General features: G+C 46.1%; 6 protein-coding genes across 13 annotated transcripts; 2 read left to right on the top strand and 4 right to left on the bottom strand.

The window, feature by feature from the left end:
- Positions 1 to 45,586: 45,586 nt before the first annotated feature.
- On the top strand, positions 45,587 to 46,786 carry LOC147977125 (putative F-box protein At3g10240). The gene has a single exon (XM_087521074.1). The coding sequence runs from the start codon at positions 45,587 to 45,589 to the stop codon at positions 46,784 to 46,786; it is 1,200 nt and encodes a 399-aa protein (XP_087377200.1).
- Positions 46,787 to 51,913: 5,127 nt separating this feature from the next.
- LOC125554965 (E3 ubiquitin-protein ligase KEG-like) lies at positions 51,914 to 69,070 on the bottom strand. Its single transcript, XM_087521073.1, has 12 exons — positions 69,066 to 69,070; positions 67,663 to 68,009; positions 67,406 to 67,576; positions 61,779 to 61,910; positions 57,739 to 57,878; positions 57,343 to 57,429; positions 57,099 to 57,221; positions 55,735 to 55,884; positions 55,024 to 55,125; positions 53,031 to 53,201; positions 52,864 to 52,943; positions 51,914 to 52,349 (listed from the first exon to the last, which is right to left on the bottom strand). Exons 1-12 carry the CDS (start codon positions 69,068 to 69,070, stop codon positions 52,301 to 52,303), a joined length of 1,557 nt encoding a protein of 518 aa, XP_087377199.1. The 3' UTR covers positions 51,914 to 52,300.
- Positions 69,071 to 72,548: 3,478 nt separating this feature from the next.
- On the bottom strand, positions 72,549 to 100,331 carry LOC125553133 (putative disease resistance RPP13-like protein 1). The gene is made up of 11 exons (XM_087519167.1): positions 100,147 to 100,331; positions 89,351 to 89,529; positions 88,994 to 89,249; positions 88,637 to 88,865; positions 88,409 to 88,559; positions 88,055 to 88,294; positions 87,497 to 87,551; positions 83,448 to 83,529; positions 83,279 to 83,362; positions 73,199 to 76,726; positions 72,549 to 72,915 (listed from the first exon to the last, which is right to left on the bottom strand). The coding sequence occupies exons 2-10, from the start codon at positions 89,477 to 89,479 to the stop codon at positions 73,219 to 73,221; spliced, it is 4,734 nt and encodes a 1,577-aa protein (XP_087375293.1). The 5' UTR covers positions 89,480 to 89,529; positions 100,147 to 100,331; the 3' UTR covers positions 72,549 to 72,915; positions 73,199 to 73,218.
- A 14,991-nt stretch (positions 100,332 to 115,322) lies between these two features.
- On the bottom strand, positions 115,323 to 129,069 carry LOC125554374 (uncharacterized). Its single transcript, XM_048717944.2, has 4 exons — positions 128,732 to 129,069; positions 128,578 to 128,653; positions 128,366 to 128,492; positions 115,323 to 115,602 (listed from the first exon to the last, which is right to left on the bottom strand). Exons 1-4 carry the CDS (start codon positions 129,017 to 129,019, stop codon positions 115,434 to 115,436), a joined length of 660 nt encoding a protein of 219 aa, XP_048573901.2. The 5' UTR covers positions 129,020 to 129,069; the 3' UTR covers positions 115,323 to 115,433.
- Positions 129,070 to 129,289: 220 nt separating this feature from the next.
- LOC125553134 (uncharacterized) lies at positions 129,290 to 132,024 on the bottom strand. 8 transcript variants are annotated; one of them, XR_015601771.1, is made up of 4 exons: positions 131,670 to 132,024; positions 130,701 to 130,789; positions 130,271 to 130,492; positions 129,290 to 129,581 (listed from the first exon to the last, which is right to left on the bottom strand). XR_015601771.1 is itself a non-coding variant. In XM_087519165.1 (3 exons), exons 1-3 carry the CDS (start codon positions 131,917 to 131,919, stop codon positions 129,541 to 129,543), a joined length of 513 nt encoding a protein of 170 aa, XP_087375291.1. In that variant the 5' UTR covers positions 131,920 to 132,024; the 3' UTR covers positions 129,290 to 129,540. The 8 variants fall into 8 exon arrangements, 2 of the variants coding, with proteins under 2 accessions (XP_087375291.1, XP_087375292.1); XR_015601766.1 differs by having other exon boundaries at positions 130,701 to 132,024; XR_015601767.1 differs by having other exon boundaries at positions 130,271 to 131,597.
- An 8,847-nt stretch (positions 132,025 to 140,871) lies between these two features.
- Positions 140,872 to 141,410, top strand: LOC147977124 (uncharacterized). Its single transcript, XM_087519896.1, has 2 exons — positions 140,872 to 141,066; positions 141,150 to 141,410. The coding sequence occupies exons 1-2, from the start codon at positions 140,872 to 140,874 to the stop codon at positions 141,408 to 141,410; spliced, it is 456 nt and encodes a 151-aa protein (XP_087376022.1).
- Positions 141,411 to 144,179: the final 2,769 nt, after the last annotated feature.

Below are 144,179 nucleotides of genomic sequence, written 5' to 3'. Positions count from 1 at the left end.
GATTATCGTACCACTCTGGTGCGGATCTCACTTTGGTTTACCTACGAGATCCGGTAGTAACTTGATCTGAAGTTACATGATCATCATCATTAGCTTCCTCACTAATTGGTGTAGTAGTCACAGGAACAGATTTCTGTGATGAACTACTTTCCAATAAGGGAGAAGGTACAATTACCTTATCAAGTTCTACTTTCCTCCCACTCACTTCTTTCGAGAGAAACTCCTTCTCTAGAAAGTATCCATTCTCAGCAACGAATGTCTTGCCTTCGGATCTGTGATAGAAGGTGTACCCAACTGTCTCCTTTGGGTATCCTATGAAGACACATTTCTCCGATTTGGGTTTGAGCTTATCATGATGAAACTTTTTCTTATAAGCATCGCAACCCCAAACTTTAAGAAACGACAACTTTGGTTTCTTGCCAAACCACAGTTCATATTGTGTCGTCTCAACAGACTTTAGATGGTGCCCCTTTTTTAACGTGAATGCAGCTGTCTCTATTGCATGACCCCAAAACAATAGTGGTAAATCGGTAAGAAACATCATAGATTGTACTATATCCAATAAAGTACGGTTATGACGTTCGGACACACCATTATGCTGTGGTGTTCCAGGTGGCACGAATTTGTGAAACTATTCCACATTGTTTTAATTGAAGACCAAACTCGTAACTCAAATATTTGTCTCCGTGATCAGATCGTAGAAACCTTATTTTCTTGTCACGATGATTTTCCACTTCACTCTGAAATTCTTTGAACTTTTCAAATGTTTAAGACTTATGTTTCATCAAGTAGATACCATATCTGCTCAAATCATCTGTGAAGGTCAGAAAATAACGATACCCGCCGCGAGCTTCAACACTCATCGGATCGCATACATCAGTATGTCTTATTTCCAATAAGTCAGTTGCTCACTCCATTGTTCCGGATAACGGAGTCTTTAGTCATCTTGCCCATAAGGCATGGTTCGCAAGCATCAAGTGATTCATAATCAAGTGATTCCAAAATAACATCAGCATGGAGTTTCTTCATGCGCTTTACACCAATATGACCTAAACGACAGTGCCACAAATGAGTTTCACTATCATTATTAACTTTGCATCTTTTGGCTTCAATGTTATGAATATGTGTATCACTACGATCGAGATCCAACAAACCATTTTCATTGGGTGTATGACCATAGAAGGTTTTATTCATGTAAATAGAACAACAATTATTCTCTAACTTAAATGAATACTTAAATGAATAACCGTATTGCAATAAATATGATCAAATCATATTTATGCTCAACGCAAACACCAAATAACACTTATTTAGGTTCAACACTAATCCCGAAAGTGTAGGGAGTGTGCGATGATGATCATATCAATATTGGAACCACTTCCAACACACATCGTCACTTCACCTTTAACTACTCTCTGTTATTTATGCAACTCCCGTTTAGAGTTACTACTCTTAGCAACTGAACCAGTATCAAATACCGAGGGGTTGCTACAAACACTAGTAAAATACACATCAATAATCTGTATATGAAATATACCTTTGTTCATTTTGCAATCCTTCTTACCCGCCAAATACTTGGGGCAGTACCGCTTCCAGTGACTGATACGTCTCCAACGTATCTATAATTTTTGATTGCTCCATGCTATATTATCTACTGTTTTGGGCAATATTGGGCTTTATTATCCACTTTTATATTACTTTTGGGACTAACCAATTAACCGGAGGCCCAGCCCAGATTTGCTGTTTTATGCCTATTTCAGTGTTTCGAAGAAAAAGAATATCAAACGAAGTCGAAACGGAACGAAATCAACTGGAGAAGTTATTTTTGGAAGGAAACCTACCGGATAGACTTGGGCCCTACGTCAGAAGATGAAGGAGGTGCTCACGAGGGTAGGGGGCGCGCCCCCCTGCCTCGTGGCCCCCCTTCGGTCCACCGACGTACTCCTTTCACCCATATATACCTACGTATCGTAAAACTTCCAGAATAGAGAATAGATCAGGAGTTCCGCCGCCAGAAGCCTCCGTAGCCACCGAAAACAAATCTAGACCCATTCCGGCACCCTGCCGGAGGGGGCAATCCTTCTCCGGTGGCCATCTTCATCATCCCGGTGCTCTCCATGACGAGGAGGGAGTAGTTCTCCCTCAGGGCTGAGGGTATGTACCAGTAGCTATGTGTTTGATCTCTCTCTCTCGTGTTCTTGAGGTGATACGATCTTGATGTATCGCGAGCTTTGCTATTTTTGGAACCTATGATGTTTTCTCCCCCCTCTACTCTCTTGTATTGAATTGAGTTTCCCCTTTGAAGTTATCTTATCGGATTGAGTCTTTAAAGATTTGAGAACACTTGATGTATGTCTTGCCGTGGATATGTGTGGTGACAATGGGATATCACGTGATTCACTTGATGTATGTTTTGGTGACCAACTTGCGGGTTCCGTCCATGAACCTTTGCATAGGGGTTGGCACACGTTTTCGTCGTGATTCTCCGATAGAACTTTGGGGCACTCTTTGAGGTCCTTTGTGTTGGTTGAATAGATGAATCTGAGATTGTGTGATGCATATCGTATAATCATGCCCATGGATACTTGAGGTGACATTGGAGTATCTAGGTGACATTAGGGTTTTGGTTGATTTGTATCTTAAGGTGTTATTCTAGTACGAACTCTAGGGTTGTTTGTGAAACTTATAGGAATAGCCCAACAGATTGATTGGAAAGAATAACTTTGAGGTATTTTTGTACCCTACCATAATCTCTTCGTTCGTTCTCCGCTATTAGTGACTTTGGAGTGACTCTTTGTTTCATGTTGAGCGATAGTTATATGATCCAATTATGTTATTATTGTTGAGAGGACTTACACTAGTGAAAGTATGAACCCTAGGCCTTGTTTCCTAGCATTGCAATACCGTTTACGCTCACTTTTATCACTTGTTACCTTGCTGTTTTTATAATTTCAGATTACAAATACCTTTATCTACTATCCATATACCACTTATATCACCATCTCTTCGCCGAACTAGTGCACCTATACAATTTACCATTGTATTGTGTGTGTTGGGGACACAAGAGACTCTTTGTTATTTGGTTGCAGGGTTGCTTGAGAGAGACCATCTTAATCCTACGCCTCCTACGGATTGATAAACCTTAGGTCATCCACTTGAGAGAAATTTGCTACTGTCCTACATACCTCTGCACTTGGAGGCCCAACAACGTCTACAAGAAGAAGGTTGTGTAGTAGACATCAAGCTCTTTTCTGGCGCCGTTGCCGGGGAGGTTAGCGCTTGAAGGTATATCTTTAGATCTTGCAATCGAGTCTTTTAGTTTTTGTTTTATCACTAATTTAGTTTATAAAAGAAGATTACAAAAAATGGAATTGAGTTTGTCTCATACGCTTCACCTTTTTAATATCTTTCGTGAGTATGATGGAAAGGATAATTGTGCTCAAGTGCTAGAAGAAGAAATCTATAAAATGTTTGGCACTAAATATTTGAATGATGAGCATGATTGCAATGTTGTTAGTATGAATTTCTTGAATATCCATGATGCTAATGATATGCAAAGCCACAAGCTTGGGGAAGCTATGTTTGATGAAGATGATATTTTTTATCCCCTGAGTTTTGATGAGCAAATTTATTATGATGAAAGCATGCCTCCTATCTATGATGATTATTGTGATGACACATATGCTTTAAAGAATAATTATAACCATGAAACTTGTCATCTTGATCTTAATTTTCAATCACATGATAGTTATTTTGTTGAGTTTGCTCCGACTATTATTCATGAGAAGAATTTTGCTTGTGTGGAGAGTAATAAAATTTCTATGCTTGTAGATCATGAAAAGAATGCTTTATGTGCTGGTTATATTGTTGAATTCATTCATGATGCTACTGAAAATTATTATGAGGGAGGAATATATGCTTGTAGGAATTGCAATAATATCAAGTTTCCCCTCTATGTGCTTAAAGTTTTGAAGTTATGCTTGTTTTGCCTTCCTATGCAAGTTGATTATTGTTCCCATAAGTTGTTTGCTCACAAAATCCCTATGCATAGGAAGTGGGTTAGACTTAAATGTGCTAGTCATATTCTTCATGATGCTCTCTTTATGTTTCAATTCTTATCCTTTATGTGAGCATCGTTGAAATCATCATGCCTAGCTATGGGCGTTAAACGATAGCGCTTGTTGGGAGGTAACCCAATTTTATTTTTATTCCTTACTTTTTGCTCCTGTTTAGTAATAAATAATTCATCTAGCCTCCGTTTGGATGTGGTTTTATGCTTTTAATTAGTGTTTGTGCCAAGTAGAACCTTTGGGAAGACTTGGGGAAAGTCTTGTTGATCTTGCTGTTAAAAACAGAAACTTTAGCGCTCACAAGAATTACTGCCATTTTTATTTGGAGAGTGATATTTAGTTAATTATTTTTGAAGATGATTAATAGATAAATTCATCAGGTACAGCAATTTATTTGAGAATTTTATGGGTTCCAGAAGTATACGTTTGATCCAAATTACTATAGACTGTTCTGTTTTTGACAGATTCTGTTTTTCGTGTGTTGTTTGCTTATTTTGATGAATCTATGGCTAGTAAAATAGTTTATAAACCATAGAGAAGTTGGAATACATTAGTGTTAACACCAATATAAATAAAGAATGAGTTCATTACAGTACCTTGAAGTGGTGATTTATTTTCTTATACTAACGGAGCTTACGAGTTTTTTGTTAAGTTTTGTGTTGTGAAGTTTTCAAGTTTTGGGTAAAGATTCGATGGACTATGGAATAAGGAGTGGAAAGAGCCTAAGCTTGGGGATGCCCAAGGCACCCCAAGGTAATATTCAAGGATATCCAAGAGCCTAAGCTTGGGGATGCCCCGGAAGGCATCCCCTCTTTCGTCTTCGTTCATCGGTAACTTTACTTGGAGCTATATTTTTATTCACCACATAATATGTGTTTTGCTTGGAGCGTCAATTTATTTTGTTAGGATTTGCTTGCTGTTATTTAGAACAATGTTTTGCATCTTTTATTTCAATAAGAGTGGCATTAATAGTCTTTACTATGCCTATGTTACAAGTATACATGTTGTTGTTTGAAAACAGAAAATTTACCGCTGTTGCAATAATTCCCTAGAAAAGTCAGAATGTGATAAAATATTGAAACCTTTTACATATTAAGCTCTGATAAATTTACTACAGTGGGAATTTTCTTTAATAATTTTTGGAGCTAGGGAAGTATGGATGTTGCTGCATTCTTTACAGACTGTCCTGTTTAGGCAGATTGCTGTTATGTTTGCATTGTTTGCATATGTTTGCTTCTTTAATGATTCTATTTGAGGATAGGACTATTAAATATGCAGAGGCATTTAGTATGCAATGTTGAATAATAATTTTAGGGATTTTCTACAGTAGAGTATGATAAGGTTTTGGCAATAGTTTATACTAACTTATCTCACGAGTCCTTGTTGAGTTTTGTGTGGATGAAGCTTTTGAGATTTAGGGAGACCGTGATATGAGAGGAATTAAGAAGACACAAAAGCTTAAGATTGGGGATGCCCAAGGCACCCCAATATAATATTTCAAGAAGTCTCAAGCATCTAAGCTTGGGGATGCCCCGGTTGGCATCCCACCTTTCTTCTTCAATAACTATCGGTTAGTATCGGTTGATCCTAAGTTTTTGCTTCTTCACATGAAGTTTGCTATTCTTAGATGTAATTTTCTTTTGCTTTGCTTGATGTTTGAATAAAATACCAAGATCTTAAATTCTTAAATGTTAGAGAGTCTTCACATAGTTGCATAATTATTCGACTACTCATTGATCTTCACTTATATCTTTCGGAGTAGTTTGTTGTTGCTCTAGTGCTTCACTTATATCCTTTTAGAGCATGGTGGTAGTTTTATTTTGAAGAAATAGATGAACTCTCATGCTTCACTTATATTATTTTGAGAGTCTTAAATAGCATGGTAATTTGCTTAAAATCCTAATATGCTAGGTATTCAAGAATAATAAAATTCTCTTATGAGTGTGTTGAATACTATGAGAAGTTTGATACTTGATAATGGTTTTGAGATATGAAGATGGTGATATTAGAGTCATGCTAGTTGAGTAGTTGTGAATTTGAGAAATACTTGTGTTAAAATTTGTGATTCCCATAGCATGCACGTATGGTGAACCGTTATGTGATGAAGTCGGAGCATGATTTATTTTTTGATTGTCCTCCTTATGAGTGGCGGTCGGGGACGAGCGATGGTCTTTTCCTACCAATCTATCCCCCTAGGAGCATGCGCATAATACTTTGCTTTGATAACTTGCAGATATTTGCAATAAGTATATGAGTTCTTTATGACTAATGTTAAGTCCATGGATTATACACACTTTCACCCTTCCACCTTTGCTAGCCTCTCTAATACCGCACACCTTTCGCCGGTATCATACACCCACCATATACCTTCCTTAAAACAGCCACCTTACCTACCTATTATGGCATTTCCATAGCCATTCCGAGATATATTGCCATGCAACTTTCCACCGTTCCGTTTATTATGACACGCTCCATCATTGTCATATTGCTTTGCATGATCATGTAGTTGACATCGTATTTGTGGCAAAGCCACTGAGGGAGTCCTAGATTAGGGGGTCTCTAGACAGTCGGACTATATCCTTTGGCCGGACTGTTGGACTATGAAGATACAAGATTGAAGACTTCGTCTCATGTCCGGATGGGACTCTACTTGGCGTGGAAGGCAAGCTAGGCAATACGGATATGGATATCTCCTCCTTTGTAACCGACCTTGTGTAACCCTAACTGAGGGAGTCCTGGATTAGGGGTGTTCGGGTAGCCGGACTATACCTTCAGCCGGACTCCAGGACTATGAAAATACAAGATTGAAGACTTCGTCCCGTGTCCGGATGGGACTTTCCTTGGCGTGGAAGGCAAGCTTGGCGATGCGGATATTCAAGATCTCCTACCATTGTAACCGACTCTGTGTAACCCTAACCCTATCCGGTGTCTATATAAATCGGAGGGTTGTTGTCCGTAGGCAATCAACTCCATACACAACAATCATACCATAGGCTAGCTTCTATGGTTTAGCCTCCTTGATCTCGTGGTAGATCTACTCTTGTACTACCCATATCATCAATATTAATCAAGCAGGAGTAGGGTATTACCTCCATCGAGAGGGCCCGAACCTGGGTAAAACAAAGTGTCCCCTGTCTCCTGTTACCATCCGGCCTAGTCGCACAGTTCGGGACCCCCTACCCGAGATCCGCCGGTTTTGACACCGACATTGGTGCTTTCATTGAGAGTTCCTCTGTGTAACCCCCTAGTCGTCGCTTTTAGGCCCGATGGCTCCTTCGATCATCAACAACGATGCAGTCCAGGGTAAGACTTTTCTCCCCAGACAGATCTTCATCTTCGGCGGCTTCGCACTGCGGGCCAATTCTCTTGGCCACCTTGAGCAGATCGAAAGCTACGCCCCTGGCCATCAGGTCAGGTTTGGAAGCCTAAACTACACGGCTGGCATCCGTGGGGACTTGATCTTCGACGGATTCGAGCCACGGCCAAGCGCGCTGCACTGTCTCGATGGGCATGATATAGCTCTGCCGCCGAACAGCGCCTTGGAGGCCGCACACGCATCGGTTCCGACCATTGATTCGGAGCCTACTGCACCGATCGAGGATCAGCGGTTGGACGCTGCCTCAGGGGCTGCGATATCAGAGGCGATTGAGCTGAACTCCAGCCCCACACTCCGCACGGCCCGTGACTCCGAGGAGCCGGATTCCCCTCCGAGCTCCGAACCCCCCGCGCCCCTGCCGATTGAATCCGATTGGGCGCCGATCATGGAGTTCACCGCCGCGGACATCTTTCAGCACTCGCCCTTCGGCGACATCCTGAATTCTCTAAAGTCTCTCTCTTTATCAGGAGAGCCCTGGCCGGACTACGGTCAGCAAGGTTGGGATACGGACGATGAAGAAATTCAAAGCCCACCCACTACCCACTTCGTAGCCACTGTCGATGACTTAACCGACACGCTTGACTTCGACTCCGTAGACATCGACGGCATGGACGATGATGCAGGAGACGAACAAGAACTAGCACCTGTAGGGCGCTGGAAGGCCACCTCGTCATATGACATATATATGGTGGATACTACAAAAGATGGAGATGGCGATGGAACAGTGGGGGATGACGCCCCCAAGAAACAGCAAAAGCGCCGGCGTCAGCGGCGCCACTCTAAATCCCGCCAAAGCAAAAACGGTGATTCCGGCACGGGAGACAATACTACCCCGGATAGTGCCGAAGAACACCCACCTCAGCAAAATTCGGCACAGGAAGATGGAGAAACCAGCCCTCATGAAAGAGTGGCAGACTGAGAGGTCGAGGATGATAACTATACGCCTCCCTCCGAAGAAGGCTAGCCTCGATGACGACGAATTCGTCATACCATCAGACCCCGCCGAACAAGAGCGTTTTAAACGCAGGCTTTTAGCCACGGCAAGCAGCCTCAAGAAAAAGCAGCAACAGCTTAGAGCTGCCCAAGAATTGCTAGCTGACAGATGGACTGAAGACCTTGCGGCCGAAGAGTATGAACTCGAACGCCCCTCCAAGAGTTACCCGAAGCGCAGGCCGCTACCCCGATCAGAGGAGCAGACCGGCCACCTCGCGGTCGCGACAGAGAGGCCTGTCGGCCCTCCACCCAAGCCATGCCCTGCCGCCGCTCAACTAAGGCACGGGAAAATGCGCCCGACCTGCGAGACATACTGGAGGATAAGGCAAGACAAACAAGATCGATCTGCGGATCGCGTAGGCGCCCTACGGCATGTGACAATGATCTTCACTCCGGATACAACAAATCCGGCCGGGCCGAACACAACAGACATAGCTCTTCCGAGCTGCGTCGTGATATAGCCCAGTAAAGAGGCGCCACACACCCGCTATGCTTCACGAATGAAGTAATGGATCATAAAATCCCAGAGGGTTTCAAACCCGTAAACATCGAATCATACGATGGCACAACAGATCCGGCGGTATGGATTGAGGATCATCTCCTTCACATCCACATGGCACGCGGTGATGATCTACACGCCATCAAATACCCCCCGCTCAAACTTAAAGGACCGGCCCGGCATTGGCTTAACAGCTTGCCAGAAGACTCAATCGGTTCTTGGGAGGACCTGGAAGCCGCATTCCTCGACAACTTCCAGGGCACTTATGTGCGACCGCCGGATGCCGATGACTTAAGCCACATAATTCAGCAGCCAGACGAATCGGCCAGACAATTCTGGACACGGTTCCTAACAAGGAAAAACCAGATAGTCGAATGTCCGGACGCAGAGGCCCTAGCAGCCTTCAAACATAACATCCGCGACGAGTGGCTTGCCCGGCACCTGGGACAGGAAAAGCCAAAATCCATGGCAGCCCTCACGACACTCATGACCCGCTTTTGCGCGGGAGAAGACAGCTGGCTAGCTCGCAGTAACAACTTATCAAAGAACCCTGGTAATTCGGATATCAAGGACAAAAGTGGCAGGACACGTTGGAATAAGCAAGAACGCCGCGTTAACAGCGACAGCAATGAAGACACGAAAGTCAATGCCGGATTCAAAGGCTATAAATCCGGTCAGCGGAAAAAGCCATTCAAAAAGAATACTCAGGGCCCGTCCAGTTTGGACCGAATACTCGATCGCTTGTGCCAGATACATGGCACCCCCGAAAGGCCAGCCAATCACACTAACAGGGATTGTTGGGTGTTCAAGCAGGCAGGCAAGCTAAGGGCCGAAAACAGAGACAAGGGGCTGCACAGCGACGACGAGGAGCCCAAGCCGCCGAACAAAAATGGACAGAAGGGCTTTCCCCCACAAGTGCGGACGGTGAACATGATATACGCAACCCACATTCCCAAGCGGGAGCGGAAGCGTGCGCTACGGGACGTATACGCGATGGAGCCAGTCGCCCCAAAGTTCAACCCATGGTCCTCCTGCCCGATCACTTTTGATCGAAGGGACCATCCCACTAGCATCCGTCATGGCGGCTTCGCCGCATTGGTTCTCGACCCAATCATCGACGGATTTCATCTCACAAGAGTCCTCATGGACGGCGGCAGTAGCCTGAACCTGCTTTATCAGGATACAGTGCGGAAAATGGGCATAGATCCCTCAAGGATTAAGCCCACAAGAACGACCTTTAAAGGCGTCATCCCAGGTGTAGAAGCCAATTGTACAGGCTCAGTAACACTTGACGTGGTCTTCGGATCCCCGGACAATTTCTGAAGCGAAGAGTTAATCTTCAATATAGTCCCGTTTCGCAGTGGCTATCACGCCCTGCTCGGACGAACCGCATTCGCAAAGTTCAATGTGGTGCCGCACTACGCATATCTCAAGCTCAAGATGCCAGGCCCTCGAGGAGTAATTATGGTCAACGGAAACACCGAACGCTCCCTCCGTACGAAGGAGCATACGGCGGTTCTCGCAGCGGAGGTACAAAGTAGCCTTCTCAGGCAATTCTCCAGTCCGGCTATTAAAAAGCCAGACACTGCCAAGCGCGCCCGGAGTAATCCACAGCAGGACCGCCTGGCACGCCCTGAGCAAGCGTAGCAATGCGGCCCAACCCCAGCTTTCGCAACATAGCGAAACCAGTACATCGCGTACATAACTACGCCCTGGGAATACCATGGGCACAGGGGAAGGGGCACAATAACGACACACCCAAAATACGGCTTAAAATGTACCAGGGGCTGCCGGATTCTCTTTTTTTTAATTTTTCTTACTTTCAGGACTCCATACTTCGGACGACCTGTTCGGCAATTCGACTGCCGCACAAACGATGCAAGATCCAGGGAGGCAGACAAGCCATGCCGCATTATGGAACTCCCAGGTGGTCTCTGTTACGAGCGGTATACCTGTTTTAAATACAATTCCGCGGCCTGCCCCTGGTCAGGACATATTGAATAGTCCAATATCTTTTGCTTACCGCACTATTTGTATCGTTCGGCTTTGATAAATAGCCTCTCTATAAACAATGCATAGCTTTTTGTCTAATTTTTGCATTATCCTCTCTTTTATATATATTTATTAATGACATGTTGCACCCGTACACTGTGGTACGGCAAGGACACCGGGGGCTTCAGTACCCTTTAATATGGTGTGAGAAGTCCGTACACTTTCACAAGTGCGGCACCCCGAACTTATAGCACTATATGCATCGGCTCCGAATCATGATTTGGGTCAATAGTTGGGTTTGCCCGGCTCCTATGTTTTGGTGCCTCACGTTCCGCTCTATCGGCTAAGGTAGCACTAGGAGAACCACTGCGATTGTGCCCCGGTTGAGCTGGGTTAAGCACCTCAGTGGAGAAAGCTAAAACTGACTGTCATGATGAGGCGAGAGACCGGTCGCTGTTCGAGAGGTTTTTCGAGTCCCTAAAGACTTATGCCGCTTCGAGCGAGGAGCTGGATAACCCCGGCCAAGGCGTGGATAGCGCCCCGAACTAGGGGCTTCGCCGAAATTTAAAATTATAAAGTTCTATGGCTAAGTGAGAGTGTTCAAGCATTATAGTCCGATTGCCTGGTTCGTCGTGCTGAGCGCCTCCCTCGAAGGACCCAACCATGGGAAAAAGAGCGCTCAGGTTTATCACCGAACACCCCAGCACTAGTGGCATGGGGGCAGAAGCCGACGACTGGCCATCTCTCAATTTTTGATAAATGGCCGCACAGAAAATGATATTTTAAATTCAATAAGCATTGCTTAGCGCATATGAACAAGTTTTCAGCGCATAGGATAAACACGAGCGAGTTCATCCAAAAATTACATCCTTGGTGCATTCATCCGCCACAAGGCAGGCACCTGCAAGAACATCCTTGTAATAGTTCTCGGGCTTGCGATGCTCCTTCCCCGGCGGCGGCCCGTCCCTCACAAGCTTCTCACCGTCCATCTTACCCCAGTGCACCTTTGCACGGGCAAGGGCCCTACGGGCTCCTTCAATGCAGACGGACCGCTTGATGACCTCGAGCCTTGGACAGGCCTCCACCAACCGCCGCACCAGCCCAAAGTAGCTCCCAGGCAGGGCCTCTCCGGGCCACAGCCGAACTATGAAGCCCTTCATGGCCTGTTCGGCCGCCTTGTGGAGTTCGACCAGCTGTTTCAGCTGGTCGCTCAAGGGCACAGGGTGTCCGGCCTCAGCATACTGAGACCAGAACACCTTCTCCGTCGAGCTGCCCTCTTCAGCTCAGTAGAATGCAGCGGCGGCGGATACGCTGCGGGGAAGATCTGTCAATGCCCCTGGAGAGCTCCGGATTCGGGTAAGTAACAAGTAGTTTACTTTTATATTTCTGCTTTGCATGAAGAATGCCTTACCCGCTGCTATCTTTTTCACCTCCTCCAACTCTTGGAGGGCCTTTCGGGCTTCGGCCTTGGCAGACTTGGCAGTCTCAAGGGCCCTCGCGAGCTCGGACGCTTGGGTCTTTGACTCAAGCTCCAAACTCTCATGTTTTTTCATGAGAGCCTGAAGCTCTTGCTGCACCTCACCGACCTGAGCCCCAAGTTTCTCTCGCTCGGTGCGCTCCGCGGCCATTTTCTTTTCGGCCTCGGACAGCGCCTGCTTGAGGGTCGCCACCTCAGACGTGGCCCCTACAATAAGCAGTACAATCCTGTTATTTTTTGCAATCACGCCTCTCTATAGGCACCTTTTTCTGTAAGGTATTTCGTACCTTCTTTCTCCTCGAGCTGCCGCTTGGCAAGGCCGAGCTCTTGCTCGATCCGCCCGAGGTCCTGTTTCAGGACACCCACCTCCGCAGTCAGTGCGGTGGTGGATAGCAGCAAAGCCTGCATACGCATATTGACTCTTTTTGTTAGACTCCTGCGAAATTTAATAGATCCTCTATTCAGCTTTTCTTTTCGAACGCCAAACAGAGCATCAGGGGCTACTGTCTATGCGGTAATATTTTTACATATTTTTACTTACCTCGAAGCCTGTTAGAAGGCTAGCGCAAGCTTCAGTCAGTCCGCTCTTGACGGACTGAACCTTCTGGATCACCGTACTCATAATAGTACGGTGCTCCTCGTCGATGGAGGCGCCTTCAAGCACCTCCAGCAGATTGTCCGGCGCCTCCGGTTGGACAGAGGCTGCCGGCTCAGAAGGCTTGCTCCTCTTGGAAGGAGTTCGCCTGCCGTGGTCCGGAATTGTTGAAGATTCCGGCACAGTGTCCGGCTCAAAGCCGGACTTGGAGCCCTGGGGGGTCTTGTCCCCTTTACTCCTGGAGTCCGGGAGGTCGCCTTGCGGCTCCTCCAGGACCACCTCCTCCTGCCCTGGAGCTCGTTGCGACGCCACTTCGGCGTGGTCCGCGGTGCGGGGGGAGACAGCGGGCTGAACTGAGTTCACGTCCGATGAATCCAGGGAGCCGCTCGACGACTCGTTGAGTTCGGCCCGGGGCGGGCAGCATGATTATATTCGACATTAGGGAAAGCTGTGCGACAAAGGAATATCATGAGTTACTCTGGTATCCAAACACTTACGATTTCACCGGACGCCTGGCTCTGTCCGGGCACTCCTCTTCGTCCTCGTCGGCGTCGGGGGCGTAGTCCGGCGGAGGGGTTTTCCTCTTCTTGGACCCCTCGGCCTTCCCCCTTGGGGCGGCCTTCCTTTTCTTTCCTCCCCCCGCTGGGGGGGAGAGCTTTCTTCTTCCTCCTCCTTGTTTTCACGGGAGCAGGGCGTCTCGGACTCGTCGGATGACAAGTCCAACAACACCATGTTGCGGGTACTCTTTCGAGTCCCCATGGTCTTCTTCTTCTTGGCCTTCTTTTCCGGCACCACATAAGGCGCCGGAGCCAGCAGCTTCACTAGTAGAGCTGGGGCTGGGTCTTCGGGCAGCGGAGCCGGATTGTTAATCGGTCCGGATACCGCTCGCCATGCCTGTCAAAGGTAAGGGAGTTTATATCCCGCATAGAGTTAAACTATGAAAGAAGCTGAACATCCTGTAAAAGGTGAAAATAGCTTACCTCGCTAGCGTGACGCTGCGAGTTGTATCTGCGGTCCTCGGAAGCGGATGCGGGAGCCTCGGCACCTTTGATTAGCACCTTCCAGACGTCTTCATACGTCGTGTCGAAGAGCCTATTAAGGGTTCGGTGCTGTGCCGGGTCGAACTCCCACAGAGTAAAGTCCCGTTGTTGGCACGGGAGGATTCGGCGAACGAGCATGACCTGGACTACATTTACAAGCCTGATTGACTTGTTTACCAGGGACTGGATGCATGTCTTCAGTCCGGTCACCTCTTCCTCATTATCCCATGATAGGCCCGTCTCTTTCCAGGACATGAGCCGCGTGGGGGGTCCGGATCGGAACTCGGGGGGTGCGATCCAGTTCGGATCGCGTGGCTCGGTGATGTAAAACCACCCGACTTGACACCCCTTTAGGGTCTCTATGAAGGAGCCCTCGAACCACAGGACGTTGGCAATCTTGCCCGCCATGGCGCCTCCGCACTCCGCCTGGTTGCCGCACACCACCTTGGGATTGACGTTGAAAGTCTTGAGCCAGTGGCCGAAATGGGGGCGGATGCGGAGGAAAGCATCGCACACGACGATAAACGCCGAGATGTTGAGGATGAAGTTCGGGGCCAGATCGTGGAAATCCAGGCCGTAGTAGAACATGAGCCCCCGGACGAATGGGTGAAGTGGAAAACCCAGTCCGCGGAGGAAATGGGGAAGGAATACTACCCTCTCGTGGGGCCTTGGGGTGGGGAGGAGCTGCCCCTCCTCGGGAAGCCGGTGCGTGATGTCTTTGGACAAGTATCAGGCCTTCCTAAGCTTTTTGACGTCGCCCTCCGTGACAGAGGAGACCTTCCACTTGCCTCCCGCTCCAGACATCGCTAGAGAAGTTTGAGGTGGGAAATGCGGGCTTGGGCGCTGGAGCTCGAGTGCGCAGGAGATGGATAGGCAAAGGAGGAAGAAGGCGTGGGTAAAAAGGTGGATCCTTATCCCCTTATATGGGCGGATGCGGTTGTGCGTCCCCACCTGCCTAATAAAACTCGCTTGCCTCCCAAGCGCCATGGTAAATGGCGCGGTTAGGGTTACCCACATCCGTATTGATGAGAATCCCGTAAAAAGGGCACACGATCTCTGCTTTGACAAGACGTGCCAAGGAAACCGCCTCGCAAAACATGCTGAGGTGGAAAAGTAAAAACGTTTCGAGTATAGGACTTGGCCGTAGTGTGATAGCGCACTGCGGAATACGTCAGCGGATTTGATTTGTGTTAATATTATTCTCTCTATGGCAATATGGGGAAGCTTACTTTGCAGAGCCGGACACTACTCTTGATGTTTACAATCTTCTATGAAGGACTTGGAGGAGGAACCCGCCTTGCAATGCCGAAGACGATTTGCGCGTCGGACTCATCGTCATTGAAGCCTGGTTCAGGGGCTATTGAGGGAGTCCTGGATTAGGGGGAGTTCGGGTAGCCAGACTATACCTTCAGCCAGACTCCAGGACTATAAAAATACAAGATTGAAGACTTCGTCCCGTGTCCGGATGGGACTTTCCTTGGCGTGGAAGGCAAGCTTGGCGATGCGGATATTCAAGATCTCCTACCATTGTAACCGACTCCGTGTAACCCTAACCCTATCCGGTGTCTATATAAACCAGAGGGTTGTAGTCCGTAGGCAATCAACTCCATACACAACAATCATACCATAGGCTAGCTTCTAGGGTTTAGCCTCCTTGATCTCATGGTAGATCTACTCTTGTACTACCCATATCATCAATATTAATCAAGCAGGAGTAGGGTATTACCTCCATCGAGAGGGCCCGAACCTAGGTAAAACAAAGTGTCCCCTGTCTCCTGTTACCATCCGGCCTAGACGCACAGTTCGGGACCCCCTACCCGAGATCCGCCGGTTTTGACACTGACACTAACCCTCTCCGGTGTCTATATAAACCGGAGGGTTTTAGTCCGTAGGACAACAACAACCACAACATACAATCATACCATAGGCTAGCTTCTAGGGTTTAGCCTCTCTGATCTCGTGGTAGATCTACTCTTGTACTACCCATATCATCAATATCAATCAAGCAGGACGTAGGGTTTTACCTCCACCAAGAGGGTCCGAACCTGGGTAAAACATTGTGTCCCCTGCCTCCTGTTACCATCCAGCCTAGACGCACAGTTCGGGACCCCCTACCCGAGATCCACCGGTTTTGACACCGACATTGGTGCTTTCATTGAGAGTTCCGCTGTGCCGTCGCCATCAGGAAGGATGCCTCATCCCATCTTTAAAGACGGCACTGTTTCTAAGGGAGCTTTGGCTATCGGACAAACTCTCCGGCTAGGTGGTTTTCTTATGACCGCCTGTTCGGCCGTTGCGCCGACGATGACTTCTCGGGTCATCGAAAGCAATCTTCACGTCATCTCAGAACTCGCCGAGCAGTTAGATCCAATGGAGCTCTCTTCCCTAAACGAGCTCTTGGATCGCATCCTCGCCCTGGGAGTCGCTACAGACTATGATCAAATTGGGCCTAAACCTGATCTGAGAGAGATTAACTCTCCCCAGGTCACCCATCACGTTGCAGTGGTAGAGGAACAATGCGGCAACCCTTCATCTATCTTAAGGACTAGCTATGTCCAGATTCTCGATCCCTCCAAGCCGGATACCCGCGGAGGGGAGGACATCACTCAAGACCTGAACCTAGAGTCAGGCAGCAGGCTAGATTTACTGGAAAACATCCAAGATCCAAACTTCCGAGTTCGGAAACTCCTTGGCCCCTGAGTCTCAGATTGGGTGAGGATTCGGGTTCAATTCCACCCACCCACCCAAACATAAGTGATCTATCCCAAATTAGGCAAGAGACCGAAGAAACAGTACACCATTACTGGGCCAGATTCCTCCTGGTCATGAACAGGATAAATGACTGGCGCGAGGAAGACGCAATTTCATTCTTCTACAATAATTGCACGGACAAGGGAATCCTCAACGCCATAAGTCGTCGCAAAATTACACGCTTTGCCGACTTGGTGTCCATAATACGAAAGTACTGTGTGATGGAAAGCGCCTGGAAAACCGAAATAAAATTTTGGGATAATCCGGCCCTGAATACAAACCCAGTCTGAAATAAAAGGGTGCATTATCACAATACACCCGGGTTAACTACCAAAAAGCAAAAGCCCTCTACGGGGCAAGGAACCGTACTGGAGGGATGGCTCAACAGACCCTGCAAAATTCATAGTACAGCGGATGCAATACAAACGTACAACCTTAGAGCATGTTGGATACATCGGCAGGTGGCCAAAAGTGGTGAGGATCTACTCCTCCCAAATACCACAGAGCACCATCCCGTGGACAACAATACGGTGTTAACGGTCTTTGAGACCTTCGCGTCAAATAATAGACGCAAGCGAACACTCAGCAGCATGGCCGAAATCTGCCACGTAGCAGCAATAAATCCTTGGAGTGACACGGCTATTACCTTCAATGCCAGTGACGAACCTAAATTCCGAACAGCCCGAGCACCAGCCGCACTGGTCCTCAGTCCAATCGTGGACAGCTTTCGACTCACCAAGGTACTCATGGACGGCGGCAGCGGATTAAACCTCATCTATGAGGAAACTCTTCAAAAGATGGAAATAGACTGGAGCCGCATTAAGCAAAGTAGCACAACCTTTAGAGGAATTATCCCCAGTCGGGAAGCACGCTGTGCTGGGAAAATCACACTAGATGTCGTATTCGGCATGCCGGATAATTACAGGTCCGAAGAAATTACATTCCAAGTGGCCCCGTTCAGCAGCGGATACCACGCTCTATTAGGGCGGGAGGCGTTTACAATCTTCCAAGCCATACCCCATTACGGGTACATGAAGCTCAAAATGCCCGGGCCCAATGGAATCATCACTCTTGCTAGTAATCCGGACATAGCACTCCGCGCCGAAAATAAGACAGCCGCACTGGCCCTCGAGGCACTATCCGAAGCCCTAGCAGCCGAGGAACTAACTACGCTGCGCTCCATGGTGAACAGGGACGACGTGATACTCGATAAAAGATCCAAGTCCACCTCCTTTAAACCGGTGGACGAAATAGTCAAATTCCAAGTCCATCCAACGGACCCTATAAAAACAGCTTCCATCGGGGCACAATTAAACCCTGATGTCGACGCCGCACTGCGAGAGTTCCTACGTGAGAACTGGGACATTTTTGCCTGGCACCCTTCAGATATGCCAGGAATCCCATGCATGCTGGCCGAGCACAACCTAAATATCCTAAAAGGATTCAAGCCAGTCAAGCAGGCTCATCAGCGTTTCTCCGAACCTAAGAGACAAGCCATGGGAGAGGAACTAGCCAAGCTATTGGAGGCCGGATTCATCAGAGATATAAAACATCCGGACTGGGTAGCGAACATGGTGATGGTACCAAAGAAGGACAAATCCTGGCGCTTGTGCGTCGATTTTAAGGACCTTAACAAGGCCTGCCCAAAGTATCCCTTCCCCCTCCCCCGCATCGATCAAATCACCGATGCTACCGCAGGATATGATTCATTGTGTTTCCTCAACGCATACTCTGGCTACCATCAAATTAAAATGGCAGAGCCAGACCAAGCCGCAACGACATTCATCACACCATACGACCCATTCTGCTTCAACACAATGCCCTTTGGGCACAAAAACGCCGACGCAACATATCAGCGCATGATTCAGACATGTCTGGCAAACCAGATCGGCAAAACAGTGGAGGCATACGTAGATGACGTGGTCGTCAAAACCAAGCATGTCGAATCTCTAGTAGATGACTTGAGGCTCACATTCGATAACCTCCGAACATATGACATCAAGCTCAATCCGGAAAAATGCGTTTTCGGTGTACCAGACGGAAAGCTCCTGGGATTCATTGTCTCCAGTAGAGGTATTGAAGCTAATCCGGCCAAAATCCGAGCGTTGTCACAGTTAGCTACCCCAACAGACCTCAAACAAATCCAGAAGCTAACTGGATGCGTGGCGGGTCTAAGCCGCTTTATCTCCCGCTTGGGAGAAAAGGCCTTGCCCCTTTATCGCCTCCTTCGGCGCACCGAACACTTCGAGTGGACGGACGCGGCCACAACCGGATTGGAAGAAATAAAGGCCATTTTGGCAACTAACCCGATCCTGGCAGCACCAAACATCGGCGAACCAATGATGTTGTATATTGCGGCAACTCATCAAGTTGTAAGCGCGGTGCTCGTTGTCGAACGGGAAGCGGACGGACACAAATTCCCTCTTCAAAAGCCGGTATACTACGTATCCACTGTCCTCACTCCATGCAAATCACGGTACCCGCATCACCAAAAAATAGCATATGCAGTATTCATGGCATCATGGAAACTGCGACACTACTTTCAAGAGTGTTCGATTATAGTAGCCTCGGAAGTGCCGCTTAATGATATTATCAACAACCGCGACGCTATGGGCCGGATTGCCAAATGGGCCATTGAGCTCCTCCCATTCGACATAACATACAAACCTCGCCGAGCCATTAAATCGCAAGTACTGGCAGACTTCGTCGCCGAATGGACGGAGGCCGAACTCCCTAAAGAGTACGATGCATACTCCAATTGGATCATGCACTTCGATGGTTCCAAAATGCTGGCCGGTCTAGGGGCTGGCGTCGTCCTGATGTCCCCAACCGGAGATACCGTTCGATACATACTGCAAATATTGTATGCGATTCCAACAATGCAGCCGAATACGAAGCTCTGTTGCATGGTCTTGGGATGGCAGTCTCCATGGGCATTCAACGCCTGGAGGTGCGTGGGGATTCAAACCTCGCAATATCCCAAATAAACGGAGATTTTGACGCCAAGGATCCAAAAATGGCGGCCTATCGAAACGCCGTCCTCAAAATGTCAGCTCGGTTCGAGGGACTCGAATTTCACCACGTGGCTCGGGAAAACAATCAGGCGGCGGATATCCTCGCCCGCATCGGCGCAAAACGCGACGCGATCCCTCCCAACATATTTCTGGAAAGGCTCTCCAAGCCATCCGTAGAATGGGAAGGGGACAATGGTAACAACAGTCCAGACCCGGCCAAAATACCCGATACCAAACTCTCTGACACAATCGGAGGCTCCGCTACCGAAATAACACCTTCAGCCCATGAAATAATGGCCATTATTGCCCCGTGGACAGAACCATTCCTGGCCTACCTAACTAGACAGGAACTTTCGGAGGACCAAAATGAGGCACGCTGCATAGTGCGGCGATCCAAGGCCTACAGGGTCCATGAGGGAGAGTTGTACAAGAAAAGCACTACCGGAGTCCTTCAAAGGTGCATCTCCGAAGAGGAAGGGCGGAATCTTTTGGCAGAAATTCACGCCGGACTCGGCGGTCATCACGCGGCAGCCCGGGCTCTTGTAAGCAAGGCCTTCCATACAGGATTCTATTGGCCAACGGCCCGGCAGATGCACAGGACATGGTCCAACGTTGCGCCGGTTGCCAGCTCTTCGCAAATCAAAGCCACATGCCACCCACCGCCCTCCAAACAATCCCCATTACATGGCCCTTCGTGGTCTGTTGGCTTGACATGGTTGGACCCCTTAAAGGGGGAACCCACAAGAAAAAAATACTTATTGGTCATGGTGGATAAATTCACCAAATGGATAGAGGCTAAACCGGTTAAAACAGCCGAATCCGGACCGGTGATAGATTTCATATCCGGGGTTGTACACCGTTACGGCGTCCCCCACAGCATCATCACTGATAATGGCACGAACTTCACGGCCGATGAGGTAAAACTCTGGTGTAGCAAAATAGGCATCAAGCTCGATTATGCTTCAGTCTATCACCCACAAACCAACGGTCAAGTCGAACGAGCAAATGGTCTTATAATGAGCGGCATTAAACCCAGATTAGTGCGTTCCTTAACGGAGTCTGACACGCACTGGGTAGAGGAGCTCGACTCCGTACTCTGGGGGCTGCGGACCACGTCGAATCGTAGTACCGGATATACACCGTTTTTTATGGTGTGCGGCGCAGAGGCAGTCTTGCCCTGTGACATAATTCATGACTCACCTCGAGTGCGCATGTACGAAGAAAGAGAAGCCGAACTCGATCGGCAGGACAGTCTGGACACCTTGGAGGAAGAGCGCGACGTAGCCAAAGCCCGTTCCGCATTTTACCAGCAACAGGCTCGCAGATACCAAAGCAGAGAAGTACGGGCCAAAACTTATAACACTGGCGAACTAGTTCTACGCCTGCCGGATAAGAAAAAGAACAAGCTCGAGCCCAAATGGGAAGGTCCCTTCATTATCGACCAAGTTCTGACCGGTGGGGCGTACCGACTACAGGATGCATCAACTAGTCGACTCGAGCTGAACCCATGGAACGCAGCCATGCTCCGAAGATTCTACGCCTAGCACCGGACTCTATGTTAGTCCCCTCCCTTTGTCCATTTTCTGCATATGCATCATCTGTCTTGTTTCCCTTTCTTTCTTTTTCTTATTATTCCTCTAGGCCTTCAAGGGTCACCTTGTGCCACACTTGTACATTACAGATGCGCTAGCCGCACTCTCCATACATGGGGGCTTCTTTAAGAGAAGCTTAAATTATTTACCTGGGCCTCACGCCCAACACATGTGTTATACTTCCGCATGTACCTTTTTTCACCATTATATGCATCGATATGACTTAAGTTTTGGCCAAGCTGGGTTGCCTGGCTCTTGTATTTATTCCCTACGTTCCCGTTAATTCGGCTAGGGCATAAGGGGAGCACCTCTGCGATTGTTACTGCCGGGTCAGCCGGATGTGTACCTTAGACTGGGTGAAGCTGAAAGCTAGCGTTCTTAAGGGAATATTCGGTTGGTGAACAAAAGATGACTTTTATTTATTATCCATATCTGCCCCCAGATGCTTTTTCTGCACTTCTTATTGCAGTCCGGACATGCACTTTAGGGCATGCTTACCCAGGGAAAGGAACCCTTAACGGAACTATTCTCCCTGGAAGATGTTTCTTACTACCCATGTAATATAACATAACTAGTTGGGCACTTGTCTGATAAAGCACTAATGACCCCTATGCCTGGTCTCCATGCATACCCCGGTTCTTATAGAACTAAGCGGGTATTCGGATTCACTCCGGACTATCGGGCCCGGAGGTTGAAGCGAAAAGGTCCGCAACGACAAATGATCTACAATCCGGCTAGAAGGCATTATACATGTCACTTTAATTACATAGTCATACAGACTGACTAAACTCCTCTTCTATACCATCCAACAGGCGGTCTAGCTTACAATCCTGTTGGGAATACTTTGCGGCTAATTCTACTTGCCCATAAACTAAGCTAACGGGGATCTCTTTTCCGTCAGGCCCCACAGGTCCGACCTCGGTCATGTGATTTGGGTCTGCCCTGGTATACCAAGTCTTCACCATGGCCCAGGCCTCTCTGGCACCCTATCGGCAGGCCGATATCTTCCATAATCGGAGGCGCCGTCGTGCTCCCTTGAGATTCTCCGTAAGCTCTGCAACGCCCTCTGGCAAGGAGACAGATGGCCACAAAGCCTGGGTAACACCTTGCATCACCTGCCGAACTTGTTCGTGCAGATGTGACAGCTCGGACAGAAGTGAAGGAAATATGCCCTAGAGGCAATAATAAAGTTATTCTTTATTTCCTTATATCATGATAAATGTTTATTATTCATGCTAGAATTGTATTAACCGGAAACATAATACTTGTGTGAATACATAGACAAACAAAGTGTCACTAGTATGCCTCTACTTGACTAGCTCGTTAATCGAAGATGGTTATGTTTCCTAACCATAAACAAAAGAGTTGTTATTTGATTAACGGGATCACATCATTAGGAGAATGATGTGATTGACATGACCCATTCCATTAGCTTAGCACCCGATCGTTTAGTATGTTGCTATTGCTTTCTTCATGACTTATACATGTTCCTATGACTATGAGATTATGAAACTCCAGTTTGCCGAAGGAACACTTTGTGTGCTACCAAACGTCACAACGTAACTGGGTGATTATAAAGGAGCTCTATAGGTGTCTCCAAAGGTACATGTTGGGTTGGCGTATTTCGAGATTAGGATTTGTCACTCCGATTGTCGGAGAGGTATCTCTGGGCCCTCTCGGTAATGCACATCACATAAGCCTTGCAAGCATTGCAACTAATGAGTTAGTTGTGAGATGATGTATTACGGAACGAGTAAAGAGACGTGCCGGTAACGAGATTGAACTAGGTATTAAGATACCGACGATCGAATCTCGGGCAAGTAACATACCGATGACAAAGGGAACAACGTATGTTGTTATGCGGTCTGACCGATAAAAGATCTTCGTAGAATATGTAGGAGCCAATATGAGCATCCAGGTTCCGCTATTGGTTATTGATCGGAGACGTGTCTCGGTCATGTCTACATTGTTCTCGAACCCGTAGGGTCCGCACGCTTAAGGTTTCGATGACAGTTATATTATGAGTTTTGATGTAGCGAAGGAGTTCGGAGTCCCGGATGTGATCACGGACATGACTAGGAGTCTCGAAATGGCCGAGACATAAAGATTGATATATTGGAAGCCTATGTTTGGATATCGGAAGTGTTCCGGGTGAAATCGGGATTTTACTGGAGTACCGGGAGGTTACCGGAAACCCCCGGGAGCTATATGGGCCTTAATGGGCCTTAGTGGAAGAAGAGGAGAGGCAGCCAGGGCTGGGCCGTGCGCCCCTCCCCCCAGTCCGAATAGGACAAGGAGAGAGGGGGCCGGCGCCCTCCTCCTTCTCTCTCTCTCTTTTCCCACCTCGCGAATCCTATTCCAACTAGGATTGGGGGAGAAGTCCTACTCCCGGAGGGAGTAGGACTCCTCCTGGCGCGCCCTATGATGGCCGGCCGGCCTCCCCCTCTTGAGCCTTTATATACGGAGGCAGGGGCACCCCAGAGACACAAGTTGATCTTCGTGATCGTTCCTTAGCCGTGTGCGGTGCCCCCTCCACCATATTCCACCTCGGTCATATTATAGCGGTGCTTAGGCGAAGCCCTGCGACGGTAGAACATCAAGATCGTCACCACGCCGTCGTGCTGACGGAACTCCGCCCCAACGCTTTGCTGGATCGGAGCCCGGGGATCGTCATCGAGCGGAACGTGTGCCAAGAACTCGGAGGTGCCGGAGTAACGGTGCTTGGATCGGTCGGACCATGAAGACGTATGACTACATCAACCTAATGCTTCCGTTGTCGATCTACAAGGGTACGTAGATCAGACTCTCCCCTCTCGTTGCTATGCATCACCATGATCTTGCGTGTGCGTAGGAAATTTGAAATTAATATGTTCCCAAACAGTGGTATCAGAGCCTAGGTTTTATATGTTGATGTTATATGCACGAGTAGAACACAAGTGAGTTGTGGGCGATATAAGTCATACTGCTTACCAGCATGTCATACTTTGGTTCGGCGGTATTGTTGGACGAAGCGGCCCGGACCGACATTACGCGTACGCTTACGCGAGACCGGTTCTCCCGACGTGCTTTGCACAAAGGTGTCTAGCGGGTGATAGTTTCTCCAACTTTAGTTGAACCGAGTGTGTCTACGCCCGGTCCTTGCGAAGGTTAAAACAGCACCAACTTGACAAACTATCGTTGTGGTTTTTGATGCGTAGGTAAGAACTGTTCTTGCTAAGCCCATAGCAGCCACGTAAAACTTGCAGCAACAAAGTAGAGGACGTCTAACTTGTTTTTGCAGGGCATGTTGTGATGTGATATGGTCAAGACGTGATGAGATATAAGTTGTTGTATGAGATGATCATGTTTTGCTGAAGTTATCGGCAACTGGCAAAATCCTTATGGTTGTCTCTCTATTGCATAAGATGCAAGCGCCCAATAACTGCTTTACTTTATCGCTATGCGATAGCAATAGTTGCAAGAGAAATTGTTGGCGAGACGACCACGTGACGACACATTGATATAGATCAAGATGATGGAGATCATGGTGTCATGCCGGTGACGATAGAGATCATAACAGTACTTTGGAGATGGAAATCAAAGGCGCAAGATGATGATGGCCATATCATGTCACATATTTTGATTGCATATGATGTTTATCTTTTATACATCTTATTTTGCTTAGTTTGACGGTAGCATTTTAAGATGATCTCTCACTAATTATCAAGAAGTGTTCTCCCTGAGTATGCACCGTTGCGAAAGTTCTTCGTGCTGAGACACCACGTGATGATCGGGTGTGATAGGCTCTACGTTCAAATACAACGGGTGCAAAACAGTTGCACACGCGGAATACTCAGGTTATACTTGACGAGCCAAGCATATACAGATATGGCCTCGGAACACGGAGACCGAAAGGTCGAGCGTGAATCATATAGTAGATATGATCAACATAGTGATGTTCACCAATGAAACTACTCCATCTCACGTGATGATTGGACATGGTTTAGTTCATTTGGATCACGTAATCACTTAAAGGATTAGAGGGATGTCTATCTAAGTGGGAGTTCTTAAGTAATATGATTAACTGAACTTAAATTTATCATGAACTTAGTCCTGGTAGTATTTTGCAAATTATGTTGTAGATCAATAGCTCGCGTTGTTGCTTCCCTGTGTTTATTTTGATATGTTCTCAGAGAAAATTGTGTTGAAAGATGTTAGTAGCAATGATGCGGATTGGATCCGTGATCTGAGGTTTATCCTCATTGCTGCACAGAAGAATTACGTCCTTGATGCACCGCTAGGTGACGGACCTATTGCAGGAGCAGATGCAGACGTTATGAACGTTTGGCTAGCTCAATATGATGAATACTTGATAGTTTAGTGCACCATGCTTAATGGCTTAGAATCGGGAGTTCAAAGACGTTTTGAACGTCATGGAGCATATGAGATGTTCCAGGAGTTGAAGTTAATATTTCAAGCAAATACCCGAGTTGAGAGATATGAAGTCTCCAACAAGTTCTATAGCTAAAAGATGCAGGAGAATCGCTCAACTAGTGAGCATGTGCTCAGATTGTCTGAGTACTACAATCGCTTGAATCAAGTGGGAGTTAATCTTCCAGATAAGATAGTGATTGACAGAATTCTCTAGTCACCATCACCAAGTTAGTAGAACTTCGTGATGAACTATGATATGCAAGGGATAACGGAAACGATTCCCAAGCTCTTCGTAATGCGGAAATTGACGAAGGTAGAAATCGAGAAAAACATCAAGTGTTGATGGTAGACAAGACCACTAGTTTCAAGAAAAGGGCAGAGGGAAGAAGGGGAACTTCAAGAAGAACAGCAAGCAAGTTGCTGCTCAAGTGAAGAAGCCCAAGTCTGGTCCTAAGCCTGAGACTAAGTGTTTCTACTGTAAAGGGACTGGTCACTGGAAGCGGAACTACCCCAAGTGATTGGCAGATAAGAAGGATGGCAAAGTGAACATAAGTATATTTGATATACATGTAATTGATGTGTACTTTACTAGTGTTTATAGCAACCCCTCAGTATTTGATACTAGTTCAGTTGCTAAGATTAGTAACTTGAAACGGGAGTTGCAGAATAAAGACTAGTTGAGGGTGAAGTGACGATGTGTGTTGGAAGTGGTTCCAAGATTGATATGATCATCATCGCACACTCCCTATACTTTCGGGATTAGTGTTGAACCTGAATAAGTGTTATTTGGTGTTTGCATTGAGCATGAATATGATTTGATCATGTTTATTGTAATACGGTTATTCATTTAAGTAAGAGAATAAATTGTTGTTCTGTTTACATGAATAAAACCTTATATGGTTACACACCCAATGAAAATAGTTCGTTGGATCTCGATCGTAGTGATACACATAATCATAATATTGAAACCAAAAGATGCAAAGTTAATAATGATAGTGCAACTTATTTGTGGCACTGCCATTTAGGTCATATTGGTGTAAAGCACATGAAGAAACTCCATGCTGATGGGATTTTGGAATCACTTGATTATGAATCACTTGATGATTGCGAACCATGCCTCATGGGCAAGATGACTAAGACTCCGTTCTCCGGAGCGAGCAACTGACTTATTGGATATAATGCATACTGATGTATGAGATCCAATGAGTGTTAAGGCTCGCGGCGGGTATCATTATTTTCTGACCTTCACAGATGATTTGAGCAGATATGGGTATATCTACTTAATGAAACACAAGTCTGAAATATTTGAAAAGTTTAAAGAATTTCAGAGTGAAGTGGAGAATCATCGTAACAACAAAATAAAAGTTTCTACGATATGATCGCAGAGGTAAAATATTTGAGTTACGAGTTTGGCCTTCAGTTAAAACAATGTGAAATAGTTTTACTACTCACGCCACCTGGAACACCACAGCATAATGGTGTGTCCGAACATTATAACCGTACTTTATTAGATATGGTGCGATCTATGATGTCTCTTTTCGATCTACCACTATCGTTTTGGGGTTATGCATTAAAGACAGCTGCATTCACGTTTAAAAGGGCACCATCTAAGTCCGTTGAGACGACACAATCTGAACTGTGGTTTGGCAAGAAACCGAAGTTGTCGTTTCTTAAAGTTTGGGATTGTGATGCTTATATGGAAAAGTTTCATCCTGATAAGCTCAAACCCAAATCGGAGAAATATGTCTTCATAGGATACCCAAAGGAGACTGTTGGGTACACCTTCTATCACAAATCTGAAGGCAAGACTTTTGTTGCTAAATTCGGAGTGTTTCTAGAGAAGGAGTTTCTCTCGAAAGAAGTGAGTGGGAGGAAAGTAGAACTTGATGAGGTAACTGTACCTGCTCCCTTATTGGAAAGTAGTTCATCACAGAAATCTGTTCCTGTGACTACTACACCAATTAGTGAGGAAGCTAATGATGATGATCATGTAACTTCAGATCAAGTTACTACCGAATCTCGTAGGTAAACCAGAGTGAGATCCGCACCAGAGTGGTACAGTAATCCTGTTCTGGAAGTCATGTTACTAGACCATGACGAACTTGCGAACTATGAGGAAGCGATGATGAGCCCAGATTCCACGAAATGGTTTGAGGCCATAAAATCTGAGATATGATCCATGTATGAGAACAAAGTATGGACTTTGATGGATTTGCCCGATGATCGGCAAGCCATCGAAAATAAATGGATCTTCAAGAGGAAGACGGACGCTGATAGTAGTGTTACTATCTACAAAGCTAGAATTGTCGCAAAAGGTTTTCGACAAGTTCAAGGTGTTGACTGCGATGAGATTTTCTCACTCGTATATATGCTTAAGTCTGTCCGAATCATGTTAGCAATTGCCGCATTTTATGAAATCTGGCAAATGGATAAACAAAACTGCATTCCTTAATGGATTTCTTAAAGAAGAGTTGTATATGATGCAACCAGAAGGTTTTGTCAATCCTAAAGGTGTTAACAAAATATGCAAGCTCCAATGATCCATCTATGGACTGGTGCAAGCATCTCGGAGTTGGAATATACGCTTTGATAAGTTGATCAAAGCATATAGTTTTATACAGACTTACGGTGAAGCCTGTATTTACAAGAAAGTGAGTGGGAGCACTACAACATTTCTGATAAGTATATGTGAACAACATATTGTTGATCGAAAATAATGTATAATTTTCTGGAAAGCATAAAGGAATATTTGAAAGGAGTTTTTCAAAGAAAGACCTCGGTAAAGTTGCTTACATATTGAGCATCAAGATCTATAGAGATAGATCAAGACGCTTGATAAGTTTTTCAATGAGTACATACCTTGACAAGATTTTGAAGTAGTTCAAAATGGAACAGTCAAAGAAAGAGTTCTTGCCTGTGTTGCAAGGTGTGAAATTGAGTAAGACTCAAAGCCCGACCACGGTAGAAGATAGAAATAGAATGAAAGTCATTCCCTATGCCTCAGCCATAGGTTCTATAAAGTATGCCATGCTGTGTACCAGATCTATTGTATACCCTACACTGTTTTAAGCAAGGGAGTACAATAGTGATCTAAGAGTAGATCACTGGACAGCGGTCAAAATTATCCTTAGTGGAATCAGGAAAAATTTCTCAATTATGGAGGTGACAAAAAGGTTCGTCGTAAAAAGTTACGTCGTTGCAAGTTTTGACACAGATCTAGATGACTCTAAGTCTCAATCTAGATACATATTGAAAGTGGGAGCAATAAGCTAGAGTAGCTCCGTGCAGAGCATTGTTGACATAGAAATTCGCAAAATACTTACGGATCTGAATGTGACAGACCCGTTGACTAAAATTATCTCACAAGCAAAACATGATCACACCTTAGTACTCTTTGGGTGTTAATCACATAGCGATGTGAACTAGATTACTGACTCTAGTAAACCCTTTGGGTGTTCATCACATATCGATGTGAACTATGGGTGTTAATCACATGGTGATGTGAACTATTGCTATTAAATCACATGGCGATGTGAACTAGATTATTGACTCTAGTGCAAGTGGGAGACTGAAGGAAATATGCCCTAGAGGCAATAATAAAGTTATTATTTATTTCCTTATATCATGATAAATGTTTATTATTCATGCTAGAATTGTATTAACCGGAAACATAATACTTCTGTGAATACATAGACAAACAAAGTGTCACTAGTATGCCTCTACTTGACTAGCTCGTTAATCGAAGATGGTTATGTTTCCTAACCATAAACAAAAGAGTTGTTATTTGATTAACGGGATCACATCATTAGGAGAATGATGTGATTGACATGACCCATTCCATTAGCTTAGCACCCGATCGTTTATTATGTTGCTATTGCTTTCTTCATGACTTATACATGTTCCTATGACTATGAGATTATGCAACTCCCGTTTGCCGGAGGAACACTTTGTGTGCTACCAAACGTCACAACGTAACTGGGTGATTATAAAGGAGCTCTACAGGTGTCTCCAAAGGTACATGTTGGGTTGGCGTATTTCGAGATTAGGATTTGTCACTCCGATTGTCGGAGAGGTATCTCTGGGCCCTCTCGGTAATGCACATCACATAAGCCTTGCAAGCATTGCAACTAATGAGTTAGTTGTGAGATGATGTATTACGGAACGAGTAAAGAGACGTGCCGGTAACGAGATTGAACTAGGTATTAAGATACCGACGATCGAAACTCGGGCAAGTAACATACCGATGACAAAGGGAACAACGTATGTTGTTATGCGGTCTGACCGATAAAAGATCTTCGTAGAATATGTAGGAGCCAATATGAGCATCTAGGTTCCACTATTGGTTATTGACCAGAGACGTGTCTCGGTCATGTCTACATTGTTCTCGAATCCGTAGGGTCCGCACGCTTAAGGTTTCGATGATAGTTATATTATGAGTTTATGAGTTTTGATGTACCGAAGGAGTTCGGAGTCCCGGATGTGATCACGGACATGACGAGGAGTCTCGAAATGGTCGAGACATAAAGATTGATATATTGGAAGCCTATGTTTGGATATCGGAAGTGTTCCGGGTGAAATCGGGATTTTACCGGAGTACCGGGAGGTTACCGGAAACCCCCGGGAGCTATATGGGCCTTAATGGGCCTTAGTGGAAGAAGAGGAGAGGCAGCCAGGGCTGGGCCGCGCGCCCCTCCCCCCTAGTCCGAATAGGACAAGGAGAGAGGGGGCCAGCGCCCTCCTCCTTCTCTCTCTCTCTCTCTTCCCACCTCGCGAATCCTATTCCAACTAGGATTGGGGGAGAAGTCCTACTCCTGGAGGGAGTAGGACTCCTCCTGGCGCGCCCTATGATGGCCGGCCGGCCTCCCCCTCTTGAGCCTTTATATACGGAGGCAGGGGCACCCCAGAGACACAAGTTGATCTTCGTGATCGTTCCTTAGCCGTGTGCGGTGCCCCCCTCCACCATATTCCACCTCGGTCATATTGTAGCGGTGCTTAGGCGAAGCCCTGCGACGGTAGAACATCAAGATCGTCACCACGCCGTCGTGCTGACGGAACTCACCCCGACGCTTTGCTGGATCGGAGCCCGGGGATCGTCATCGAGCTGAATGTGTGCCAAGAACTCGGAGGTGCCGGAGTAACGATGCTTGGATCGGTCGGACCGTGAAGACGTACGACTACATCAACCTAACGCTTCCGTTTGTCGATCTACAAGGGTACGTAGATCACACTCTCCTCTCTCGTTGCTATGCATCACCATGATCTTGCGTGTGCGTAGGAAATTTTGAAATTACTACGTTCCCCAACAAGAAGATCACCCGCAGACCCGGGCATTTCCTCCGCGGGACGACCCGTCAGCATACCTACAGACATAACACTGTTAGTCGACTTCCTCGCCAAACTATTTATCAAAGTTCGTTCAAGCACTTACTAAATATGCCACGTCGAAGCCGCCGATTCTCCTTCACGGAGTCCGACAGTTGGGCATGAACATCCTTTAGTTCCACGCCCAGCTTGGTGTTGGCATCTAGGAGATCATTCTTCTCCTGCCTCACCCTCATAAGCACGCTCTCACCGGCCTTCAGCAGACGTTGGAGCTGTTGCTTATCAGGATTTACTCTAGCGACATCTGCTACTTTATCGTCAGATCTGCATATACGCCGCATTCTATATGATACTTATCATTCGAAGGATATATTACCAGAGGGGGTCTCTTTGGGCTCCCTTGCTGCGGCCAGTGCGGCCTGAAGTTGGGCTTTGCACTCTTCCAGCTCCTGGGACAGTTGGGTATTCTTTTCTGTAAGAACCTGCATAACAAATTATCCCTAAATCAGTTATTCTAACTGTTTCAAGTCTCAGGGGCTACTGATATATATAACCACCAAATTTTCTCACATGTTTGTCTTTTACATACTGCTCCGTGGCTCTGGCTAGACCATTTTGAGCGGCACGGAGGTACGCATCTCCCGAGTTGAAGGCATCCAATGCCTCTTGGGAGAAACAAGCGTCACGAAGAACAGTCCGGCGACGCCTGTGGTTCATGGCACTATCCACCTCGGAATTGGTGGCGGACAATTTATCCGCATCTTCTGTCGGAGGAGCACCCGACACACGCCTCGTATTCGTTCCCGCCTCCGAATACGGCCTTGGAGCCTGGCTGGTGGAGGCGCGATTAGTGGCCTCTCCGGATATAGTCCGGTGAGCGCTCCTTTTCCTAAAAAGAAGGCATGGGCGTTAATATGCCTCCGAGAATAATGTCTTGGAATAAAAGACGGCACGCCATACCGCTGTGCCGGTGTCCCAATCCGGACTGCGGGTCTTTTCAGCCTGCTTGGCCCTACGGCCCCTTGTTGGCTAGTCGCCGCAGGCTCGGCCTTCCGCCTTGAGGACGTCCCCTGCGAAACTCGGTTGTTATACGGTAATCAAAAACACGCAAGGACGGATCCCTTTTCAATGTACTGGGACTTCGGTCTCAGTTACCTGTGAGGCTGGAAGTAGCCTGGGGTAATCGGCCGTAATGGCCACCAAAGCGTTGTCATTGCTCAATTGGTAAAATACCCCATCGATCAGCTCCACAGATATGTCCGGATCCTCCTGGGAGGCCGGGTCCAGGGATCGTCCAGGGTCCTCGGGTTGTGGAGGGGGGTTGTTTATCTCGCTTACAGCCTGGCGCAGCTCCTGCGTTGAAATCGCTAGACTGAATACTTAACTATGGGAAAATGAAACGGATGGGCAATAAAAAGTCTCCGCTTACCCAGCTCGGAGGATTGTACATAGAAAATCCGCCCCGCGGGTTGACATGGAGGAATTCCTCCTCTTCTCCCTTGTACAAAGTGGATAAGATCTTTATTAGACCAGCAACCGATCCCGGCCCTTTACGGCTGTAGCAGGTGGCGTCATCCTCCCCGTTGAAATCCCACATGGGGTGGCCTCTATACTAAAGCGGCTGCACCCCCCGCGTGATACATATGGCCATGACCTCGATCATGGTCAATCCGGATCGAGCTAAAAAACTTATCCGGCTCATCAGGTAAAGGACGTCCCTGTCATCTTCCTCCAGGGAGCTCCATGGACGCCAGCTCCGGCGCTTCTTCAAAGGAGCGTTGTCGAACTCAGGAAGGCCGATTCGAATAGGATCTGGGAGGGGGACGTCTTCTATATAAACCCATTCTGAAGGCCAGTCTTCGGACGTCTTCTTTGGGGTTCCGAATAGATATCCGGTCCCGGCAATACGCCACACTTTGGCTCCGCCCACTTGATATATTGACCCCTTCTGAGAACGGGGCACAAGGCAGAACAACTTCTTCCACAGCGCAAAATGAGCCTCACAGCCTAAAAACAGCTCGCAAAGGGCTACGAATCCCGCGATATGCAATATGGAGGCAGGCGTAAGGTTGTGCAACTGGAGGCCGTAGAACTCCAGGAGTCCCCGGAGAAACAGATGAATTGGAAATCCGAGCTCTCTTACCAAATGAGGGACAAGGCATACCCGCTCTACCTTGGAGGGATTGGGAAGGCTCTCCGCTTGATCTCCGCCATTATAGGTGGCGAGCCCGGCTTGAATCGGGACCATGTACGCTGGGGGAAGAAATCCCTTGGTCTGAAGCATCACTAATTTGCTGTGCGGGACAGAACATCTCCCCCAATCTCCAGGCTTGGGGCTAGGGGAGCGAGAGGAGGAGCTGCGTCGACCGGCCATGATGGAATAGATCTCTGTCGGGTGCGCTCCGATGAAGGCTCGCCAAGGGAGGATGGTGTGATTTGGATCTGAATCCTCGTCTTTTTAATAGGCGGCTCATTCGCACAGCTAGGAGGGTAAATGTAAAAACACCCTGGCCCTTCACATTCGCTCGACACATGTAAAGTGGCCATTATGGGGCGTGGAAGCCAAGGAGTGCAACATTCACAAGGGGCCGGATACTATTTCAACAGGTACATGGAATTTGGAGAGGAACCCACCTTGCAATGCCGAATACAATACTACACGCCAGACTCGTCGTCATTGAAGCCTTGTTTGGGGGCTACTGAGGGAGTCCTGGATTAGGGGGTCTCCGGACAGCCGGACTATATCCTTTGGCCGGACTGTTGGACTATGAAGATACAAGATTGAAGACTTCGTCTCATGTCCGGATGGGACTCTACTTGGCATGGAAGGCAAGCTAGGCAATACGGATATGGATATATCCTCCTTTGTAACCGACCTTGTGTAACCATAACCCTCTCCGGTGTCTATATAAACCGGAGGGTTTTAGTCCGTAGGACAACAACAACCACAACATACAATCATACCATAGGCTAGCTTCTAGGGTTTAACCTCTCTAATCTCGTGGTAGATCTACTCTTGTACTACCCCTATCATCAATATCAATCAAGCAGGACGTAGGGTTTTACCTCCACCAAGAGAGCCCGAACCTGGGTAAAACATTGTGTCCCCTGCCTCATGTTACCATCGGGCCTAGACGCATAGTTCGGGACCCCCTACCCGAGATCCGCCAGTTTTGACACCGACTGCCACCGTTCATAATTCTTCCATACATGTCACTCATGAGTCATTGCACATCCCGGTACACCGCCGGAGGCATTCATATAGAGTCCTATCTTGTCCTAAGTATCGAGTTGTAATTCTTGTGTTGTAAGAAAATAAAAGTGTGATGATCATCATTATTAGAGCATTGTCCCAGTGAGGAAAGGATGATGGAGACTATGATTCCCCCACAAGTCGGGATGAGACTCCGGACGAAAAAAAAGAGGCCATAAAAAAAGAGGCCAAAGAAGCCCAAATGAAAAAAAAGAGGCCATAAAAAAATAGAAGGCCCAAATAAAAAATAAAATAAAAAAATGAGAGAAAAAGAGAGAAGGGGCAATGCTACTATCCTTTTACCACACTTGTGCTTCAAAGTAGCACCATGATCTTCATGATAGAGAGTCTCCTATGTTGTCACTTTCATATACTAGTGGGAATCTTTCATTATAGAACTTGGCTTGTATATTCCAATGATGGGCTTCCTCAAAATGCCCTAGGTCTTCGTGAGAAAGCGAGTTGGATGCACACCCACTAGTTTCTTTTGTTGAGCTTTCATACACTTATAGCTCTAGTGCATCCGTTGCATGGCAATCCCTACTCACTCACATTGATATCTATTGATGGGCATCTCCATAGCCCATTGATACGCCTAGTTAATGTGAGACTATCTTCTCCCTTTTCGTCTTCTCCACAACCACCATTCTATTCCACCTATAGTGATATGTCCATGGCTCACGCTCATGTATTGCGTGAAGATCGAAAAAGTTTGAGAACATTAAAAGTATGAAACAATTGCTTGGCTTGTCATCGGGATTGTGCATGATTTAAATATTTTGTGTGGTGAAGATAGAGCATAGCCAGACTATATGATTTTGTAGGGATAACTTTCTTTGGCCATGTTATTTTGAGAAGACATGATTGCTTAGTTAGTATGCTTGAAGTATTATTATTTTTATGTCAAAATGAACTTTTGTCTTGAATCTTTCAGATCTGAATATTCATGCCACAAGTAAGAAGAATCACATTGAAATTATGCCAACTAGCATTCCACATCAAAAATTATCTTTTTTTATCATTTACCTACTCGAGGACGAGCAGGAATTAAGCTTGGGGATGCTTGATACGTCTCCAACGTATCTATAATTTTTGATTGCTCCATGCTATATTATCTACTGTTTTGGGCAATATTGGGATTTATTATCCACTTTTATATTACTTTTGGGACTAACCTATTAACCGGAGGCCCAGCCCAGATTTGCTGTTTTATGCCTATTTCAGTGTTTCGAAGAAAAGGAATATCAGACGGAGTCGAAACAGAACGAAATCAACTGGAGAAGTTATTTTTGAAAGGAACCCTACCGGATAGACTTGGACCCTACGTCAGAAGATGACGGAGGTGCTCACGAGGGTAGGGGCGCGCCCCCCTGCCTCGTGGCCCCCCTTTGGTCCACCGACGTACTCCTTTCACCCATATATACCTACGTATCGTAAAACTTCTAGAACAGAGAATAGATCGAGAGTTCCACCGCCGGAAGCCTTCATAGCCACCGAAAACCAATCTAGACCCGTTCCGGCACCCTGCCGAAGGGGGCAATCCTTCTCCGGTGGCCATCTTCATCATCCCGGTGCTCTCCATGACGAGGAGGGAGTAGTTCTCCCTCGGGGCTGAGGGTATGTACCAGTAGCTATGTGTTTGATCTCTCTCTCTCTCGTGTTCTTGAGGTGATACGATCTTGATGTATCGCGAGCTTTGCTATTATAGTTGGATCCTATGATGTTTTCTCCCCCCTCTACTCTCTTGTAATGAATTGAGTTTCCCCTTTGAAGTTATCTTATCGGATTGAGTCTTTAAAGATTTGAGAACACTTGATGTATGTCTTGCCGTGGATATCTGTGGTGACAATGGGATATCACGTGATTCACTTGATGTATGTTTTGGTGACCAACTTGCGGGTTCCGCCCATGAACCTATGCATAGGGGTTGGCACACATTTTCGTCGTGATTCTCCAGTAGAACTTTGGGGCACTCTTTGAGGTCCTTTGTGTTGGTTGAATAGATGAATCTGAGATTGTGTGATGCATATCGTATAACCATGCCCACAGATACTTGAGGTGACATTGGAGTATCTAGGTGACATTAGAGTTTTGGTTGATTTGTATCTTAAGGTGTTATTCTAGTACGAACTCTAGGGCTGTTTGTGACACTTATAGGAATAGCCCAACGGATTGATTGGAAAGAATAACTTTGAGGTGGTTTCATACCCTACCATAATCTCTTCGTTCGTTCTCCACTATTAGTGACTTTGGAGTGACTCTTTGTTGCATGTTGAGGGATAGTTATATGATCCAATTATGTTATTATTGTTGAGAGGACTTACACTAGTGAAAGTATGAACCCTAGGCCTTGTTTCCTAGCATTGCAATAGCGTTTACGCTCACTTTTATCACTTGTTACCTTGCTGTTTTTATAATTTCAGATTACAAATACCTTTATCTACTATCCATATACCACTTGTATCACCATCTCTTCGCCGAACTAGTGCACCTATACAATTTACCATTGTATTAGGTGTGTTGGGGACACAAGAGACTCTTTGTTATTTGGTTGCAGGGTTGCTTGAGAGAGACCATCTTCATCCTACGCCTCCTACGGATTGATAAACCTTAGGTCATCCACTTGAGGGAAATTTGCTACTATCCTACAAACCTCTGCACTTGGAGGCCCAACAACATCTACAAGAAGAAGGTTGTGTAGTAGACATCAGTGACCAGTCCCTTTGCAGTAGAAGCACTTAGTCTCAGGCTTAGGTACAGACTTGGGCTTCTTCAGTTGAGTATCAACTTTCTTGCCATTCTTCTTTAAGTTCCCCTTCTTCCTTTTGCCCTTTTCATGAAACTAGTGGTCTTGTCAATCATCAACACTTGATGCTTTTCTTGATTTCTACCTTCGTTGATTTCAGCATCACGAAGAGCTTGGGAATAGTTTCCGCTATCCCTTGCATATTATAGTTCATCACGAAGTTCAATTAACTTGGTGATGGTGACTAGAGAATTCTGTCAATCACTATCTTATCTGGAAGATTAACTCCCACTTGATTCAAGTGATTGTAGTACCCAGACAATCTGAGCACATGCTTACTGCTTGAGCTATTTTCCTCCATCTTTTAGCTATAGAACTTGTTGGAGACTTCATATCTCTCAACTCGGGTATTTGCTTGAAATATTAACTTCAACTCCTGGAACATCTCATATGGTCCATGACGTTCAAAACGTCTTTGAAGTCCCGATTCTAAGCTGTTAAACATGGTGCACTAAACTATCAAGTAGTCATCATATTGAGCTAGCCAAACGTTCATAACATCTGCATCTTCTCCTGCAATAGGTCTGTCACCTAGCGGTGCATCAAGGACATAATTCTTCTGTGCAGCAATGAGGATAAACCTCAGATCACGGATCCAATCCGCATCATTGCTACTAACATTTTTCAAATTAGTTTTCTCTAGGAACATATATATAACATAGGGAAGCAACAACACGAGCTATTGATCTACAACATAGATATGCTAATACTACCAGGACTAAGTTCATGATAAATTAAAGTTCAATTAATCATATTACTTAAGAACTCCCACTTATATAGACATCCCTCTAATCTTCTAAGTGATCACGTGATCCATATCAACTAAACCATGTCCGATCATCACGTGAGATGGACTAGTTTCAATGGTGAACATCGCCATGTTGATCATATCTACTATATGATTCACGCTCGACCTTTCGTCTCAGTGTTCCGAGGCCATATCTGTTATATGCTAGGCTCGTCAAGTTTAACCTGAGTATTCCGCGCGTGCAACTGTTTTGCACCCGTTGTATTTGAACGTAGAGCCTATCACACCCGATCATCACGTGGTGTCTCAGCACGAAGAACTTTCGCAACGGTGCATAGGCAAGGAGAACACTTATACCTTGATAATTTAGTGAGGGATCATCTTATAAAGCTACCGTCGAACTAACCAAAATAAGATGTATAAAAGATAAACATCACATGCAATCAAAATATGTGATATGATATGGCCATCATCATCTTGTGCCTTTGATCTCCATCTCCAAAGCATCGTCATGATTTCCATTGTCACCGGCATGACACCATGATCTCCATCATCTTGATCTATATAAATGTGTCGTCATATGGTCGTCTCGCCAACTATTGCTCTTCAAATATTGCTATCGCATAGCGATAAAGTAAAGCAATTATTTGGCACTTGCATCTTATGCAATAGAGAGACAACCATAAGGGTTTTGCCAGTTTCCAATAATTTCAACAAGACATGATCATCTTATACAACAACTTATATCTCATCACGTCTTGACCATATCACATCACAACATGCCCTGCAAAAACAAGATAGACGTCCTCTACTTTGTTGTTGCAAGTTTTACGTGGCCGCTACGGGCTGAGCAAGAACCATTCTTACCTATGCATAAAAAACACAACGATAGTTTGTCAAGTTGGTGCTGTTTTAACCTTCGCAAGGAGCGGGCGTAGCCACACTCCGTTCAACTAAAGTTAGAGAAATTAACACCCGCTAGTCCCTATGTGCATAGCACGGCGGTAAAACCAGTCTCGCGTAAGCGTACGCGAAATGTCGGTCCGGGCCGCTTCATCCAACAATACCGCCGAAGCAAAGTATGACATGCTGGTAAGCAGTATGACTTATATTTCCCACAACTCACTTGTGTTCTACTCATGCATATTACATCAACGCATAAAACCAGGCTCGGATGCCACTGTTGGGGAACGTAGTAATTTCAAAAAAATTCCTACGCACACGCAAGATCATGGTGATGCATAGCAACGAGAGGGGAGAGTGTTGTCCACGTACCCTCGTAGACCGAAAGCAGAAGCGTTAGCACAACGCGGTTGATGTAGTCGTATGTCTTCACGATCCGACCGATCAAGTACCGAACGCATGGCATCTCCGAGTTCAGCACACGTTCAGCCCGATGACGTCCCTCGAACTCCGATCCAGCCAAGTGTTGAGGGAGAGTTTCATCAGCACGACAGCGTGGTGACGATGTTGATGTTCTACTGACGCAGGGCTTCGCCTAAGCACCGCTACAGTATTATCGAGGTGGACTATGGTGGAGGGGAGCACCGCACACGGCTAAAAGATCAAACGATCAATTGTTGTGTCTATGGGGTGCCCCTGCCCCCGTATATAAAGGAGTGGAGGAGGAGAGGGCCGGCCCTCTCTATGGCGCTCCCTAGGAGAGTCCTACTCCCACCGGGAGTAGGATTCCCCCTTTCCTAGTAAAACTAGGAGCCCTTCCAAGTAGTAGGAGTAGGAGGGAAGGGAAGGGAAGGGAAAAGGAGAAGGAAGGAAGGGGGCGCCCCCCTCCCTAGTCCAATCCGGACCAGCCCATGGGGAGGGGTGCGGCCACCCTTTGAGGCCTTTCTCTCCTTTCCTGTATGGCCCATTAAGGCCCAATACGAATTCTACGACATCCTGCTGCGCCTCCCCGCTGAGACGCTCTGCCATTTCCGCGCTGCTTGCAGGTCATGGCGATCGCTGCTCAGCCATCCGGACTTCATCGCCGCTGCCCGTAACCCTGGCCCGCTCATTGCTGTTGGCATAAAAGATTACTTATCGAAAAACGAGGTCACCATCCTCGACATGGAGTCCGGCGGCGCCGTCACGCGGGTAAACATCACCAACAACGACCTTACATACGGCGAGGCGCACGCCATGAGTCACGACCGCATGGTCTGTATCCTCGACCCACAGGATCGGCTCCGCCTGCTCGACCCCGCTAACGGCGACGTCTTCCTCTTGCCCGACCATGCGCCACCGCAGGGCCACATATTAATCTGGTGCCCGGTCAGGCACGCTGCCTCCACAGGAGAGCACAAGGTGCCCGGTCGGGCGCGCTACCTCAGGGGCGACGACGACGTGTTCGAGGCAGGGGCGCGCGGCGTGGTCGGGGTGGGCCGCCGGTGGCGTGCTCGGGGCAGGGCGGTTGCGCGTCGACGAGGCAGCAGAGGGCGGCGACGGCTTCAACGGGGCGAGCTCGGGCAGCCTGGCGGCGTCGTCGGGGCAGGGGAACTGATGTAGATGAATTTAAAAAATGCCAAGTGCTTTCTTATATACTGAGAGCATTGGTCCCGGTTCGTGGCACCAACCGAGACCAATGCCCCCTTTAGTCCCGGTTGGTGGCACCAACCGGGACCAAAGGCCTCTTTTCAGCAGCCCAAAGGGCGGGAGGCAGAGGCCTTTGGTCCCGGTTGGTGGCACCAAACGGGACTAAAGGGTGGCATTGGTCCCGGTTGGTGCCACGAACCGGGACCAATGCACCCCTTTAGTCCCGGTTGGTGGCACCAACCGGAACCAAAGGCCTTGTGCTGCCCCATGTCAAAAGTTTAGTACCACCTCGCTAGCTGAGAGCTCGAGAATGGTTTATAAGCGCTGCTGCGCCTTCCCTCTCGAGCACCTCTCAATTGCAGGCTTTCGGGCCTAACCGTGCGTTGTGTACCTGTGGGCCTACTGGGCCTCCTACGGGCCTGAATCCTGGCTCATGGTAGGGTTTCTAGTCGTATTCACGCCGTGGGGGCCCAGTAGGTGGCACTTTTTTGTTTTTTTTGTTTTCTTTGTTGCTTTATTTATTTTATTTTGTTTCTACTTACAACAAAATACTTATTGTTGCTATTTTTATTTTTTCCATTTTTTGTTTTGTTTTCTGCATTATTTATTTTCTTTTGTTTTTTGCTTTATTTTTTAATTCTTTTTGCTTTTAGGTCAGGAAAATTATAAACTTTCTGTTAGTGCCATTATTTTCCAAATTTGAAAACACTTTTTTTATTTTTTTTGTTTTCTTTATTGCTTTATTTATTTTATTTTGTTTCTACTTACAACAAAATACTTATTGTTGCTATTTTTATTTTATTTTCCAGTTTTTTTGTTTTATTTTCTGCATTATTTATTTTCTTTTGTTTTTTGCTTTATTTTTTAATTCTTTTTGCTTTTAGGTTTGCAAAATTATAAACTTTCTGTTAGTGCCATTATTTTTCAAATTTGAAAACACTTTTTTTGTTTTTTTGTTTTCTTTGTTGCTTTATTTATTTTATTTTGTTTCTACTTACAACAAAATACTTATTGTTGCTATTTTTATTTTTTTTCTAATTTTTTTGTTTTGTTTTCTGCATTATTTATTTTCTTTTGTTTTTGCTTTATTTTTTAATTCTTTTTGCTTTTAGGTCAGCAAAATTATAAACTTTCTGTTAGTGCCATTAGTTTTAGAAAAATTATAAACTTTCTGTTAGTGCCATTAGTTTTCAAATTTGAATAATTAAAATTTGAATTCTTTGAAATTTGTGTGAATCACAAGTTTGTGATTAACTTTACTAAAAAATGAACATAGATGCGCCTATCGAGAAAATTCATAATAAATTTCTATGAATTTCAGAGAAATTCACTATGAATTTAGGTCAAATTCCCTGTATAGGGATATCTATTTTCACTTTGAGAGGAGCTCAACAAGGTAGAGAGGGACGGGCTTATAAACCGGTGTGAGCGCCCTTCGGTTGGCGAGGTGGGACTAAACTCTGACCGCAACGAGGACCAACCCTTCAGTCCCGGTTTGTGGCACAAACCGGGACTAATGGTCATGGGCCAGGGGCGAGGCGCATTGGTCCCTGTTCGTGCGTAGAACCGGGACCAAAAGGTCCAGACGAACCGGGACCAATGAACTCTGAAAAAGTTGAAAGTTGGCATGGTATCATAATTTCATCCACATAGCATGTGCATGTACAAAACGGACAATGGTATCATACTCGTCTGTTACAAAGTTGGCATGGTATCATCATAATAGTCGCGGGAGAATGTCTTCACTTTTTCTTCGCTTGTGTCATTTGCTTATTGTGCCGTAACCATGATAATCTTCATCGTTTATCAGGATGCTTGGGTCAGCCTTGACTTTGAAGGAAGGAATTTCATGAAACTTTTCATAATCTTTGAGCTCATGAAGTTGGCATGGTACCAGTAGCGCTGCAAAACGCGCTACTACTAACTACGTATAGCAGTAGTGTGTGTGAGCCCACGCTACTACTATAGTTTAGCTGTAGCGCCGTATCAGTAGCGCGGGACCCCGCACTACTGATAGGCCAAAAACCCGCGCTACTGCTAGGCTTTTCCCTAGTAGTGGTGCTGCCATGCATCTCTCCCTCACCAACATGATGTTGACTTGTAACTTAATTATCTCTAATATCTATGTCCACTACTTACATGTTTGAGCAATTATGTTTGAGTAATTGCTCTAGTTCTCGGGTTGGATGAACTCTTGTATGTGTATGAGCTCAACACCGACATGGCACATGCTTCTATTTATATGTTGTGATAATTATTATTCATGATGTTGTATGAAGTCAGCCACAAGACATTTACCTATATGGACTTGAAGGATATTACTGTCCGATGGAAGCAAAAATGAGGTGGTATTGCAGTGACAGAAGCTACCGCCCTCCTTAGTGTAATTTAGATAAGAGGATAATGGAGAACGCATTGAGCTGCATCTGCAGGAAGACCCTTAATCGCTGTTATCTCCATCCTATAGGGGATGAACAATATAATGGTGGCTTGTGTGATACAGAGTTGCGGTAGTATCCACATATCTGTACTTGGATCCACCCACAAATAGAAACATATATAGTGGTTGAGCTATCTGAACCCAGAATCATGCTTTCACATAATTAGGTAAATTATACTAGTCCTGATGAATCTGAAACCCCTAAGAAGACCTTTATTACTCGAGCATTGTCTCACATAGCCTTGTCCTATTTTATTATTGTTCTTACCTTCTTGGTCATAGTTTAGTTAAATCCCCTACTTTCAACTTTCCCAGCAACAAATAGTATAGGCTATTTTCAAACTCCGGTTTGGGTGTGAACATAGTTGTGTATGCAACAAAAGAGTTGTGGGTTGATAGTTGGCTTCAATACCTCTTTGGTTGGAATGCTAACCATTAGAATATTTACATGAGGGTACTCCAACTAGCCATGTGCACTTGCAGGACATCAGCCAGTTGGGTGGAGGTGGAGATCGAGATATCGTAGGGATGCAAAAAGTAGCAGATGACTTCTAGAGGGGCCACCTATGTGAGTACGTAGTCAAAGCGGTAGAATCAAAAAGTCGGAGCGAACCAAGCGATTGGATACACTCATCAAAAGCAGGACGTCCGTTAACTGAGTTGCCTCAAAAATCTACCGCCAAGAGGTACAAAAATCAAAAGATAGAAAATTCTAGACCACTCTGTTTAATATAGGTTTGTATTTGCATCTATTTACGAATATAGTATTGTTATGTAACCAACTTTTAGATACTAAAACAGATTTTTCGAGAAATGTTGATTATACAGTAGAAGCTCACACACGCACGCGCGCCAACACACACACACACACACACTCAAGATTGACGATGTCACCACTAGTGCCTGGCTGTCGATGGCAGCCCGCTGAAAGAATAAGCCGCATTAATCAACATCAAAGAGTCAAACCCGGGTTTAATCCATGGTAAGCTGGCGCGGGGGGGGGGGGGGGGGGGGGTCCACCATGGCCTCCTAACCATCCAACAATTGGTTGGTTATTTGCTAGATTTCCATCATAAAGATTATCATCATCACATGTAGGAGCTTAAGTAGGAGTTGTGAAGTATTTTGTTAGTTTATTGTAGGAATGCCTAGATTGCAACATACCTTTACTCCTTTTTCGGTTGGTACTGCTTATTTGGTTGGCTTTGAATTTGTAGAATCTTTACACACAAAAAAAATAAATTGAGTATATGGGAACGAAAAATATCAACTTTCAAATCACTAGATCAGTTTAACCAGATTAGAAACCCATGCAGTACCACAAAAAAGTATTAGTAGACTTAAATTTGTCTGATGATCAGAACCATTTACTTGTTCCATAATATCACTAGTGCTAAAGATAAGAAAAACTGTTAACTACAATACGATGTAGTGTATTCAGAAAAAGTGAATGTTTCTGGTCCAAGTTTATTTTGGTCTGTAGACCCCTTTTGTTTTGTTCCATTTTCGCTACACCAATTTTTATGTGTTGCAAATGTTCCTCCCTTTTTTTTGTTTCATTATTTACTTTGTACATCCTTGATTTAAGTATATACTTCTTATGGTCAAAGTAATAAATGCCCAAGTTAGCTTAGGATCACCATGCCCTCATTAGCCCATACTGCTCCACAAAAAATACCTATGGTTAAAAGAGTAAATCCTATTCTAATGACACGATAACCTCAAGAATCCACGCGCTCTGTTAATTAATATTTGTAATAATTTGGAAATGCGTGGGTAGAGGTGCTTTTTAAAGCACTTCTTTTCACATAGAATTATTCAAACTCGCTAAACAAAAATGTTCTATTTAAAACAATTTTCTTTTACTAGAAAATAAATGGAAATTATTTTGAGATCTAATGATTAGAATAGCGATCTGAAATGGTTCATGTGAACATGGGCTATGAAAGTTTGTTCTTCAAGTTTGTAAATGAATGCAAGTTCATGAAAAAAAGAGCGTATCAAGAATGATGGATCTGTTCTGAATGGTTGCAAACATGAATTCAATGTATGGCAATTTCAACAAAGTGTACATTTCAGTGATTGATGTTTGGTCCAATCTTTCTTCTGGTTCCAGAAATGAAGAATTCGATACATAACCAAATGTATACAATGCAAGTGCCCAATCTAAATGCTTTAAACGATATCAGTCTGGAAAATTTCAAAAGGCTGATTCTGCCCTTACTAATTGAAAGGGCAGTTTTTACAGCAAGGGTACAGCTGTAATTCCGTGTTGGTAATTCCGAGTTGGATTGATGGAGTCCACAACGCGTACGATATCTTCCAATTAGCGCCGTCACATGGAACCAATCTGTGGGCTATGACGATGACGCTCCATCCGTCATGTGGATGTAGAAGCCACGAGTGGCGACCCTGGTAGACGCAGCGCTGAGTGCCTCATACATGGGCCAGGTCCACGTGCAGGTCCGAAGGCAGGCCCATGTACGTGTGCAGATTAGGTCAGTAATTCCGAGTTGCAGCGGGGTATATACGTTCCTGGACAGAGTCCACAACCATACCTTCAAGTATATAGATACCACAATCGTTCTAGAAAAGGCAGTAGATATCACAATCGTACCACTTTTTCATTGTCCAGTTTACGCCGAGACGTCGAAGCAATTTGATCTGTGGGCGATGGCGATGCCGCTTCATCCACCAAAGCCGCGGCGATCCAGCGCTCCTCCTCCGGTCGTCGCCACCAGCAACGACGGCGTCCTGCCCCTGGAGCTTCTCTACGACATCCTGCTGCGCCTCCCCGCCGAGACGCTCTGCCGTTTCCGCGCTGTTTGCAGGTCATGGCGGTCCGTGCTCAGCCACCCGGACTTCATGGCCGCTGCCCGTAACCCTGGCCCGCTCATCGCTGTTAGCATAAAAGATTACTTATCGAAAAACGAGATCACCGTCCTCGACATGGAGTCCGGCAACGCCGTCACGCGGGTAAACATCGCCACCAACGACCTTGCATACGCCATGAGTCACGACCGCGTGGTCTGTATCCTTGACCCACAAAATCGGCTCCGCCTGCTCGACCCCGCCAACGGCGACGTCTTCCTCTTGCCCGACCATGCGCCGCCGCTGGGTCACATATTTATATGGTGCCCGGTCGGGCGCGAAGCCTCCACGGGAGAGCACAAGGTGCTCGTCGTCACCACATCTTTTACGCAGGAGCTGTTTGTCTGCAAGATCCTCACCCTCGGCCTCAGCAATGGTGGCTGGAGGGTTACAGGGAGTCCTCCATCGATGGTGACTGGAGCCGTCACTGTCATCAACGGGGTCGCCTACTTTTTGTCGAGCTATGCCAAGTCCAACGCGTACCGCCAGATCATGGCGTTCGACTTCAACAAGGAGGCATGGCGGTCGACGTTGGATTCCCTCCGAGGCCCCGCGAACTGCCACTGCACGAGCTTGGCCGAGTTGGACGGTCATCTGGTCGCATGCCATGCCGATCGCCTCGACTCCATTGAGCTATGGTTCCTCATGGACTCAGATCGGTCTCTCTGGTTCAAACGGTACACCATCAACATACCAGGCTACCAAACCCTCCAAACCCACCAGCCACAGATGAGCTATACCTTCGAGTACTTCGAGAAGCCATTAGCAGTGCTGGACGATGGGAGGATTGTGGTGTGGATGCGGGTGCTTCGGCGGGGGTGCAACGTCTACGAAGGAGTATTGCGGATCTACAACCCAAGAACCAAGACATTCAAGGATGGGGCACTCGTGCCCCATTGTAACCTTATAAGCCTCTTCACGTGGAACTTGTTGCATGCACGGAAGAGAAGTGCGTTAGACGACGCAGTAAAGCGTCTCCTAATTGGCAGACGTCATCACTGATTTGGAGCACCATCCTTCATTCATGAACCCCACAAAATGCTGGATAAGGAACTTGATCTGATTCGTGCATCCAGTGAGAGAAACTTGTAAAAATTTAAGAGTGTATGAGCACGTGTAATGAAGTTTATCACGATAGAAACAAAAGTTCATCTTGATCTAACCAATGTCTTATTGTGCTATTCATGATGCTCTAGTCCATTTTGCATGTATGCTGATGCTCTAGTCCATTTTGCATGTATGCAATGAGATCACCCATGGCAAGGCTGCTCCGTCGGTTGAGGTTTCAAGGTTCTTTTTACGCACCTTTCCTAACTCGCCTTTTGAATGTTGCACAACGCTTGTGTAGGGATGGCAATGGGTAGGGTATGGGCGGGTACAAACTCCTTCTACCCAAACCCATACCCATAGAAAGTTTCTATACCCACCCACTTCAATACCCATGGGTATAAACTGACACCCATGCCCATACACAATATATAGCATTCAAATTCTTAAGAGGTAGAGAAATGAGTTCAAAATTCAAGTTATCATGGTAGAGTAGTATAGCATGTATGTGGCCTCCCCCAGTGGGTGGCCTCTTGGAGGCATCAGGGGAGTATGAGCAGCGGTTGGTGGAAGGCTGACATAGTGGAAGGCGGTGGTGGGAATTGGGGATCACTGGATCGAGTGTTCGACAAGAGTCTGGTAGCGAAGAGTCGATATTTCATCTTTTTAAGGAGTCACATAGGACGTATAAGGAGTGGCGAGCAGGTGATTATGAGCCTATGAGCTATGACTTATTTAAGAAATACGAGATTTAGGGTTGGACCATATGAGTTGGATGTTAACCCCACATGTTATAGGAGTTATTTTCATTTATTAATTTTTTCTGGGTATCCATTGGGTTACTCATGGGCACAATTTCTTACCCATGCCCTACCCATATATTTTGCGGGTATGGGTACCCATTATCCGTGGATAGAAAATCTCTTCAAGTCTTACCCACACCCATTGTTTTCGGGTAGGGTACCCGCGGGTACCCATACCCATGGGCAAAACTGTCATCCCTACGCTCGTGTGCTATGAAAGGAAAGGGAGCCAGGGCATCTCCAACGCCGACCCGCAAACCTCCCACAATCGTCTGGACCGCACTGTCCGGGCCATGGAAGCCATCCAACGCCGACCTGTATCGGTTCATGAGACGGTTCAAACGCATTTTCTCCCGCAAACCGAAGACAAAAGTGGCGGAGGCTTGCGCGAGTCTGGACCGATCTCAAGCCCGCTTTTGACCGTCATGGCCCATCAAAAAACCCTCCTCCCTCGCACGCGCATACCCGCCTGGCATCAGCTGCCCGCATTCATGCCGCTGTAGAGCGCACCGCTCAACAATAAAGACGGCTCAGGGCGGACGCGATCTCTCACTGTCTTCGCCATTGAAGCGGCGCACAGGCCGAGGGCGCCGCCCACTGCATGTCTCCGGTGTCCACACGCCTCCTCGCCGCATTTATACGCCTTCATTAAACTCGCATGGAAGCCGGGAAACCTACTCCAGCCATACATTCATTCATGAACGGGACGACATTAAACGCAACGCCGACCGATCTCCTCCCATCCGCCCTCTATTTAAACGAGGCCAGTCACCGGGCAAGAATCACACGCCTCCGCCGCTCCACCATCTCCTCCTTCACCAATCTTCTGATGGCTTCCAAAGAGCAGTTCTCCGACATACAAGCCGGCTGGGTGGCCCACCGAGCCGCCGGATACGAGCGAGGCGGGTCGCTGCTCCACCTCTCACGCCTGACCCGACGGAGCAAGTTGCCGCCGCGTGGTCAGCAACTCGCCGCTCCAGGACAACTCAATGAGGAGTGGCGATTTGCTCCACATCGGCACGGCGAGGAGCACGGCGGCACAGGCATCGCCGCATCCAGTGCATGCGACCGCGCCATGCATGCAGAGAAAGAAGCCGGTTGCATGGATGGCGACGAGGTGTCGCCCCTCACGTCCGCACTATCATCGATGAGAAGTAGAACATGGGAGGCCACTGCTGCTTGGGTCCCATGAAGGCCACCGCTGAGGCGACGCTGACATACACAACCGGTGTCTTGCCCGTCTCTTCTCTTGCGAGCAGCTCCGTCGATCCCACATGTGCTCCATGGAAGCAGAGCCGCTGCCTTCCCCTCCTGTCGAAGCATCAGCCGGGGGTTCCACTCCGGTGAGCAGTGTGGAAACGAGCCATCCTCTGCGTTGAAGCCTATACCTCCGGGGCTGCCGGCAGTCCGGTGATCGGGCTGCCGGACATGAGGAAGACAGAGGGATCCACGGGCGGCCATTTAGATTAGGCATTATTATACCACCAGAGCCAGACTAGCAGCGCTTTGACATAAATATACTGAAACCGTCATTTTTATATGAAAATCTGGTATTTTTATATGCAATCCATCATGTTTATATGAAATTCGTCATGTTTATATGAAATCCGGCAATGTTTGCACCAATTTTTATGAGTTGCAAATGTTTCTCCCTTTTTTTGTTTCATTATTACTTTGTACATCCTTGATTTAAATATGTACTTCTTATGGCCAAAGTAATAAATGCCCAAATTTGTTTAGGATCCCCATGCCTCATTATCACATACTGCTCCACAAAAAATATCTATGGTTAAAAGGGTAAGTCCTAGGCTAATGACATGATAACTCCAAGAATCTAAACGCTCTGTTAATTAATATTTGTAATAATTTGGAAACGAGACAGAGGTGCTTTTTAAAGCACTTCTTTTCGCATAGAATTATTCAAACCCGCTAAACAAGAATGTTCTATTTAAAACAATTGTTCTGTTACTATAAAATAAATGTAAATTATTTCGAAATCTAATGATTAGCGATCCGAAATGGTTCATGTGAACATGAAAGTTGGCTACGAAAGTCTGTTCTTCAAGTTTGTAAATGAAAGCAAGTTCATGAAATAAAGAGCGTATCAAAAATGATGGATCTGTTTGGAATGGTTGCAAACTTGAATTCAATGTATGGCAATTTCAACAAAGTGTACATGTCAGTGATTGATGTTTGGTCCAATTTTTCTTCTGGTTCCAGAAATGAAGAATTCAATACACAACCAAATGTATGCAATGCAAGTGCCCAATCTAAATGCTTTGAACGAGAACAGTCGGGAAAAATTCAAAAGGCTGATTCTGCCCTTTGAATTATGACGATGCAAGTTCTAGAAAGGCAGTTTTTACAGCAAGGGTACAACTGTAATTCCGTGTTGGTAATTCTGAGTTGGATTATGATGACGGAGTCCAGGATGGAGCCCACAACTCGTACGATATCTTCCAATTAGCGCCGTCACGTCGAACCAATCTATGTGCTATGACAATGACGCTCCATCCGCACCGAAGCATCGGCGATCCAGCGGTCCTCCTCCGGTGGTCGCCACCAGCAACGACGGCATCCTGCCCCTGGACCTTCTCTACGACGTCCTGCTGCGCCTTCCCGCCGAGACGCTCTGCCGTTTCCGTGCTGTTTGCAGGTCATGGCGATCCCTGCTAAGCCACCCGGACTTCATCACCGCTGCCCGTAACCCTGGCCCCCTCATTGCTGTTGGCATAAAAGATTACTTATCAAGAAACGAGGTCACCGTCCTCGACATGGAGTCCGGCGACGCCGTCACGCGGGTAAACATCGCCAACAACAACCTTACATACGGCGAGGCGCACGCCATGAATCACGACCGTGTGGTCTGTATCCTTGACCCGCAGAATCGGCTCCGCCTGCTCAACCCCGCCAATGGCGACGTCTTCCTCTTGCCCGACCATGCGCCGCCGGGGGGTAATCTGGTGCCTGGTCGGGCGCGGCGCCTCTACGGGAGAGCACAAGGTGCTCGCCATCACCACATCCACATCAGCTACTCTCGAGCTGTTTGTCTGCAAGATCCTCACCCGTTGGAGGGTTACAGGGAGTCCTCCGTTGATGCTGGCTGGAGACGTTGCTGTGATTAATGGGGTCGCCTACTTTTTGTCGAGCTATGCGTACCACCAGATCATGGTGTATCAACAGATCATGGCGTTCGACTTCAACAAGGAGGCGTGGCGGTCAACTGCGGATTCCCTCCGAGGCCCGGCAAACTGCCAATGCATCAAGTTGGCCGAGTTGGAAGGCCAACTGGTCGCATGCCAGTCCACCAATCGCCTCACCTCCTCCATTGAGCTGTGGTTCCTCGTGGACTCGGACCGGTCTCTCTGGTTCAAACGGTACACCATCAACATGCTAGCCTACCAAAACCTCCAAACCCACCAGCCACAGATGTGCTATACCTCTGAGTTCTTCCAGAAGCCATTAGCAGTGTTGGATGACGGGAGGATTGTGATTTACATGCGGGTGGTCCGGCAGGGGTGCATCCTCAGAGAAGGAATATTGCGGATCTACAACCCAAGAACCAAGACATTCAAGGATGGGACATTGGTACCCCATTGTAATCATATGAGCCTCTTGACGTGGAACTTGTTGGATGCAGGGCAGAGAGGTGCGTTAGACGACGCAGGAAAGCGTCTACTAATTGGTAGACGGCATCACTGATTTTGAGCACCATCCTCCATTGGTGAACCCCACAAATCGTCGGACAAGGAACTTGATCTGATCTGTGCATCCAGTGAGAAAAACCTGTAAAAAATTGAAGGATGTATGAGCACATGGGTAAAGAACTTTATCAAAGTAGAAACAAAAGTTCATCTCTTTTTTTGTGAAAATGATGAGATCTATTGTAAGAGTTCATAGGGAGTACAAAGCATCTCAAACATAATAGAAAAATACATCAAAGATTTCGAAACCATCGAACAACCACTATTGCCGCCAGAACAAGCCGCCATTGTTGTCGCTCTCCTACAGGAGCCGGCTTGACCTTGTTGATGATAGCCAGAAAGTCTTCATGCATGTATCCCTAAGGACCAGCGCCCTGGAGCTGTAGTTGTCATCATTGAACCCTTGCATAGATCTGAAGCAGCTAACACCAAATCTCACCACATGACAAGAAACCCTAACCCAGTCCATTTCATCGTTTCTTCCAGGAGACTCTTGCTAAACTAGGTAAGATAACCAACATACTAGCTACGAGAAAAAAATATAACCAATAAACCCAAACAGAAAACAGGAAATGTAGACGCAGAAATTCAAGACACCTCCAATTCGTGGCTGAAAATGTCCAAATTCAAGACGTCTCCAGTTCGTGGATGAAACCTTCCAACTTCATGCCACCACAACACGGATCAGTTGCTACATAATTACCGCATTTTGGCACGAAAATGCAGACAAATTGTCGCCGCACGTCTAAGGATTCAAACTTACGATCAGCATTCAGTAGTGAGAAACAGTAAAAAGATTGTACCATCATGACCCAACACACTATATACAAAGAAGACAGATAAGCTCATGTTTACAGTACTACACGGAACCTCTCAACTCAACGTATTTAAACATCGGAGGGGAAGCAAGCACAGAAACAGCCTGCCCTTGGGTAGGTCTCTTCTGATCAAAGGATGACGGTTCATGAGACCGCTTTGGCACGAGATATCTTGAGCGAGTTGAATGCCTCCCTGCATAATAAAATTATAACATTATATACGTTATACACATGTGTTGAGGTAGCAAATAAATGACGAAGCAATTTGGGATTCAATCTTGAGACAAAAAAATCATATGCCCCACCTGATCACAAATATAGTCGCTGAGGACATCAACATGGTCTACAAGGTGAAATTTTGACAATCGATTTCTCTAAAGATATATTGTTGTAGAAATTTTATCTATTATGAAATTACCTTCCATGACAAATTTAGCAGTACTGACCTTGTGTTATCAATGGGCAGACTTCTAAAGGTTTAACTATGGACAACCCTAAACGGACATAATTGTGATCGGAGTAATTGAGGGATATCAAACTAGTGTATTGAACTGAATGGCATGCACAGCATATTCACCGTATGCACGTTTCATTATGATGCTCTATATGATTTATCAAGACACGAGTAATGAAATCCTGAGTGAGGTTTACGCTGACACTAAAATTTCTGACATAGATAGACATAGAGATGGGGATAAGTATGTTACCATAATGCGTTCTCAATCTCAACATTTGTTGGGTCCAACTTCAGACCATCTTGAAATGCATCACATGCCTTTTCATAGTTCTGAAGACATGGATTGTAGTGTCATCAGAGCATAAGAAGGGATTGGCCACAGCAGAAGTAGCTGTAAACTGTGAAATTTTATCTCACCTTCAAAAACATTTGGGCAGCCCCTTGCCTGTAACACGCCTTTGGCCAATCAGGACGTATCATCCTGCACATTTCGGCTGCCTCCAAGGCCTTGTCTCCTTCACCCAAGTTAATCCAGCAAATGCTCCTATTTGAATGCAAGATTACATCTTCAGGATCAAGCTTGCTTGCCTACAATAATGAATCACAGTAGCAACTATCACTTACATACAGGATTGAATGTTTTACTCACATCTGTACACAAGAAATTGATTGGCAGTTGAATCACTAGAATTAGGTGGTAAACTGGATGTGGAGTTGTGGACTATGGGAGAGTCAAAATATAAAGGATGCAAATTTGGTCGAGTCAACCATTCAGATTATCTTTTTCCCTCTATATGAAGTTCTGAAGTCATGATGAGTTATAATACTTGCTGGTATTTTACAACAGACATGATGTTTCATTCCGTACAAAATACATGGGATTTTACACGGAATCCCAAAGAGTCTTCGTAACATAGTTGTCAAGGAATGCGAAACATTCAAACTCACTCAATTTAATCCGCCAAGTACAAATAAAAGGCCCCCTTTAACCAGGAAATCAGCCTGGTTAATCATTTCACCAGGTTGGTTGAGCAGCTTCTGCCACGAAAAGCATGTAGTGAGTCCATCAGCCTTGGCCGACTTGGTCCATCAACATAGTCCAAAATAAAACAGGGTATATATTTCAACACACTGGAGCGCAGTGGATCATTCAGTCTGACTTAGTGCTATGCACTATTATACTCCCTCCGTTCCACTATTTATGTCCAAGCCAAAGGCTAATTACACACTAAAACTAGAAAGTATTAACGCTAAATAACCAGACACTTAACCTTTTCCATCATTAGAATAGGGGTTGAGTCGTACAGACAGGAAAATACTGCCATAACTACAATCATGACTAGAGGTCTCCTGCACTGTTTTCAATGAAAAGAAAATAACTAAAATCTTGTTTCCACAATGGAGAAATGTTCTGAAACAAAGGAGTCGAAGGCAATTAACTAAGTATTCAGTGAAGACACCGACAACACGTCTAATTTTTGTGGAAGCAATTTAGTGAGTAGGCAATGATCATGTCATTTTATCTGTGTTAATATCTTTTTTGACTGACAGAAATGGAGTTTTGATGATGAATGAACAAGTTAAAATCAAGGTTTAAGAGATGAAACAAATCAGAAGGACAACTCCCATATACTCGGTGCAAGGTGAGTAAAAGTTAGTGAGATTTAGGGCCTTCTACAAGAACATCACTTACTGTATGCTTGTTACACAATGACAATAGCTTCCTGTTTTGGTGGGGCTCTAGCTCTATTATCGAAGGAGGCAGGCCAAGGCACCAAGCTGACACAATGTGGGAGCAAGAAGGTGGGGCTGGAGAAGGAACCAGACAAGAAAATATCCCACTTTGATTCATATTGATTACGACAGATCACAGTCAACAGGAATGTGGAACTGTGCCATGTTCCTCATCCCAGGAACACAGGCACAATCTCGTCCTGGCCTTGTCAAAACCGTTCGCAAGTAGCATACCCCATTCCTCGAGCCCATCGACCCAAGAACTTGGTGACAGCGGGTTCAATTAAAATTTTGTTGATAGATTTGGCCATTGTATTAAAAGATTAGGCCTCATTCAGAATAAGCTAAGCCAAACAAGTCCCTCCCTCTCCTTTCTCGTGCCTTCCATGCACCACCCCTTGGCCAGTGGACCATGGCTTTCCCCTCATGACCATTACCTTTGCTACTGAAACCAAGACTGTAGCACTTATCCTTTACAGATATGCACATGTTTACACTGTTGAATTAGAGGAAATGTGGATGCACCAAAGGAAATATATTATTTCGATTCTTACAGGAAATTCAAAATTCTGAAAACCATTCAACTAGTTCATAAACCACAATGATACATTAGGAGATTCTTTTTCCCTTGCACTATTAATTTGGAGTTGGTAAAGGAGCATAGTACAACACATACCATGTTGTAGAAATTTATTGCGGAAACATAATCCTTTCTCTTGTATGCCTTGTTTCCTTCTGATTTCAGATAAGCTGGGCCCATTTTGTACAATGGGTCGTCCTGAAAGAGTCAAACTCAAAAGATCATGCAAACTGCGACCACTCACTTGAACTGAGACCGCCAAAAAGAAAAGTATCAGCGGTGATCCTTAGTGAGTATGTCAATTCAGTATTTTCAGATTGGTCATTACACGTAAAGTTAAGTGGGAAAAGAGAACACAAGGACCCTTCAAGTGAAGAAGACAAACATTTGACACCAAATATTGTTCCCATTCATCAAAGTTCTATCCGTAGTGTGATCAATGCCAATAATTGATTTGGTTCCGCAAAGAAGAAAATAAATGTCTTGATGTGCCAAGGGAATGGAACTTCAAATGTGTAATAAAAAAATTGAAGATCAAATGAACTGCAACTTTTTAAGAGAGAAAGCCTATGTCAATTTGATTTCATCCACTCAATCCTATGGTGATATTCCAGTTATCCAACTGGGTTTGGAACAAAAATGTATTTAAACTTTCATATACTTACTTCAAGTTAGGGAATGCATCGAAGATTCTAAAGAACAAAAAATGCTCTAGTGCCTTTTGTCCCAAGCAAGTTGGGGTAGGACGCTCCAGTGCAAGCACTAAGACATGATAATAATCTTAAAAATAAATCGTCGAATGCATACCTCCTCCTTTGGCACTGATTTGACATAAGAAAGTATACCATCAACACTCCAATCATGCACATATGGAATGCGAGATGTTACCGGAAAAAGGATCTCAACATCTTTCCGTCTATTGTTACGTGCAGCAATCTCTATTGGCAGTTGACCCCCTGTTAATATAAAGCAAAAAAAAACATTTTACTTGAGGGAATGGGAGATTAATAAATACAAACATGTGTAGTGTAAATGTGAAGCACCTCTAAATATTTCTGCAATAAGCAGTCCATCACACGAAACATCTGACAAAAATTAAACATTGCAAAGAACACAATGCTCACGCTTCACCGCACTGAAATCACTGAATCATAAATTCACAGTTACTTTTGTATACTTCAAGTACACTTCCTCTGGTCAGAAGTAATGCATTTTGGACATACATGTAGTCAAACTTTTGATATTTTAATTAATTTCAAACATAAAAATTATATGTGGAGATTTTTCTCAAAACGAACTTCCAAACTATTGTAGCCGTATTAGATTCTGTTATTACATTACAACAGAAATTAGTGGTCGATGTTTTATTTTGGACACCTTCTCAATACCAAAAACAGCAAGTATATGTGACCTGAGGTCATAGTACATGAGAGGTCCTTAGTTGACAAGTTAACTTAAGTATTTCAATGAGAAATCAAACAAATCAGCATCACATTTATAGGACAATCTATTTGCTGTTTATAATACAATAAATAATTGAAATTTCATCTCTAAGGAACTCCAAAGATAGACTGACAGATGTTGCATGCAGAATGTCACAACTTGGCATCATTTTAAATCACATAAGATTTCAGAAATATTTTCCACTCGCAGGCTCACGTGAGTCCCTAATTTGGGACCTACCTTGCAGCCGGCCAGGTGCACAGCCATGCAGCATGCGCACATGACCCATGCGAGCACTACAACCAGTTTGCTGCTATGTGCGGATGTGCATGTGCCTACTTAGCTGCTCACGACATGACAAAAGATAACATAATAGTTACGTAAGATCAAACTTTGAACATATGTGCACTACAATCTGAACACAGTGGTGGGACACAAGAGAATTAATATGAAGAAATGTGTAAATGTTATCAAGATTATATATCTCAAGCTTCACGGTGACAATCCTGTTGCAAATGCACTAAGATGCAACTATCCGTTGGACACCAGATATCAATAGTAACATCCATTAGTTGTATCAGGAAACGGACCATCTTTCAGAAATACGGATACCAAGTTACCAACAGCAATTTTACTTGCTAAAAACTTCCTGTGTGTAAACAATCATTCGATAGTGTGAAGAACATGCACATAGAAGTGAACCAAAAACATGAGAAAGTAAACCTTACATCATCACGAACATCAGGATCAGCACCAGCCGCGAGTAAAGGTTTATAGAAATCAGTTAAACCATCAGATGCAGCGGCTATTAAGGGGGTTAGCGGACCAACACCCTTCACATCAGCACCCGCCTAATACAGAAGAAGTTAGATAAGCATACTGGAAATAAGTGTGCCATAAATCACACAATCTCAGAGAGCTTACTAGTCACTGAATAAAAAAATCAATTGGATTAAGAAGGATGTACATTACCTTAATCAGAAGTTTCACACATTTCAGTGAGCAAATATGGATAGCAGCGACCAGAGGCGTATAATGTATGCCCATTGCCTTGTTACACTGTCAAGGTGAGGAATTAATAGTGTTACACGATGAAAGTTTGCAAGCATGTTGCGAAAATAAATTTTGGCTCGTTACCAGTCCCAAATAAAACTTATGGTGGAAAAGTTAAATGGTACTAAGATGAACCAACATAGTTCAGTACTGGGCACTACTTTTGAAAATGTGCCATCGCAATGCTACAAAACCAATATATCTAAAAAGAAGAAGATAATAGACAAAACAACAAGTAAAAAACATGTTGTAACAATTATGAGCATTTTTAAATATAGTACATGAAACAATACCAATAACAGGAAAGGAGTTTACATCTGCATGGTGATTCAACAAGGTCTTCACAGCAGCATCATGCTTCCCGATAATAGCAGCATGCAATGGTGTCCCACAGAAAGAAACGGAATTAACATCAGCTCCTTTTGAGAGCAAGACTTCTATCATTTCACACATTCCTGAATTAGAAACACAGACTATTAGATTAGATATATAAACAGTACAATTCTGATGGTATAGTTGCTAGAACAATATCACATTCATATATTACAAGCCATACTCGATTAACAATCGGATGTGTACCGAATGCTAATTCAGATTGAACATCTAATATTGAACACACTAGGATCGATGTGTAAGACACTCAATGCAGCAACAACAACAACAACAACAACAACAACAACAACAACAACAACAACAACAACAACAACAACAAAGCCTTTAGTCCCAAACAAGTTGGGGTAGGCTAGAGGTGAAACCCATAAGATCTCGCAACCAACTCATGACTCTGGCACATGGATAGCAAGCTTCCATGCACCTCTGTCCATAGCTAGCTCTTTGGTGATACTCCAATCCTTTAGGTCTCTCTTAACGGACTCCTCCCATGTCAAATTCGGTCTACCTCGCCCTCTCTTGACATTCTCCACACGCTTTAGCCGTCCGCTATGCACTGGAGCTTCTGGAGGCCTGCGCTGAATATGCCCAAACCATCTCAGACGATGTTGGACAAGCTTCTCCTCAATTGGTGCTACCCCAACTCTATCGCGTATATCATCATTCCGGACTCGATCCTTCCTCGTGTGGCCACACATCCATATCAACATACGCATCTCCGCCACACCTAACTGTTGAACATGTCGCCTTTTAGTCGGCCAACACTCTGCGCCATACAACATTGCGGGTCGAACCGCCGTCCTGTAGAACTTGCCTTTTAGCTTTTGTGGCACTCTCTTGTCACAGAGAATGCCAGAAGCTTGGTGCCACTTCATCCATCCAGCTTTGATTCGATGGTTCACATCTTCATCAATACCCCCATCCTCCTGCAACATTGACCCCAAATACCGAAAGGTGTCCTTCCGAGGTACCACCTGGCCATCAAGGCTAACCTCCTCCTCCTCACACCTAGTAGTACTGAAACCGCACATCATGTACTCGGTTTTAGTTCTACTAAGCCTAAACCCTTTCGATTCCAAGGTTTGTCTCCATAACTCTAACTTCCTATTTACCCCCGTCCGACTATCATCAACTAGCACCACATCATCCGCAAAGAGCATACACCATGGGATATCTCCTTGTATATCCCTTGTGACCTCATCTATCACCAATGCAAAAAGATAAGGGCTCAAAGCTGACCCCTGATGCAGTCCTATCTTAATCGGGAAGTCATCGGTGTCGACATCACTTGTTCGAACACTTGTCACCACATTATCGTACATGTCCTTGATGAGGGTAATGTACTTTGCTGGGACTTTGTGTTTCTCCAAGGCCCACCACATGACATTCCGCGGTATCTTATCATAGGCCTTCTCCAAGTCAATGAACACCATATGCAAGTCCTTCTTTTGCTCCCTATATCTCTCCATAAGTTGTCGTACCAAGAAAATGGCTTCCATGGTCGACCTCCCAGGCATGAAACCAAACTGATTTTTGGTCACGCTTGTCATTCTTCTTAAGCGGTGCTCAATGACTCTCTCCCATAGCTTCATTGTATGGCTCATCAGCTTAATTCCACGGCAATTAGTACAACTCTGAACATCCCCCTTGTTCTTGAAGATTGGTACTAATATACTCCTTCTCCATTCTTCTGGCATCTTGTTTGCCCGAAAAATGAGGTTGAAAAGCTTGGTTAGCCATACTATTGCTATGTCCCCGAGACCTTTCCACACCTCAATGGGGATACAATCAGGGCCCATCGCCTTGCCTCCTTTCATCCTTTTTAAAGCCTCCTTCACCTCAGACTCCTGGATTCGCCGCACAAAACGCATGCTGGTCTCATCAAAGGAGTCGTCCAGTTTAATGGTAGAACTCTCATTCTCCCCATTGAACAGCTTGTCGAAGTACTCCCGCCATCTATGCTTAATCTCCTCGTCCTTCACCAAGAGTTGTCCTGCTCCGTCCTTGATGCATTTGACTTGGCCAATGTCCCTCGTCTTCCTCTCTCGGATCTTGGCCATCTTATAGATGTCCCTTTCACCTTCCTTCGTGCCTAACCGTTGGTAGAGGTCCTCATATGCCCGACCCATTGCTTCACCAACAGCTCGCTTTGCGGCCTTCTTCGCCATCTTATACTTCTCTATGTTGTTTGCACTCCTATCCAGGTATAGGCGTCTGAAGCAATCTTTCTTCTCTTTAATCGCCTTCTGGACGTCATCATTCCACCACCAGGTATCCTTATCTTCGCTTCTCCTTCCCCTGGACACTCCAAACTCCTCCGAGGCCACCTTACGAATGCAAGTCGCCATCTTCATCCACACATTGTCCGCATCCCCTCCTTCCTCCCAAGGGCCCTCCTTAATGACCCTCTCCTTGAACACCTGAGCTACCTCCCCCTTGAGCTTCCACCACTTCGTTCTAGCGACTTTGGCACGCTTATCCCGCTGGACACGAATCCGGAAGCAGAAGTCAGCAACCACCAGCTTATGCTGGGGTACAACACTCTCTCCAGGTATCACCTTACAGTCTAGGCACGCACGCCTATCTTCTCTTCTTGAGAGGATGAAATCAATCTGGCTAGAGTGTTGGCCACTACTAAAAGTCACCAGATGTGATTCTCTCTTTCTAAAGAGGGTGTTAGCTACAATCATGTTGTAGGCTAGAGCAAAGCTTAAGACATCTTCTCCTTCTTGATTCCTGATGCCATAGCCAAAGCCCCCATGCGCCCCTTCAAAACCTGTGTTAGATGTACCCACGTGGCCATTGAGGTCTCCTCCTATGAAGAGCTTCTCACCAATCGGTACACTCCTAACCATGTCTTCCAGGCCTTCCCAGAACTCCCTCTTGGTGTTCTCATTGTGGCCTACTTGCGGGGCATACGTGCTGATAACATTGAGAACCAAGTCCTCAACTACCAGCTTGACCAGAATAATCCGGTCTCCACATCTCTTGACGTCTACCACTCCATACTTGAGGCTCTTGTTGATCAAGATGCCTACGCCATTTTTTTAACCTGTCTTAATGTACTAGTACTTTTTTTGGTGTTGCATTGAGTGTAACACCAAAAAAAGTACTAGTACATTAAGACAGGTTAAAAAAAACCACATTTGACAGTAAAATGAAAATAATTGTTTAATTGTTACAAATGGAGAACAGCTATTCTAGTCTGATTTAATTATAACTACTCACAAACGCATAGCACTAGGTCAAATGAAAATAGACATCATAGAAACAATTAATCTGAATATATAATATCCATCTGTCCTATACGACGGAGCTCTTTAATTTTATGGTTTCTGCCTTAAGACTATCAAATTACTAATAACATAACTTCCTTTAGATACAGCACCCTTTTTGACAGAATGTATCAAGACAGAACATGCAGAAATTATCCTATTGGTTTATAGATTTTAACTAATAGTCCCACAAACATCATATTGTTGCAGTTGCACAAACAAGGGAACAATCAGCAAGCCTACGCATTCACTCCATTGATCATGGAAACTTGCTAAATAGCTGAAGAAAAGAACACAAGCATAACTACGTGCAACCTAACTATGACATGGGGCATTCCCAGTCTTATACTACGTCCAATCTTTTTCACATGTCCTTTTAGAACACGTGCAGTCAAACATTTAGAGGTTTGACCACTAATATGTCGATGTCGATCAAGATTCTTCTGTTATTATAAAGGTATAATTTCATCAGTACATATTGATACCATGTTAAAAAAAGTAGTAGCCAAAATGAAACTTCGAAAAATGCAAAGAAGTCAACAAGAACAAATAAAAAAAAAGATAGTGGTAAATTTCATAGTCGGCATCCTACCAAAACACGTTGACAAGTAATACTTACATAAGTGGTGACATGTGCACATAACAGTATGACAAAAAGAAATATGGCATATATGGATGCATGGCGGAAACCTGCTCCAGCTGCCACATGGAGAGCGGTCGCTCCGTGTTCACCAGGCTTTTCTGGATCAGCATCATGATCAAGGAGATACCTCACAATATCCAAATTCCCCCAACCAAGTGCATACATCAGAGGTGTATCACCTATCGAAACCATCAGAATAAGAAGTTCAACAAACACTACACCACGCACCATAATTCCCTACTGACGTCTGTTGGGAAAAAGTCACTATTGCCGACCCACAGTCGGCTAGAAAAATTTCTAACAGACTGTGGGTTGGGAAACCCATGTACACTAACCCGCTGTCGGTCGGGAATGGTACAGCATATATCATCCAACGGTTGGTCGGGGATTCTATTATGGCCCATCGAACATCGGTCGGTAAATAACCCCGACCGACAGTTGGACGCTAAAGTGGGCCTCGTGAGCCCAAAATTTTTAGCGCCAAACCGGCCCAACCTGCGAAGTTTCCTCCCTCAAAATCAGGATGCCGCCGCCCCACGCTCCGTTCGTTCCCCACCAACGAAATCCCTAGATCTCTCCTGTTGCCCCCCACGCACGCCGGCGCCCACGCCTCCGACCGCCGCCCCGCGCCGCCCGGGGCTACCGCCGGTCTATCCCACCGCTGCCCCACGCCGCCCTTCCTCTGTAGCACCGCCCCACGCTGCCCTTCCTCTGTAGCACCGTCCCACGCCGCCCTGTCCCTACAGCGCAGCCCAACTCCGTCCCGCCTCTCTTCGCCGCCGGCTCCACACCCTCGTGATCTCTCTCCGGTTGGCCGCCTCTTTCCAACATCCCTGGCCCGACCTCCCCATCTCCACCGTCCAGCTCACGAAGACACACGCAGCGGCAGATTTGGATGGGGGCAGCGTGCGCCTGGGCAAGGGCATCTCTCTCTGTCTTCGGTTGGGCAGGGGCACAGAAGCGGCTGAGGTACAAGCTCCTCCCTCCATACATTCCTCTGTCTTTGGTCCAGTTATTTTGCCGCATCAATTTTGTATTACAAAGTTTGTTAAGAGATGAACTGGGAGTGAAGGAGTTTGTTGTGGATGACTCCGTTATTTTCCCCTTCAGTACTCTGTTGGTAGACGCTGTTTATGTAGATTTAATATATTTTTTATAGTACTGAGTTATGTTAGATTTAATTTTTATTATAGTACTAAGTTCTGTTGGCAGCCTGCAGCTTCTTTGTCAAAAAATGTGAAAATAACTTGGTTCTCTCGAAAGTGAAGCTTCTTTGCAGCACCAATGGATGTGTTTCTAGTGTTTGTGCTACTCCAGCTAATCACATTTCTGGGATGAGTTCACGACAATGGCGCGTCAGCATACCGCCATCCAACTGCCCAAATACTCAACTTTTTCTTACAGAAATCTTCTTCATGCTTTACTTTCTTACTGAATTTTTCTTCATGCCGCCCAAGAAAAACAACAGAACAATAGTTCTTACTTCCTTGAAAGATGGCTCAAGCCAAACATAGACAGCCTTGTGACATGGTTGTCTTGCTTTCCTTGTTTCACTTCATTTTAGGGTACACCACTTTGCTGGAGAACCACATCCAGCCGGAGGAAAGAACCATGGAATCGCAATGCAGAACTCCCGCTGCATAGTTCTTGCTTCCTGCCTCTCAAAGAAAAGGACCTGGTCCACAATGGCCTGAATCAAGCTCATCTTGAATCTTGGTATCATATAGACATATAGATAGGTTTATTATTGTCATGTTTCCCTGCAAGCAACTACAACCAAAATTAACCTAGAAACTAACACTATGCAGACTGATTATGCTGCATACAAAAGATACTGTGGATTAGTATATGCATTTCTTGTTATAAATATTTTTCCATTTGTTGTTATAAATATTTTTCCTATACAAATTCCAAAGGACCAGAGCAGTCACCATGATTGTCAAATTTCCTTCAATGCCAAGGTCAAATATTGTGTGGAAACATTTATGATGCAATAATCACTTCTGCTACTGAAACGTTGCATCTGACCGGACTATACAGTGCCAAGATGTCCTCCATGGGGTGGGGTAATATAACTGGTGGCACAAACTTACTTTTACAACTAAGGGGCAAACAATGGGCATATGGGCCAAACAATGGATCGCAATAGGATGTAGCACAAGCCTCTCGGTTCTCTCTATACATATGACCTGACATTCATCTCTCTCATTTTTTCTGCAGTTAAACAGAGGACAACTGTTTGTAACATTGAGCCGATGAAGAGAAGTAGCAGAATATTCAACGCCACCTTAGTGCATAAGGTGTGTGGAGTGTCCAGTGTTTATTTTTGCTTTTAGTATATGATTTTCTTGATGTAGTGCCTCATAAGTCTTGAGTTTGATCCACTAATATTTTCTATTTTCAGCGATGTACTCATATAGTGTGTCTTTTGCAGGAGGAAAAATGGCAAGCGCAAGCGGAAAAGCTAAAGATGGTGGGGTCACGGAGGAACAACTGAAAGCGTTTGAGTATAAATACAGAAAAGTAGGACCAGAGAACAAAATGAAGCAAGTCATCCTACTGAATCAAAACTATAGTATATCCATCCACATATCCTAACTGTAGTATATCCCTGCAGCACACTCTGTTATGGGCATAAATAAACACATATGCACGTATTCATTATCAAAACACAAACAATATATATGATAACAAAACAGTAGGCAGTGATGTTGTCAACATGTCTAGTCATCATAAATCTCCTTAACTTTTTCTTATAGTCTCGTAGTGCTATCACCAAAAAGAATCGCTCCAATGAAGTGCCTCATACATCCGGGAGCAAGAGTCACAAACAATATATATATATATATGATGGTTTACGATTTGTCGCCGATGCTGTCACAAGGTCCATTGCATGGCCATCTAGCAAGGTAATCACCAACAATATGTGTTTTGTCTACTTGGCTCAAATTGTTTGACGTGTCATACTGATTCATGATCACTTTGGTAGATGAAACCCTACAAGCCAGGGGCATCTTCGTCATCCCACCACTAAGGTATTTATGTGATTCACTATTTATGTGATCATGCTGTTATCATGACCACTTGGTACTGTACAAGAGCTTCTTCTTGGTGCTCCCTAGCTAGCTCAAAGTGCATGAAGAGTGCATCATGTAATCTGGTCATCATGGAATTTATCATGGAATCCTAGCTCAAAGTGAATGAAGGTTCCATGATGACCAGATTCCATAAGTTAATCTGGACATAAGTTTATCGTGGAATCCTTGCTGCTAGTTATGTAGTAATAGTTGCTTCCCTGTGTTCATTTAGGCCCAGTTTGGATGCAAAGTTTTTTTAATAGCACAGTTTCTGTAAAAAAAACTGCACTTTTGAAAATACTTTGATGTGTTTGGTCCAAGTATATACCATGGTTCTACAAATTGTAATATCCCCAATGTATCTATTGCTGCCAGCAGGAACATAGCATTATGTTTTTTGTGTCCATGCATCTATTGCTGCCACCAGGAAGATAGCAACATCCCTTTCAGTACCATTCAATTTTATGGCCACTACTGAAGAGTAAACAAAGATAACTGAAATACTGTACTTCTCACATGGATAGAAAACGCCAGTAAGGTGTATCTCTAATACTTAGCTATATGGTACCAGTTCCCTAGAAAACAAGTTATATGCCCACATAGCTCTAGCTCTTTCTTGTGTTTAAGAAATAAAAATTACATTTCAATTACGCCTCTTAAACCACCCTCCGTGTTAATCTTGTCTGAGGTATTCTCTTACAGAAAGTCAAGTCAAACATCAACAGATGACAGATGCATGTGAAACCTATAGTCTGGACTTCCCTTCGCTTTTTATGTCTCATATTCTTTCTCTCTTGCAGATCTCTGATGGTGGTGGAAAGACAACATTTGTTTATTTCATTGTCGATAAGAAAACGTGAGAATATATCTTTTCTTCATCATCATTGTCGAAAGGTTGCTAGTACTTAGCTTCCTGTAGTTATAACTAGACGAGTGTAGCAGTCAACATAGCTACAGCTACAACATTTGTTTATGTTCCCTGTTATGCAGCTTGACATGAATTATTTTCAGTTTCACAGCATAACATAAATCGTCAGTGCACAACATTTTTTTAACCCTGTGATATAAATCATGTGAAGATAGTCATGAAATGGTTTAATCATCCAATTATTTCTCAAAACTTAGGGTCACGTCTCCTTGTCAACTTTGGTTATTCTTAGTTTGACACTTTCGTAAGGATCCGAAGTTTACAGGCCTGCAAATCCAACTTATTCACCTCAAAGTTAGCTGGTTGTATATTAATTCGGTTTCTATGTTCCATGCCTGATGCTCTTTACTCTCAAGTTGAACAGGTAGTACAGTAGTACTCACTGAAAAGGAAATTTCATCCGCTTGCATGTATATTAATTGTACGCTTTTTTGTCTTTCCAGGTTGCTGCCATGAAGTTGTCAGTTTGCGTCAACTAGATATCTTTTGTAATGGAGCAAAACCAATGCATCTTGTAGCTACCATTTTGTAAAGGATATCTTGTAACATAGCAAGCATTGAACCGTGGGACATGCATCTATCATTTTATAAACATATCGGGTGTTTCGGTCACCCAGGAAAATGTTTCCTCTTATTTAGTTACCTCTATTATGAGAATTATAAGTGTTATTTTTGTTTGGTTCTGGTTTAATATTTGAGAGTACATGCAAGTTATTGTAACTTGATAGATAATGATGAGATATGTAATCTGATTGATATTGTTTTGATAATGTAATATGCCAAACACCATTGGCAAAGTGCAGATGAACTGTCGGTCGGCAAAAGGAATCACCGTCCTACCGTTGGTCGGGAAAGGTTCATGACAGGGCCAATGGAAAGTTGGTCGGCAAAGATATTGCCGTCAAACAGTCGGTCGGGAAAGGTTTATAAGAGAAAATCGGTCGGGAAAGGTTCTTGGCAGGGCCAACAGAAAGTCGGTCGGTAATGTTTCGTATAGCCATCCGATAGTCGGTCGGGAAAGATATGTCGGTCGGGAAAAGTCTTTCCCGTCTGGACTTTCCCCAACAGACTGTGTTGGTCAGCAAAAGTCTTTCCCGACCGACTGTTTGTCAGCGGAAGTTGTTTTCCCAACCAATCTGTCTGTTGGGAAAGTAGTGTCGTGGTGTAGTGAAATCATATGTTCTGATTTCTGAAAGAAGAAAATCCATACTAAGATTATTTGTATTTACTATGAAACATGTCTCTATTGCCTACAATACATCCGAACGATCCACATAACAATCCAAGGATCCACATAACAATCCACATCTGGATCCTCGGTGGATGTCCTGTGAGCAGAGCACCATATCAGCGCTCACCGGGCCAAACCGAGCCAGGGGCTCCTCTGTACGAGTCGAGGACACATCAACACTTGCTGGTGTTTTTTTTTTTGAATTACGGTAAGCAATCCAAACAATCCAAGCACTTGCTGGTTTTTTTGAAACCTCCTGTAGGTGGGTGGGTTTTTGCCAATTTTCCCCCTAAAATGCAGCAAAATTAAAGCATCCGTGCGTGCATTATCATCCTACTGACTGCGGCCCTGGTGAACAGAGCACCTTTGTCGTCAAGGCGGCACCTCAATTTCTAGACACGCTGGGTATTTTACATTTTGCGAAACGAAACAGAGCACCTTTGTCGTCTGCGGCATCGACGTTCACGCCAAGCTGCTCGACGAGGTAGACGCACACCGGCATCCTCCCGTGGCGGGCGGCGACGTGCAGCGCCCCTGATCCGGCGTCCCTGGCGGCCTCCACCGCCTCCCTGACGCGGCCCTTCCCGCCGTCCAGCGCGCTCGCGATGCCTGACGAAAAAACAAATCGCACCCAAATCAGGATCGAGCACAAACAAACAACCAACTAGCACGGGGAGAGGGAGGCGCGGGCGTACTCTTGAAGCGGCCGAGGTCGCCGTCGGCCGCCGCCTTGAGGAGCCGCCGCTGCTGCGGCCCTGCAGCTGCAGGGGGAGGAAAGGGGAGGGACGAGTTAGGGCCGATGCGGGTAGGAGGCGAGGTCGGGGGGTTGGGGCTGCTTACCGGAGGTAAGGGGCGGCGCCATGGTTGGCTGGGTGGAGGTCGGTAGGGTTTTCGAGCTTGGGGCGGCGGGAATGGGAGCTCGAGTGGGAAAATGGGTGGGGATGGTCGGTCGGAGCGGCATGTCGATGCCACGATGGGAGGGAGAGGGAAAATGGTGAGGTACACACAAACACGACAAGACACAGAAGATCCGGGGCCGCTTCTGTCACAAAATTAATAAGTTGACCCAAAGCTGAAAATTACTCCCTCTGTCCTAAAATATAAGAATGTTAAAAACGTTCTTATATTATGAGACTATACTAGTGTCAAAAACGTTCTTATATTATGGGACAGAGGGAGTAGGAAAGTTCAAAATTAAAGGTCGTCAATTTGGCAAGTTTATTTACAAAACCATTTGTTTTTGCGGGTGCAAATGGTTTTTCTCCTGCTAACGATGAATGAGTCGTGTTATCCGACGACAATTCCATGAGATCATTCCTTCCCATGATTCACCGCTTCATCTTTTTATTTTTCCGGAGAGGATTCACCACCACTTCATCCTAACTCGGATGGTGAGCTTGGTGATGAGGCACTGCAGAAGCGACACACTGGATGCACCAAAGACAATATCAACCACATACAACAGCAGGCAGGAGGCGGCTGCATCGTGCGTGAAGAAGAATAACTAGCTGCCAGAGCATGTGGCAACGAAGCCAATGGTCCAGAGGAAGTCGGTGAAGCGAATAAACCATGAAGGCGGTATCTGCTTGAGGCTGTAGAGGGACTTTGTTAGGCGACATATGTGATTCGGTTTGGAGCGTCGATGAAGCCGGCGTGTTGAAGGCAGAACACATCCTTGTTGAGTGTGTAGTGAAGGAATGTGTTCTTCAAGTCAAGCTGGTTGACTGGCCAGCCACGCGAGGCGCAAGGGGTGAACACGGTGAGAATTGTAGCGGGCTTATGACTGGCGAAAAAGACTTCCCGCAGTCCACATCGGGGCACTTCCGGAAGCCGCACACAACCCCACGCACTTTATAGCACGCAAGGGGAGTCATCAATGCGAGTTTTGGGGCAGAAAACCCACATGTCAATGATGATATTGGCGTGCGGCGACCGAGAAACCAACTCTCATGTGAGATTGCCAACAAGCGTGGTGAACTCATTGCACATGGTAGCGAGCCAGTTAGGGTCGCGGACTGCACAACACATGGAGCAAGGAAGCGATGAGATGTTTGATGATGGAGATGACGCGATGGTGAGGGCGTAGTCATCGGCATACCGCATGTTGCGTCAAAAGACACTGGCATATGCGCAGGTGACCATGTGACAACCGGTGGGTGGAGCAGGACAAGGTGGTATGCTTGAAGAATATGCTTTGGAGTCCTCCGATCCATGAGGGACAATGTCACTTGAATCACCAAGGCGCATGGACAAGCAGGCAACACCAAAACCAGATTTTGTTGATCGAATGATGGAGTTTGAACTCATGGAGAGTGCGGAAAAGAGCCAAGACAGCAGAGCCATCCAATGACAATTGGCCGGTGCAGCTTGAAAAGAGCGAAGGCAGGCCAACAAAAAATGCTCGCGTGACGCTCAATAAAGATTAGCTGTTTGTACTTGAACCCGTTGATCGCACCACTAGAGATACTGAGAGAACAACCTTTAGAGCCTTACAAACCGTGGGGTGGGGGGGGGGGGGGGGGGGCGGAAGGGGAACACAGCCTCGTTGAAATGGATATGTTGGTACATCAGAACGTGTCGTTGAGCGCATCAAAGCAGCGGCACCCACGGTGATTGGGTAGATAACCGAGAAAAACACACCTGGTCGAGTGAGGAGTGAGTTTGTTGTGGGTTGTGGATGCAATGTTGGGGTAGCACAGTCACTCGAAGATGTGCAAGATGGAGTAGTCCAGTGTGGTGCCATGAAGGAGCTCGTTCAGTGTGACCGGCCAATGATGAAGAAGAAAGGTGCCGGTGTTGCGCACCTCGGCCCAGAACCGCAGCAACATGTGGCGTGGAAGAGTAGTGTTAACAATCAGAGTGCGGAGGGGTAGGTGTAAAATTACACCTAGGAATGAAGCGTGAGCGCGCAAGGTGTGTGACAATAGATTCAGAAATTTAGCACTATGGTCCAAAAAGAAAAGGGAAGAAAAAAGAAGCTCATTTTTTATAGGGAAAATATAGGAAGCTCCTTCGATTCCCTTTTTCCGTTGACTACTGGGCTTCAATGGGCCGCCTGTAGGAAGGAAGAAATTAGATGCTCCTATATACCGTCTCCAAGAGCATTTCCAACAGCCACGCCAAACAAGCGTCGCGCCGTAAAATTGCCCACTTTAGTATTGAACATTGTAGATGAGTTCTTTGGAATGCCATTATAATCCTTAAAGCGGTGGCCGATCAAGAGACTTGAATTTGGCATGCATTCTTTGGAATGCTTGGATCTTTGAATGACATCAATGTTGTCAACCGGCCACCACTGATGAATAAGATTGCAAATGATGAGTTGCCACCGGTGCAGTTTGTAGCAAATGGCGTACATACAACTATTGCTATTATCTAGCGGATTGCATCTATCTAAAGTGGCAAATCTTCGTCAAGTCGTTGAAAAAGCCAGAAGGTAAGAAAAATCTTGATTTCCACAATGCTCAGGCGGCGGCTAGAAAAGATGTGGAGAGAGCTTTTGGGATTTTGCAAGCCCAATTTGCTATTGTGAGAGGACCGGCTAGATTTTGGGATCAAAAAGTGCTTTGGTACATCATGCACGCTTGTGTGATCATGCACAACATGGTCATCGAGAATGAGTGTGGCCAAGATGTAGACTACTCACAGTATGAGCTTTTGGGACATCCCGTGCGAGTGCGACGGAGGGCTGAAAAGGTGGCCCTTTTTTTGCCTCCTATCACGCCATTCGACGTCCCGCAACGCACAATGATATTCAGAAGGACCTCATTGAGGAGTTGTGGGCATGGAATGAACGACAAAGAGCATCATCATGATTTGTGCGTTCGACATTGTATTGTTGATGAACTATTTGTTTGAGTTGTAATAACGAAATTGAACTATTTATTATTGATTTATTTTGTTTATATGTTTGATCTTTTTGCTTCTATTTTGCAATGCATATGTTGTTTGTGCGTGTCGCGCGCGTTGTATTTATTGCCCGCTACATTTTAGTGTGGCTGCTGGAGCCAACGCTGTCCGCCGCGTCAAATCAGATGATGGGCGTGCGACAAAATAGGATTTAACGCGCGGCGTGTTTGGCAGCTGTTGGAGATGCTCTAAAGTAATCGACTCCGTAAATGCTTCCATATGCGGCCGCATAGCCAGAACCTCCAGCGGCGGCGACGCGGGCGGCCTCTCTCCTCCTCCTCCGGCGATGAAGACGCAAGGGGCGACGCGAAGGCACTCCCCCTCCTCCTCCAGTGAGGAAGCAGCGACGCGAGCCCGCTGCTCCTCGGTCGCGACTCCCACCCGCTTTAGGTCAGCCACTCGCCCGCCCTCATCCTCGATCGTTTAGGGTAGGTTTCGGGGGCTGTGGTGTGCGGGTACGTTGCCGGGGACCAGACGGTGGCACGTCGATCGCCCACCCCCTCTCACTCTGCTTTGCTTTCTGTCACTCTGCCATCACCCCATGTGCTCTGCTTTGCTCTATTACTCATTTACTCTGCTCTTGCGGCTCCCCGCGGGTAGCAAAACGCATCGGTGGATGCTCCACCTCAAGGCTCTGGACTCCACTGCAGCCATGGATGGAAGGTTCATTTCTCGCTCTCGTCGTTTTATTTTACTACCTAATTCTCTGTTTTTTTTTAATCTTTGTCTCCTCCAGGAAACATGTGCTAAGTTTCGCTCAAACGTGGCTGGACAGCAATACGTGTTAGTGCCCAGTGCCCCTTCTTTCCTTCGGTTCCCTTCTTCCCATTGTTATTTCCTTATGTTGCTATCTTGCACCATTTTAATGTAACTTGTTTCAGAAAATAACCTGCCTGTATGCTCCAACAGTGATGATGGACGTAATGTGGGGCATACAGAATTGCATGCCAAGTTTAGCGCCTAAGAAAAATCACAGCTGACTGAAGTCAAGGGCTGCAAATTGTCTTGAATCATTATGACTGTAATGTGAAACCAGAGATGGTGAGTTAATAGTGGAAGCTCATGATGTTAGGACTTCGAAAGAAAACTACTGAGATCATTGGCTGATCAGGCAAAGGAAGCATGTGAAGCTGAACAAGCGGGAAAGTGTCTGAGAGGAATATAAACCATAAAATGAAGCTTGGAACACTCCAATAGCTCTATTTCATCTCCAGTGCATAGTTTTACAAGCTAGAGAGGAATTTGAGACGGGGAAGAGCAGCAGGAGGTAGGAGACAGACGAAAATGAGGAAGGGGATTCAGGTTCTTCTCAATTCATGCTGATCTCCTCCCAGGCAGAGAAAGACAAATGTGATTTGTGAAGGACTCAGTTCCATTCCTACTAGTACTCCTACTTTAAAACTTAGGTGATCCATTTGTATCTAACTCAGGGGATTCATTTTGTAGTCACATATTCAGAACGGGAATGATTCATGATGAATAGCAGTCTTCTGGTCAACCAACCACGAAATGAAGGATTCATGATCAACTAATATAATGATTTCTACCATTTCGTAGTCACCAAGTTATTCAGATCTAAAACTGATATTCTGACCTCAACGAGTTATTCAGAACTAAAACTGCTATTCTGACATCAACAAGTTGTTCAGAACTAAAACTGGTAGACATAACAAGAGACCGAACATATAAAACACTTCCGACATAAGTAACAATATAGCATGCATATTCTGACTAAATTTTCAACAGAATCACGTAGCACCGGTTATACTCGGCAACAATACCCGGAAACAGGGAAAGGTTCGCGAGTTTGACATCCGCCAGGAAAACCCAATAGTTATACTCTGCTTGAGTATAAACTATGGGACAAAAAACCTGGCGCATCAATCAATCCGCCCTGCCAATCAAGTTTGTACATAATAACAGTACAACACAAATCAAGAAACACAAGAAGATTACGGCGGCTGAGAGGCATTAGCTGCACTAGCTAGCATCACCCCCTTCATCAACCCCTCGTGGACATGCACCATACGGAATTTGAGCTACATGAGCAAAACATCAGTGATCAGAAAGTGTACTGTGTAGTAGAAAAAGCAAATGAGTCTACACACTGCAACGATAATTAACAATTTGTTACAGAAAGTCACGAGGGACAGTTTGAGATAATTTCCATGTTCTTTTAGTCCTTCGAATTATTTGGAACTATTGTAGTAGGTGTGACATTTCAGAGAAAAAAAACTTGGTATACATGTTTAATCCTACACAAGAAGTGTTCAACAAATTATGAGGCACTCGAACGAAATGACTTGGTGTAAGCACACGTACCTTGTTTTCGCAGGCTGCTCTCACTTCTTGGATATCAAGAAGCTGCCTCTTCTCACATGCTGCTTTATTCCCCTCAACTTTTTACAGGCCTGAATCAACACATTTTGTATTTCTGAAATGTCATCTGCTCTACCAATGGACACAAGCTCTGGACAATTTCGAATCTCTAATTCCTGGAGTGATAAGAGAGTAGTGCTCCAAAGGTGGCCTGAAATGGATATCCTATACCTACACTCCAGTAATCTTAGTGAAACAAGGGACTGGAGGTTTTCTAGGCAGCTGGGGATAAATGAAGAGATATCCCCACATGCTTCTAAGTGGAGACTTTGGAGGGACGATGGTAACTCAAATCCCCCCCAATCGATTATAGGGCATTGAGAAACTTTCAAGTTCTTCAGAGAAGAGAAACTCCTAAACCTTCTACCATGCATGGTCGTGGTCGACAACTTGTAACAGCTTTGAATTGTAATACTCTCAATGGCAGGTAGATATTCTTCTGCTAGGAGACCATCAATGGTTGACAGTTGAGAGCAGTCGCTGATGGTTAGGGAAGTAAGGTTGGTGAAGATCTGTCCAGGTTGTCCAATAGATGTGAGAGATTGACATCCTGAAATGTGCAGTTCTTGTAGAGCTGGAAGATTCCACATTTGTAGTTGGATGGATCTGAGACGCCGGCATGACAAGAAAAAGTAGGTGAGAGAGCAGCATTGGATATTGGCTTCAGTGAGATTCCCGCAATCATTTTCCCAGGGCATACCCTGGCTGCCTAGCTTGAGCTTCTTGAGAGAACGTGCAGCCAAACTTTGGGAGTTTATTTTTCCACATGCCGCCACCTTGAATATTTCAATGCAACGAAATTCTTTGAATTTTTCGGTGGGTACTGATATTAGGTTCTCGCAATTCCTTATTGCAATTTTGTTGATGACTGGTAGAGAAGTCGGATCTAGAAGCTGTTCGAGACTTGATAAACTGTCGCACTGCCGAATGATTAGCTCTGTCAGGGACGAGAAACCCATGCTGCCACTGTTGATGTCAATTGGCACTGTAGGTATCTCGAGTCCACGACACCAAGAAAATGACGCAGATGTTAAGCCTGACAGGCTTTGTGGCTGAAACCAGCTCGGAAGGGAAACACCTGGGTAATACTGAAGGACTAGAAACTTGACACCAGCAGGAGGTTGTAGATGTCGAAGGACTTCTATCCCATTTTCATTATCCCCAGATTGACTCACCAGGGAACTTCTACCCCATTCTAGCGTCAGCTTGTCAAGATATCCCTTATTCCATAGTTCTGCTTCTGCTGAATGATTCTTGCTTAGCTTGTGAATATTACTTATCACCAAGTGTCCACGAAGTTGCTTCATGTTCTTTATGAGCCGAAACCCCAGTCTCTGGTTATCATCAGCTACATCAAAATCTACTCCATAAGTTTCTATGAATCTTTTCATATTTGGGCCATATTTAAATCCCTGCGATTCAAATCTCCATAGGTTGACCAACATACTGAAGCCACTAGGCAACCTTTCAAGCTTGCATTTCTTGACACATAAAACCTGTAAATTATGGAGCATACAGATCGTTCCAGGAAGACTTGTCACCGAACAAGCTCTGGATATCTTGAGGTACTGAAGATGCTTCAGTTTGCCAATGCTAGCTGGTAACTCCCTCAAAGACGCAAAAACAATGACACGCATATGTAGAAGTTCAGTGCACCAATCTTCCAACAAACCAGCTGTAGTTTTTTTATTTGCTAAAGGCTTGTCGCAAAGAAGGGTACGAAGCTTTTTGTGCCGGCAAAGGATCGACAAGTCAGAATTGTCGATGTCATTGCTAGATAGTACTGACAGATGGCGGACATTTGGAGGGATTCTTCTAAAGTCATCCTTCTTCTTCACAATGAAACAATCATCCTCTGAAACTTTCTGTGCCATATCATGCAACAAGTCATGGATTACGTATTTACCTTGAACTTTTTGAAAGAATGATAGATTTAGAAGGGCATTGAAGTATTGACATCCAGTATCTTGAACTGGAATAACACCCTGGCGTTTCACAAAGCCTTCTGCCGCCCAAATTTCAGCTAAGTTGTCCTTTTCAAACTCCTTATCTTTGGGGTACACAGCACAAAATGAGAAGCATCTCTTCAAGTGGAACGGTAAATACATGTAGCTCAACCGAAGAGCTGGCACAATATCAGTTGCCTCTTGGTCCAACGCCCACAATTCACTGTCTAGTATACTATTCCAGTGTGATATATGAAGGTCACTCTGTAACATGCGTCCAAGAGTTTTAGCGGCTAAAGGAGAGCCCTTCAACTTAGGGAGTATGTCTTTACCAATGGGCTCTAACTCTGGATAATCATCAAAACTACCCGACCCAAACACACATACTTTGAAGAAATCCCAAAAGACGTCACCCTTTAATTCTTCCAATGTAATTGGTTCCATAGTGTGCACCAACTCAGCTACCTTTTGTGATCTAGTGGTAACCAACATCATACTTCCCTGTAGCACATTTTTGAATGGTGCACAGAAGGTCTTCCAGCGCAGGCCATGTTCTTTCAGAGCATCATCCCACATATCATCGAGGACAATCAAGAATCTTTCATTGCTCAGTATACCAGAAAGAACATGCTGAAGAGAATTTAGATTGTCAGTTGTTGCATTTTTACCTGGAGAGGATCCAATAGCCTCTTTAGTTAACCTCTTCACATCAAAATCATCTGAAACGCAAATCCAAATTATTGTTTTGAAGTGAGACTTCACTGTTGGATGACTACAAATATGTTGGGCCAAAGTGGTCTTTCCAATACCCCCGATTCCAACTAATGGTAAAACTGGAAGATCAGGTAATCTTGATTCATTACTAACTTGGTTGCTTGTTGATGCACCATCTGCACTAGGTTTCCACTTGCGTTTTGAACCAACACTACTTTTTGTAGGCACATTGAGCAATCTCATCATCTTCTTTAGCAGCACATCACGACCAAATATTTTTGTTTCATTGCAGAATGAGGTAGTCTCTGGCCTGACTGTTTTGTCAAACCGTGGTGTCACTTCACCCAACCCCATTTTTTCTAGGGATTCAGAAATATCAACCAACCTTTTATGGATATCATTCACTTTGCTGAAGTTGCGAAAGAATTCAGTAATAGATAGTTTGCTTTCATTGCCTTCCACTATCACCTTATGGTTGTACCATTTAAGATCATCAAGAAGGTCTTCAGCATCATAGACTGCATCCTTGAGGTATGGAAGGAGCTTGGCAACACAATCCTTGTGGCTTCTCCACTCTGCTCGATCAATGAGGTCATGCATTGCTGGAAGAGTATATCGCAGAAATTCCAAGCCACTCTGCATCCGACATATGTCATCTTGAAACCTTTCCTCTCGAGTGTCTCCCCATTCGGGCGAAATAGCAGATCTAGCCCACTGAAAAACATTGACAAACTCACTGATGCCACTAGGGACCCCAGCAATGCCAACCATTATATCCCTGATGCCAAGAGTATGAGCGCTTCCTTTCTCCCTATTGACAATAAATGTACACAATGAGCAAACATATTTTGTGGTCAGAGGATGCTAATAAAAGGTATAAGTACGGTAAGCTATATGTGATGCAATAATATACACCACATGTCTTTTCCACTGTTGTGTGGTTACCCTTTGAACCGTAGTTTCCATGTATAGTTCATCAAGAAGTTCAGAAAGAATAATGATTTGTGGACCAAGTTCAGCTCATATGGTCCTTAGTTGACCAAGCTAGCAAACCCAATGGCTATAATAATTTGGATCATGTAGAAGCACGCATGTGTAGGAAAATAGCAGTTATGACTTGCAGTGGGGATTGTTCATATAGTATACTAGAGGATACCACACACATTGCTATGGAAATGTTTTGCAGTAATAATATCACTAGTAGAAAAACGACCTAATGTTCACCTCTTTAGTCCTGGTTCGATTACGGCTCGGTACTAATGGTACCATTAGTCCCATTTCAAAGGGCTATGCATTAGTCGCGGTTCATTTGTGACCTATAGTCCCGGTTTGTGTCACAAACCGGGACTAAAGGGATGGTGGCAGGCTGGCGTCCGGTCGGGGCCCCACGAGACCCTTTAGTGTCGGGACTAAAGGTCTAACCTATATTCTCAGTTTGGAGACACAAACCGGGACTAAAGCGTAGTTTTCAAACTCTACCCCCCACCCCCGAATCGCCATTTCAGTTTTAAAAAAAAAAGATAAAAAATTTAAAAATTAAAATCCTTCGAGATGTAGTTATGTTACTACATCTACTAGTTAGGGAAATTTAAAAACATAAATTTCGACATGTTTTGCAAAAAAGTGTTGTGAAAAAGTAAAACGGCTATAACTTTTGCATACGATGTCGAAAAAAAGCTTATAATATATCAAAATGTTCAGCACGAAAATCTGGTTCCGATTTCGAACGCCGTAGACCATTTTGCAAATATTTAGAATCCTCAAATTCTGAAAGAAAAAGAAGTTATGCTCAAATTTCAGTTTTTTTATTTTTGGTTAAATCTGGTCAAACTGTGGTCAAACTACTTATTCAAAAAATATTAGTGTTACTAAATAATTATTCAAGAATATTAGTGTTACTAAATAATTATTTCATTTTTTTGAATTTTGGTCAAATCTGGGCAAACTACTTATTCAAGAAATATTAGTGTTACTAAATAATTATTGTTTCTTGGCATAATAGTTTCAAACTCAAACGGTGAAACGTGTGACTTCATGCTTAAGCTAAACTCTTGAGGGTTAATAGGATTGACAGCTTACTATTGTTAGGAAAACAACAATTGCAGACTTGGAAACTAGAGGGGGTAGAACTCGGAAGTTAAGTGTGCTCAGACTGGAGTAGTGAGAGGATGGGTTCGGCCGGGAAGTTAGACGATTTGGAATGAGTGCTCCACACTTGAGTAGTGATGAGGGGTGGGTGATTTGAGATTAAATTATCAAATAATTCAGAAATTTGAAAATTGAAAAAGAAAACATTTTTTCAGAAAGAAATAAAAAATTAAAGAAATCCTTTAGTCCACTAAAGGTCCCCTAGCCATGTGGTGGGCCTTTGGTCCCGGGTCGTGTTGAACCGGGACTAAAGGGGGGGACCTTTAGTCCCCACCCTTTAGTGCCGATTGCAGAACCGGGACTAAAGGTCCTTACGAACCGGGACTAAAGCCCGATTCTGCACTAGTGTATGAGAACTAAAACTAAAACTAAATATGATTTTTTGTATTTGATTTTTGTAAAATTTCAAAATATTTCTTAAATAATATAGCATAATATAATAGAATTTCTCGTGCATGTTTGCATGTTGAGGTGAACTTTCTCCTATGCATTGTTACATGTTGAGGTGGACATTTTTCCATGCATGTTGCGTTGTGAGATGGCATCCTTGCATTTTGAGAGAAACAGATTAGTGTGATCTACTCCCTCCGTCCCATAATATAAGAACGTTTTTTACACTAGTGTAGTGTAAAAAACGTTCTTATATTATGGGACGGAGGGAGTAGCTATTTCGATATAGATTGAAGATTGATAAGTAGTACCACATATCTTTATATATTTAATGGTTGTAGGTAAATGAGAATTGCACTCTAAAAAGGCCACGTAGGGTCCACCAACCTAGTTCCTATAGACCTTGGGTTTAGAATCTACTCCCTCCGTTTCACAATACATGTCTTCCATTTCTCAAAATATAGATGTATCTAGACATATTTTAGTATGTAGGTACATCCATTTTTAAACAAATGGAAGTCAAGTATTTTGGAACAGAGGGAGTAGAAGATACCTTAAGGGACTCCCCCCAATCCTTCCCCTATCACGAGGCTTGGGCTGTCGTGGGGCGCTTGGCTGAGGAGATGAGTGCGGGCGCCAGCTGGCACCAACGGTTATGCGCAGAGGAGGTGGTGCTTGTGTGCGGGCGCCGAGGGTACTGGCTTGCGCGACGCTATGGAGACCAGCAGATCTGGGGTGTGTGTGTGTGCATGGTGCTTGGGCGTTGCTCTAGAAAGGATATGCAGTGCGCGCGGTACCGAAGGCGCGCGACAGGCGCCCCCATCATGGGTCTGCTGGCGACGACCTTGCAGGCTTCTTCGGCCTGGTGATCACACGACGGCCCATTGGGTGGGCGGTCCAATGTTCTCGTCTCGTCTGCAAGATCTGCTCGCTGGGATATCATATGTTGGAGACACGGGAGCTTTGTTTTCAGGATGGTGACCCTTGATCTTGGACGGTGGTGGAAACAACGCCAAGGCTAGGTCTCGAGGTGGTGACGACCTCTACGAGGCTGGCGTCGGTATGGGACGCCCCCTCTACCAATAGATCGGGTTCGATGCGGCTTAATGGGTCACACATGCATCCCTTCCGTAGGCGTCAAGTCATGCCTGTCACCGGCAGGTGAAGTCGCCAGCGGGTGCTATACCCGAAGTCTCTGCATGGTGGCTCTGGAGGAGGTGCCATATTTTTTCTTTGCTGCCAACGGAGTGAAATCCGGAAGATCTCGAGTAGGTGGTCCCGAGCTAGTAGTCTTGACACGATGGTAACAGGAGCATGGGTTTCTACCTAGGTTTGGGCACTCATTGTAGATAAAACCCTACGTCTTGGTTGTGTTTTATTTCCTTTGGGGGGAGTACAAAGTAGAGATAATCTAGCACAAGATCGTTGTGTGTTGTCTACATGCCCTACCCCTCGGTTTGTATATGTTTCACGGGTATAGGGTTACATCCTAGTCGGTTGCTTACAAAGAGAACGGGTTGTAGACGACCTCTAACACCATTTAGTATATGGAAAGTCTTCGGGAGGCTTCCTTTCATACCCCATGGGCAGCCTTGACGTGGCTCACTGGTGAAACAACATGGGAGTCCTCGGCCGGCCCATCCGAACGGGAGATGACGTGGTGAGTGACCACCAATCCAGGACACTGTGAACTGCCGAATCGAAGGTGGTGTGACAGGGACCGATGACACTAGATGTCTTTGTCTCCTGGTATCTCCCGCGGTATCAAGCTAGCAAGGTGTTGGTAGCAGGACAAGTGTTGATGGTAGAGGCGACTTCAGCGACAAGCATGCACACTCCGCAGGAAACATTAGATATCCGATTAGGTTAAGTCGATGCACGCCTGTGTCATGCCCTTACTGAAGGTCGTAGATTGAAGCTTGGCTTTGGAAATGAAAATCTCAAGATTGACCTTGGATTGGACTCATCATCATCAGCGCACATGTCGTGATTCCCTCTTGAAGGCTTAGCCTAGGATTTGTGTATTTTCGTTTTGTTTTTGTCTTTTACCATAGGGTTAGTGGATATCAGGTGGAGTTACTGTTGCCACACATGCGGCCTCGGGTATATTTTTCTCAGGTCAATGTTGTTCGGTTACTGGATTTTGAATAACAAATAATATATGGTTGTGTGCATCACCCGATGCGGAGGCAGGGGGTTAATTATCCTCCTTTTCAAATAAAAATGACACCTTAAGAATATTCGTACTCATAAAAGGGAGTAGTTTAAACTCTAAAACTCAGACTTGGTGGGCAGGGGAATCAGCCCACCACATACTCAATTCACAAACATAACTTGCGAAGGACAGATGGGGACTTAAGGCATCTTCAACGCTGACCCGCAAATCAGATATCGCATCCTTCTGCGAACCGAGGGAGGGGGGACCAGTCCGCGGACACTGACGTCGGAGTCGGCCATCCAACCGTAGCCGCAAATGGCTGGTTACATTTTGAACGGAATTTAATTATAATAGGAAAAATTTATGAAAATTTAAACAAGCCGAACGATATTCAATCATACTTGGATAATTTTTATATAAAACCGAATGCTTTCATCTAAAAAGGAGCAAATTCGTTACATTCCAACATATTTTAACTAAATCATACTCTAAATGACCACCGCCACCCGTTCCTCCATGTCCGACCAGCCATGAGCCCCGGAAGTGAAGCTTCGCCTCCATAGCTTGTAAGCAGCTAATCGGCTGACAACGACGAGTCCACCGAGCTTAGCTTCAATGGAAAGGGATGAGTGGTGGCCTTCCCAGGACCCAAGCGCTGGCGACCTCCCATGCTCTGCTCTTCCTCACTGCGGGCGATGCCTGTGGACGTGTCGGCTTTGTCCTCGTCATTGTTGTACACTTCATCTGACGCCGCTTAAATCTCATTGAAGGCGGCTACTAACTCGGTTTGATGGAAGCGGTACCGCCAGCGCTGGTGATGGATGTCGGGGCGGTGCGGTAGGATTGGAGCAGCACCTCCTGCTCACGCACATTCACGTCCGGCGCGATGCATGTGTCAGCAGCGAGTTTCTCCTCCGTGCGTCGGTGCTCATCGAGGAGACAGAGGTTGTAGGCCTGGTCGGCATACATCTGCCGAAACTCGGCCTCCCGCTCTGCCAACACCATCTCGGTGTAGTGAGCACGGGGCCTCGTCAATTGTGATGCCTACGAGGACGGTGGCGCCAGCTCATCGTCAACCACCTTTTCCATTGGGGCGTTCGCAGCATTGGCCGCTGGTGAGTTCATCGGTCTGCCAGCCTGCCAGCCAGCTGCGATGGTGGTGATCTCCATCTACTTGAATGTGAGGTTGTATCCGAGGGCTTTGGAGCTCGAGGAGGCTATGGTGGTCGTGTTGTCGAGAGGAGATAGGGAGCAGAGGAAGTTGGATGCGGCTATGGCCAGGCCTAATTTAAATAGCGGGTGGATGGAAGGGCAAGCGGCGAGATTGTTAATGGTGAGCGGCATAAGGATGGATGGGTGATGCCGGAGCAGGTTCCTCGGCCATCGCACATGTTTAATGAAGGGAGGCAGACGGACGGGTTGTTGTTTAATAGAGGAATGGTCGTGTGCACCGGGAAGTGGCGCGACGCTCTTGCCCGAAGCGCCGCTTCAATGCCGGAGCAACGTGATAGGTCACCTCCGCTCTGGTCCTGCATGAAGACGATCTGGAGTAGCGCCGGCCACTTCGGGCGAGAAAGGGCGCGGGCGAGGAGCCATGGATGTTGGACGCTTGTGTGCTAGTGGTTCGAACGCCCATAAAGCCCCCCAACCAGTTCGCAGGAAAAATGCCATTCGGACCGCTGAGTGGATAGATACAGGAGCACATTGGATGGTAAAACACGCCCGACCGCTCGGTCTGGATGGTTGCAGGAGGTTTGAGTGTTGGCGTTGGAGATGCCGTTACACCGCTATTGCTTTCCCATAATGAAGTCGTATGACGATCCCCAAAAGGAACACACACAATCTGTATGGCATAAAGATAGAAGTGCGCTAATCATTCTTGCGAACATCGCTCCGAACATGGGTCCATGGTAACCGCCATTCTACTATCTCTCAACATAACCTCGGGACAACATGAGTAGGATTATTACTCGACTTGGGGGCCAGAATAGTTTGAGGTGGATTATCTTAATCGTGTTTTCCTAACCAGGTTTTATGTTTTTTAACTCAAACCAACTTCATGGATAGTTCTTAAAGCAAATTATATGTTTGTTTAACTCACACCAACTTCATGGATAAGTTCTTAAAGCAACTTCATGTATCACAGTTGAATAATTGCAAACTAAGCCTTAGAATAATAAGATGTCCATGTTTAGTACGCCTTTTACTCAAGATCCTACTCAACTGCAATTACACAAGGTCCTACTCAATTACTCCAAACTAAGCGCTAGAATGATAAGACGATGACTAAATTTAGTAAGTTGTTATGTTGCAATGCTGTGATTTATTCCAAAGTCCCACACAAATTGACAAAATTCTAAAACCTAGAAATTCGTAATACTTCCCATCAACCCTAGCATATGTTTAAGCTACACGTTAACTCTCCCATGGTTTTAAAATAAACTTTTTATTTTAACATTTCACCATCCAATACACAAGTTTGACTAATGTGTTGTTGTACAAAAAGGTGAAACGTCCCTATCTAAAAAATTCACTAAAACTGTTCTTAATTGATATATAATAATACTATTTATGTAACAAACCTGAGTAGTTCCATTGCGTTCTAAAATGAAAATATTTGTATTCTTGAAATCTCAAATGGCATATATGTTTTACAAAAGGATCAACCTGATATTTAGGCGCCGCAAGTGATTGCCATGAGTGGCCCCAGTCACATCTTCACAACCTCCAATAGCACGGATCTCGGGGTTCCTGAAACGTTAAAGTGACAATTCTAGAGTAAGTAGGAACATACATCTTCTTGTAAAGGAAAAGGGGGCAGACATTGTGTATTAACCTCATGATGGACTCTTGTTCATATTCCATCGGGTCGGGTAAGGACTTGAACCGGTTGTTGCTCCCATGTACACCAATCGAAGCTGAGGAGGTTGTAAAATAAAATTTATATATCACAACGTTTTGTATGAAGCAAAATAATATTTTTTATGATATTGCAAAATCATGGTGCAAGCAATAATTTCAAACAGTCGCTCTTGCTCTTTGCATGCATTTAGAATATTTCAAACTATCAAAAACATCAACAGGAAAATCCGAAAATTTAATTGCTCACACTTTTGGATTTTTCATTGAGAAAATTCATATCAATGGAAATGCACATGTACTACTAAGATTTTCGTAACAAAATCTATATATTTCTCAAATTTTTTGTTGTGGTTGGGTTCTATGAATATTGTAACACAAAGCACTGAATTTTTAATTTTGTACATGCACAATTCATTAATTTGGAGATTAGAACAAACGCTCCATACACATACAAGGCTTGCATTATATTTGTACTGAAAATATTTGCCTCTTCTGGCATGCTGATCCCCACACAAACGTGGTTGCCACATATTCAGGAACAAGGCGTCGTCAAGATGTGTGCAACATAGATCAAAATCAGGGACTAAGACATCCTTTGCTCAGGTCTATGCACCCATAGCTAAGAAAATCTTATAGAACATACTCCAATATAGAGTTGAGGGGGAGATAGGAGAGCAACGACATTGACGGATTCGAAGGCGAGGAGGTAAGATGTGGCACGTGTGGGCATGGTGAAAGGCGGCATGGGGTGTTGGAAATTTATAGATGCAGAGGGGGTCAAAGGCGGAACATGGGTCCTACGAGCTGGGCGGTCGCGGAGCTTGGACCGGAGACGAAATGGTGCGGGTCGTCGTGTCGACCTTGGCATTAGGCGGAGCTTGGACCTAACATGTTCGCGGAGGGGTGTGTGAGGTGAGGGTAGGTATGAAACGATGTGAGAAGGCACCATGGGAGGTTAGGCTGGTGCAGTCGCATGCTTATCTTAGCATCACGGAGGTGAAAATATGCCATTCGAATTCGGAGAACCAGGTGGTGCCGTACAAAGTGAGCACGGATTTGTCGGGCCGCCCGTGTGCTTCGAAGCTACAAGCGGCTGGACCAGGAAGTTATAGTTGTGTTCCCTAAAAGAGAAAACCCATCTACGGGTTCGTCGAGCCGCCCATGTACTACTTCCATCACAGTTAATTTCGCTTACTGTTTGCATTTACCGGTGAGTTGTCTATTCTAGTGATAAGATAATCCAGGATGCACCATTTATTTTCTTTTGTGTGATTGTTGCCGCTAGTCTAGTTTCTGGTTTTCCATATGGTCGAGATGTTCTTTTGTAATAAAATCTAAAAACCTTATATAAGCATGTGTTGATGAACTTTAAGATCTTCTATGTGTTGACTTAATATGGGATTGTGTCTTCTAATTTGGCATTAATCGTGTATTTTGAACCAAGATCAGTTTTGTCGCATAGCTCAGGAGGATTTTGTATGAAAACACACTGGTCGGGGGAGGTGCTGCAGCTGCTGCAGTATCATCAGTCTAAAGGAACATAGCATGTAATTTACCTTTGCATATGCTAGTTTGCATCTCCACAAAAGGATGTGTGATTTTCCTAAGTTAATATTGCGCTATGAATCAGGATTGATCCTGACTGATAGATCTAGAGCATTCTGAATGAGAGCACACTGGTGGTCATAATGGAGTGACTTCAACAGAAAAAAAAAATCTAGTGCCTAATTTAAATTTGCATTGTGGTAGGTTGAACTATGTGATTTTTCCTTTCCTTATTGAGCCATGGACAAGGATGTGTAGAAGCTTGCTATCCATGTGTGCCTGAACCATAAGTTGGTCATGAAAACTTATGGTTTCACCTCTAGCCTACCGCAACTTGTTCGGGACTAGTTGTTGTTGTTGTTGTTGTTGTTGTTGTTGTTGTTGTTGTTGCTGTTGCTGCTGCTGCTGCTGTTGCTGTTGTTGTTGCTGCTGCTGCTGCTTACCTCGTCTCTGTGATTCCCCGCGCGCCTCCACTCACCATACCATATACAAAGAAGATATGAGAGAGAAGGTATAAAGAAAAAACCACAAATGTCACTTGGGCAGTCCAAACTGCTGTACAAATCTATTTGTTTTTAATGGTTTTGCAAAATTGAGGGGGTAGGGACTTAAACTAAAATTAGTAGATCATTTTTTTCAAAGGAAAACACCATTTCAGGTACCACTTGACGATCAACTAGCGGTCAACCAGCAGTTGTGACATAGGTGTACCAGATGCTAAATTTCAGTGGCATACATGGAAGATGAAAATTTTGAGTGGCATATGGGCATATCAGTAAAATTTTAGTGGCATATTTACTCTAGGTAATGTTACGTCAAAGACGTTTAGGTACTTGGCCGACTAAGCTAGTTTAGCAATTTATTATAACCTTTTCTTTTTTAGGGTAACACTTTATATTAGGGCATCTCCAAGGGCTTTCCCTACTATACCTCCATTTATCTTTCCGGACAAGGTTGGGACAGAAAAAGGGCACCCACCATTGGGCTCTTTAAAATCCATCCCAAATGTCCAGACTATCTGGGATGCCAAAATCCACCCTAAATTAATACTCTTGCACACGGCCATGTTATCTCTCGCACACGGCCTTTCCTCTTGCTAGGTCTTACTCAGACACATCTGCACTTCACCGTCGATCGTGTTAGATACGAGATCAAGAGTGGACATCCTTCTAGCTATGACGCCCCCACATCACCTACGCTGCCATGAGAAATGACGTGCATGTCTGGTTGTCCACTCACAGGTAGTCGCATGCTTGGTCTCCTCCTGGGGCTGGTGTGCTGCCTTCCCTTCCCCAAGTCGTCTGTTCCTTTAAGGTATATGTTTCAGCCTCTATACTATTGAAATGGAAAAGAAAATTTCTAATTCTTTGTAGGACTTACTTTATTTTAGGTAAGACATGGTTTGGGAACTAATAACAAGAATATTAAATTTTAGAACTTCCATGACAGAACATAGTTCAATTTAATTAATGTGTTTGGCATCTAATTTTTATTTATTATCTGTTCTTTAGTTCTGTTGTGATGTTAGAAATACCGATTTTGGTATGTATGTGATGTTCTACATACGTATTTAAGTGTAGATGATCACACTCCCCACACATTTCTTTTTTCAGGAGGATGTGGGAAAACAGTGGGTTAAAAAGGTCTCTGGCTTCTCAGCGCTGTTGTGATGATGTATGAGTGTCTTTTGCAGTGTTCCTGCTGTATCACAGCAGTGATGGGTATAACAGTGACACTGCAAAGAAGCCGTCCATGTCTAGCGAAGGTGCCAGGGTGAAGGTCGAGAATGCCATTTCCAAATAACCAAGCTCAGGTTGGTTTGTAGCTGTAGCTGTAACCAGATGCGCGACCAAGCTCCATCAAGACATCAAAAATAAAACAACAAAAGGAGGTTGTGCCCCTGCAAGGCCAGGGACCGGATTTCGGCGGACCATTCACGCGCATGTCGCACGCGTCGTTTCGAGCATGGCGAGCGAGCATGCATGTGGTCTTTTCTTTCTATCCTCAACACATCACCTAATGTGGTGGAGAGAACCCACTATATAAAGAGGTCTCATCCTCCTCAACTTTCGGGGTGGTACTAAACTTTAGAACCACCACATGCCATTTATTCATGGGCTTAGTTTGAGATTTCAGAAATTCTACATGGGCTAGGCCCATTATTTCTAAAAAAAGAAACGGTGACCAAGCATTATATGTGACAAACAAAATCCTTGTGGTGGAGGATTTTTTTTGGATGATCAGTGGCCTTGAGGTGATGGAATACCCACCTCCAAGGGTTTTCGTGCCAATTCTGTACTAATGGCAGCTCGGGATTACTTGAAATTGATCAGGACAATCATATACGTTGAGTGACACCTTGACTGTAGCGATGACTAATGAGACATTCTAAACCCCACCGTTGATCCATACTGAAATTAGCAAACTTTTCTAATCAGGTGACCCAAGAGAAAACCTTGTTTTAATGGAGATGCTTACCTGACTTCTTGTAATGGTTATAAGCCAATGCCACCCTGCTTTGTAAGTTGGTAGCCTACAGACAAAAAAAATTGTGCAGGTTTATTCCATGTTCGTAGAGGCCTATCCTAAAGCATTACTGTTTAAAATTTTGCATCCTATTCCTATACTAGGATTATATTTTTAGAGGTATGTAAACCAGATTTCAGTGATCAGTGATTGCTTGGAAGTTTCTGCACAGAACAATTACTAGTGCTCTTAACCTACAAAATAGTGAGGTGTCAAATTTGCACAAATGTTTTAGTATATTTTAGTTGGCCTGGATAACAATTCACGATTTAGTCATCTGGAAAAATGGTGAGCTGGAAAAATATTACAGATCCAACTATCTACTTACCTACCGGGTTGCATGTTATTTCTAGATCATCAATCTTATAAAACGGAAGGGAGGGAGTACATCTATAAACACTCTACAAACCCTAATACTTCAATATGCAAGAAATATTGATTTTCACTATGTAGTCCTTGTTAAAATAAGTCTCAATAGCTTGAGTAGAAATATCACTAATATTTCAATACCTTGTGCGTAAGTGAAAAAATGTCAATATCAATCCTATCAAGTTCATCAACGGTCTCATCAGCAAGTGATAAATTTTCAATATCAACCCTATTAAGCTCATCCACGATCTCTCTTATAGTGGGTCTTTTAGTTCGGTCATCCTCCAGACATCTTAATGCTATTCCGATGCATGTCTTAACTTCTTTCCATGTGTGTGACAACATTGTTTGATCTAGTTTTTCTCTCCATATTTCACATACCTGCAAAGTCGAAACAAAATGTTGACATGTGGCATACTTGTACGTAGCAAGAATAAGACAAAGCATAATTTTAGGAGAAGACGAGTATTCATGAGTTGGAACTTTTTTTCTTACAAGCTTATTAAAAGTTTCAGAAGGAACACTTTGACAATCAAAGTAGTTCTTGCGTCCTGCCATCATTTGTACGATTATAACACCCACACTGAACACGTCAAATTTTGGCGAGATTTCTTGTTTGTCAATATATTCCGGTGGCATGAATCCCCTGCATGGTATCATATCCAATTAATTTACAACAAAGTTATATTAGAATTGCTTACTTCTCATAAGGTAGCAACTCACACTGTCCCTATCAATGTTCTTGTTGTCGGGGTAATGGTTTTTGTTGAAGGGAAGATTCTTGATATACCAAAATCTCCTATTTTCGGCATCATGTTATTGTCCAGCAATATGTTTGCAGGCTTCAAATCTAGATGGTAAATATTTCCACTATGAAGATAATTTAAACCTGCACACACTCCCTTAATTATTTTGTAACATGTGTGCCAATCAAGTCCGCATGGCTGCTCTTCTGTAGAAATAAGCATGAAGTGTATTCAAAGATGTCAATTTAGAGAATGAAAGAGGTCGTAAATCAGGTAGAATGTTTTTTCATGCAAAATAAGATAGTCAAACTGTCTAAGTAGAGCACGGTCATACCAGAAAGGTGCCTCTCAAGGTCACCACCGTGCAAATATTCAAAGCATAGGATTCCTTCTGCCTCAAGAGCAAAGACATATTGTCCATTGTACTCAGTACATCTACGTTCTTCATGATAGCAGTAGCCAACAAACTGTACAATATTTTGATGATGGACCCTAATAATGTTATTGAACTCATTTGTAAACTCCTTGTCGTTAAGCCCTATGTGATTAAGCTTCTTCAGAGCAATCTCTTCTCCATTTTCTAATACTCCCTGTTAAATCTTACTTGTTAATATGGCACATGCATACAGGTACTTGAAGTTTGCAGTAGCATATCAGTTAAGAAAATAAAAAATGTAATTAACAATCACACCTTGTAAACTACTCCACCCCCACCATGGCCAAGTATGCGGTCCTCAGAAAAGTTATTTGTAATATGTTGTAAGAAGTCGAGTGTAAACTTGTTTGTCAGTGGACCTTTATCTTGAAAATTGGTCCCCATGGCATCCTATATCTCCTGCTGGCTAGGACGAGCATCCATGTCCCGTCGATCTAATAACACAGAAATCGTTTCAAATTGATGAGCTGAAAGCTTGTAAACATAACTTTCACAAAGAATATACATGTTTCTGAATTAAAGAAGAAATAGAAATGCCGGAATATACCTTGTTCTTTTTACGAACACTAACTCAGACTTTCAGATGCTTTTCTGTTAGGATTGATAATCTCATATGACCTACTTGCTGAGATGCGCAGCATACTGCATACCTAGCTAGCTTTTTTTTAGAAAAGGAGGATGTACCGCCGGCCTCTGCATCTGGACGATGCATGCAGCCATTATATTAGATAGGAGTAGCGACAGTTGTTGCTTAGACGGTGGCTTTAGTCTTACTGTTGTATGACTTTGTAAGGTCTTATGAGAATAATTAATAAAGTACCTTATGCATCGCCCAGATGCAGGTGCCGGGGATCCTCCTCCTTTTCTAAAAAAAATGCAGTCATTTTATTAATTATTCACAAAGACCATACATGGTGATACATCAATAAGCCTGAAGCCACCATCTTGGCAACACCTGTTGCTACTCCTATTCCCTCGATGAAGGTGTGCCGAATGTTCGGGCTTAATAACAAACAGACATCGCACTAAAACCTAACATCTAAAGCCAGATGCCCCATCCAAGTCACTACTTGGACTGGGTCACACACCGGTCCAGCACACTCCCAGTGAGCACCGCACGCTGCAAGGGCCGTCGCCTCCATCTTTCATCAATCCATCCTTAGAGCAGAACTGATGCACCAATCTTGCCAGACCTCTCTGCCATCGACGCCACCATGACGCCAGACAGCGTCGTCCTCCTGCACGAGTCTGCCAACCCGCATCGGACGCCTAGACTCCACTGCGTCACGCTGCCGAGATCCGTCGGCGTCGATGCGCATGATGAAACACCGCTCCACCTCCTAATCCAGATCGCCACCAACGCCCTCCCAACGGTGTCCATAGTCACACAGCTCCCAAGACGACGCCTTCAAGAAAGGAACGACGCCGAAGGCACCGTCGCCTCCCACCGTAGTTAGGGCTTTCACCCGGGAGACAAATGACACGGTGGAAGTAGAAGCAAATCTGACGAGCGTCTCCATGGAGAAGAAAGCGGCGCCCTCGGGCGTCACCGCTGTTGGAATTAACCACGACTTGATCCCGGTCGGCTGGTGTGTGTCCGGTTCAGGCTACATCTGTGTATCGAGTAGGTCTAGAATTAGTCACTGATTAGTATTGGATAACTAGTTTTGTACTACTATATATACATGTATACCCCGGGCTTGTAAACACATCGTGAGTTGGAGCAATAATGCAATACCAGGAGCGTCACGCCCCTGTGGCAATCAGCCAAATTCTACGCGTGCGTGTTGTTTAGTTTCCGGCCGTCTGACCGTCGTGTACGCGCGTGTATCTTTGGCGTTGCTTGCCCAAAGATCGCTCAGGAGCAGACTAGCTAGTACAAGCTAGCTTTGCACTACGACGCAGTCCATCTCGACGTAAAAGCACTTCGTCGAGTTCGGTAGCCAGCGCTGCTTTGCTTCATTGTCGTTTATCGTCGATCGTCTTTAGTCGTCGGAAAGTACTCGACGGCGTAGACTGGGCTAACAATTGGTATCTAGAACAAGGTTGATCTTCTAGTAACGGGAGATCATATCGGACGACGAGAAGGAGAAGACCAAGCAGCTGGCGGAGTACTCCGGTGCGGCTAAAGTAATTGCTGCTCCGGCGAGATCGGAGTATCCATGATTCGACTGTGCGAACTTCGTGGTGTGGGCAACCATGATGAAGTGGGCGCTCGAGGCCAATGTGCTCTGGGAAGCCGTCGACCCTGGCGGTGACGAGTACTTGAAGGGTGGTGCCTTGTATCGGAAGGATCACCAGGCTATCACGGCCATCTGCTCGGTGATGCCGGTGGACGTGCAGCAGTAACTAATCTCGAAGAAATCAGCGAACGAGGCGTGGGACACGCTAAAGACATTGCATCTGGGGCACTCGCGATGTGCGCGAGGCAAACTTGCAACTTTGCTGAAGAGTTACGAGAATCTGAGGATGGGAGAGGATGAGACGGTGGACGCCTTCGCCGCAAGGGTTGCAACAATGGTAAACGGGATTAGCGGTCTCGGAGAGAAGTTGGAGGACATCTCCGTGGTTCGGCGTTTCCTACGTGCCGCTCCATCGCGCTACATGCCGATTGTGTGAGTGACCGAGCAATGCGTTGATCTCAAGACTCTCACTTTGGATGATCTGGTTGGTCGCTTCAAGGCCCATGACGAGCGGATGAAACTGAGTTACGGTGACGCAAATCTGGATGCGTACCTGATGCTTACACATGCTCAGTGGCAGGCATTGGTTTCCGAGGAGAACAATTTCGACAAGGCGTCCGGTAGCAGTGGAAAGTACCGTCTCGCAAAGGACACCGATGAACAGTCGGAGAAGCCAAAGAAGAAAAAGTTCAACAAGAGAAAGATCCGATGTTACAACTGTAATCTGCTCGGACACTTCAAGTTGGAGTGTAAGAATCCCCCAAAGGAGAAGGCGCTCATGGGCTAGCAAGATGATGAAAGTGACATGATGTTGATGTGCAAACTCGTGGATGAGAAATATCCAGTTCTTTAAGTGTCGGCTAAAGAAATTGTTGCGCTCTGTGAAGAAAAAGTTTGCTCTTAAGGTTATGGTTCGAAAACTTGTGTCGATGTTATATATGCGAGGGGTGATTCCAAAAGTTGTGTCGATGAAAACAGACACGGAAAGTGATGTTGAGACTTGTGTCGAAAGTAATGACACTGGTGATACGTCTTCTAGCACGAGCGTGAGGATGGATACAGGAGTATGGAGTGGATCCCCAGTGATGAGCTCTAGCACAAGCATGAAGAAGCATGGAGCTGAGAACACGTCGTGGCTCGAAGGTGAAGGGCACCGTTCAGGGTGGACATGGTCCAGGCAGGTCCGGTCTTTGACCAAGCCGCTGTTTGGATCGACGGTCCGGACTGGACCGGACCGAGCAGGCTGGCGGTCCTGTTTTCAAGGACCGGACCTGCGGCGGGAAAGCCCGGGCCGGACCGAGAGGACCGGCAAATGGAGATGTGGTGACCATGGCGGCGGCTGCGGGACGAGGAGGAGGTGGTCTTGAGCTTCTGCGCGGCGACCATGGACGCATTGAGGCACCGGAGCGAGCCGTCGCGGCCACGAACGACACACCGTAGGAAGCAGCAACGCGCGTGCCGTGGTCGTCCAACGTGCCGGCGAAGTTCTCGTGCTCTATCAAGAACGCGTGCGCCAGGATCTTCCGGGAGGCAGAAGCCCACGACCAGCCCTTTTGTTGTTTTGCCTCAGCGATTGTTTAGCCGCTTGCAAATATGATAACACGTGCATGAGCGAATAAAATTTTGTGTGCTAGCCTTCCGTGATTAGTGGATCAAGATTGACGTGGAGCTGTGTCCTATTCGTGCTCGTAGTGGGCGCAGAAGCATCAATTTCATTAGTCGTGGGATGAGAATCGGATCTGAGCCCATATTTCTCGCTCTTTCTGTATCTACTCGATTGAATAAAAGGAAAAGGACCTACGATACAAAGTACTTTTATCTAAATCGTGGGCGTAGTGGACGGAGAAGACGCATCAATTTCGCTAGTCGTGGGATGGGAGGGGATCCAAACGATCAGATCGAGCCCATATTCCTCGTTCTTTCTGTTTCTGCTCCATAAATCTTACGCACCGTGAGAGAGAAAACCGTGAAGAAATAACCACCTTGAATAAATCGTGAAGATAACCGTCGATCGCTCCTCGCGTGAGTTTACTGGTGCATAAGACCGATCGGTCCGGTCCAGAGCGGTCCACGAGCGGGCCAAAAAGCCCGCTCGGTACGTCCAGCCTGAGGCACCGTAGCGTTGCATGCAGCTCAGGAACGGGCGCAAAATGCAGCCTGGGCGTTGCTGTAGAAAGACCTGAAGACGGTGCTTCACTTCGTTTCAAATCAGCAGCACGAGAGGACGTGTGGAGGCCGAAAGTTGGCTGTAGCAGCAGTCCATTCAGCAAGCCAGAAAAAAGGTCAAAGGAAGACAACTTTATAGGCTGTTGTGACCACGTTAATACACTAGTAAAAAAAGGACCTAATGTGAGACACATTAGTCCCGGTTCGGTTTGGCCCAGTACTAATGGTACCATTAGTTCCGGTTCGAACTGCTATACATTAATACCGGTTCGTGTTGAACCTTTCGTACCAGTTCGTGCCACGAACCGATACTAAAGAGATGGTGGCAGGCTGGCGTCAGGCCGGAGCCTCACGAATCCCTTTAGTCCCGGTTCCGGTGGCGGAGACAAGGGGGCCGAGCAGGGGCCTGGCCCCGCTAACGATCGAGCGATGCTATGGTCATTAGCGATACAAAGGTACATTTTTCCCAGGTATATACATACTTGGCCCTCCCTATCTCAACGTTGATTCTGGAAAAAAGAAAAAGGCCCATGTGAAGCCCACTAGCAGTCAGGTAGGGCGTTTCGTCCTCCTGTGATGATTAGCTTGTACGTGGATTTCGCTCAAAAAAAAAGCCTGTGTGTGGATTAGTACCCAGAAATTAGTCGCTGCCGTTCCGTGTCCTCGCCCGCCGGGCCGCCTCTGCTCTCCCTACCCTATTGCGATCTCTATTCGTACGGCGACGGCGCGACACTGCCGTCTTCACTTGTCAAATCTTCCGGCTGCAACCAACGGGAACTAGCCGAGGACCCAAGGTTTAACAATCTACTAATCTCAATTCTCATCTTGTATCATCAGATTTTTGTTGTCTAATTGTTTTGGTTGTGCGATTAGAGATGCTGCAATTCTATGAACAGTTCCTATATAATATGTGTACTACAAATTATCGTGGTCTGATGCAAATTACCTTGTATGAGTTATGTTTTGTGATGCAGTTTTTTCCTATGTCAAACTACAATATAGCTAATTGTGAAATTGCAATTTAGCAGATATGAAGAGAAAAGCACCGCCATATACCGTTAAGATTAATTCATTCTTTAGGCTGGTTGCTTCAAGTTCTCAACCTAGTGAAATTTTTAATGAGGCTAATATGTTGGACATAGTAAATGTTGCAGAACAAGAACAAAATTGGCTTATCAGAGAGATACTGGTAAACATTGTCAAATTTGAGAGCTGCCACTGGACAAGCAAGATGAAAATTAGCATTTTCATATATCTGAGGGACCATATCAGCCGAAAAGTGCGCCGAAACACTCTAAACTCACATAATATTTTATAGGTGTGGCGCATTATTATAGTATGACGATAGTTTTTTTTTCTCAAGACAAAAAAAATATGAACTTGACTTGGCCCCCCCAATATCAAAATCCTGGCTCCGCCACTACCCGGTTCGTGGCACAAACCGGTACTAAAGGACAAACCTTTAGTCCGGTTCGTGCCACAAACCGGGACTAAAGGGGTCTGACCTATAGTCCCGGTTGGAGACACAAACCAGGACTATAGGGCAGTTTTCAAACTCTACCCCCCCCCCCCCCCCCCCCCGTCCCCCGTGTATCGCCATTTCAGTTTTGAAAAATACAAAAGAAAATGATAAAAAATTTAATATATAAAATTATTCGAGATGTAGTTATGTTACTACATCTACTAGTTAGGAAAATTAGAAAACTTAAATTTGGACATGTTTTGCAAAAAGTGTAGGGAAAATGTAAAACGGCTATAACTTTTGCATACGATGTCGAAAAAAGACGTATAATATATCAAAATGTTCAACACGAAAATCTGCATTTGATTTTGACAGCCCATGGCCTGTTTGCAAATTTTTAGAATCCTCAAATTCTAAAATGAAAAAAAGATATCCTCAAATTTAAGTTTTTTTGAATTTTGGTCAAACTATGGTCAAACTACTTATTCAAGAAATATTAGTGTTACTAAATAATTATTCAAGAATATTAGTGTTACTAAATAATTGTTTCGGTTTTTTGAATTTTGGTCAAATCTAGTCAAATTGTGCAAACTATGGTCAAATTATGGTCAAGCTATGGTCAAAGTACTTATTCAAGAAATATTAGTTTTATGATTTTTAGAATAATAGTTCCAAACTCAAACGGTGAAACGTGTGACCTAATACTCAAGCTAAACTCCTGAGAGTTAATAGGATTGACAGCTTACATTTTTCAGGAAAACAACAAATGCAGACTTGGAAAGTAGGGGGAATAGAACTCTGAAGTTAAGTGTGCTCGGGCTGGGGTAGTGAGAGGATGAGTGACCGGCCGGGAAGTTAGACGATTTGGAATGAGTGATCCACACTTGAGCAGTTAAGAGGGGTGATTAGAGACTAAATCATCAAATAATTCAGAAAATTGAAAATAAAAAAACAAAATTTTTTCCAAAATTTTCACGTGGTGGGTCTTTAGTGGCGGTTCGTGCCGAACCGGTACTAAGGGGAAGGGGGCTTTAGTCTCCACTCTTTAGTGCCGGTTGCAGAACCGGCACTAAAGACCCTTACAAACCGGTATTAAAGCTTCATTTTCTACTAGTGATAGTCCAGAACGTCCAAAAGATGGAGGTTGTACTTCACTAGGAACAAGAAGCCTAGTTTCCAGAGCTTCGGATGGACATTTTGCTTTGCCGAAAGAAAAGTGCACAGCAGAAAACGAGACGTCACCTCCGACAGTACAGGAGGAAATGACACGTCCACCTACATCCATGCATCTTAAACCGGCGTTACACCTATATCCGGAGATCACTCTTCGGTCTATTGACCCGAAAAGGTGACAATGAGTGGGCGACAGCGTTTATCAAAAGCCGAGGAACCGGCGAAATTTATGGGCGCAAATAGTAAGGAGTATTGGCGTGAGGCTATGGAATAGGAATTGAGGTCGATCCACGACAATAATGCATGGAAACTTGTGAATCTTTTCAACAATGAAAAAGTCATGGATCTCAAATGGGTATTCCAGATCAAGAAAGATGCCGAAGGATCCGTGAAGCACAAATCAAGGCTAGTAGCCAAAAAGTACGTGTAAGAGAAAGGTGTGGACTTCAAAGAAGTGTTCGTTCCTGTTAAAAGGATGGAATCGATGAGACTACTCATCGCTCTCGCGGTTCATGAATCATGGAAGATACATCACATGGATGTAAAATCCGTGTTTTTGAATGGCGAGTTAGAAGAAGATGTGTATGTGAATCAGTCATCGGGATTCATCAAAGAGGGAGAGGAACACAAGGTACTGAAGTTACCAAGAGTCTTGTACGGGCTACGGCAAGACCCTCGGATGTGGAACATCAAACTTGATCAGACGATGATTTCTCTTGGATTTGAGAAAGCCCCACTAGAGCATGCGATGTACAAGAGAGGTGAAGGAAGAGATCGCCTACTAGTTGGCATCTACGTCGGCGACATATTGATAACTGGAGCAGATGAAAAGTTGATTGCAAAATTCAAGCTACAAATGAAGGAGCTTTTCAAGATGGATGATCTAGGTCTATTGAATTACTACCTCGGGATCGGGGTACATCAAAAGCCGAAGTGGATCACACTATGCCAGGAGGCATACGCAAGGAAGATTCTTGAAAGCCGTGGCATGAAAAATTGCAATCCAATTGACGCTTCAATGTTACCTCGTCTTGACCTGAGCAAGAAGGAGATGGTGAAACTACTCGACTGTAATGGTAGTGACAAGGAAGGGATTGTTGACGACCGTAAGAGTATCTCGGACGTGGCATATTTGCTTGGTGGAAGCATAGTAAGCTGGCTATCACGAAAGCAAAAACTGGCGACATTGACTTCAAGTGAAGCAGAGTGTCAAGATGTGTGGCTAGGGAGGCTACACCGTGATCTCATGGATCGAGATCCGGAACCAGTGGTGCTCAACGTTGACAGCGAGTCTATGTTTTTTCTACGCGAGGATCCAGTACGGCATGAAAGGAGCAAGCACATTGATACGATGTATCACTACATAAAGGATTACGTCGAAGAAGGTAAGATAAAGGTCAACTACAGTTGCACCGATGATTAGCTGACGGACATTCTAACCAAGGCTTTGGATCGAGAGAAGGTCTTGGAGATTCAAAGGAAGATCGGCATCGAAGCTGTAATGTAACGACATCGTGTTTAGGGAGGTGATTGTTGGAATTAACCATGACTTGATCCCCCGTCGGCTCGTGTGTGTCCGGTTCTGGCTACATGTGTGTACTCGCGTAAGTCTAGAGTTAGTTACCGCTTAGTATTGGATAGTTAGCTTTGTACTACTATATATACATGTATACCCGAACACTTCAGTGTAGTCCCCACGTGTCATACTTCTCAGGCGGCCCCAACCCTAGCGCCGGCCCCCTTTCCCCTTCCTCTAGATCTCGCTGCCACCAGAGATAGCCGCCGGCAAGCCTGCGCGGCGTCGAGGAAGGTGGCGGCGGGGCTGGCTGCTGCTCGCACGGAGAGCTTGGTGTGTCGGGGTGGCGGCCCCGGTCAAGATGGGCGGCGCCTTCCCTGACGGAGGGTGGCTGCGGGTTGTGGCCGGTCTTCCTCGGCTTGCGTGGGCGGCGAGGACCCGGTGGTGGGATCTCATGGCGGCCGTGATTCCGTCGGCCGGCCGCCAGATCTGGATCGACCTGCGCCAGCTTCATCTCCTTCACCTTATCCCGCTCGATCTGGGCTTCGGTGTGGCCTTGCTCGCCGGATCCGGGTGGTGGGCGCGGTGATTGGATGGTGGGGCTCTTGGGATCGGGGGAAACCCTTGGCCGGCGAAGGCGGCCACAACGACGACGACGCCGCGGCGCCGATCCACTCCTTGGAGTCTTCGTTGAGATCCCAGCAGGGATGGTGGCAGCCCGTGCACGAGAGATGGAGGTCTTCGATCAGATATGGGTGAAAACCTGCTATTGCCTATTGCCAAGGCCGGCGATGGCGACGCTGTCTGCGTCGTTCCCTTCTTGAAGGCATCGCCGTGGAGAAATTCAAGGCCACTCTCTGCTACCTCTGGGGGAAACCCTACATCAGTAGATCGGATGACGACGGCTCTCTGGTGTCGTTTTCCCCTTGGGGCGTCATTTTTGGAGGTGCACACGGGCTCGAGGGACCGGAGGACGGCGTCTTTGGTGGAGCGGTGCTTCATCTTCCACATTGATGGTGGCGGTTCTCAGCGGCGTGGTGCTGTGGAGTCTCGGCATCTGATGCGAGGAGATGGACTCGCGCAGGAGGTGGAAGCTGTCTGGTATCATGGTGGCGTTGATGGCAGAGAGGCTTGGCAACGTTGGTGCATCAGTTATGCTCTGAGGATGGACCGAGGGAAGATGGAGGTGACGGCCTTTGCAGCGTGCGGTGCTCACTGAGAGTGTGCGAGACCTGTGTGGGACCCAATCTAGGTAGTGGCTTAGAAGGGACACCCGGCTTTAGATGTTAGGCTTTGGTGCGATGTCTGTTTGGTATTAAGCCCGGACGTTCGGCACGCCTTCATCATTGGGATAGGAGTAGCAACGGTGTTGCCAAAATGATGGCTTTAGGCTTATTGATGTATCACCTTGTATGGATTAATAATATAATTGCATGCATCGTCCAGATGCAGAGGTTGGAAATACATCCTCCTTTTTCTAAAAAATATACATGTATACCTCGGGCTTGTAAACACATCATGAGTGAGTAATAAAGCAATACCAGGAGCGTCACGCCCCTGTGGCAATCAGTAAGTTCTGTGCGTGCGTGTTGTTTAGTTCCGGCCGCCTGACCGTCGTGTACGCGCGTGTATCTTTAGCGTTGCTTGCCCAAAGATCGATCAGGACTGGCTAGTACTTCCTTCGTTTTAAAATAGACAACTCAACTTTGTATTAACTTTAATATAAAATTAGGTTATCTACTTTAGTATAAAGTTAAGTTATCTATTTTGGAACGGAGGGAGTACAAGCTAGCTTTGCACTACGGCGTAGTCCATCTCAACGTAAAAGCACTTCATCGAGTTTCGTAGCCAGCATTGCTTTGCTTCGTTGTCGTTCGTCGTCGGTCGTCTTCAGTCGTTGGAAAGTACTCGACGGCGTGGACTGGGCCAACAGCCACCGCGGCAGTTGAAAGGTCAATTAGGGATTTCTTTCAATCTGAATCCTCACCTTCAGCTCCGTCCTCATGAAGAAGTGCACCTAGCAGGGGACAAAGGCAACAAGACGTCCTGATCCAGATCAGGCATCGCCGGGTGAGCCCAACCGCCGGTGTCTCAAACGGCCGGAAGGATCAGATGGAACAGCCAGGTCCGATCCATGGGCTTACCCCGGATCGCCGCACCGGCTGACGGCGCAGAGGCAAGCTCCTCCGAACGGCCGGAGGATCTGGTGGATCTGATCCATGCGCCTGCCCAAGCGCGAGAATCTCCCCGCCGCCACCGTCCTTGGTTGCGTCTAAGGCCTGCCCGACGCCAGCATCTCGCAGCGGCGAGGAAAGGAGGAGGCGTGTGGAAGTCTAGCAGCGGCGGCTAAAGCAGCAGCAAGCTAATTAACAAGAAATAGAACCCGTAACAACTAGCTGACAAGAGCAAGAACAAATAATTGAAGGAAAACAAAAGAAAAGGGAAGAAGCTAGCAGCTTTCTTCAACAAAAATCAACCATAGAGGGATGATAAAGGAATCCTTAGTTGCTAGCAATTCCCTAGAAGCATGCACCTCGAGTCCTTGACTAACCTCGAAAGGGACCTTCCGGAGGGGGGAGAAGAGTATGTACGAATGCAGATGAGACCTTAATCCCGGATGCTTCCACCGGCTCGTGTGAGCAGAAAGAGAAGACAGAGGAGGGTGTTAGAGAGGACAACGCGCAAAACAAGTTTTGATTGATTGAGATGTAGACCGTGAAGAAAAACCACCTCTGTCTGTACCTTTACAATATACTCCACCAAAGCAATAATTGACAACACGCCAACTAGGTGGCCCCGAAAGAATGGACAACAACAGAGCAACTTTGGCTTTCGGCAACAACTTTTTTTTTTCTTTTGCGAAAGGGCTTTCGGCGAAAGGAATGGCTTTCGGCGACAACTTGGAGATAATTAATTACAGAATTGTTATAGTTCAAGTGGCTAAAAAAGAACTATATTTTCCAGTTGATGAGTAATATATAATAGCCATCCAGCAAGTGAGAGGAGGTCGTTGGCGGAGGCACAGTGGAGGAAAATACAAGTGCAAGACGATCATATAAGCCGCTGTCGATTGAAATTTTAGAATTCAAAATCTACAGGGATGCACTTCTCCTCTAGATTCAAAGTTTGAGAGAACAGGGAACCTAGTCCAGCCCTATCTACCGTCCGATCTGGCATGGCGATATGTGCCAGGCGGAGTCATTAAGGATACTTCTGTTAATCACGTACAGGAATCTTAATAGTGTAAGGAGAGCTGCATCAACTCTGCCCACATGCATGGCTGCTTTGTGCCACAGCACAGTGTCACGACAAATGAAAACTTGAATGGGCTTGTAACATGGGGCTCGTTAGTCCAGTTCTATTGAAAAATTGTTCCGGACGGTAGCCTCTCTCATATTTAACAGGTTATAACCGCTCTGCAAAGACAGCCTGTTTGGTGTTAGGTTTAATCTTGATCTCATGTATTTGCATGTATGAGTTTTGCATGTAATAGTCTAGGGTGTAAAGTGTCCGGCGTAGCTTCAGTGTTGTGCGTGCAAAGGAGGCGAGATGCCGGGCTGCTATGCAATCAGGGACGAAGCTAGAAAAAATGGGCACTGGTGTCAAGCTTTGTTCACTCTAGCGTAAACTATAGCAGTGCAACATACATAATATTGGAGTGTGCCATATAGAGAGAGAAAATATACAATGATTTAATAATAATATTATTACATTAAAAAAGTCATACCGAGTACAGGCTGAGCAAAGTCATAAAGCCAAAGGTTAACTTAAAGCACTTCATGTTGTTACTTTCTGAAAAGGATGAACAAAAGAAAATATCACAACAATGTTACGAAAAAATAATACAAAAAATAAATATCATTAAGCAAAAATATAAAGTGACTTGAGGCTCACATTTTATAACCTCCTTTCTCAATCTTCCATCTTATTAAATAGATCAATCACATCATCGTTTGTAATAGTAGAAAATATATCTTTTCCCGCATAGCAAATCAATCACTCATTTAGGAACTCGACACCCATTTTGTTGCGCAAAACACTCTTGACAATATTCATTGCTGAAAAGCATCTCTCCACTGACGTTGTGGCAACCGTCAAAATTTGCACGAACTTTAGAAGTTGATACACCAAACGAAAAACAAGATGCTTCCTAGTGCCCATCAACACTTTAGCAAGATCATCCATGACATCCAAATTGGCAAATCTTTGGTACGCTCGGACATTGTCAATGTAATTCCAATGTTCCTGGACAAGATAAATCAATTGTGTTGAACTGAAATCATCAGGATAGAACTCGGCTAACTTTAATAAACTCTTCAAGTTAAAAACAGTAGATGAGTTTTTTGGGTTGAAAGAAACCATGTGAATAAGCAATGAATACTTTACTTCATGAATGGGCTTGTAACATGGGGCTCGTTAGTCCGGACGGCAGCCTCTCTCATATTTAACAGGTTATAACTGGTCTGCAAAGACAGCCTGTTTGGCACGTTTCCCCGTGAAGTAAGGTTTGAAATACTGACAAAATCCAAGACATGTTGAATGTGGCCCTGGAGCGGGGGTGCCACTGTAAACACTAAATGACACACTACCGATTCTACCCATGTACAGCTTGAGGAAAAGAAAAATATTTCGCTTCACAAGACATTTTAGCAGAGGGCAGCTTGGCCGCCTTGTCAACCCAAGTGAGAGTTTATGATGTGACCATCTTATTGATCCACTTAACTCATTTCTATGATTGCAACATCAAGTGCTTATTTCACTCACCACAATAAACATCACACCACAAGCTTCAGAAATTTAGTGCTATGGTCCAGCTACTAATCTGAGCCTCCGGCCCAAAGTGTTGGCCTTGAATCTCCTGCAACCTGCATATTGTCGTGGTTATAACTCTGACAGTGATGTAGGAGGGTGTGTATGGAGAGGCTAGATCTCAGCTATGGAGAAGTTGTAAGCACACAGAGTGTACGAGTTCAGGCCCTTCGCGGAGGAAGTAACAGCCCTACGTCTCGGTGCCCGGAGGCGGTCGATTGGATTATATGCGTGTGAATAACAGGGGTGCGAACCCTTCATACTGAGGAGGGGGGTGGCTTATATAGAGTTCGCCGGCCCTTTCCTGCCCTTAGTAATGCAGGGTTTAAGGTACATTTAAGGTTGGGCGTTACTGGTAACGCCCCTAATAAAGTGCCATAATGACCATAAAGACTACATAAAGACCGACCGTTTGCCTGCGGAGTGACTTTAGATCTCCTGGCAGTCGAGTGGTTGGCTTCATGGTCGAGTGATAGCTTCTTGGTCGAGTGTCTTGAACCCGTCGAGTGGGATGCCTTCAAGTCGATTGAAAGGTGACTTCTTCTAGGGATGTCCTTGGGTAGGGCTCTTTGGACAGGTCCGTGCCCCTACCCTAGGTACATAGCTCCATCATTAGCCCCCGAATGGATCTAGGTTAGAGTGGGGAAAGACTTGGAGATCTTTCCGACTGGTTCTTTGGGGCTACATGAGTGCCTCGTTTTGGGTCAATCGTCATGGATGACGTCATCAACCTCTTTCAGTCGCCTTGATCCATTCCAGGCCTTTCATCGAATGAATTACCTTGCTTGTGAAGCTCCGAATGATGGTGTGAAAGGGATCTTCTGTCTGACGAATCGTTCTGCAACCCGCGGATGTCGCGGGGTTCAGATTTCGGGAAGCGCGCGGGACGAGAGCGGCCGCAGTAATCGAAAGCGATAAAGCGGAAGCTCCTCGATTTCTGCGCCACCTTTTTCGCCACGTACTGCGCGCGCGTTTGCTGCGGGATTTGACTGGATAGCCTGGGCCTACCAGTCAGCCACTCGGAAGCGGCCTCTTATAAGCCGCCGGCTCGGGGTTTCCAAACAGTGTGTTCTCTTCTTCCTCTCTCCTTCGCAAGTTCCTCCGCCACCTCCGCTCTCACCCTAGCGTCGCAGGCCCGTTCGAGATTTGCCGGCGACGATGGCGAAGGACAAGACGTCCGCTCTGGAGCGCGCGAAGAAGGCGGCGGCGCAGGGGAAAGGGAAGAGGTCTGCTCGGGGCGGATCTTCCTCAAGGTTTGCTCTGCCCAGAGGCTGGATCCAGGGCGACTGGATGCCGTCGGTGATCCGGCAAGAAGATCTTGACGACATGGTCGAGGGGGGAGCATTCCCCACGAAGCTGCGCGTCTCCTGGGGAGAGAGATCGAACCCCAACCTCGTGACGGTGAGTGTGTGCTCCTAGCCACCCATATCGACCGCGGGTTTTCTCTGCCTCCCCATCCTTTTTTCCGGAGCTTTCTGAACTTCTTCGGAGCGCAGCTCCACCACTTCACTCCCAACTCCATCGTATATCTTGCTGCTTTCATTTCCTTGTGTGAGGGTTTCTTGGGTCGCCGCCCCCATTGGGGACTCTTTAAGCACATCTTTACCTGCCGTTCCCAATCGGTCAAGAAGGCCAAGTCGAGTGACGAAAGGACGCAGGTGATCCAGCTGTGCGGGGGCCTGGCGATCCAGACGAGGGGAAAAAGTTGTTTTCCATCTATCACTTTCCCAGAGTCGGTCCGTGGTTGGCAGGCGACCTGGTTTTACTGTCAAGACCAGGCGACCCCAGGACAGTCGACTGGTCTTCCCCCTTTCTCTCTCGACCGAGCTGAAAAACCTGCTTCTCTGAAAGTGACGCCGGAAGAAAAGGCCCAAGTCAAGGTGCTGGCTGGTCGAGTGGTTCAGCTTGTCCGCGATGGCGTGACTGGTATGGACTTGCTGGAGGTCTTCCTTCGGAGGCGCATCCAACCGCTCCAGGCTCGTGACCACCCGATGTGGCTGTACTCGGGTCTCGACGACACCACTCGGATCCACCCGGAGGAGGTCACCGATGAGATGCTGGAGGGGTGGCTGTCGAGCATCACAGGAAACAAAGACAACCCCCGAGGGGCCAGGAGGGTAATTCCACTCGACAACTCGTATGACGTGGACCAGGTATGTCTTTATGCTTCCGACTGAGATCTTGTTTTCTTCATTGGTCTTCTTTGAGTTGGTCGATTGACTTTTGTCTTGTCTGTTGTTTTCCAGACGACTACTGAGATGTACTCGACGCCCAATGGGGCACAGGAGCCAACTGAGGAAGGGGAGGCGAGCGGAGGTGAGAGTGGAGACGATCAAGGCGAGTGGGAGTCCGACGGTGAAGGAGAGGGAGACGACGACGTCGACTCCAGCGAAGAGGAGGAGGAGGAGGTTGAACCCCCCCGCCCGGAGAGGCGATCCAAGCTCACACACGATCCAGCGTGGGAACGTGGTAAGGCGACTGCTCCTGTTGGGCAGTCGTCGAAACGCCCTCGGACCTCTTCTCCTACGCCGACTGGAAAGGCTCCCAAGCACCCACGCACGACGCCGTCCAAGCCGCCCAAGGCTCTGCCCAAGATGAAGATGGCTGTCCCCACCATTTCTGGGTAATAATAAAACTTATTTTCCTTTGTCGACCATGGATAGATCCTTGGTCGATTCATTGAGCTAACCGACTGACTTTCGAGATTTGCAGTGCTGCTACTTCTGAGCTCTCCGCCAAGGACGACGATCAAGAGATGGAGGATGCTGTTACCTCCAATCCTGGTACGATTACTGATGTTCTTCTTTGAGTCGACTGGACATTTATTGCAACTCTGGTCAATTCAATTTTTTCTTGTAGCTCCTCCTCATGTTATCAACCTCCCGGATGACGACGACAACGAACCGCTGAGAGTGAGAAGGAACAGGAGGGCGTCAGCTGACAAGACCCCCCAATCTGCTCCGGCGTCTGAGGCCGTAGCTCGGGATGGTGGTGACACCACTTGGGCTTCTGTGACTTTCGCTGTTCCTCTGACGAGCGTGCAGCCCTCGACGTCGACTGCGGATCCGCCTTCACTCTTCGCCACGTACCCCGTCCCTGAGGACCAAGCGGCTGCCGCAAAAGAGGCCATACGCCAGGCGGGGATCATGATGGAACAAGTGAAAGTGGCTCGGGAGGCCAACCAAGCGGCTTATGACGCGAGTTCGGCTCTTCAGAGTAACGTCCAGGTCAGTCGACTCATCACTTGGTCTGTTACGATATGCTGTTTGAAGAATCTCTTTTCCGAAGATCTTTGTATCTGTACACCCACTGGGTGTGTCTGCCAATTCTTGGACGAGTGGGGGCACGCTAAGTGCATCCACTGGGTGTAGTCCCCCAGACTACGGTGGGCTGCCGGCAGTCGACTGTAGTCTTTATATTGTGTTTCTGTAGTTGTATTTCTTCACTCGGTCTGGTCAGGCCATGTCGAATGGAACTGTATCCGGTCGACTGCGGGCAGTCGACTTTTTTTTTACAGTGGGGGCACGCTGAGTGCACCCACTGGGTGTAGTCCCCGAGACTACTGTCGAATGTTTTTGATTCGGCTGTAGTCTTAGAAACGTCATCATTGTCTCTTAGTTACTCGGAAGCAACTTATCTTGGACGTCTGTCGACTGATTGTTTTTTTACAGAAATCCTGCGAACTTGTAGCTCGCTATACTGAGTTGGAGAATCAGCAGATCCAGCTCAACCTTAACTTGAAGCTTGCTCAAGAGAATTTGAAAAAGGCGCAAGAAGAAGCAAAAGGTATGGCTGGTGAGGTTCTCCATTCTTGACGAGTGGCTTTTCTTTCTTGTCTATTCTTGATGTTGATTTCACTCGACGTACCGCAGATAAACTGGAGGAAGCTCTGAAGAAGAAGGATCAAGATCTTGCAGAAGCACAGAAGGAGGTCTTGGACAAAATGAGGCTTGCTGAAGAGAAAATGGCTTCGGTCGGAACTCTTGAGCAGGAGAACTCCAGACTGAAAGCTGCTCTCGAGGTAGCCAATCAAGAGGTCAGCCGACTGAAGAACGACAACGTGGCTCTGCACGACAAGGCGGGTGAGCTGGCGGGGAAGAGGAACGATCTGGAGGCTTATCTCGGTGGACTCGCCAAGAAGCTGTTCGTCATGCTCGAAGGTAATTACTCTGCCCCGACTGCCTTGCAGTTACCAAGCCTGTGTAGGGCCACTGTATTATTCTTGAATCGTGTTTGCAGAATTCTGTCAGAACTTCGAAGAGGAAACCAGTCGAGTGGAGCCAGGCTTGGACCCCGCCAATTATCTCGTGAAGGATGAGGCTGCTATGAACGTGCTCCGACTGGAGTCTCGTGTTACCAATGTTGTTGACTATCTTGCTCGACTGAAGGTTGCGATGTCGTGGATCGACACATCACTCTGGCCTGGGACGACGCTTCAGAACGACCTCGAGTCTCTGATGGTTCGACTGAATGAAGTCCCAGGTCGAGTGGCGGAATGGAAGAAATCTTCCGCTAGATGTGGTGCTGATGTCGCTCTGTCTCTGGTCCGCGTCCATTGCAAGGAGGCGCGAGAAGAAAAGCTGGCCGGCATCCAAGTTGCCAATACCAGGAAGCACAACTTTCAAGACTTCATGGAGACTTTCATCACTGCTACCACTCGTATTGCAGACGGGATCGACTTGGACGAGTTCGTCGCCCCTTCCAGTCCTCCTCCTAAGGAATGAAAAACTTTTATGCTTCTCTTTAAATTTGCCTCGGAATGCCGAGTGGATTTGTAACCGTTAAACTCTGCCGAGCCGAGGGCTCGAGTACTTTGATCTGAGGTCTGGGACCTTTAGGCTTTATTTGAACTTGATTTCTCGTTGAATATCTTCATGGTTTGATCCGTCGAGTGGAACTTGATCTTTACTCGGAATAACCTTGTATTTGTGGCGCAACCCCGAAGGAGAAGGTAGCAGTCGACTTGCGCCTCGTCGTCCTTGCGGATTGGGTTGTGTCCTATACTTAGGTGAGCACTGGGCTGCAGCTAAGCCCCCGAGTGGGAGGTTTGCTCTCACTCGATAGGATTTTTAAACACTTAGGCGAGCGCTGGGCTGCAGCTAAGCCTCCGAGTGGGAGGTTTGCTCTCCACTCGGTAGGATTTTTAAACACTTAGGCGAGCGCTGGGCTGCAGCTAAGCCCCCGAGTGGGAGGTTTGCCCTCCACTCGGTAGGATTTTTAAACACTTAGGCGAGCGCTGGGCTGCAGCTAAGCCCTCGAGTGGGAGGTTTGCTCTCCACTCGGTAGGATTTTTAAACACTTAGGCAAGCGCTGGGCTGCAGCTAAGCCCCCGAGTGGGAGTCTGACTCGCCACTCGGTAGGATTTTTAAACATTTAGGCGAGCGCTGGGCTGCAGCTAAGCCCCCCGAGTGGGAGTATGGCTCTCCACTCGGTAGATTTTTCAAACTTAGGTGAGTGCCTGACTGCAGCTAAGTCTCTAAGCGGGAGAACTTAGGCGAGTACTGGACTGCAGCTAAGCCCCCGAGTGGGAGTCTGGCTCTCCACTCGGTAGGATTTTTTCAAACTTAGGCGAGTGTCTGACTGCAGCTAAGTCTCTAAGTGGGAGAACTTAGGCGAGTACTGGACTGCGGCTAAGCCCCCGAGTGGGAGGATTGCTCTCCACTCGGTAGGATTTTTTCAAACTTAGGCGAGTGTCTGACTGCAGCTAAGTCTCTAAGTGGGAGAACTTAGGTGAGTATTGGACTGCAGCTAAGCCCCCGAGTGGGAGTCTGGCTCACCACTCGGTAGGATTTTTGAACACTTAGGCGAGCACTGGGCTGCAGCTAAGCCCCCGAGTGGGAGTCTGGCTCGCCACTCGGTAGGATTTTTCAGACTTAAGCGAAACGGATTCGCAGCTAAGTCACCTACTGGGGGATTTCGTATGCGAACAAAAGTGACAGCAATTATTGGAACACTCTTGTCTTTGATAAAAATGAACTGCAGAAATTTTTCTTATTACATCTCGTCTGAGGGAGAATTCAAGTGTAAAAGGGGCGGAGCAGTTCCGCATTCCAAGCTCGCGGCTCGTCGATCTGGCGATCAACATTGTAGAGGTGATATGCTCCATTGTGGAGGACTTTGGTGACAATGAAGGGGCCTTCCCAAGTAGGAGCAAGCTTGTGTGGTTTCTGTTGATCCACTCGGAGGACCAAATCTCCTTCCTGGAAGGCTCGACTCTTCATATTTTTGGCATGGAATCGACGCAAGTCTTGCTGACAAAAGGTCGATCTGATCATGGCCATTTCCCTCTCTTCTTCTAGGAGGTCGACTGTGTCTTGCCGGGCTTGTTCTGCCTCATCTTCGGTATAAAGTTCGACTCGGGGTGCGTTGTGAAGAAGATCACTCGGCAGAACTGCTTCGGCTCCATAAACCAGAAAGAACGGAGTTCTTCCAGTCGACCGATTTGGGGTGGTCCTTAATCCCCACAGAACTGACGGAAGCTCGTCGACCCATGCGCCTGCTGCATGCTTGAGATCACGCATTAGCCGGGGCTTTAGTCCTTTGAGAATCATACCATTTGCCCTTTCAGCTTGTCCATTCGACTGGGGATGGGCGACCGATGCGTAGTCGACTCGTGTGCCTTGAGAGGCGCAAAAAGCTCTAAACTTGTCCGAATCAAAGTTTGACCCATTGTCAATGATGATGCTATGCGGGACTTCATATCTGAATGTTAACCCCCTGACGAAACTGATAGCAGTGCAAGCATCAAGATTCTTGATGGGCTTAGCTTCAATCTATTTGGTAAACTTGTCGACTGCCACAAGCACATGAGTGAAACCGCTCCTGCCTGTTCTCAGTGGACCAACCATGTCCAGTCCCCAGACAGCAAAGGGCCAGACGAGTGGAATGGTCTTCAGGGCTGATGCAGGCTTGTGTGACATGTTGGAGTAGAACTGGCACCCTCCACACTTGTCGACTATCTCTTTTGCCATCTCATTTGCTCTTGGCCAGTAAAATCCCGCTCGGTATGCTTTAGCCACAATGGTCCGAGAGGACGCATGGTGACCACAGGTCCCCGAGTGGATATCATCAAGGATTATCTGACCCTCTTCTGGTGTTATGCACTTCTGACCGATTCCAGTCACGCTTTCTCTATACAACTGTCCCTTTATGACTGTGAAGGCCTTGGATCGGCGGACGATCTGTCGAGCCTCTTCCTCGTCCTCTGGGAGTTCTTTCCTTAGGATATACGCGATGTACGGTATCGTCCAGTCGGGAGTGATTGCCAAGACTTCCATGATTAGGTCGACCACGGCAGGAACTTCGACTTCAGTCGGATTTGTGGCACTTTTCGGCTGCGGGGCTTCTTCTGTAAAATGATCTTCTTGGACTGACGGCGAGTGGATGTGCTCCAGGAACACGTTGCTGGGAATGGCTTCTCTCTTGGAGCCTATCTTTGCCAAATCGTCAGCCGCTTGATTTTTCAGTCGGGGGATGTGATGAAGCTCTAACCCCTCGAATTTCTTTTCTAACTTTCTCACTGCATTGCAATAACCAGTCATTGCCGGACTTCTGACGTCCCACTCCTTCATCACTTGATTAACCACCAAATCTAAGTCGCCATAGACCATGAGGCGACGGACGCCGAGTGAAATGGCCATGCGCAACCCATACAAAAGTGCTTCATATTCTGCTTCATTATTGGAGGAATCGAAGTGAATCTGGAGAACGTATCTGAGCTTATCTCCTCGGGGGGAGACTAATACTACCCCAGCACTGGAACCATTCAGCATCTTAGATCCATCGAAGAACATGGTCCAGTGCTCCGAGTGAACTTGAGTCGGAAGTTGCTGTTCAATCCACTCGGCGACGAAATCTGCGATTGCTTGGGACTTGATAGCCTTCTTTGCTTCAAACTTGATATCTAAGGGAAGGAGTTCAATCGCCCACTTAGCCACTCGACCAGTTGCATCTCTGTTGTGCAGAATCTCTAACAGTGGGGCGTCGCTGACGACTGTAATGGAGTGGTCAGAGAAGTAATGTGCAACCTTCTTCGTGGTCATATAAATCTCATATACAAGCTTCTGGTAATGAGGGTATCTTTGTTTTGAAGGGGTCAAAACTTCAGACACATAATAAACTGGGCGCTGAACTCTGAAGGCCTTTCCTTCTTCTTCCCGCTCGACCATAAGTACTGTACTGACAACTTGTCCTGTGGCTGCAATGTAAAGCAGCAGAGGCTCCTTGCTGATTGGGGCAGCAAGCACCGGCTGGGTGGAGAGCAGAGCTTTGAGCTCTGCAAATGCTGCGTCAGCTTCTGGAGTCCACTCGAACTTGTCAGACTTCTTCATCAGTCGGAAAAGAGGCAACGCCTTTTCACCAAGACGAGAAATGAATCGACTTAGAGCGGCCAAGCAGCCTGTAAGCTTTTGGACATCGTGCACGCGCACGGGACGCTTCATCCGGAGTATGGTACCAATTTTTTCAGGATTGGCGTCGATCCCCCGTTCGGAAACGAGAAAACCGAGTAACTTTTCACCTGGAACTCCGAATGTGCACTTTGATGGATTGAGCTTGATATCATACCTCCTGAGGTTGGCAAAGGTTTCAGCAAGGTCAGTCCGCAGGTCGGAACCTTTCCGTGACTTGACCACAATATCATCCATGTATGCCTCCACACTCCGACTGATTTGAGTGAGTAAACACTTCTGAATCATCCTCATGAACGTGGCTCCGGCATTCTTGAGGCCGAACGGCATGGTGATGTAACAGAAGCATCCGAATGGAGTGATGAAAGCTGTTTTGACCTCGTCGGGTCCATACAGACGGATCTGATGGTACCCGGAATAGGCGTCTAGAAAAGACAATCTCTCGCACCCCGCGGCCGGGTCGACTATTTGGTCGATGCGAGGGAGAGGAAAATGATCTTTCGGGCAGGCTCGATTGATATGTTTAAAGTCGATGCACATGCGAAGTGACTTGTCCTTCTTGGGGACCATGACGACATTGGCGAGCCACTCAGAGTGGTAAATCTCTCGGATGAACTCCGCTGCTAAGAGCCGAGCCACCTCCTCGCCAATGGCTTGCTTCTTCTGGACGGCGGACCGTCGAAGATGTTCTTTCACAGGCTTGAATTTCGGGTCGACTCGTAGACGGTGCTCAGCCAGCTCTCTGGGAACTCCAGGCATGTCAGAGGGTTTCCATGCGAAGATGTCCCAGTTCTCACGGAGGAGCTGGACGAGCGCTTCTTCCTATTTGGAGTCGAGCGTCGTGGAGATGTGAGTCGGGGCAGCATCGGGGTCGGTCGGGTGAATGTGGGCTGGCTTTGTTTCACCGGACGACTGAAAAGCTGATTCTAAAGCAGGCTTCTTGGCTCGTAGCAACTCACTCGGATCTGCAGTCTTCTGATACTCTTGCAGCTCAACAACTGCCATCTGAGCATCTGCAATCTTTGAGCCTTTCTGAAAACACTCTTCTGCCTTCTTCCGATTTCATGTAACAGTGATCACACCTTTGGGACCAGGCATTTTCAATTTGAGATACACATAACATGGTCGAGCCATGAAGCGTGCATAAGCTGGCCTGCCCAAAATGGCATGATAAGCACTTTGGAAGTCCACAACCTCGAATGTCAACTTTTCCTTGCGGTAATTCTTTGAATCACCGAAAACCACATCAAGAGCAATCTGGCCGAGTGATTCGGCTTTCTTCCCAGGAATGACTCCGTGGAAGCTCATGTTACTGGTACTGAGCCTGGACATCGGAATGCCCATTCCTTTCAATGTTTCAGCATACAGTATGTTCAGGCCACTGCCACCATCCATCAGGACCTTGGTCAGTCGAGTGCCTTCGACAACTGGGTCGACCACCAAAGCTTGCCTCCCAGGGGTGGCAATGTGCGTAGGGTGATCAGACTGGTCGAATGTGATGGCAGTCTGAGACCACTTCAGATAACTAGGTGTTGCCGGAGCAACCATATTCACCTCACGTTAATGACCTTCAGTCGACTTTTGCTTTCGATATCAGCAAAAATCATCAGGGTGGAATTGACTTGGGGGTATCCATCGTCACTATCATCCTTGTCCTCAACCCTGTCCGGCTCTTTTTCCTTATCTTTGGACTGCTTGCCCTGAAACTGCTGGATCAGGAGCCGGCACTGTCGAGTGGTATGCTTTGGGTAAATAAAATTACCCTCTTCATTTTTCTTGGTGTGGATGTGACATGGCAGATCCAAAACATCATTTCCATCTTGATCCTTGACTTTCTTGGGCTTCCAGGGGCCCTTGGGTTTTCCCTTGAAATTTCCCTGGGTCACGGCCAGGGCCTCCCCAGGGGCGGCTGGCTCGGCTTTCCGCTTCTGTTTCCGACTGGAGTTTCCTCCGGTTTCTTGGGCAACTGCCTTGTGCTTGCCACTCCGGAGTCGATCTTCGTCTTCACCATTAGCGTATTTGGTGGCAATCTCCATCATCCGATTCAGAGACATCTCTCCAGTTCGACCGAACTTCAGATTCAATTCTCTCTATTTAACGCCTTCTTTAAAGGCACAAACTGCTTGATGATCTGGAACATTCTCAACTGTGTGATGCAATGTGATCCACCTCTGGATGTAATCCCTCAGCGTTTCATTCGGTTTCTGCACGCAAGACCGCAACTCTGTAAGGCCTGCAGGTCGCTTGCATGTTCCCTCAAAGGTTGTGACAAACACTCGGGAAAGGTCCTCCCAAGTGTAGATGCTGCTGGGTGCCAACTGATTTAGCCATGCTCTGGCTGAGCCCTCTAACATGAGAGGCAAATGCTTCATAGCCACCTCATCATTGCCCCCGCCAATCTGTACAGCCACTCGGTAATCTTCGAGCCAAGTGTCAGGCTTAGATTCACCGGTGAACTTGCTGACTCCAGTCGCCAACCTGAAGTTGGGAGGAATCACTGCGGCTCTGATGGCTCGACTGAAACACTCTGGCTCTGAAACATGTACTCTGCTGCTGCTGGCAGGCGCATCTCTGTTGTGGCCTTCCCGATGAGCTATGTTCCTGTCAACCAAACCTTGGACGAGGATAGATCTCGCATCAAAGCCTGGGTCCCTGGGGTCGACTGGAATCCTCTGCCCAACACTATGAGGGCGCCTGTCATCTCGATGTCGAGGCACATATGACCCACTCCTCGGGGGAGGGGTTGGCACTCGACGTCGATCATCACGATCGGATCGGTGATCATACTGCTCATTCATCCTGTACTGATCATGTCGATCACCACGTCCCTCACGCCTCGGGGGCGATCTCAGGCTGTGAGCCGACTGGACTGTATCTGTTGCAATGGATCGACTGTGGATCCTATTCCGCGACTGAGAAACGGCGGAATTCTGGTTTCCCGTCGCCCGGAGCAACGCTCTGATCTGCAACAAGCCCCTGCCAGCCTCCGACTGGGAGGGCTGAATCGATTCTGCTATACGGGCCGCGGCGGCCAAATTCTGAACCGGGGTTCGATATACCTGCGTCGGCGGGAAGAGCTGACGTCGATTGGACTCGGGAGCTCACTGACGCGCTTGCTCGTCGAGTGTTCGCTGGAGATTCTCCAGTCGAGTGCGCTCGGCCAAGTTAGCCAAGCGCGCGTCCTCCAAGGCCCGGGCCTCGGGGGTTTCTCCGACGATAGGAGTGCGGAGTGCGTCCATGTTCCGGCGACGAAGCTCCTCTCGCTGCAATGACGTGAGAGGTTCGGGGAGATACTCATGCCGCTGGGTCGCTGCTGTCGCACTCGGATGCGGTCTCCGCGGAGCCAGTCGACAGGTCGAACAGGCCGCAGAGGGATTCGTCGGGCTCGATTGCTGCGACTTGTGGGGCGGCCGACTGGCGAGTCACGGCGTGCCTCACCCACCTCTGAGGCCTCGACCGACCGGAGCGCTTGCGCCGGTGGGAGACAAGGCGGGGAGACGACACGGGGGCCGACTGATACTGGGTCGACGGCTGCCGCAGGAGGACGCCACGAATGCATGCGCGGAAGTGCGTCGCACCGCGGACGGGGAGCGCGTCGATGTCGAGTGGTGCCTTCTGAAGCCAGGCGGAGTCGTCGGCGATGAACGTGAGCGCGCCGAGACGGATCTCGCGGCCCTCCACCAAAACTCCGCAAGAAACCATGATCAAAGGGATCGGAAAAAATCGCAACTTCTCCAACTAGGCGCTAAGATTCCTGCCCCACGGTGGGCGCCAACTGTCGTGGTTATAACTCTGACAGTGATGTAGGGGGGTGTGTATGGAGAGGCTAGATCTCAGCTATGGAGAAGTTGTAAGCACACAGAGTGTACGAGTTCAGGCCCTTCGCGGAGGAAGTAACAGCCCTACGCCTTGGTGCCCGGAGGCGGTCGATTGGATTATATGCGTGTGAATAACAGGGGTGCGAACCCTTCATACTGAGGAGGGGGGTGGCTTAGATAGAGTTCGCCGGCCCTTTCCTGCCCTCAGTAATGCAGGGTTTAAGGTACATTTAAGGTTGGGCGTTACTGGTAACGCCCCTAATAAAGTGTCATAGTGACCATAAAGACTACATAAAGACCGACCGTTTGCCTGCGGAGTGACTTTAGATCTCCTGGCAGTCGAGTGGTTGGCTTCATGGTCGAGTGATAGCTTCTTGGTCGAGTGTCTTGAACCCGTCGAGTGGGATGCCTTCAAGTCGATTGAAAGGTGACTTCTTCTAGGGATGTCCTTGGATAGGGCTCTTTGGACAGGTCCGTGCCCCTACCCTAGGTACATAGCTCCATCACATACCACCGCATGTCCACATGGAAGGGAATACAACAGACCACACAAAATTCCAGTACATCGAAGACTGCAACTACTAGCACCAGCTGGATTGGAAAACTCTTCTTGGTGGGCACACCTCAACTATAACATCCAAAAATAAAACACAACATACGGAACATTGTCGTTTTCTTCATATTACAGTACGTGTGGGCAGGTTCCGATGTCGTGCCCGAATATGGGCATAAATACATTTGGTGTACAGGCACACGGTAGCCATAGCATGACATCGTCCACAGCTATTCCTATGTCTACCAGGTCAAGAATCAGAGTCACTTTCTGTATCGGAATGCACGTTGAATGGCCTATTTCGGTTCGTGTTCGCCTCGAGTGGAGGCATATCATCATCATCATCATCATCATCATGTGATGTCATTCCTTCTGGCCCTGTCGGCAACCCATTGGGACTTGACTTGAAGATAGTCGGCCTAGGATAAGAAATATGAGTGAATGAGTGACACACAATCAATAGGACAACAAGCAAACAATCCTGGTTTTATCAAGTAAAGCTACCGAGATGCAGAGCTTGTGGGGATGTACAAACAACAAACTGGTGTATTACTAGAAGGCCTCCGGGGAAAACTTTTAGATTCTTCAATCCTAGTATTTTGCCATAATTTTTACAACATCGACATTTTATTATAGTATCAGTTCTCGGTGTCATTTTTCATGTTCATTAGATCCAGCAAAACCTGAATCAAACCATTTAGGCTATTGAAATGCATTGGTAACTTGCATATCACATGGAATGTGAATTCAATCTAATGTTTAAGGAAAAAAAACTAGTTTTCGAAGCCTGCACATGCATAGTATACTATTGGAAAAGCTAAATGAACTGCCAGTCAACCACAAACATATGAACCACGCCATTTATATGCACATACTAGAGAAGGCGGCGGTACATGAGTGCTTTGCCAATGCACATGCTGGAGAAGGAACACTAGATGATTGCTTTATAAAAAATGATGTCATGATAAATACATGAAGCGGCAAATTACAAAGCAGAGTGGCAGCCAGCCTCCAGCCTTTCACAAACTGACCCTGGTGTAAGTAGGTCATAAATAACACCACAAGCTTATACTACAACTTCAATATAAGTGAAATCACAGCTATTCAAAATCACAAGAAAATCTGTATTTATATAGTATATTGCAAGGGAGGGTGTATTTTTACCAATATCCCGGCAACTAAAGGGAAGCCTTCAGTTGTCTGGAAGAGGTATAATATAACACTGAAAACTAATGGCCATCTTGGGCCACTAAGCAGAATGAATTTGAAAGAATAAAAATTACAACCACCGCTAACTCATTATTCAATATAGTATGTGCATGTACTCTTACAGTTACTTCTTACTACTACTCCCTAAAGGATCTTATATTTCTTTACATAGGTAGTACTTGATAACTATCACTAGTAGAAAAAGGGTCAAACGTGAAGCACATTAGTGCCGGTTTGTATTTGAGCCGACACTAATGTATACATTAGTGCCGGTTCCAACGGCTAGCCGGGCCGCTTTCATTAGTACCGGTTCGTGGCGAACCTTTAGCACCAGTTCGTGCCACGAACCGATACTAATGAGAGTGGTGGCAGGATGTTGTCAGACTGGGGCCCCTCCAGCCCCTTTAGTACCGGTTCGTGCCACGAACCGGTACTAAAGGTCGTCCTATATAAACCCTTCGTCCACCAGCACTCTGTTCTTCCCCCTTTCCCCTCTCCCTCTCCTCTGTTCTTCCCTTCTTCCTCTCGAGTTCATCACAAAATTTGCCCAAAATTTGTCAAGATTTGAAGGCCCTCATCCATTCAAATGATCACAAAGGTTAGCAACTTTGTCCTTTCATCTCTCATTGCTAGATTAGCTCTTGCATTGGTTTATATAGTGATTAATTTGTGAGTTTAGTAATTTGGGAGGATATATATATGTGCTAGTATTTGATTTATATGCAATTTGAGGTCAAAAATAACACTTAGTTTGCATATGTAGGTGTGGTTTACTTAGTGCCTTCTAAATCTCCATCGTAGCCACCGTCGATCGCCCGCACCGTCCCGTCGCCGGAACCACCTTGTGGTGAGCCTCTTGTTCATGAAATTTTATATAAAAATTGATGTTTGTGTGATTTGGATATATAGTTACTCGTATAATTATCTTACCCGTACGTTGTTTGTTATACATATAGTGCCATGGTTTTGATATCCGTCCCCGTCGGCCCTAGTCCTTGTTATGATTCGGATGTGGTATGTATATTCTCTTTTAAAACTAGTTGCATTTCGTGTTTATGACAAATTATGCCCATCAAGTTGACATAGAAATTTTTTCTAGGAGGTATGTGAACCGGAAATTCCAACCGACCCTATTGCCGAGAGGTTAAATTTAGTTGAAAGAGAAAACGAGTACTTGCAAGAAAAATTGAAAAGAATTGAGGGGGAGAAGATGGAATTGGAGTTGCATGTTGCCGATGTCGTCGATGATCACAAGATCAAGATGGAGAAAATGCGCTTGAAGATTAGAAAGATTAGAAAATATGCCATCGATAGTGAGGCTTGGTATCATTATGCTGTTGGATCCATTGTTACCTTAGTTGCGATCTTGATCGTATTTGTTGTTGCATTTGAATGCTTTAGCTAGAGAGTTATTTGTTTGTTGCATTTAAGTGTTGTATGAACTTGTATTAATTGTATGAACTTGTATTAATTTGGTCTATTCGGTGTTGTGTAATGAAGATGAGCCGGCAATGGATGTACGATGACCGATGCTCTCCCCAGTTCGTTGAGGGCGTGCATACTTTTCTGCTTGCGGCTGAGGCAAACAAGCGGGCGGATGGTTTTATGCCTTGTCCATGTGCTCGCTGTAAGAATGGTCACAATTACTCTACGTCAAGAACCATTCACGTCCACCTGTTTAAGTCCAGTTTCATGCCCCATTATAATGTTTGGACCAAGCACGGAGAAAGAGGGGTTATGATGGAAGACAATGAAGAAGAAGAGGACGACGACAGCTATCCTGGCCATGGGTTCCCTGAATACGATGATACAACAATGGGGGAAGAAGCTGAGCCGGTAATGCGGGAAGAAGCTGAGACGGCAATGCGGGAAGAAGCTGAAGAAGAGGCATCAGATGAGCCCGTTGATGATCTAGGTCGGGCCATTGCCGATGCAAAGAGAAACTGCGCAAGTGATTTGGAGAAGAAGAAGTTGCAGCGCATGTTAGAGGATCACAAAAAATAGTTGTACCCAAATTGCGTAGGTGACAAGAAAAAGCTGGGCACCACACTGGAATTGCTGCAATGGAAGGCAGAGAATGGTGTATCTGACAAGGGATTTAGAAAGTTGCTGGTAATGATAAAGGATATGCTTCCAAAGGACAACGAATTGCCCGAGAGTACGTACGAAGCAAAGAAGGCTGTCTTCCCTCTAGGGTTAGAGGTGCAGAAGATACATGCATGCCCTAATGATTGCATCCTCTACCGCGGTGAGTACGAGGATTTGAACGCTTGCCCGGTATGTGGTGCATTGCGCTATAAGATCTGCCGCGATGACCCTGGTGATGTCGAGGGCCGGCGCCCCAGGAAGAAGATTCCTGCCGAGGTGATGTGGTATGCTCCTATAATACCACGGTTGAAACGTTTGTTCCAAAACAAAGAGCATGCCAAGGCGATGCGATGGCACAGAGAAGACCGTAAGAAAGACGGAAAGTTGAGAGTACCCGCTGACGACTCGCAGTGGAGAAAAATCAAAAGAAAGTACGGGAAGGAGTTTGCAGATGACGCAAGGAGCGTATGGTTTGGTCTAAGCGTAGATGGCATTAATCCTTTTGGGGAGCAGAGCAGCAACCATAGCACCTGGCCTGTGACTCTATGTTTGTATAACCTTCCTCCTTGGTTGTGCATGAAGCGGAAGTTCATTATGATGCCAGTGCTCATCCAAGGCCCTAAGCAACCCGGCAACGACATTGATGTGTACCTAAGGCCATTAGTTGAAGAACTCTTACAACTGTGGAATGGAACAGGTGTACGTGCGTGGGATGAGTACATGGGGGAAGAATTTGACCTAAAGGCGTTGCTGTTCATGACCATCAATGATTGGCCTGCTCTCAGTAACCTTTCAGGACAGACAAACAAGGGATACCGCGCATGCACGCACTGTTTGGACGATACCGACAGTATATATTTGGCTAATAAGAATGTGTACCTGGGACATCGTCGATTTCTTCCGAGCAGGCATCCCGTAAGAAAGAAAGGCAAACATTTCAAAGGTGAGGCGGATCACCGGACGAAGCCTCGCCACCGTACCGGTGCTGATGTACATGATATGGTCAAGGATTTGAAGGTGGTCTTTGGAAAGGGTCCTGGTGGACAACCTGTTCCGAATGACGCTGACGGACGCGCACCCATGTGGAAGAAGAAATCTATATTTTGGGACCTGCCCTATTGGAAAGACCTCGAGGTCCGCTCCACAATCGAGGTGATGCACGTGACGAAGAATCTTTGTGTGACCCTGCTTGGCTTCTTGGGCGTGTATGGGAAGACAAAAGATACACCTGAGGCACGGGAGGACCAGCAACGTATGCACGGAAAAGACGGCATACATCAGGGTCATGCAAGCTACGCTCTTACCAAAGAAGAGAAGGAAATCTTCTTTGAATGCCTGCTCAGTATTAAGGTACCGTCTGGCTTCTCGTAGAATATAAAGGGAATAATAAACATGGCAGAGAAAAAGTTCCAGAACCTAAAGTCTCATGACTGCCACGTGATTATGACGCAACTGCTTCCGGTTGCATTGAGGGGGCTTCTACCGGAAAACGTTCGATTAGCCATTGTGAAGCTATGTGCATTTCTCAATGTAATCTCTCAGAAGGTAATCGATCCAGAAATCATACCAAGGTTACAGAATGATTTGGTGCAATGTCTTGTCAGTTTCGAGTTGGTGTTCCCACCATCCTTCTTCAACATCATGACGCACGTCCTAGTTCACCTATGCGAAGAGATTAACGTTTTGGGTCCTGTATTTCTACACAATATGTTCCCCTTTGAGAGGTTCATGGGAGTCTTAAAGAAATATGTTCATAACCGTGCTAGGCCAGAAGGAAGCATCTCTAAGGGCCGTCAAAATGAGGAGGTCATTGAGTTTTGTATTGACTTTATTCCTGACCTTAAGCCGATTGGTGTTCCTGAATCGCGGCATAAGGGCAGACTGGATGGAAAAGGCACGCTAGGAGGGGAACAAATAATATGTATGGACGGACATTCTCTCACTGAAGCACACTACATAGTTCTACAGAATTCCGCCTTGGTGGCTCCGTATATGGATGAACACAAGAATTTGCTACGCTCCAAACACCCGGAGCGGTCTGATGACTGGATTACACGTGAACAAACCAGGAGTTTCGCCAACTGGTTGCAAGCACGTACCATGCATGACACCTCTATTGAAGATGACCTGTACTTGCTGTCCCAGTTACCATCTTCGAATATAATGACTTTCAAAGGGTACGAGATAAATGGTAATACATTTTACACGATCGCCCAAGATAAGAAGAGCACCAACCAAAACAGTGGTGTCCGCTTTGATGCAGAAACCAAGACGGGAAAGGAAACATATTATGGTTATATACAGGACATATGGGAACTTGACTATCGACGTGGTTTGAAGGTCCCTTTGTTTCGGTGCAAATGGGTCAATATGACATGAGGCGAGGTAACGGAAGACCCGCAGTACGGAATGACAACAGTGGATCTCAACAATCTTGCGTATGCAGACGAACCATTCGTCCTAGCCAATGATGTGGCACAGGTTTTCTATGTGAAGGACATGTCTACCAAGCCAAGAAAAAGAAAAGATAAAGAAGCGAATGCATCGTACGATGAGCCAAAGCGGCACATAGTTCTTTCTGGGAAGAGAAACATCGTGGGAGTGGATGACAAGACAGACAAGTCAGAAGATTATGAAAAGTTTGATGAAATTGCTCCATTCACAGTGAATATTGACCCGAGCATCCCGTTAAATGATGAAGATTTTCCATGGCTACGACGCAAAGGGACACACGCGAAGAAAAAGTTTCACACCCAAAGATCTGGGATGTGATCGGCTTAACTATCATCACTTTCTTTTGTGTTTCACACCCAGGAGGGAATCTCTGTAATAGTTAGGGTAGCTAGTTATGTGTTTTGGCATTTAAAACGTGAAGAAATTTTATGTGCAAGCAAATTCTTTCATGCATTTACTGATTTTTTCAGCTAAATGACCCTGAAATTGAAAAGCATTTCAAATGAACTCAGAAAAGGATGAAAGTTGGCATGGTATCATAATTTCACCCACATAGCATGTGCAAAAAAGTAGAGAGGGTTACCGCAAAAACTGGATGCACTTCGTGTACAAAATGGACAATCTGTTTCGAAGTATCAGGGTTTCGGACGAAAACTCATCCGTTACAAAGGCATTTCATTTTTTAAATAACTTAAGCATTATCAAATTGAATATAATGATAAAACACACTAATATTAAACATAAGAAAAAAGAATCACTGGAAAATGTATTTTTAAAGTTAAGTTATTCACAAACTAGTGATTCACACAAATTTCAAATAATTCAAAATTTAAACTATTCAAATTTAAAAACTACCGGCACTAACTGAAAGTTTCTAAAAACTATCAAAAATATTCACAAAGAAACTCTAAATACAGCAAAAAACAACTAAAAATAAATAAAACAAAATAAATAAAGCAGAAAAGAAAAAACTAAATGAAAAAAGCCCACCTACCGGGCCACAGTGGCCTGCATACAACTAGAAACCCAACCTGTTGTTGGGCCGGGATGCAGGCCCGCAAGCCCAATAGGCCCCACAGGGCAAAGTAGCAGAGGTAGGCCCAGAAGGCCTGCTTTAGAGAGGAGCTCGAGAGAGCAGCGGCGGCGGGGCTTATAAGCAGGTGTGAGCGTCCTTCGGCTAGCGAGGTGGGACTAAACTTCTGCGCCCCTCGCCTGGCAGCGCACCCCCTTTAATACCGGTACTAAAGGGGGGGCCTTTAGTACCGGTTGGATCCAGGAACCGGTACTAAAGGGGGGTGCTTCCCCCCGCTTGGCCTGGCCAAAACAGGCCTTTAGTACTGGTTGGTGGCTCCAACTGGTACTAAAGGTGTCCCCTATATAAGAAACACTTCGAAAATTTTCAGTTTCTCATCTCCCATTTCTCTCTGCCGCCGCCCCGTCGACCCGCGCCGTCGCCGCCCCCGTCGCGCCGTCCCCGTCGACTCCGCGACGCCCCCGTCCTCGTCGCGTCGTCCCCGTCGACTCCGCGGCACCCCCGTCGCCGTCCCGGTCGCCGATCCCCTCGCTTCGCCGTCGCCGTCGCCTTTGGATCGACCTCGCCTCGCCGTCGCCGTCGCCTCGACCTTGCCCGCGCGCGCTGTGAGCCCTTCCCCCGGCCCCTCTCCTCCCTCCAATCGATCGTAGCGCACACCGGCGCCGGCGCCGGCGCCGACCGTAGCGCACACACACACTACATGCACACACACACACACACTACACACACACTAGATGCGCACACACACACAATTTTTCTGTTTTTAGCTTTTAGTTTTTTTCTGTTTTTCTGTTTTTCATACAAAGTTGTAGATGAATTAATTAATTAGATTAGATTAATGTCAAATAGTATGTAGAAATGTTAGTTATAATATATATAATGTCAAATGTTATAGAAATGTTAGTTATATAGAAATGTTAGAAATTTTGGAAATGTTAGTTTTAGCTAGCTAGATGAATTAGATTAATTTCAAATTGTTAGACGATGATCGATGTTTTTTTAGTTTCTTATATTTTTAGTTATAAAATTTAGAATTTGCATATATGAAATCATCACAATCCATCATTTAAAAATGTTACTTTACTTTTGCGGCATATAGTATTTTGTTGTCGACGATGCCCGGCCCGCATCCTCGCCGTCGACACGTCCGCGACGACGTCCTGCTTCAGAGGACCCATGTCCGGGACTGGGCTCCGCCGGGCTGGCACTGGGAAGTGCTACCTTCAGGGGCGCGACGCTTGGTGAGGAACCCGGCCCCGGGTCCCGTCGTCGACCCTCATCTCCTTTGGTGGCATTCGCGTGGGCCACTTTCGGTGCGGAGGGTGACGGCCCCGCCGGAGGTGGTACGTCGCCGTGTCAGGGAGGAGGACGAGCACGTCCATCGCTGCATGGCTGCTATGGACGTCAGGTTCTCCAATACCTGGCAGGTTCTTTGGGGAGATCACCCGAGCTATGATCCAGTGATGGTTCCTTCTCTTTGGGTGTCCACCGCCCGCACCTCAGGAACCGCGAGTGGCCTAGATTACTCTGTAGTATTCGATCTTTATTAGCTTGCTAGCTAGCTAGCTAGTGATGTATTCAATATTATATCTATTATTCGAGATGATGTATTCGAGATTATATCTATTATTCGAGACGATGTATTTGAGATTATATCTATTATTCGAGACGACGTATTCGAGATTAAATCTATTATTCGAGACGATGTATTCGAGATTATATCTATTATTCGAGACGATGTATTCGAGATTATATCTATTATTCGAGATTATACTAAATTGTTTTATATTTCTTTTGGCATAGTTAAATAAAAGCTATGGCGGACAATACCGACAGAGAGAGAGAACAGACCATGTTCGATATCATACGCGGGCCAGATGATGATCAGAATGAAAAAGATTTTGACGGCTCCAAATTTCTAAACAACACCGGAGAGGGTGATATGATATTCGATCACGACGACCGAGAAGATGAAGTCATGAACTACGACGAAGAACATGTTGATCCTGAAACAACAAACACCGGCGAGGTATATATATTTATATAAGCAAGAATCTGGTGATCATCGCATGTTTTAAATGAGTTGAAGATATATTAACGAATCGATCTTTCTTCTTTCAGCCATCCGGATCGAGCAAATCTTCAGGCACAAGGACGAAACGAGGCCCGAACAAAAAGTTGAAGGAGGGCGTAAAGTACAATATCGAGGCATTCAAACCTAATGGCGAAGCATTATCGCCTAAGAAGATTGCGGACAAGTTCGTTCGTCAGTGCGGAGTTCTTGTGAAGGACCAACTCCCGATCTCCCTTCAAGAATGGAGAAAGCCAGCAAAGCCACGTCCAGATGTTACTTTTGTCGACGAGAATAAAAAAAACTGCTTTGGGATACTCTCATGGAACATTTCACCCTACCAGATAATATCACAGAAGTAGATGTGCGGAAAGTCAAGGACGCTGCTTTTAGGAAGATGGCGGTTGCATTCAAGAACCACAAGAGAATGACGTGGGAGAAGTACGTCAAGGGAGGAAGGAAGACTCCAGTATTCGAGGGGATACTAGAGAATCAAAGTGCTCATTGGGACGATTTCGTGAAATTCAAGGATTCAGAATTAGCTAAGGAACGATCGAGAATAAACAAGAAGAATGCCGAAAAAAAGGATAAGTTCCATAAGCTGGGGCCAGGTGGCTACGCGGTGGCAATGCCTAAGTGGGATAAGTCTGAGAAAGAGATGGAGGATGCAAGTGTCACTCCGGTTACTAAGAGTTGGCCCCCTAGGTGCAAGACTTGGTTCTATGCGCATGGGGGGGAGTTGGACCCGAAGACAGGCAATGTTTTGACGAAGGCATGTCTGAACGGAGCCGACGATGCGCTACTTGTTGCAATAGAAGAGGCTCGATCGGGGGTGTTCCAGCCCAACAGAGAGAACGACGAGCTTACGCGTGCCTTGGGAAATCCTGAACACCCGGGAAGAACACGAGGCAAGGGCGCTCTTCCGTGGTATGAGGGGTTTTCGGACTGGAACGCCGACTACAGAACCCATGCGAGAAAGAAGATTGCGGAGGAGAAGAAGAGGAAGATGGAGGAGGAGCAGAGGAAGCGGGACTATGAACGCCTTCAAGGCCTAGAAGCAAGTCAAGCGGAATTGGCAGCTAAATTCCAGCGGCAGCAGGAGCAGATCGACTCACTTAGCCAGCAAAGGGGGTCTCAGCATCTGCAGCAGCTAGCGGATGATCCAGCATTGGATACTACCGCCCCATCCATGCCGAGAAGCAGCGTGGGTTCCGCCCCGGGCGACGCAGTAGTGCTGGATAGATACCCCGTGGATGACATCACGGAGAACACTAACTGCGAGCTACACTTCAAAATGAAGAACATATCCATGAAGGTGGCGGACGCCGTTGCTTTTTCAAATTCCCCCGAGGCAACCTTCCATTGCAACCCGATTCCAGCGGGCTATGCTCGTGTCTTGGTTGATGAGGTGGTGGACCCATATTCGGAGCTACAGCTTGACATTCCTGGAGGTGACGACGAGCACACATTGGGAGAGGCCATACATCGTGTCATCCTATGAAGAAAGGATTGCATCATCTTTCGAAGGCCACAGACACCGCGTCACCCGACTCCTCGTCGAAGTCCGCCACCGAGTCAGCAGACTCCCGCTCCTCCAAGTCCACCAACGCATGAGGCCACTCCTCCTCCAAGTCCGACACAGCGTCAGACGTCCACTCCTCCTCCAAGTCCGGCACAACCTCAGGCCACTGCAAGTCCGGCACAGCTTCAGGCCACTCCTCGTCCAACTCAGCCCCGTCAGCCGTCTCCGCCGCCTCAACAATCGCAGAAGAGACACCCCGCAGCTATGGTGCGTAGCGGTACGAGTCGAGGTCATAGTACAGGAAGTACAGGCGGAGGCAAGCGATATAAATATGGTCCAAACCTCAGTACTCCTCTTCCTGTGAGGGCTTACGACAGGACCGAGGAGCAAACCAATGCCATAGTGCAGGCAGAACTCGACGCCCATTTTGGACCGAAACCGCCACCGCCGCCAAGGGAGAAAGTGCCTGTGGAAGTAGTTGACCACTTCATTCGTATGGCTCAACCACCAGCTCCCAAGCCTGCTGACACAGACTATGAGCGCCACATCAGAAAGTTACATCGACGACGTCTACAGAAGGAGGCGAGCTCGAGCTCAAGCAAACAACAAGCACCCGTTGAAAAATGCGGAAAAACCGTTGCCCAGCTGGGAAAACAGGCGGCGCAATCGACCCCCCCCCCCCCCGCTTGTTGTGCCGCCAACAACACGTGACAGTACGCGCGCCCAATATTATTGTGGCCAAACAGTTTACGTTCCCGACGTGGGTGATGTGGTAATAACCCAGGAGCATATAATGCAGGCTAAAGAACTCAAGATCACTGTTGGACAACTCCTCGAGATCGAGGACATGCCTGGGATTACAGAGGAGGAAATAAAACGGAAATATGTCCGGGGCGAACCTTTGGTCGAGCCAGAAGATGTCAACAAGCTCCCAACGAGAATGTATGAATTGCATCAATGGTACATGGACATTACCAAGAGATCCAATCGAGAGTCCCTCATGGTGGATGTCAAGAAGGATGATTACTACCATGAGAAAGCTGTGGTCGTTGAGTATTCTGAACTGTTTCAGTTATACAATCAAGACGCACTCGACAAATCTATCGTCAGTTGCTATTGTTTGTAAGTGATTTCTTTCTGTAATTTAAGTATCAAGCTAGCTGTAGTGATCCTTTTGATCAATCATTACCTGTAATTATCCTCACTATATTCTTTTCTGTGGTATTATGCAGGATGAAGATGTATGAAATGAGAAAAAGTGGACGCTATGGCATTGGGTTCATTGACCCAAACACCGTTAATGAATACACATGGAAAATGAGTAAGTATTATGAAAAGCAGGTAGAGGACAGCATGCTAGAGTTCTTGAAGCGTCTCAAATACAATGAAGATATACTACTTCCTCTTCCAGTGAGTCACACTTTCTTGTACTACAAATTCTCTGTTTTTGCCTACTAGCTAGCTAGCTACATGTTTTTGCTTACATATGCCCGCTTAATTAAGACATGCAAACGTGTGTGCATGCAGATTTCACTGGATCTTGTGTATCATTAAAGTTGACGCCGGAACAGTTGAAATACTGAACTCGCTACTTAAAAAACAAAGTGACTATAACATCTTGTTTGGGATAGTCAACAGGTAATTTCAATCATTATTAACTATATATCTCGGCCTATTTAGTAATTCGTCATTTCATGATATGAACTATTTAATAACCCCTTTATTCATTTTCTTTGTCGGCGGGCAGGGCTTGGGCAAAGTTCATCAGCGTCACGGAAGGCGAATGGAAACCAAAGCTGAAATGGTTTCGAGCCAAGGTAAGTAATTAAGTAGTACTAGCTAGCTAGCTAGCTAGCTGCCATCTTTTTAATTATCATGCTTGATTAATTATTATCTGATTAAATTAAATTCCATTCTCGTAATAAAGGCCCTGAAGCAGGCGCAGGGGACTGATCTGTGTGCATTCTGCGTTTGTGAGAACATTCGCATGATGGCGTCCGAAAGGAGCAGATCTCAAAGACAGGAATGGGTACGGTTGTCAGAACACTATTCACAATTTTTACACCATTATCGATATCTAGTCACACAACTAATACACATGCATATTGATCTCCTTCTTAACAGTTCAAAGAGGTGCGGGACAAGCTCCTACCAACGGAGCGCGTAGAAGCACTTCAAGAGGAAATAGCGGGATTTTTGCTCGACGAGGTCATAAATTCGAAGGGAGAATATTATTACCCGCTACCGCCCCATGAACCACTTCCAATTGTCATCGTGCTCCGAAGGCACCAATTAGGCTAATGCCACTGGCTTCGAAGGCAACATGCATATGTAGGAGAAATTGTATATAGCTATACATGTGTGTATGTGTGAATTAATATGGTTTGTGAGACATTGATGATATATATATATGATTGGTTCTACTAGAAATTCTATTTATATAACGTTTACAATGTGTAGTACCGTAAAATACCAGCAAACGAAAAAGAATTTAAATGAAAAACACAAAATTAAATGAAAAAGAAATCATAAAACCAAAAACCTTCCAAACATTTTAGTACCGGTTGGTGTTACCAACCGGTACTAAAGGGCCCTGGCCCCCGAAGCTGGCTCGTGCCACGTGGTTCCCCTTTAGCACCGGTTCGTGCTGAACCGGTACTAAAGGGAGGGGGCCTTTAGTGCCGAACCTTTAGTGCCGGTTCCTGAACCGGCACTAAAGGGCCTTACGAACCGGTGCTATTGCCCGGTTCTGCACTAGTGTATTATTATCAGACAGCAAGGGTCAAGGGACACTTAGTAACTCACCATTCGCCAGATTTCTGGAGCGCACGAACTTGGTCATGAAAGAGGACTCGCGACACGATGCAGGCTATCTTGCTTCCAGATTCTAGAGCCTCGTCCCTCCCACTAGCATCAACAACCACGAAATTCCCTGCCCATTCAGAGCACACATGCGAAGAGTAACTAACCAACCAACGACTTTGGAAGCCATGCCATTTGCTAGCTAAATCACTCACCGTTCTTGATCCAGAAACACTTTTGGAACTTGGCGGGGAACAAGGCGAGAGACTTGACGCCCTCGCCGTCTGTGACCTAGCATCAGCACCAGAACGGCGGCAGAGTGAGAACCAATTTTCAGAGAGGCTGAAGGCCTGGGCAAGAAGCTTGTACCTCGATGAGGTTGGAGCCACGCAGCGTGACGACCTGCATGATGCTCTCGTTCTCCGCGAGCGTGACGGCGGTGCCCTCCTGCGACGCGCGCCGCAGGTTCTTCCTCCCTGCCTTCATGCCCGCTCGCCCTTCCTTGGCGCCGCAGCCGACGGGGGAGGAAGGGGGAAGCGGGCGAGTGGGACGCATCAAGGCGGGGCAGGGCGGCGATGGCGGCGACAAATTGCAGGTGCGGCGGGGTGGACATCTCATTTGGTTGCAAGGGAAAGTATCCCAGGGTAGTAATCCCATGAGGGGGATTTTCCATGGCCATGGGGGATCCAAGGGGAGACTCCCCACGTGAGTTTGGAGATGAGGGGGAGGGGAGGGAATCCCGTTCAGAAAATTGTTAGAAAAGTATCAATTTTTTTAGAAAACATTATAATATTCAAAAGCCATGAAAATAACACTGTTTTTTATGAAAATATTATATTAGTTCAAAAGTAACTAATTTTTTTCTCTAATTTCATTGCAAACTTCAGGAATGACAAGGAAAAAACAGAAAAACACGAAACAAGCATAATCAGTGAAAAAAATAAAACACTTCAATCCACATCAAACACGCTGACCATAAGTTATACATGTTCAGTCGCACAAATAACGGCACCGCGAATAAATTTAGCGTGCTAATCATGGTTTAACAGCGGAAATGCTAACTAAGGTAGAAATCCATCAAGAATAATCATTTGGTTCCATTATCAACATGTATCTGTGTAAATCATCCATGCTAAAATGTGTTGCTGCTGGGATAGTCACTACTGAAACTTCCAAGATCAAATTCTTTGAACATTTTCATTGGCTAGCTTTAGGAAACCTGCAAAGCAAAAAACAACAACGTAGTCACTATACAATATAAATTTTAAACTATATATAAGCACATATATTTATTTATATCCATGTTCCCAATGAAATAGATGCAAACATAATAAGCACATGCCTATTTGTGTTCTTATATGTATAATATTGTTCTCTTTAATTCCTAGATGACCACGGCATGAAAGCCATCATTTCGCAAGAAACGAATGTTAGACTGAAACCAGTTTGAAAATAGCCTTCAAAGCTTTTCGATTGTATAAACACTATTCCAATTGTAATATTGTATAATGTTCAGAATAATATGCACCGGACGGCACTGAATGACAAGCTCATCAGAGCTTTTCTCCTCGATATTGTATAATGTTTAAAGGATTACTACTGACCAACTGCTTCGCTTTGTATAATCTCGTCATGAAACTAAATTCACTGAATTTATTCAGAGCCGCAACTGAAAGACGGGCTCAGAGAAAGACATTGGTATATGATAACTAAAGGTATCAGCTAATGAAAAATGAGCTACAACTGAAAAAAATTTCATCCCACAAGCGGTCAGAGTGGACGCCAGAATCGCTCCTGGCGACTAACTACTCTAGCTAAACTCGCTAAAAGATTGACTGAAGAAAGACTGAAACTGAAAACTAGACACTAGCTAAAAACGCTGCATGGCAGCGAAACAGAAGCGCCTACCATGGCAGAGAAATATACTAGGTGCAGACTTGAGTTTATTCCAACATACGGCAAGTTCATGGTCGTCTCCATCGGCTGCGGGCTGAACCCGAAAGAGAGATACAACGCCAAGGACGCCGCCAAGTGGGGGATCCTGAACTGAATCGTCAAGGATGGCACTGCCCACATCGTCGACATGTTCAATGCCGCCAGCGCCGACATGGTGGACATAAGGAGCTAAAGCTGTAGAGATGCATTCACACAAAAACACAAGATAATTCCCCAACGAAAAACTGACAAGAGCATGAACTCATTTGTATACACCCTCTGTTTCACAAGATATTCCTCTGCTTATGAGTTAGCATGTGCAAATTCATGAACAAATTGTAAAATGCCCAATGGAAGAAAACACAAAACTGCACCTCTAAATTGGTACTTCAAAATTACTTACCTTATGTTTTCTCCTTGGTAGCAATTTTCTCCTTCAATCAGTAAAGGCCATTTTCTAACAGTACATTAGTAATTGATGACTTAACAGCACTGCATTGATAATACTATCAATTGGCTTTGCTGCAATCACATCATAATTCAAAATTCTTTACAAAAAGATAATATCAATTCATTAGTCAAAATATATATAAGCACATATTTTTATTTATATGCATCTTTCGCAAACAAACAGATCTAAACATAATAAGATGATGTTCTCTCTTTGAATAATCCGCGGGAAAACTCAAAATCTTAATAGCACATGGTTTCATCTTTTAATTACTTTACCACTAACATACTTTTTTACAAATAAAGCTTGAAGTTAAGAAAACAATAGATCAACTCAATGGCGTACGCAAAAAGTGTAAAATGGACAGAGATAATGGAGTGAATGTCCCCTTGGGTCCATAGAGTTTAAACCGAAGGCCAATTATCAAGATTACATATGCTCAAACTTTGGTTCCATATCTTGGTACAAAAGGGAAGAACTTGAATGAGAGTGATTTTAAACTGAACAGTTACCATGATACTAATGCTACTTTCATCAACGCAATTGAATTCCAATAACTGGTACGTTTATGCTACACCGTTATTATAAGCAAGACAAGCATACTTCAGGTTATCCTAAAGATTCTAAGTTAAAATTAGGACAAGGCTAGTACAGGCTGAGTAGTCCCCTTCAGATATATTACTAGAACATTGTGTGTAGATTAGCATCACAAGGAGGTAGATGTGGTTGTGCTCACTTGTGAGATCAGGATAGTTAGGTAGAAACACTACTACAATCTACAAACGATGGATGTTCTTCCGTATTGGTTCTTGTGATACAAAACTCAAACAGGAGAGGAGGCTCTTGGATCTGTACAGACGCTCGTTAGTGCGTGTAGCAGGGAAGGAAAAAATGGCGGGTGGAAGAGGAGGAGGGGATAACCTTGGACGAAGAGGAGCATGATCTCCTGGCCGTCGTCGTCATCGGAAGGTGAAGATCTTGGGGGCGGAGACGAGATCCGGGAAGTAGTAGGATGGCGACCCCGGTCCCGTCGCCCCATCCGGAGGGGCAGAGCGTCGAAGGGAGGAGGGCAGGGGGCGTTGCAGTCGCCGGTCGGAGGAGGCAGGAGCGGTGGACGGAGGAGATCGTAGCGGTGGACGGAGGAGGTCTTCCAGTCGCCGCCGCCAGTCATTCACGAGTGCGAGACAGAACGAGCGAGGGTTTCCTCCCCGACGTCACCCCTTTCTCGTGGGCGTCCAAACGCGATCGTGAGAATTCCGGGGTTTATTCTGTCCGTGGTTTGTCGGCCTGGGGAAAAGGCAGGGATCCCGGGGGGATTCGGTGAAACCAAATGAGGCCTCAGTGTCGATCGGGTTCGTTAGGACCAGCTGGGCTGGGCTCCAAGCCTGCTTTCTCATTAGGCCGACACGAATTGACAGCCCACATTGAACTGAAAGTTCCACTTGATCAACTTTTTTTTAGATTAAAAAAAACTTAATCAATTTCTCTGTTTACACTTAATCAATTTTTTAGGGGTTTCACTTATTCAATTACTATGTCATTTTCCTATTTCCTAACCATATTTCCAGTTCCAGAATTGTCTAAAAAAATTCCAGTTTCAGAATGAACATGTCCCCCTAAGAGGAGAATGTTTTGCATCTACAAAATGCCAATTTCATATCTATTTTTCAAAAAGGATTCAACATCGTCTCAAACCACGAAAAAATATTCTCCTCGCAAAAAAAGAAGAAAAAAACAATTTCATACTCCTTTCGTTCACAAATATAAAGTGTTTTGTTTATTTCAATATATGACCTTCATATCGACTGAAATGAGTGAATAGACGCACTAAAACGAGTCTATATACATCTGATTTGATTTACAAAAAAGTTAAAACATCTTATACATGTGAACGAAGGGTATATCAAACAAAACAGTCTTCAGTTCAAATCCCACTACTCTCTCTTCATATCGTCGTCTTCGGTCTGCGGTATTCTTAATGAGGCATGTGCTCCTCTGCTCATCTTTGGATGGTTTAATTAACTGTGAATAGTCTTTCTTGTAACCGCATTAAGTTATGTTTTTTACATAAACAAGGAGGCCCTCCCTAGTTCCATTACTATGAACGAAACCAAATAGTCCATAAAATAGGTCAGTTCAGGAGAGCAGTTCGAAATAAAGGAAATAATACGACAACTAAAGCATGAAAGAAAAACGAAATAGCATGGTTGAGCACAGTCTCCATGTAAGAGGAGAGAACTACTGCAGCCCTAGTTTACGCACGCAAGTGCATTCCAAAAGCCATCTACTCATTTGTAATGTACTCCCTCGGTTCCTAAAGATAAGTCTTTGTAGAGATTTTACCATGGACCACATACGAATGTATATGGATGCATTTTAGAGTATATATTCATTCATTTTGCTCTGTATGTAGTCCATAGTGGAATCTCTACAAAGACTTATATTTAGAAACGGAGGGAGTATATAATGCTAACGATGCACGCTTTTCCTTTAGAGAGACGAGGACACGGATTTTATTCCGAAGTTCATACTCTTTGAGTAGTGCTAATCTTCATTTGAGAGGTGCCGAAGCTAAAGCTCCGGAGCGCCACCAAGTGGCCCGCCTTATTCTCCATTTGAGTTATCCTCAATGGATGAGCCTCAAAACACTCGAGGTTGGCCTTGAAGGCCACCACCACACCTTTATAAACTCCCTGGATCACACCACAATCAAGGGAGCTTCCGAGCCTTGACTCCTACCGCTTAGGAGCTCAAATTTCCAAGAGTAATAAGTGTTGATGATGAACGATTTGGGGAATCACAAATTGGTTTGAGAATTGAGAAGTCAAAGGACCATATCAAACAAGGGAGTAGGAGTAAAAATCTACTTCCTACGCCCAATCACTATATAAATTCCCTCGTGCAAACTTCTATTCCCTTGCCGGCAATGGTGAGCTTGTTGAAGCTTGTTACCTACAAGCTGTAAGGACATCTCCAACGCTACCAGCAAACCAGACACCGTATTCGTCCACGAACAGGGGTACTAGTCCGCAGACACGGCATCGGGAGATGGCCATCCAATGCTATCAGCATACACTTCAAATTAGCTTTAAACAAACCGGACAAATTGCATGCAGAATGGATGATTTCATTCAAACCGGATGTAAACATTAACATTTTGGGCTTATTTTAACTAAAATACCTTGCTCTGGTAAAAGTATTCTACGGCCAGCAGTGGCAGATCTCTACTCTGACGACATGTCTTCCCTATGTCCGGCAGCCCACTCATCAGACAACCGGGAGCCATGGAGAGATATACTTCAGTGCGAGGGAAAAAATAGCCACCCTCCGCCTCCGCGAAGCATGGACCAGGGTTGGTTTTTGGGCGGGGGAAGACGGCCGCCATTGTTTACGCCCCCACTCACCGGGAAAGGCACCAGCCGTGTAACCCGGTGACGCAGTGGCCTTTTGTGGGACCTGAGCGGTGGCGACCTCCCATGATCTCCTATTCCTCGTTGTCTGCGGTGGCCGCAGACGTGTCGGCCTCCACCGACATGGATTATTTCCCCACCTGCCTGACGTGTTGCCGCCATTGCTGGCGGTGAATTTGCCGGGACTTGATGTTATCCATCCTGGATGGCCGAGGAGGGTGTGGCGATGGCGATGGTGGTGGCACCTGATATGGAGGGTTTGCAGGCAAGCCAACCTGAATCGGGCTGGCTAGCCAGGCAACCCAGGCATCTGCAATGTCGGAGAACTCCTTCTTATGTTTGCCGAAGGCCAAGGCATGTGTTGTACAAGGAGGATAGGAGAGCGGAGGTGAGGTGTGGTTCTTTCCCAACGCTTGGACACGTTTATATAGCAGGCGGACGCAAGGAGCCAGCAGGAGAGGTGTTTAATGCCGGCCGACATAGGAAAGGACGTGTGGCGTTCGAGGCGTTAGAGTAGGTTCCTCGAGACACGTGTCGGTTTAATGGAGGTAGGCAAGATGTCGTTATGCGGAGAGAAGGCATGCACAATGGGCGAGTAGCGGGTGTCGCTCTCTGCCGGTGAGCGGCAGAGTTCGCTCTAGGTCGGCATGAATGCAGGAAACTGGCTTTGGGCGAGAAAGCGTGCGGGCGTGGAAGAGGAGTTTTTGGTGGGACTGGTTAGTCAGACACGGATGTGGCAGCGGTCCAACGTTTGCAAAACCCCCAGTTTGTGTCCGGTTTGCGAGAAAAAGTGCGTCCAGGCTACCGAACATGATTGGACCATGCGATTCGGACGATGGATACATGCGGTTTGAAGGTCGACGTTGGAGATGCCCTTGTGGCAAATATTGAACCTGCAATATTCGTTGTTGTGTTGTATTGATCTAACCCTTATATGAGGTATATATAGAATATAACATGAGGGAGAGAGACTTGGAGTAGAGGGCAAGCCGTAAACAATTTAATCGTATTCTATCTCTAACTCCTAATATCTAACTTAAACATAATTATACTTCTAACATTCCCCCTCAGTCGTAGCGGGAGTGAAGCGTATGATTGCGACTGAATTTAAAGTCCTGCGCTTTTGTCATCTTCTCCGCTACATCATCATCAACTGCGTCTTTGATGGGTCGACACTTAATGCGGTGACTGCATCACTTCACCCGTGGATGTAATAGTAAAGCACGGCGGGAGATGGGGCTGAGATCGGTGGGCGAGGGCTCGTGGTTTTTGGTGGAAACGGGGGGTGCGGACCCGGCCCGACCCGACCGACTTGGGACTGAGTATATAGCACACGGTTTGGTTGGTGCCGACGACCGCGCCGCGCGCCTGATATTTTGGTTTTGTCCTCTTGCTCCGGGCTGGGAAATTGGGGTGGGTTTGGCCTCGAGTGAGGACACGGTTTGGGTTCGGGTTTGGATGGGCATGGCATGCGTGCCACCATTTTCTTTTGAAGCAACCACATATGTCATTAGATGATCTGTTCACAAAGATTACACATATGGTTGTCATAAGAGACAAACATACTTGTCAAGCAATTTTGCACAAAGCATTTCGCAAGAAGTAATATTACTGTTCCACCTTTGCAGAAACTTATGCCTCGCCGGAACATAGTCCATAAACGTCCTCCGCCGTCACCATGGCAACGCCGGAAAAAGAGAACAACCGCCATACCGAGATTTGGGAGAGCACCATCACATACAAAGATGTTTTTCGAGCTAATGAACCAGGTCGCCGCAAGCGACGAGACCGAGACTTTGTGGCACGTCGGCCGGGGATCTTCCCCGTGGTCACCAGATCTCGACGCCGTTAATTTCATCCGATGTAGTCGAAGAAGAGGAACGTCGCCGCCTACCGTCATCCGCACACCCAACTGCAAGACAGCAAACACAACTACAACAGTCGACACGACCGTCACCCGCGAGAGTGTCAACGGCCAACCACCAGACACGAATCTCGCCGGATCCATAGATCGACGAGACGACATGGCCACCTGCCCCCCGACGCCACTGGTTGAAGCGACGATGAGATGAAGGAAAAGCAGAGGCAAATTATTCCAACGCGACGCCGTCTTCTCCATAGAAGCAGAGGCAAATTATTCCAACGCGACGCCGTCTTCTCCATAGAAGCAGCGCCCCTAGAAAGCACTAGGCCAAACCTAACTAAAGCTGGAGCAGAAGCACCAGGGTCCCCACCCCCTCCTGTCGCCGATGGCCGTGGAACCACGTACGTCGCGACGAGGGGAGCCTTTGCTATCGTTGCTTCACAGCTAGCAAAGTTGAATAGTTGATGGGGGCATCAGTCCAGTAATTACGTCACCAGAGTAGAGTAGAGTAGAGTCTGGTTTGCTGACGAAACTGCTCCTCTGCTCCGCGAGCTCATTTTAGTTTGGGATGAACAGTACAAGCTAGGAAAAAAATCTCGAACAAATGGATCATCGACGATTGTTTGGGAATTTACATAATGAAACAACATACGCAGAAGTGCTGGCAAAAAATATCAGCATCGATTTAAAAAAACATGGACCATCGATCTTTTTCATGATTTTGTGCTTTTCATAATGCAGATCGACACGGAAAACAAGTGCAAGGAGGTGGTGCCGCCAATGGAGCATGACAAGGGCATGGATGTGGTGCCACCCTTGGAGGTGGTGCCACAGACGCTCGTCCAGGTGTCGCCCACGGACGGCGACGTGATGCCGGAGGAGCCCCCCAGCGGCAAGCGTCGGAACTACAACCACTACAATGAGGAGGGTGGGCCAACTCACTAATGCAAGGTGATTATGACCCCGAAGCTTGAGGCCATACCAATGCCCCTAGACTTTACGAAGCACTTCCCGGCCATGCCGACGGAGTTCAAGATCAAGACAAACACCGGTTGCTCATGGAGGGTCACTATCCGGCTGATTAACGGCAGGGTCACCCTCGATCAGGGTTGGGCCACTTTCGCCGTCGTTCATCAGATCAAGATCGGGTACATGGTGACCTTCAAGTTGCTGACTCCCAACACGCTCAAGGTCGTGTCTTCAATGACGACGGCCGCCGCGCTCACCCCGGATCCGCGCAGTAGAAGGCCGCCGCGCTCATCCCGGCCATATCCACGCCTGCACGCACCAGCGCGCCCAGCCACCCCTCGTCGCCGCGGGCACGCGGCCCTCTGCACCTCCATGGGCCACGACCGCCACCCCACTTCTCCGCTGACCCCGCCGCCGCACACACAACCGGGACCTCGAGATCCGCTCGAACCTCGTCGCCAAACGGCTCCACCGCCGCCGACGCCGCCCGGGCTTTGCCCGACGACGCCCTTTGGCGGCGGTGAGGGGAGAGGGGGAGAAGGAGGGCCCTAGGCGGCCGGAGTTTGGGCACCCCCGTGCGGCCCGTGGAGCCGCACGGGAGCTAGAGGTGACAGTACCACCCAATATCTACAGATCGGTCCGCGTCTGATATTTTCGTTTGGCCTGGAGTGAGCACATGGTTTGGGTGGCGATGGCATGCGTGCCACCTGCGGATGGCCGTGGAACCACCTATACGTCGCGACGAAGGGAGCCTCTGCTTGCGAGGCTTGCCTCGTAGCTGGCAGCCAAATTTCATGTTTTGATCCTTTTGTGAAACAAAATCGAGATCTGACCCCAGTTTGAAAACATTTCGGGATTTGACCCTTTTGCCTACCGCCAGGAGGCCCGGCGGTAGGATCATATAGCCTACCGCCTAGAGCTGCGGCGGTAGGAAACTTTTCCACGTCAGCAACGATAACGGCCGCCGTGCCCCCTCCGTCACACCCTACCGCCGCCCCACCCGGCAGTAGGTTGTCTGAACCTACCGCCGGAGACTCCGGCGGTAGGGTGTGGGCATATATAAACCGTGGGCCGGCCGCCCCCACCCCTTCTCCCCCACCCAGCCGCCCCCCACCACGAAGAACAGAGCACCTGCTCAAAGTCGCCCCCTCTCTCTTCCCCTCCACTCTCCCCCTCCAATCTTCTTCGTTTCTTGATGGATTTTGCGGATCGAGATGGCCCCGAAGAAAGAAAAGTAAGCTCTTTCAATCCCTCCAACAAGTTTTAATCAAACACTTTTCGATTCGTCGCATTATTCGTTTGAAATCACTCCTGTTTGAAATTTTTTTAACCCTAGGATTGATTTAGGTTGATTCTAGATGTTATATTGTGTTAGATTTGAACTATATGATGGATGATGCATGTTTCTATGCTATGGTTGTGTTAAGATGAACCCTAGTTCATAATTGATTTGAATGGTTTTTTTATATGATGGATGATGCATGTTCCTATGCTATGATGCAAGTATTGGATGCTATGATGCAAGTATTGGATGATGCAAATATTGGAGATGAATATTTGATATATTTGTTATATGTAGTATATGAATCCTCAAGATGAACCCTAGTTCATTTTTTTAACAAAAAATGAGATTATGCATGTTGGATGTTGTTGGAGAAATATGTGTTATGATGCATTGAAACCATGGTGATTGCATCTTCATAAAAGTATTTTATTTAGCTTTTGATATATGTATTGTATTTAGTTCATAATAATCTTGATATATGATTATTTAAAGATTGAATTCATAGGTTCAATTTTTGTTATGCATCGATGTGTTTCGTAGTTAATGTTGAACTCTAGTTCATGTTGTAAAATCTTTTGATGTGCTTATGCAATTCTTTTAGCAGGCCACCTCTTGCGGACGACATCGGCACAAAGTACACAATGCTTGACCCTAGGTTCGACAAGCGTCACCGTGCCCGTTTCATTGAGAATGGACTGGTAATTAGCATTTTAAACCAAATCTTTCGAATTGATGAAAACAAGTTGCTAACTATTATGTCCATGCTAATTATGCTTTGGTTATTGATTTTCACAGATGCTGCCGCCACTGCGGATGAGGGCTCACAAGACTACGGTTAAGATGGAGTACGATGATTGGTACGCACCGTTCTTTAGGAGAGCCCGACTATTGGGTTTCGTCCTGCAGTTCAAGCGTAAGCCGCCGACTCTCGTTCACTCAGCTCTCACGGCTTTGATCGACCGGTGCGTAGCCGGCTTGTGGGCCTGCTTGGGTGCGCTACAAACACCGAGGATGTTTTTCCTCCTGCACCGATGCGTAGCCTCGCTTCATCGGGCCATGCACCCTCGTCGTCAAGGGCGGGTCAAGATGACGAGGAGGAGAACGACGGCGATGATGATGATGCAGAGGAAGAGGAAGAAGAGGGCGCAGAAGAAGAGGGCGCAGGAGAAGAACATGATGACGAAGAGGAAGAGCACGATGAGGATGAGGAGGAGGAGGAGGAGTACGATGATGACGATGGACCTCCACCAACTCAGCCAACCCAGCGTGAGTAGAGGAATGTGCCGAAGAAGGACTGGAAGAGTCCATCCCCATTTCAAAAAGCACGTCCTGCAGCCCGCAAGAAGACGGCGGCCGAGAAGCGATCCAAGGATAACGAGGACCGAACGTCAAAGAGGGGAAGGAAGGACTGAAGTTGCTGCCGTGTCGTTGAACTAAAAACTTGCATATTTGCTTCGTGAACCATATGAATTTTCTCGTGAAACTGTTTCGTTAATTTGCTATGTACCGAACCTACCTTATTTATAGATTTGTGGTGTATCGAACCTACCTTATTTATAGATTTGTGGTGTGTGCATCATATATCATACATTGTGTGCTTTATATGTCATACATATGCTGCTTAAATGTTGTATGCCAAAAATTGAAGACAAAAGAAGTTAGAAGGTGCAAAAAATGCACACAAAGGCACCCTACCGCCATACCAAACGGCGGTAGCAGACCACAGGTCCACAACCTACCACCATCCTGCCCGGCGGTAGGATGCCTCCCCCCACGCCGATCTTCTTTGACCAAAAAATCGAGCAACGCAGTGGTAGGGCTGCGCACCCTACCCCCAGGGCGCTTGGCGGTAGCACCCTACCGCCCAGGACCTCGGCGATAGCCTGCGCAACCCTACCGCTGCGTTGCTCGATTTTTTGGTCACAGAAGATCGGCGTGGGGGGGGGGGGGGGAGGCATCCTACCGCCGGGCAGGATGGCGGTAGGTTGTGGTCTGCTACTGCCGTGCCCTTTGGCGGTAAGGTTTGGGCATTTATAAAGCCAGCCGCCCGCCCACCCCACCACAACCCCTAATCCCCACCCACCCAGCCGCCTTCTTCTTCCTCTCGCCCATTTTCTCATCTCCTCCACTTCCCCACTCCGATCTTCTTCGTTGATTCACAGATTTTGCGTATCGAGATGGCTACGGAAAGAGGAAGGTAAGCTCCTCCAATCCCCCAATTACTTTGAGTCAATCAATCCACTTTCTTATAGCTATATGAGGAACCCTATCTAGTTGATATGATGAACCCTAAACCTAGATGATTGCAATGTGATGAACCTAGTTGATGAACCCTACATTTAGTCTTTCTTATAGCAATACGAGGAACCCTATCTAGTTGATATGATGAAACCTAGAACCTAGATGAACCCTAGAACCTAGATGAATCCTAGAACCTAGATGAACCCTAGAACCTAGATGAACCCTAGGTTTAGTCTTTCTTATAGCCATATGTGATGATTTATTGTGTGAATATTGTAGATATTTGTTTTGCTTGCATTGGAACAAATATTCATGTTTAATTAACTTTATCCAATCAATGCTTATATAAGGAACATGGCGCCACCACCACCACTTGATGAGGACTATGAAGATGAAGACCCACTTGAGGAAGCCATCTGTGCTCAAAGAGTGAGGCTGAGCGAACAGGAGGTGTGCAACCTATGGGACAACTTTTTGCCACGTGCTGAGTTGATCGGGGCGCCATTCGTGACCTGTCTGACAACTACCATGATCGATCGACATGAGATGGTATGTTATTAGTGTAGAATCCAAGGAATTGTTAATAGTTTAGATAATCCATAATTATTATTTGATATGTTTTTCTTATTTAGAAATTGCCAAAGAGCCTATCTGAGTGTTGTGGCATCGAGGCTGATGAAGAAGGCTATGCCGGAATACGCCTTACCACAAGGGGCCCCGTCACTACTTGTGCGTACGGCGTGGACACGGACGGCCGCACAAATTTAAGCACAGATGGGTGGAAGAGCTTCCTCGTTGACAAGAATCTTCATGTTGGACAGGCCATCCTTATTACTATCAGGAAGACCAACCGTCAAGGCTTGAAGATGATGATCGTCATCGATATCATCTAAACTATATATGCGTGTGGTTGCTGATGATCGTCATGTTTGATTGCTACCTATGGATGAAACCTTTTATGTGGTCGATGACCGTTGAACTTGTTAAACTTCTTATGTTACCTCCGTACTATGTTATGTTATTTGGTTAAACTATGTTATGTGATCAAACTATGTTATTTGGTACTTGTTTCTTAGTCCATAATGGCAAAACTTTTTGGATGTGATCAAACTATGTTACCCTGTTCAAGAATTCGTCCGATTAACCAGTTAACTTGCCGATTAATCCCTACTCGTAGGGTCACTGAGTAGCTGATAAACTGATAAATTGTCCAATTAATTGATTAAATGGCCGATTAACTTGCCGATTATCCTATTAATCCCCTACTCGCCAGCCAACCGAGCAGCTACCAGTTAACGATTTCCTCAACAATGCTATGTTATGTCTACAAAATTGTGCTTATTGTTTCTTATGTTATGTTTCTTATGTTATGTCTTATGGAAAAAAATTGAAGACAAAATCAAAGTAGTTAAGTTTATGATAAACCTACCGCCAGGGAACTCGGCGGTAGGTTTGTGTGGGCTACCGCCATGGACGTTGGCGGTAGGTACGTAAGTAGCCGTTAACGGATTGACGGCCGTCAGGCACACCTACCGCCGAAACTTGCGACGGTAGGTTGTGCAACCCTACCGCCTGAGGGTCTGGCGGTAGCAAAAGGGTCAGATCTCGAAATCTTTTCAGACTGGGGTCAGATCTCGATTTTGTTTCACAAGAGGGTCAAAACACGAAATTTGGCCGCAGCTGGCAAAGTTGATGGGGGCATCATTCCAATCATTACGTAACCAGAAAGTGCTCCTCTGCTCCCCGAGCTGATTTCAGTTTGGGATGAACAGTACAAGCCAAACTCCGAACAAATTTTTTGAGTGTTTGGGAATTTTCATCATGAAACAACATACGTATGATGGGTTCACGAACATATTATCGATTTTTTTGACAAACATGTAGCATCGATTTTTTTCACGATTTCCACGAATATAATTTCGTGATAAATTTTTGCAAGCACACAAACCAGTTGTGAAATTTTGCCACATTTTTTTTCTATTTTTATTTGTTTTACTATTTTTCTTGATTTTACTGTTCATCCAAGAGAATTTGAGCTTGGGACCGGATGGTCTACATCCCGTTCTTGAAGACATCTCTTTCCGTCTCTCGAGGTCACTGATGGGTGATCGAACCACAGAACGATAAGCATTTTCCTCGTGAAGAAAATTCGCCATCGTTGTGAGTCAGGAAAAAAGAGTTTCTTTCCCCTACGCCAAGGCTAGGGTTTGCTTCCTTGCTGGCGATCCCATCGCCTGAGAGTCTGCCTACCGCTCGACGAACCTCCCCCGTAGGGTTCGCTTGCTCTCGTCCTACGCCTCTCATCTTGGTGGGTCGGGCGTGACGTCTTTCCAAGGGATGATGGATCCGGCGGCTGCTGCTCTGTCCGGAACCAGTAGTGGCGGCGGCGCCGCCAAGGCTTCAGATCTTGGTGATTTCATGGAACAACACCACCTGGAAGATGCAGATTTTGATGATTTGGTGATTGAAGAGGATGATCTGGCGGTTAATGAAGGGGTACACTGGCTAGCCCTAGCTAGGGTTCATACGACAAAAACCTTTAGCCCGACGTCTTTCTATAAGGATATGCGTGCTGCTTGGAACACGGCGAAGCCTGTGAGGTTCAGACCCGTCGGACCAAACGTCTTCGTAGTGCATGCAGAGTGCCTTGGCGATTGGGAACGCATGGTGGATCAAGGGCCATGGCTCTTCAGGAATATGGTGGTGCTTATGGCACCGTATGATGGGTTCACGAAAGTGGAGGAGGTGCCGGTGCGGTTTATGCCGATTTGGCTCCAAATTCATAAGCTACCTGAGGGTTTTTGTAAGAAGAATATAGTGGAATCTTTGTTAAGGAACTCCGGTGATATCCTGGAGATGAGGCTGAACGGGAACACACGGGGCGATTATGTGAGGGTTAGGGTTCGACATGATATCCAAAAACCCCTCACAAAGTATGTTAGCATTGTCAGAGGAATGGAGAGGCAAGTGTTCTTAGTTCGCTGTGAAAAATTAGCTCGTTTCTGCAGTGTCTGTGGTCTAATTGGGCATGATTTTAAGGAGTGTGGCTCCGGGGTTCATGAGGAGAAAAAGAAGAAGTTTTGTCCCTGGCTTTATGCCGATGGGCCGAACAAAGTCAGGCGGGATGAGTTTGGTCATAGCTCTGATCAGAAGCAGTTTCAGCGTTCGTCAATGAAGGAAAAGGAAGTGGCCAAGACTATGGACCCAGATTTAGCTGACACGGCGTCCAGTCCTTCGAAGCTTGCAGCCAGTAGCATGCAGGTGGATCCAGCGGCTCGGAAAAGGTTGGCCATGGAGCTGGAAGTTGGGGAGGAACAAAACAAGACCAACCTGGGTACACTGGCGCTGACTCAGGGCCTGGGGGAAGATGGAGGAGAGCAGTCTTCTCCAACTAACAGTTCAAACAGCAAGAGAGCAAAGGTTACCTCACCGGAAGTGTCTGAAGAGAAATCGGCGGCCTCCTTCGAGGAGAACCGCCGGGTCCAATGAGTACCCTAGTTTGGAACTGCCGGGGGGGGGGACCGCCGGACAGTTCGTGAGGTTTTGGCCCTCTCAAAAGCCAATTCCCCGGGGCTGATTTTTTTGTCAGAAACTTGTCAAGCCTCAAGTAAGATGGAGAAACTGAAGTGGAGACTGCAAATGAAAGGTTTTGTTGGTGTTTC

Source organism: Triticum urartu, chromosome 4A, assembly GCF_056163025.1.
Source record: "Triticum urartu cultivar PI428250 chromosome 4A, HENAU_Tu73, whole genome shotgun sequence".
Classification (NCBI taxonomy): Eukaryota; Viridiplantae; Streptophyta; class Magnoliopsida; order Poales; family Poaceae; genus Triticum; species Triticum urartu.
Note: the sequence above shows the minus strand (reverse complement) of the source record. Positions and strands in the feature narration are given on the sequence as shown.

Bases quoted from the DNA above. Each gene is read 5' to 3' on its own strand.
- LOC147977125 (XM_087521074.1), top strand. From the start codon at position 45,587: ATGGCGATGCCGCTTCATCCACCAAAGCCGCGGCGATCCAGCGCTCCT.
- LOC125554965 (XM_087521073.1), bottom strand. The intron at 67,577-67,662 runs GTACGCCCGCGC...TTTTTTCGTCAG, and splicing joins CGACCTCGGCCGCTTCAAGA to GCATCGCGAGCGCGCTGGAC. The intron at 52,944-53,030 runs GTGAGATAAAAT...CCATGTCTTCAG, and splicing joins CTGCCCAAATGTTTTTGAAG to AACTATGAAAAGGCATGTGA.
- LOC125553133 (XM_087519167.1), bottom strand. From the start codon at position 89,479: ATGGGGACCAATTTTCAAGATAAAGGTCCACTGACAAACAAGTTTACA. The intron at 87,552-88,054 runs GTATTGAAATAT...TTTTGTCTGTAG, and splicing joins TTTTTTCACTTACGCACAAG to GCTACCAACTTACAAAGCAG. The intron at 83,530-87,496 runs GTAAGCATCTCC...CAACCTCCTCAG, and splicing joins TAACCATTACAAGAAGTCAG to CTTCGATTGGTGTACATGGG.
- LOC125554374 (XM_048717944.2), bottom strand. From the start codon at position 129,019: ATGGGATTACTACCCTGGGATACTTTCCCTTGCAACCAAATGAGATGT. The intron at 128,654-128,731 runs GTACAAGCTTCT...TGCTGATGCTAG, and splicing joins GTGGCTCCAACCTCATCGAG to GTCACAGACGGCGAGGGCGT. The intron at 128,493-128,577 runs GTGAGTGATTTA...CTGAATGGGCAG, and splicing joins GTGTTTCTGGATCAAGAACG to GGAATTTCGTGGTTGTTGAT.
- LOC125553134 (XM_087519165.1), bottom strand. From the start codon at position 131,919: ATGACTGGCGGCGGCGACTGGAAGACCTCCTCCGTCCACCGCTACGAT. The intron at 130,493-131,669 runs GTTATCCCCTCC...GCATCTCTACAG, and splicing joins CATGCTCCTCTTCGTCCAAG to CTTTAGCTCCTTATGTCCAC. The intron at 129,582-130,270 runs GTAGGCGCTTCT...TTTGCTTTGCAG, and splicing joins TAGTATATTTCTCTGCCATG to GTTTCCTAAAGCTAGCCAAT.
- LOC147977124 (XM_087519896.1), top strand. From the start codon at position 140,872: ATGGCGCCACCACCACCACTTGATGAGGACTATGAAGATGAAGACCCA. The intron at 141,067-141,149 runs GTATGTTATTAG...TTTCTTATTTAG, and splicing joins TGATCGATCGACATGAGATG to AAATTGCCAAAGAGCCTATC.